Source organism: Crassostrea angulata, chromosome 8 (genome assembly GCF_025612915.1).
Source record: "Crassostrea angulata isolate pt1a10 chromosome 8, ASM2561291v2, whole genome shotgun sequence".
Lineage (NCBI taxonomy): Eukaryota > Metazoa > Mollusca > Bivalvia > Ostreida > Ostreidae > Magallana > Magallana angulata.
Window position 1 is genome coordinate 9,623,924 of NC_069118.1, and position 124,700 is coordinate 9,748,623.

Genomic DNA, 124,700 nt, shown 5'->3' on the forward strand with positions numbered 1-124,700 from the left:
TATTTCAAGTATCTGCGATTAATAATTGCTTAAATATCTTTGACAAAAATTTGTTTGAAAATTAAATATAAACAACGTCGTCATTTAACACAGGTACAAAAATGGATCCCATTTCATGGCTTGCCTAAACAAAGAGTAGATGTGTAAAAAATTCAAGCACCTGCGATTGATTGTTTTTAAAAAAAAAATTGACAGAAATTGGACAGAAATCAGATTCGGACAGACAGACAGACGGACAGACAAACAGAAGGGCAAAACAGTAAACCCCTCTCTCGTATATATAAATAGGGGTATAAAATTCATAATTTGATCATCACCGTATATTAAATACATATGTACATGTATGACTGATAAGAAAAGAGTATAAATGAAACATTTTCAAATTACAATTAATTTACGGTATTAATTGATATGAACATATTTTTATTGTACAAAAATTACAATAGGGATTGGACACAAGTTCAAAAAGTTAGATCGCCCTCTCCCGATACAAGTATATAATTCAATAAAAATAATGTATACAGAACATGTAAGGTCAACAGATCATATGACAGTTATATATATAATAGTGTACAAACATCAATTAAATCTTTTTGTACCTTTGATATAACGATAAACTAGAGAAAATAAATGTTTGTTTTTGCTGACACTGATTGCGTTGTCGCCCCAAAGTAGGACATGAGTATTAACAATTTTTAAATTTATAATATTGAAAATTTCATTAAGCATAACATTTATGGCCTCTTTATATTTATTACAAGTGAAAAAATAATGATAAGTGTCTTTGAGCTTGCCACACGAACAGAGTGGACTATTAGTAATATTACAACGAAAAAGATCACTATTTAGTACACAATTATGACGAAGTCTAGTATGAATAATATTAAAAAAATCTGTCACCATAAGTAAAAAAATCAGGTTTTGTTCGACAGGTAATATCATTCTGATTTATCATAGAAACATGTATTTTTTCTTTGAAAATGCGAATGGAGTCACTTTCACGGACATCCTTTGAAAGCGCATTCCATTCATTAACAACAGTGGGAATAAATGAAGATTTCTACAATTGTAAACGACATTTTGGTATACTATAATTTTTAGCATTTCTTGTAAAATAATTGGATGCATTAACACGTTTATTTGGGAAAATGTCCATTACATAATTGGGTAAAAGGTTTCTATCAATTTTATACATGGTTTTCAGCCTGGACATTTTCCTTCTACTATCAAGTGTTTCCCACCCTGTTTCGAAATAAAGAGAATCCCTAGAAGCAAAAATAGGTAATCCTGTGACGATTCTTGCTGCAATCAATTGTATTTGTTCTAACCTTTCGGAATCAGTGAAAGTGCACCCACCCCATACATCAGATGCATATTCTAACTGAGGTCTTATAAATGAAGTATATAACAATGATAGTGACGGTATTAATTATGGTCATACAATATTGTTTTCTAATTTCAGATCAACCCAGATGCTTGTGCTCTTGAATTTCCCCCTCTTCCAGAAATCACAAGATGTACACGAAAAGGTTTTCTAATCAGCAGTGCCACTTAACATTATAACAAAAGCGAATAACTTCCTAAAAGAAAATTCCGACATCTCAAATACTGATGAGCTTTCTTCTAAATTAATTGAAAATTTAAAGTTTTCGTGTGAGGAAATATTTAACATACGGGAAATGACTTTTAGGCCAAAGTGAAAACAAATGTTGGTTTCAAATGAGGAAAGGTCTCCTGACAGTATCAAATCTTGAAAAAATATACCAGTAAGTCTTATAATGATAGCCTGCTAGCTGAACTGATGAATTATGTCCAAAAACCTTCAAACCTTATGTTATTCTTTAAAATTGAAATTAAAAAACCTGTATTGTTTGATATTTAGAGGAACGGACAGGGATGAAAAATCTAAACTGAAATGGGTGATATATATACATATACGTGGCCTTAATCCTGTTTGTTGAAGCTGACAAAAAATAAACTTCTTTTTTGTATTTATTGTATTTATTTCAAACCAGTGAATGGATATTTAGTGTATCTCTCTTTCGGTCAATTCAATAAAATTTGTATTACTCTCCCAAATAAGAATTTCAGATTAAGACTGTTTTGAAAAACTATGTGGAGGGAAGTGTATTTAAACTTATAGACGTAGAATACCATAATCTGTGTATTAATGTTTACAAATTAATGTCTAAGGTTTACAACCAATCTGTCGTTGTATGAACAAGAAGCCTAATGGGCCACATCACTCACCTGAGCAACACTGGTTTCATATGGGCGTTCAAAGGATATTACAGTGCTGCTATCGTGAAAGTTGACAAAACTATCCTATCCTATCCTATATCCTGTATCCTGCATCCTATCCTGCAAATAAGCTCTATCCTATCCTATCCTATCCCATACCTTCAAAATATAGGAATGCAAGTTAAATGAAACGAAATTTAAGAATTAAATGATTTTATCAATTAATGTAGTACTTAAAATGAATAATTAAATCTTAAAACCGAATATTCTTCGAGCGGGATAACTTACTTACCTGTGCTACCGTAAAATTAAATCGTACGCGGGATGGACGCAATAACGTAAACAAACAGGTAAGCGATTCGATTTTTGATTTTATTATATTTATGCATACAAAACAGATAAATAACTTCTATGCACTTATTGAGGAACTGTTTAGTCACATAGTTTTATCAAATTATTTTCTAATCACATATAACTGAGCGTTATGATCATTATTCGAGCAATTCGTTCGGCGATAAATGTAAACACGATCTGGAAATGAGTAATTCCTTTACGAAGTCTATATCGTTTATAAATCATTCTGAATTATTTTTAATGTATAAATTCTTAAGTATTTATAGCTAGCTAACATTTATGAATTCGATATGTTCAGGTTAATATCGGACAGAAATATGCGTCACTGTTACATGTATTGGGCATGGAAGAAATTATATGAAACGTGAAGCAATGTTTGTTTCTTGTATACATGTTTATCTTTTAAAATGCCGAATTGGTCGTTTATAAATTCAAGCTTTTATTACTTTGCAGACGTTAAATGAAGTAAATACAGAAATCTATTTCTGACGTTGTCATATGTTGCATCGAATTCTCGCAGTAACTCCGTACTTGCGTACGAATTTACAAAGATGTAGCGCCGACATTTTAGCGCGCATCAATGTTATGTACCGCGTTTTTGATATAATAATAATTATTATTCTTAAAGGGTTTAACTTATAAAACTTATTAAAATCACATTGAAAATACATTGTTACGCCAATTTTCGTTTCGCAAAATAAGTCTGAAATTTATACTCGAATCTGATTGGCTACAGGATGCAGGATAGGATAGGATAGGATAGGACAGAACTTAACTTTTATATTTCTATCATGTATCGTGCATCCTGCATCCTATCCTATCATATCCTTGTCAACTTTCAGGATAGCAGCACTGTACATGTATAATTATGCCATATGGCCCCTCGGTAGATTAACCAAAAATGAATATCCGAATTTTACACTTATTTATGCATATACTTAATCTTCGACAAATTTACTTTTATGGAAAACCTATTTTACTGAAAATAAGATTATATGCAATATAAATAACTAAATTTTCAGTTGGTGTTCACGGTAAACTTCTAGTTCCCTTTTTTTGGTCACGGAACAGGGTGGACATACTATCCCAGCTCTCGTGTTTTTGACAGTTTTTGCAAATATCCTTTTTTCTGTGGATTTACTATCAGCCCAGATGACACAGGAGGGTATTTGGAATGTTTATATATATGTTTTTTAATTTTTGTTCTTCAGTTTATTTGTGAATTCCATACGTTCATTTACCGGCTTACCTAGTGAAAACTCGGTGAACACCCTTCACCACGCAAAATTCCCCGACTATCTCGCCTACATAGAGCATTCAAACTCCGTCATGGTTGAACAGGCAGAGAACCGTACGATCAAACCGTTATACCTTAAGAACTCTGAGATCCAGTGCTTTGACGAGGGAAGGGTAACGGATTTTGATCTAATGGACTGTGTCGCAAAAGTTGTCGGTAATTCATTGTACTGCCTACAGCTCGACCTCAATTTATAGCGGGTTTACCTGCGGGATGTGGCAAGCAGGGAAAAGCTGCTGATCGAAGGGATTCATATCCAAAATGTGTGTATATCATTCTTTGATACTAACCCGTATTCATCGGGCAATCATAATACCTCGGAAAAATCTCTAAAGATTCGGTTCTGTGGTCTACCCTTATCTGTAGACGATTCTACTGTCCTCGAGCTACTTGAAGAGCTTGAAGTAAAGCCCACAAGCAAAATATTATATGAGAAAATCCGTCACCCCATTACAAACAAGACGACAAGTGTGTTGAATGGAAATCGCCTTCTATACATTGAACCCTTGAAAGAAGGAAAGCATTTACCCAGAATCAATTACTGTGCCGGCATGCGCTGCAAACTTTTTCATTTTGGTCAGCCAAAATCCTAGCCACAACTGACATGCACAAAATGTTGGGCCACAGACTACACTGTGAAATTTTGCAAAAATAACCCGCGCTGCAAAGTTTGCAAGCTAGAAGGGCACAAACCCGGGGATAAAACGTGCCCCTCTTACGAAAAAGCAACGTCATTGCATTCAATGAAGAGGACAACATCCCATCCAATTTTTTTCCGTGTGAGCGTAACATAATATGGTTTCACGCACAAATCAGCAGAGCATGCTTTTCAGTATACGAAAGCGGTAAGATGTGGAGATCTGGACACGGCGAAAACGATCCTAGAGGCCAAGGATGATTTATCTGCAAAACGATTGGGAGACAAAATACAGCCCGATGAACAGTGGGCCGACACCAGGGAATCCGTCATGACGGTAATCATTGAAAACAAATGCGTACAGGTTCAAAGATTCAGGGAAAAGTTGAGATCGGTTAAGAAAGACACTAACTTTGCTGAATCCATTTATAACGACACAGGACTGAACAAGGAAGCCACGGAAAATACAAAGATCGAGGCATGGCCAGGGAAAAATCTTCTTGGTCAGATCATCAGCAAGATAAGCAAAAAAATCGGAAAAACGGAAAAAGAGCGACCAATAGAGCAAGCCCAGTCATAAACAGCAGTCGAAAGTCAACACCAAACAAAGAGACATCGCGCAGATGCTTCGCGAATTACGCTACCAGTCGGAATCGGAGTCGATGTCGGGATTTGATGCCTCCACGGAGTCCGAGTCAACTTCTGCTAAAAACAAGGGCTAATCGCACGTTGTTTAGGCCAGCAACTCGGTCAATCAGGACACGGACTGTTTCAGGACTTTGATCATGAACTATGGACCGGATTAGTACGCACGGTATATATATATAAATATATATATATATATATATATATATATATATATATATATATATATATATATATATATATATATAGGAAAAATTAGAAATTATTTCAGTTAACGTAAGGGGTTTAAATACCCCCGAAAAGCGGAAAATAGTTTACTCTTGGTTGAAAGAAAGTAACACTGATATTGTTTTACTGCAAGAAACACATTATATAGAAAAGAATGAAAACTTATATAACTATAACAGCTTTAAGTAAAGGTGTGTCCGTATTACTCAACGATAAAATTAAAACAAATATATTGAATGTTAAATATCTATTGATTGGAGAAGAATTTTAATCAATCTTAAAGTCGACAGTAAAATTTTATGCGGTGATTTCAACTGTAATATGTCAAACAATGCTGATAAAACATTACGCCATTTACAAGATTTGAAAAAATACTTTAATTTAGATGATATGTGGACAAAACTTAATCCGGAATAGACAGGATATACTTGGCGTGATGCAAAAAATGACCCTAAAAGCCAAATTGATTACATATTTATTAATAACTCTTTCTATTATATAACAGATTTCAAGGTTGGGAAAATCACGGGTACTCATTCAAATGGGACTCGACTGACTGATCACAGGTTTTTAAAACTCTATTATGATATAGATAAAACAAAAAAGGGACCTGGATATTGGAAGCTAAATGTTTCTTATCTCGAAAATGATAACTACAAAAAGGGAATTAGCGATATCGTTCATAACATAAATCTAACCTTAAGCCCATTTACTACGTGGGAATTAATTAAATGTAATTTTCCATTAAATTTGCAAAAACTGAGCAAAAATCATTTAAACAGAAAAAAAAAGACAATTGAACATGAAATAGGTGAATTAGAAAAAGAACACGCTGACAGTTTCAATACAAAAAACTAAAAACACTAGAAGCAGAATTAGATTGCTTGTACGATAAAAAAAACCCAAAGGGGCTCAAATAAGATCTAAAATCAAATGGATAGAAGAAGGAGAGAAATATTCTGAATATTTCTTGGGCCTAGAAAAACATAGTCAGGCGTCAAATGTAATTAAAGAAATAAAATCAGAGGAGGGATTAAAAATAAACAAAACGAATGCAATATTGGGGGAAATGCTTATGTTTTATCAAAATCTTTATACAAGTAAAAATATTCCAATTGAAAATATCAATACATATCTGTCGGAAATAAGCGAACATCCTACGCTAAATAACGATAATAGATTTTTTTTTTTAGATAATTTTCCCTCATATGAAGAATGTAGCGAGGCAGTAAATAACATGAAAAAAGAAAAATCACCTGGTTTAAATGCCTTACCTAGTGAGTTTTATCAATGTTTTGGGACGTAATCGGTCCTTTTTTCTACAAAGCTCTTAATAAAATATTTCAAAGAGGTGAAAAGGCTTTCTGTGATATCTTTAATTTACAAAAAGGGGAAAAAGATAGCTTAAAAAATTACCGACCAATTAGATTAACAAAAACAGACTATAAAATCATTGCTTTCATTTTTGCGAAAAAATTACAAAATATATTAACTAAACTAATTAGCGAACAACAAACTGCATACATTAAAGGAGAAAACGCCCGATTAATTCTAGATATTTTAGAATACTGGTAAACAGAAAATCTTGATGGCATATTACTCTTCTTGGACTTTGAAAAAGCATTCGATTCCGTGGAGTGGAATTTCTTGTTTAAGGTTCTAGAAAATTTGACATTAGCAATAACTTCATAAAATGGGCCAATATATTTTATACCAATCCAATATTTAAGATAAAAAATAACGGCTGTTTGTCAAAAACATGCACAATGACTCGCTTTCTGCCTTGCTATATCTTTTTGTAGCTGAAATTCTAGCTATTAAGATAAGCAGTAATCAAAACATAAAAGGAATAACAATAAACAACAATGAAATAAAAAACATTCAACATGCAGATGATCTAAGTATAGCCCTAAGAGATGAAATGTCAATGAAACATGCTTTAGAAGTGCTAAACGAATTTTGTAATCACGCTGGATCTAAAATAAACAAAAACAAAACAGAATGTATTCTATTAGGAGCTCTAAAAATCTTTATGACGAACTCTATGGTACCAAAAGTACAAAAAAGCAGTAAGATGTCTTGGAATCTTCATTGGTCACGATAAAGTAGAATGTTATAATAAGAACTCGATGAAAATTTATCATGATATTGAGAAGATTTTTGAGTCTTGGAAAAGAAGAAAATTACCATACATTATTAACACACTTGCTTTATCTAAACTCACATACGTTGCTTCAATACTTAATTCTTCCGAAAATGACTTTATATAAAAAAAAATTCAACGCTTAATCTTTAACTTTATTTGGGATAAAACCGAAAGAATTAAACGTAGTACTTTAATAGGTAATGTTTGAAAAGGTGGGCTGGCAGTTGTTGATATTGAATGCAAAATAAAGGCATTAAAAGCCTCATGGGTTCCTCGGCTTTTAAGAAACAAAAACATTCTGTACCAAATTTTTGATTCGTACTGTAAACAAATAAACATAAATGTAAATTACACATTACAATTTTCAGAAAAAAATGATAGAAAATATGCAAAAATTGGGAAAATTACCAATGTTTTATCAACAAGTGTTATGTTCATTCAATGAATGTAAGCCTAAAAACTTAGAAAACATTTCATCAATTAAAATTGTACAACAACCAATATGGAACAACTGCAATTTTTTGTATAAGGGAAACTCCTTATTTTTTAAAAAATTGGATTACATGTGGAATTCTATATGTAAACGACTTGTTAAATGATGATGGAAATTTCAAGTCGCTTTCAGACTTCAAAGACTGTATAAATAATCAATCAAACTGGATATGTGAATTCAAGATTCTTTCCTCTGTTTTCAAGCCACTATGTAGGAAATTTGATTTTTCAGATTTTAAGTTTACTAATATGCAAAATAATAATTATTTTAATTTTTATTCAGGTTATGAGAATGTATTAGGGCAAAGATGTAATTTTTTTATGAGAATTTAGTAAATAAGAAGTTTACCAAACCTTGTTATCAGACTGTTTTACAAAAGGAATATAATGTTGATTCTGTTGATTGGGAATATATCTACAAATCTAAATTATTAGATATTTCTGATAAACGTCTAGCAGAATTCAATTACAAAGTATTAAATAATATTCTTTGTAACAATGTTTATTTGAGTAAATGGAATAAAGAAATCCAGTCAATGTAAAATATGCCAGGAGAATGAAAATACAAAGCATCTTATTTTTAAATGTGACAATGTACTTGAAATATGGAATGCTTTAAGGTGGAAAGCTACATCGTCACAACATGTCTGACTTCCGTTCGAAACGCCATTGTGTTCCGGATTGATAACATTATGTCGTGGTACAAAATAGCTATACACCGTTTAATTGAACTCTTTTAACTAAGGAGATGAGATAGGAATGAAATCACCGGGTGTTGCTAAAACGCGGAACGGAATGGAAAATGTCATCACGTTTATCGCTTAAAAAGGGTATAGACTGGCCAGAAACGGTTTACTTTGTATCTTTTATTTATATCTAATGAATGATTATCAACATGTTGTTATCTTATTGATATTCATATGAATGTCAATTATAGCATTGTATTCATTCGGCTTAAGTTGAGTACGAAACGGAAAAATCAAATGTATACAAATTGTGAAACATTAACATGATTAAACGAGTAGATTAGCTATAACTTTTTACTTATTTTTCTTATATGGCATTGCTGGCATATCAGCGTAACGTATGCAGTTAGTGAAAGCGTTTTATGCGTGTTTTGAGTATTTTTATATTTCAAATATGATGTACATGTATATACTTACATCAAAATTGAATTTTCGGTGTTCTAGACGATCTTTTATCATACAGACGATACAGTATCATTGAGATGGAAGAAAAAAACTGTAGGACTGACGACATTAAAAAATTAAAATACAGTAAACATTAAAATACCCGGTAATTTGTGAAACTATTAATTTGTGAAACTAGTATTTTTAGCAATGCAATTTTGTTTACGTTTGCATTACTGTTTATTCCAGCAGCTATATACATATGATCCGAACAGAGAGCTCTAGACGTTGCCTGCTTTGATTTTCCGATTTTATATTGGGACTATAGTCTGTCGATCCCAAAATATTCATGCAGCACATTTGGACGATTTATAATGGAAAATGTTGACATCTTTTCTCCATTTGGAAGTCACTCAGAAGACCTTGCACAATTTTTCAACACTATCATCCGGGTCTGTTGAAATGCAAAACCCCGTAGACTTCTTTATTTTTAGCCTTGTATCTATACCAGCTGACAAGCTAGTGAGGACGTTTTAAAGAAAGAATAATGAGAATGTTTAATGCTTCTAAAAGAGAATCGCTTGAACCCTGAGGTAAATATAAATATACAACAAAAAGTGAATCGAGGATATTTTAGAACAGAATATAGTGGTCAATGCATGTACTGTTAATTTTGAGGAAATAAATATTCTTGAATAAATAATCTAATATTGCTAATCTTACAAAAAATTAAAAAGGTACATAAAGTATATCGTTTTAGCATGATTAACAAATCTATGAGGTAAATAACATTAGATAAGATTTTCCGTTTTCCCTTCCGTTCCGTTTTCCGTTCCGCGTTTTAGCAACACCCTGAAATCACCAAAACGCTTCGAAAATATGTCAATTTTCTTCCTGTTTAAAGCTTTTAACTTACAATGATTATCAGCTGTTTTGTACGGAAAACGTGGAATCTAAATAATATACCGTTTCCCTGCTCTGCTGCTATTGGCAATACATTTTTGTCATGTCATTTGCAACAGACGATCATACATATGTTGCGGATTATCGATATAGGTAAGCAGAAACTATATACGTATGATTAATATAAAACGAAAATACCGTAGTACGATCTTTTGAATTGATCCTAACTTCCCAAATTAAAAAAAAAACATTTGTAGTAAAAGACTTTCATTGAAACTTTGACATAAAACTAATGTATTTTGATTAAAATAAATACATCTAGGTAGCAATAGCAGGGGAAGCCCGGATTTGCAAGCCAAATGAGGGAAAGACAGAATTCTGAAAAGGAGCATATTTTTCATTTCCACACATGCATGTGTATCACTATGGACATCTAATGTATGTATTAATATGCGTATGGTTGTTGTTTATAATTTTTATTCATAATTGTATATAAAAGAGTAAAAGGCAATTTATAATATAATTAACTACTAATATTTTGTTTTAAAGAGTTAAATATATATAATGCATTCATCAAAAATATAATTTTTCAGCTTCAAACATTATCATAAGCACTACTAATCTTATATCTACATATTTAGCATAGACTTGTTCCTTTTTTAATTTTTCTTTGTGATTTTTATTAATGAAAAAATTGATCCCAAGATATTTGAGACCATGTAAAATAAAGAAAGACAACTCTTAAACAGGATCTTTCATACCAAGATTTTTGCAATAATTAAGTATTTCCTTTAATTTTTCAATTTTATTCAATTTCTTTTCTTCATCCCATTAACCAACGAATATTGTTTATATTTTCAGGTTTTTGTGGATTTTGTCCAGCAGTTTGCCTTAAAAGAATTTTTTTATATTTTAGTTTCATATTTATGTGGATTCCAATAAAAATCATACAAATTTCATTCCTGTTTTTTTTGTTTTTCATTTTTAAACTTATTAACATTTCACTTTCATAAGAATTTTAAAACAGAAATGTTTAAAAAGTTGATAAATAAGGGGTTATCTGGAACCAGACTGATATTTTAAAAGTTCTCTAGAAAATAGTGTATTGTATTTTGAGGTCTATTATTGTTGAATACTGTGCCTAGTATTGGTAACAAATGCATGCAAAAAAAATCTCCTACACTTATTTGGTGAAGAGATCCACCTTAAATGTTTACACTAAAATAGATATTAAATGGAAACATGCACTTTTATGTTTTTTTCATGAACAAAATAAAAAAAACCAGTATCACTGAATACCCTCATTTCATTTATAGCATACAGAATTTATAAATATAAGATGTATTGTCGGGTTTATTCCTTAGAAGAAACAAATAACAATATTTTGAACCATGTAAAGGTATCTACTGTATTCTATGCTTCTGTTTAAAAAAGTCTCAATTCATTCGTAGACTATAAAATTTTCCACAATTTTGTAAAATCAATTTAGAGCATATGTATATTCTATATTTTGTTTTATTTGATGTAAAACTGATATAATGAATAAATCTATAAAAAAAAAAAAAAAAAAAACACACAAAAAAACTTCTAGTTCCCTTCTTTTTTTTTTTAGCCCCCTTCACTTTTTCTCACCTCTCACCTCACCTAATCTCTTCCTGCCCGCTGGCACATAAGGACCGCCCATTATTTTATAAAACGATTAAAAAAAATAAATGAGAGCAAAAAGGTACATTTTTCCCCTCCAGTCTTACTACTTATTGTATTTTATTTTTAATAATTCTACATGTGAAAGAAGAAAAGTGTACCCCAATGCACCAGAATGAATGCACATAATTCCTTAAATTAAAAACATTACCCAATTTAATTGGCCTTCTCCATTATAAACGCTTGTCGTTTACCAGGCATAATTTAATTCCGAATGACGTGTCATATCCTTACTCACTTGTCTGATGAATAAACGTAACTGAAATATGCTGTTACATATGTTAGAGAGCTATAATTCAAATCAATGAATTGGCATACATGTAGCTCTATTGTACCAAGGCCAACCCATTATTCTCATCTTTATTAAAAAACTATAAATGTCTGCAAAGAAAGACGATTTTCTGTTGTAATATTTTTTTATGAACAACAATAATGCTTTTATCCTTATAATAATAATGTGTCAGGACTATGGAACCTGTTTAAAAGACGTCGTTTTTATTTACTTGTGTTCGTAAAACAATCAAAAATATATGTAGATTTTATGCAATTCATCGTTTAAGAAGGGGCACCAGAAAAAAGTTACAGTATATCATCCGTTTAGCAAGACATTTCTATTGATCAACCAAAATTTCAGCATCAATCGTAGAATTATAAGCAAGATTCATAGCTTAGTTTGAGTCATGTTTTTGTTGACATGAGTTTATTACATTCAACTTTATATTTTTAAACTTGGTATTTCCTATTCAGCATAGGTGCAATTAAAATATAAACGAAGTAATGCATTACCCCAGCTTCGTGTACAAACATGCAGTAACATTGTGCGCAAAGCTCTCTGTAGCTTGCCTATAACTCGAAGCTTGACTCTCAGGTTAGTAAATAGAAATGTGTAAACAATTAAAACAAGAGTAAAATGCACTAAAACAAAGAAAAACAATTTATTTTTCATCATATATGTATATATACATATATATTTCTAACAGCGAGAATAATTGCTGAGCATCTTAATAAATATGTTGCTTTAATAAACCATAGCGTAGTAATCGTGCCTAATTACATGTACACACATAACAATAATGAACAATATTTTATAATATGTTGTTAGTGCATCAGATTTTGCGCATGAAGATGTAAACAATCAGCTTACTAACTAACCGGTCTACACGTAAAAAAATTAAATTCTAAAATAAAGACGATAGTTCCTCTCGAGTCAAAATAATAAGAAACTAAACATGCTAAACGAAAATCAAAACAAGCTAAAACCACCGTCACAAATAGAAATGTCAACGCATTGAAATATTTAACACAATTTACTTACTTCACATAAATGGCACACATATGTTTGGGATGTTTCAAATATTCCCTTTGCACGTAAACTGTCGCACAACGAGCAAATTCATCTCCGTTCACGATGGCTGCTTCTATAACATATACTGGTCCTCTAAACTGGTTTTCGATATACGAAATATCGAGCACGAAGTTAAACTGATGTGGCCCCCATTCTCTCAGTTTTATTATAATTTTCGTAAATTACTCAAATTTGAAACAGAATTAGCCTTTAATTTTTGCAATTTATATTCTCCTTTTCATAAGGATGATTTATGCTAAACTACGTTGAATTTGACTCAGTAGTTCTTGTGAAGAAGATTTATAAAAATGCACCCCTTTTCTACAGTTTCGAGGTTTTCTCCGCTTTGAATAAATATCGGTCTTTTATTTCTGCATTTTATATTTGCCTTTCCATAAAGATGCTTTGTGCCAAATTTAGTTGAAATTGGCCACGCGGTTTTAGAGAAGAAGTTCAAAATGTACAAAGTTTACAGACGGACGACGGACAAAATGTGATCAGAATAGCTCTCTTGAGCTTTCAGTTCAGGTGAGCTAAAACTATGAAATTAAAACATGGTAGGTTATACACTTATTATCCATTTGCATGCATATTTTAAACTTAAGTTGTCAGATTCAAAGTAGCTGGCCTTGGTTAACTCGCCTTACACTTTCCGCCATGATGTCATTTAGTCAACCTGTTTCTGGAAAGTTCTTTCAACTAATACTAAAATCGCATTATTTTATTGTTCCATTTTATTTATTAACTTTTTGTATTAAAATAGAAATCCGATCCAAGGTATTTTTCCGCGATGCATGATGAATTTGTCCTACACTTTTCGTCTATCCGCGTTCTTGGTTACCCCGTTCTGAAAGTTCTCAAGCTAAAGTTTATCAAAACTAAAATCGACCACTAAAGAAACAAATTGACTCATTTTATTTTTTTAACATTTCTCAAATCTTAACTTCTATGTATTCTCTAAAAAGGCTCACAGTAAATATATTCACTCTTTATGTAATCATTCAATATTATTTCATTGCAGGTATATATTTTGATGCAAACTATCCCTGATTTGGGTCTGCTAAATCGTGTCCACCGCCTTACTCTAATGTTTGCTATTTCGGGCTTGTTTATCGAAAGTAAAAGTAGGTTTTTGATTAATTTCACATTAATAACTAATCAGTTAAATTTAAAATTATACCTTACAGATACCATAACGCATGTTTTTGAAATACCAAAGGTATAAGCAAGTACTCTGGTGCTGGCATTTTGTAGTTTATTTGCAAAATGCCTTAATTTATACGTATAGATATTCACAAGGATTAGTACATATAGTGTATAGAATATATTGCGTTACGTATATCCATTTAATTTGTATTTTTATAAAATCAAACAAAAAGACCAAGCTAGTTATCGCTTCTTTTAATGATATGAATATTTTTATCAATTTGTTAAATTTTGTCAAACGATGACGTTCGATTTTTCAAAAGTTTTGTCTTTTACTGAGATCACTACAAGCTGTATTTATTCTCTTATCTGTTACTACGCTACAGTATAAACATTGAACATGTGATTGAGAAGCGCTAAATATCTTAATTTACAAGTACATGTATTTAGTGTTACAGTACATTAATTTTCATCTAACACAATCAGTGACGACTGACACTATAACCAGGATGTGTGCATGCGTGAATCAATTTTCCATCCGGATCGGTAAACGTTTGGGAGGAAATTCGAAAGCTATTTGGAGGAACTTCGAATTGATATATGCGCAATTTAAAAAAAAAACCCAGGAAAATGCGATTTTTGGGAGTTGATTTTAATCAACTCTCCTATGCACTTACTCGGGCAAAGCAAAAGTGAAACAGTGTTTGGACCTAAGCACAAATTAATAACGCCGACAACACTTAGTTCTTGAAAATAATCGATAAATTCGATGCTATGTATTCTGAAGCATTGTTTTTCAAGAAAACTCATTTATTAATACCATGAAAATAGTAAGATCTTAAATTGTACAAACAGTTTAGATATTTTTTAAAGTCGTATGTATTCCTACGCTAGAGTTCAATGTAGTCTTGTTCAACCAAACGCTTGGCTGTCTCCGTTAATATCCGACAAACAGAGTCTCTCTTGCTTGTCGGAGATAAACGGAGACAGCCGAGCGTTTGGTTGAACAAGACAAGAGTTCAATATTGCATGGAACCATTCAATTTCTAAGAAATATTTCGATTACTGATACTACTTGCCATGCAAAATCACATATCGTTGATTTTGAATAAATGATAATCGATAAAATCAACTCCCGTCAGTACTTCAGTACTTTGATTGTATTATATGTTCATTAAAAGTGATAAAAATGTTATGTATATTAGATTTTACACCAAAAAGTTAATAAATATTTGAGAGAACAATAAAAAGCAATGTTTCAGAAAAACAACAGGCACTTAGCATTGGAGGGTGGAGGAGTGTGGAGTGGGGCAGGGGCAAGGGGACGGGACTGCCCCCCTCCACCACACATTTTCTCGCAGCAAACATTTTTCTTGAATTTACAAATAAAAAAGTGAATTTAACTCCTAGTTTCCCCCCCCCCCCCCCCAATAATTTTGGGACCATGTAAAAATCAAAAAGAAAGGGGGAAAACTGTGAAATTGAAGTTATAGGTACACTTAAACCCCTACCCCCACGGATTAAGATTTTCAATTATTTAAATGTATTTTTGGGGATTTTTTTTCTTTGCAAGTCAAGGTTGTTTGGATGAGTCTGCACCCACCCCATCACTAGAGTCGGTGTGCCAATCACAAGGGTCTGTACACCATAACCAGGTGATAGGTATTGAGATCCTGGTGGTGGGTATGCTGACCCTGGTTATTGGTGTACAGACCCTGGTGATGGGCACACAGACTCTGGTGATACGTACTCTGACCCTGGTGAGAGGTATGGAGACCCTGGTGATGGGTGTGCTGACCCTGGTGATGGGCACACAGACTCTAGTGGTGGGTATAATGACCATGGGGAGATGTTTACAGACCCTGGTGATACGTACTCTGGCTCTGGTGATAGGTATTGAGACCCTGGTGATGGGTATACTGACCCTGGTTATGGGCATACTGACTCTAGTGATGGGTATACAGACACTAGTGATGGGGATAAGACCCTGGTGACAGATTTACGGACCCTGGTATTACGTATACTGACCCTGGTTATGTGTATACAGACCCTGGTGATGGCCACACAGACCCTGATGATGGGTCATGGATAGATCTACAAGGGGTCAGTGACCTTTTACCCTTAATATCCTCTCTCAAATAGCTCCTGAGAAAAAGAAAAGCAAAATAAATTTTTCCTCTCTCCCCTTCTAGCCTTGGATGTTTTACTTATTCTGGACTATGGTGTTTGTAGAACCTGGTGAATGACACAATGCATGAAATAATATTGGTTCATATATAGAGGATATCTATATTGTGTGATTTTATATTTGCTTTATCCAACGAGTTGAAATGGTGTATATATTCGCGAGGCTTGCCGAGCGAATATAACCATTTCAACGAGTTGGATAAAGCAAAATTAATATAAAATCACACAATTATAGATGTTCTATTTATCTCATACAATTTGATTTATATTATGAAGCTTTTGAGACAGTCCCTTATGTGACCCGAATTGTTTTTTTTTTCAAAGATTAAAAACGATGATGCAACGTTGTGTTATGCGGCTATTTTGACCTTGCGCAATACAATTTAGTACGTCATTCCTGAGATAAATCTAACTGTTTTAATGTAAAGTTTCACTGAAATAAACCTTAAAATAATTTTTTAGCTCTAAATAATTTTTCTTAGAGCTTATTCACTTGATTAAATGGAAATTCCGATTAAGTGAATAATCAAGTTTGTTGACAATACACAGAGTTGCAAATGCTCGTTAGTTTGAATTGACTCGAACAAGGAACAGTTGTTGATGTTTAATAAAACAAACACTAGGCTAGCCTTATGATTCGAAATTGAAAATAGTGAATAAGGATGCTTACTGGTGGTAGAATAAAAGTCTTATGTAACATTATTTCGGTAAGTTCTTATATATAAACACAACCAGAGCGCTGTGTTTTCATCGCGTCGTCAGGATAAACTCCTTGATAATTAACGTAATTTGCAGTTTTATAAAAAAACTTCACAAAGCAAATTGAAAGTTGGAAGCGGCTAAACTGATCAAAAATCTTGACAAACAAGAAAAAAGGTTCTTGTGGTTACTGTTATGAATAACTTTGCAAAAAAGGTGTGTGTGTGTGTGTGTGTGTGTGGGGGGGGGGGGGGGTAAACCTCCCCCCCCCTTCACAATAGCCCCCCGGTTCCGACGCCTTTGCTACGCAGTTATGTGTTTTCCTTGATTTTGACAAAATCAATTTTATATTAATTTTTGTAGTAGATATAATTATGTTGAAAGTACTAGCAAATCTTCGAAAATAGGTCACTGAGGCGTTGAAGCGAGGGGTTGTGTCAAAAATAGTTCGGACCGGAAGTATTTGATAAAGCATCATCCGTTTGATATAGCAAAGGTTTATCACACGGGTAATATACACCACACGTATGAGATAAAAAGTCTTTATATAAAGACTTGATATAAACCAGTGCATGAGATAATATTGGTTTATATAAATTCTTTATACTAGTATACATGTATGTAATGAAACTATGATATTTGTTAAGGCACGTAGCATCGCAGCAAAGTGGGGTGGGTGCAGAGTCATCCAAACAATCTTGACTTGCAAAGAACCCCCCCCCCCCCCCAAAGTATTTTTTAAAAAAATTGAAAATCCTAATCCGTGTAGGTAGGGGTATAAGTAAACCTTAAACTTCAATTTCTCTTTCGAATTCCTCCCTTTAATTTCAATCTTTACATGGTCCCAAAATCATTGGGGGGACCCTATGTAAATCACTCTTTTATATGTAAATTCAAGAAAAATGTTTGCTGCGAGAAAACGTGTGCTGTAGGGGGGCAGTCCCGTCCCCCTGCCCCTGCCCCTCCTCACCTTCCCTCCTCCCGATGCTAAGTGCCTGTTGTTTTCCTGTAACATTGCTTTTTATTGTTCTCTCAAAAACTTTTTTGTGTAAAATCTAATGTACATGACATTTTTATTACTTTTTATGAACATATACATGTAATATAAAAATCGCATTTTCTTGTACTTTTTTTAATTGCGCATATATCAATTTGAAGTTCCTCTAAATAGCTTTCGAATTTCCTCCCAAACGTTTACCGATCCCGATGTAAAATTGGTTCACGCATGCACACATCCTGGTTTAGTGCCTGGATATACTATATAAAAAAAATAGCTTTTTCTATACTTCACATCGTGGATGTTGGATCTGATTTTCAGTGTATTACGATCCCGATGTTTATCTATTTTTAGAACCACCACATTATGAAGAATCATCATATAATGAAGAAGTATCAGCACGTAATGTTGAAGCATCATCATGTAATGTTGAAGTATCAGAATGTAATGTTAAAGTATCAGAATGTAATGTTAAAGTACCATCACGTAATGATAAAGTATCAGCATGTAATGTTCAAGTACCATCACGTAATGATAAAGTATCATCACATAATGAAGTTTATCCACTTAAGGCAGTTGAGGCGTTCCATATCCTCACCCAATAGATTTAGCACCATTTACGGAACCAGTGGCCATTTTCACAAAAACTCTTACGACTAAGATTAAACAAATTCACAACCCTGTATATAAGTTTTCGTTCAATAGAGATATTCATTTTTTTTCCAAAATATTTTTTACAACATTGTCAAAAGTAATTTTTAACATTACAACACATTATTCAACTTATGCAATCTTAATTTCCATTAGCGTAATTCTCATGCTACATAAAAATATCACTTGGGAAATGGATTAAAATTATTTATAGCTGTCAGATTTTTTAAGTCAATTTGGAGTTTAAAATTTATTTCATTTTGTATTCAAATTCAAAAAAATAATTTTGTTTATATCTATATAAATTTTAGCTTATGTACAATAAGCTATTGAAATAGTCATCAACAAAATGTTTTAAACAATAGCAAAAATAATCCTTTCAAATTTTTATCACAGACAAAAACAATGAATACCTTAAATATTTAAAAATGAAAACAAAATATAAACACACGTATACACAGCACAAATTATAATATGGTTAACAACCATAAACCGTTTCTGTCACTTTGTCAGATCACATCAACATTTAACAAGTGTTATATCTGATACACTTGATGCTCGTCTACAAAACAAAATCCACAAATAAAAAAGTATTGAGTTACAGTTATAGCCACCAATATTAATAAAAAAATAATTATTTCATAGCAGTGAAATAAAAAGTGTATCATAAGTAGATGTAGATTTGATAAATTTCAAAAATACATAGTTGTTACACCGATGCACAAAAAAATTCTAAATAGAACCTGTTACATAAATCATTGTTTGTGTCACAAACTCTCGAACTCTGGATTTCGGTTTAAATGATTTACTCTTATCCTCAATAATATAAATGTCTAACTGTCCAAAGAGATACAATATCAATTTTGTAATCGATTATTGATAATATATTCTACACAACATATAACATTTATCTATGTAATCATCATTAAAAAATCATGAGCACCTCACCTTTTCTTTCGACGATAAAAATATCGTATTGCACCAAGAGTTCCAGCTAATATAATAACCCCTCCACCGACGGCAATCACTATTATCACTGGACCGTCTAGAGTCTGTTCATTTACGGACCCTTAAAAATAAGTATGAATTAAATTGTCGTCAGGAAACTCACCTGGGTATTGTTACAATTCACATCTCTTAGTCATAGTTTAGCTTAAATTTTACTTCATGAAAACTGTGTATTTTATGCCGAACTTCATTTTACATCTTACAATAAAACAGCTGCTAAACAGTTTTACTCTTTGTCAGAAAAGAAATGCACTAGTTACATGTTTATGAAAAGTCATCAAGGATTTAATACTCTATAATACTGCATTTAGTAAAATCTGTGTTTACTTATAGGATAATATTAAAGTTTGAGGTTAGACTAAGAAATCAAAACTCTTTCGAACAGTCTTTGACTTATTTGTTTTAGATGTATGTACTAGTATGTAATAGTCTGATGCCATGTCAGTTACCTTTTGAATAATTACAGAAATAAATGACCCAAAGGAAATATATCTAAAACAAATGAGATAAATAATGAGGAAAAGTACATGTATATTAATAATTACTTGTAATTTACTTACTTTGGAAAATCATTATCGTTTCCGATGTTGTTCGCAGAGATACCAGACTAGAGGATGTCATTAAAGACGTTGTTGTGTCGCACACATATTCACCTAAAATTCATTCGAACTAATGTCAATGGATTTTTCCTTCAAACTAGTTATAAAAAATTCTACTACAGTTATTGCCAAGATCAAAAAGATGCCGCGGACATTATTCTCCAATATACCACGAATGTCATCAGTAAATTATCAGATTAGAAATACCTATTTGTCTCGCACTGATCATGAAAGTACAACTTCAAACCGTAAACAGGGTTAAAAACCATATCAATTTCACGTGTTAGTTCCAGTCAAAACGATGTGTATTGTCTCAAATGTTTATTTTTAAGAGATCAATGCGGCTGTTCCTAGGAACTCCCCAGTTTTCACTGCGTGTTTTTACACAAAATATATAACGTGTAGTAGTAATCATGGTAATAATCGAATTAAGTTGTCCTTAAAATATTAGGAATATAACTCTCAGATATTTTATAAATAAGTGAAGAGTATTAAAAATCCAAAGGAAAATTCTGTCGTCTGCATGTGATTCCTTTGATCGATACACATATAAACATTACTAACAAAACCGTTGGGGTTACACGGAACAGCCGTCAAAATGACCTAGATCGTCTCTCTATAGGAGAAACGAACCGTAGAAATACTGGGCTGTTAGTAGAATAGAAATAAAGTTCTAGTTTTCGTGAATGTTGCAGGATAATCTCCTCGGTTTAGCAATGTTGTTTGAAATATAAAAGCCCCGGCTAACGCCTCGGCTTTTATATTTCAAAACAACATTTCTTAACCTCGAAGTTTATTCTGCAACATTCACGATAACTCGTACTTTATTTCTTAAATAGAAAATGGTGGTACATACCAAAACAGTAACGTTGGTTACACATTGGAACGTTTGTGAGGTTAAATGAATAGTAAGAGGAACAGTTCTTGATTTCAATGGTAAAACTTGATCCGCAACAAGAGTTAGTTGACCGCACGCATACTGTTTTGACTACGATGCCATCAGCAACCTCTGGATATGAATCTAAGATGCAATTTAAAAAATAACATTTTCCAGAATTCTGCAAAATGTTCATTTAAACACTTAAAAGCAACATTTAAACATCGATTTAAAGAGAAAAAAATATTAGCAACACAGTTACCAACTCTGATCATTCAAGTAAAAAAATGTAAAACGCGAATGTCGAGACAAAACCAACCAAAAAAAATGTCAGTGTATTTTTCTGAAGTAATATATAATGTAGAAAATTCTTTAATAGAGGAAAATTCGTCAATTTTGAATTGTACTGTTTACGAGTTTACAGCTATAAAGCTCATAGACAATCGATTGAATTTATACATATTGATATAAACATATCAGTTGAAACAAAAGCAAGATTGCACTTGTAATTTCATTAAGCCAAAAGCATTTTAAAAAATCTACACAAATTGCGCAATTCGTTTATGTTCTGAAATGTCAAAAGTTGATTTAAATTAAAGACAGAGGGACAAGTATACTAAAACTTGAAATGATATTTCAGGATAAAATAATTCATCATGAATATCAATAATGTATAAAATAGTGTCAACTGGCTTGGTTTGTCTTGAACCTAAACTTTATTTTAATAAAACCAATAATTAAAATTCAAAAGAGGTTGTTGTTATTTTTTTTTTCATTTAAACCCCGTGGCAATATCTGATGTATGGCTTAATTCCGAGGTGTGCCAAATCTTGTTTTAAAAATAATTACTTAGAAAGGTCACAATATTAACAAAATTTGATAATAATGTTGTTAAGGAGATAAAAATCACCATTGAGCCAGATGGGATTGTCAGTGCCACAGGATCCTGACTCTGGACAGAACTGAGGTAAGGCTAACTTTTGGGATTTGTCAGAATCAAGCACTCTGTACCACCCAGATAAATTCTGGTCACACACAGATGGCTGTCTAGACATACAGTAGGGTGACCGGGTTCCATCGTCAATTAAATCTTCCTCACGATCAATATCCTCGCATGGATCTTTAAAAAATATAGCTTAACTTTAACTGAATTTTAACAATGATTCTATGGGGAAAGTGTTCTTTATTTGGATCCATAAACTTAACATGGATATTTTTGCTCAGTATTTCTTTTTCTTTTATTAATTTTCTAATTAAAAAAAACAGAAAAGAAAATTCAAATAAGATACTCGAAAATCTTTTAAAATTGCTATTACAACTTGTGCATTTTTTTATTAGAAGCTGCATTAAATAGACATAATGGTAACATCATATTAAAAAATACATTTGCAAGCTTTGTGGTTTACAAAGCATCAAATGTTTTAAACAGTTTATGTTCATAATGACTCGATAGTTAATGACCATGACGGTCTGAAAATCCACAAGATGGCCAAGATTAGACGACAGAAAAGTTCAAATATAAACGACAAACCTAGATCTAGAATATCATTTTCATATAAATAACCAATACATGTACCTTTTTTTTTATAAGGTTGAATCTACAGCAATTACACCAGGATTGATATTTTAAATTAACACTTTACAAATTTGATCTCTGTAAACACGTACAACATACAACTAAAGAATCAGTGCCTACCTAGTGGGGGACATGTTATATTAGTACCTGTAAAGAAAAAAAGTTATTATTTTTTTTTACTGCACATCTTAATAGTCATATTATTTCTTCATTTTTTTCTCATTGCGTGATACGTTTTTAATTTGATTTTTTTTCTTGAAAATGATTAAGGTCTATGAAGGTCATAAGCTTTCTTTATATATTTTTACTAATCATACTAACCAAAACAGTAGCCCTCACTGTTAGTTTTGGTTTGTTTCAAATGATACACATAATATCCACTGCAGTTTTTCACCGATATCTCGTAAGACTCAAAACACTGGTCTAAGTGTGTTGCAATGCAAACAGTTCTGTTCACCTCTCCATCTTCTTCCTTTGGATGTGTTCCTTAGTTAATATTTGATACAAAATACAATTTGCAAAATAAATGAATACCTTCCTACTATCCAAAGCAGAAGATGCATAATAAAAGATATGAATAATGAATGAACTATTAATCTAATGTGGTGCACGTGTCAGTTAAGCAAAACAAAGAGCTTGAGAATAGCAAAATATTTTTTTGATTAAATGTCAAGCATAAAGTAAATCTAAAGTGACAGTTCGAAAACAAAATGGCTTCGAAATATATATATATTTATTACCTAATCAAAGGGTTTTTGTTGTTTTATTACAGATTAAATATTTTCGTCTATTTTGTATGTGTATACAGGTTTGAAAGTGATCTATTGAGCTGCCGGTCAATAGACTGCGATCTATTAGACCGCCGGTCAATAGTCTGTGATCTATTGGACCGCCGGTCAATAGACTGCGATCTATTGTACCGGCAACGTGTTTTAGGGACAGAAAGTTAAATTGCTACAACATCAAAAGATAACTTTATTATGTTGATTTTACTATTGTTCTTAAAATTTATCTTTTAGGTCATCTTAGTATTGATTAACAATGACCTGAATGCAAAATGCTATGAAAACCTGTAATTCATATATGTTAATACAAAATACTTAAAACAGAATTAGGTAATAAAACAATTATTTAATGCCTGAAGAGTGAACAGACCCGAATTTTTTCCCATGGAGCAGGGTGGTGGCCTCGGGCAATAGATCATACTGAGCTGTTCCCTGCACCTCGGGAAAAATATTCGGGTCAATTGACTGCTCAAGCATTAAATAATTGTATACTCTCTCTCTCTCTCTCTCTCTCTCTCTCTCTCTCTCTCTCTCTCTCTCTCTCTCTCTCTCTCTCTCTCTCTCTCTCTATATATATATATACATTGTGTGTGTGTTCCTGTTGATTTAATAGATATAGGGGTACATGTACATATTTCAATATTGAGAAAAGAGAAAAAAAATTAACGTCAGATGCCTACGTATCAATATTTTGTGTTTTATCGTATGGTGAATCATGATATGGAAAGAAATTTTGATGTCGACTAAATAAAAACCTCAAAATTTAATAAAAGCATTAGTCAACCTACCATTCATCCATCCTGGAAACTGTGTACTGCAGTGATGTATTGGCACGGGCTCTGTTGGCATAGATAACGGTCCATCTACTCCATTGACCTTGTACCATTTTTCAGTTATCTCCCTATCAAAAGTTGTTTTCCCTATTCGATGGGGACATAGCGTTCCTCTGTATTTTTCGCGGTAGAGGGTCCCTTGATTTGATTCAAGACACGGATCTAGAATATGATTTGAAGACTGGTGTGCAAATACGGACACATTTATTATAGGTGTATGTTTGTGCTTGAGATAGACAGAAAGATAGGGTATAAGACGAAGAGAAAGTTTTGTCCTAAAATGCACCGATGATTTTAGATATTGAGTATCGACTTTTTACAAAAAGCAAGAATAAACTTACTTTCTACTTTAGATTCATGCTGTTCAAGTATTTAAAATGTGTTTTGTCGAAAATTTTGAAACACGCCAAAATATTTTCGAAATAAACTTTATGAACTTTGCAAACTGTGATATAATATGATTATGAAATAGAATCAATAATACTCACATGTGTAAATAAAGTACATAGATGACGTCAGTAATACACGTGAAAACCGATCCATTCACATTTATATCAATATTGTGAAACAAATGATATGTCACCGTCTACAATATCTGGTACTATAACTCCGATACTAAGCTCTTGTTGCAAATGAGAATAACTAAAATATCTTACTAAAAGATTTTTTGAATACATAGTATTTACATTTACCGAGTTTGATTCCCTCTATTTCTTACCGAAACTTATAGTTAATGCATAGCTCTATAGAAACAGCAAGACTGAAATGTACATTCCCCGTTTATCGATTTGTCGAAATCTAAAGCGGCTGAAACTGACAAGAAACCGACAAGACTCAAATCGACTCTCCCTGTTTATCGATTGGTCGAAAACTACAGCGACTTAAGAAAAAAATGGACAAAATTGTCATGATGATGTCGGACCTAAGTCTAACAGGAGAATAATTTAGTGAATTTTACTAACTTTTTATAATCAGTTTATTAATTAGTTAAAAGAAAGATGTAAATATTTCATTGATGATTTTTTTTCGGGTGATGAAGGTAACAATCATTACAGACATAAGCAGGTTATGTATATTTTTCTGCAATGTCGCCACCTTCATATCCCGCATGAACCACCATAGAAAGTATTTTATTGTTTAAACGATATGTCTGTTTCTCTTTCTTCCATTGTTCTTTTGTATATGTTATTTTCTACTTTTTGACCCAGGATAGCATTTAAAGATTGCTAGATTTGAGAAGACATTCCATTTTTAACAATATAATTTGTATGTACAAAGTCATTAACTTTTCCAAACTACAGTCTTCCTAAGACAACGCTTGACTTAGTTTAAATGATTTACAATTTTTGGGATGTGCATTTCCTCTCTTTTGTCATTTATTAAAAATTGACATTTTGAAAAAAATGAAAAAAATTACAGTTATTTCATTGGTTAAAATGATGCGTATTATCAGGGAGATGATTGCTGAAGATCACATTTTAATACGACTTAAACTTTTTTTTAATCTAAAGAGGGCTGGATTGTTTTTGTCAGTTCTAGATTATATTGATCGTGAACAAAGAGCTCTGTTTAACGGCATAAGAAAACATTAAAAGCTAAATATAAAAAATAGTTTTACTAGTTATATACTAATAGTTCATAGCTAAACGTTAAGTTAAATCAAACAGTTGATTTGCTGACCATCGAGCCTTCTCACAAACGATAGGAAACGAAAAAAATTGATACAATGAAATTTGCGATTTTTGTTTTTGCTTTGCCTTTTTTCTATTGTACTAAATCCTCAACTGAAAAGCAAGAATATTATTAAAATTTAAAAATGGCGTTAAAAACTAACAAATGTCCAACCAACTAATATCTCATTTACAGCATTTATCAGGGAAAATTAAATTATGTATCAACTAAATTATAAATCATCTGACTGGATGATAAATACTGCTCATATTCATAAGTAAATTAGTGAGATTATTCAAAAGGTTTTGTCACATGCCATTAAGCATACTCGATTCCAATAGTATCATAAAAAAAGGTTTCTCTCTCGCCTCAAGTCCAGTCCTGTAGTTTGACTATCATACTTAAACTGTTACTTTTATTCAAAAAATTAATTTCTTATATTTTTCATATTCATTTAAAGCAGGAAACACGATTCACGTTTGAGAGAGAGAGAGAGAGAGAGAGAGAGAGAGAGAGGAGAGTTTTTTCTATTCTAATTTAAGCTGCTTAATCAGCATAGAAATAGCCGTGTGTTAGATCACAGGAATTAAATTCATGTGAGAATGTGCTGCAAGCAACAAAGTAAATGCTTGCCAGGAATGTTTGCATCAGATCTGGATGCAATCTTAATTTGAACTTTTAAATGGCACTCAATGCTTTCGTACACTACCGTAATCTGTTTTTTATGCTACATGTAACAATAGATCACAAGTTATTTGTGTATTTTTTTAAGATTTACGATTGGAAACATAGAAATAAAATGTCAAGTTTATATGATGTCTTTTTAAAATTATTAAGAATGTATTTAACATTTTGGGATCAGAGTATAATAGAGTTCTTAGTTAACGCAAGGAATCAATATGAGCATAAAATCGCGAGAAGCAATCCTCTTTTAAAATATCACTATTATTTTTCAGACAGTTTTCAATATATAGGTAGACATATAAAATCATAACAACATAATATAATATAATATGTGTTTGATACAAAAAGCGAAATCGGGGAATCAAGTACTCGCGTAAATTAAGGAATATACAGTTTTACAATCTAAGTATTAATCTATCATCCTCAATAACAACAAAAATCTCAGTACATAAAATTCAAGCCAGAAGACAAATTAATAACTCAGTTAATGTCAACTACAATGAGAAGCAACATTAATTATAAATTTTAGCTCTAAACCTTTCAGTAAAACATGATTTTGAACCAACATTAACACTAAATTATCTTTAAATATCAGACACAGTCGGTGACTTTGGATTCAGGAGAGAGAGAGAGAGAGAGAGAGAGAGAGAGAGAGAGAGAGAGAGAGAGAGAGAGAGAGGAGAAATCAACTTCAACTGGATATAAATTGGTATCAAACTTACCGAGAGCTGTACAAGAAGATAGACTTAGTAATATTGCACTAAACACGAAGTGTTTGATGAGAAGAAACATGGCGATTACTAAAAAATATTTCCAATGTATTTGTTTTGAATCGCATTTTTATCAGATGATGATTATATTGGACTCTTGATTTATTGCAAAGTTGTAAAAAATGCTCTGACATCGATATATTTAAACAGGTTAATGATTCAGGAAATTTATGACAGTCAAGTGTGAGAGTCTAAGTTTATACATTATGTATGACATTGGTGACTCCGTTTATAGTGCAGAAAATCTATAATGGTCTTATTCTCCTCATTCAAAAGACCATGACCAGATTAGGAGGTTTTATTTCTGTTCAATGTAAATGTAACAGTCATATAAATCTGATATTGTGTAGAATATTGAATTTAGAGTGAATTTTTTACTTCAAATATTAAAACAAAAAGAACACATGTCAATTCCAATTATAAAAACGTTAACATTTCTAAAATAGTCGTGTACTGAAGATAAATATAAAATTTCAATGTTTAACAACTTTTACTTCCAAACAAGCCTTTTAATTTTTTCAAAAAAAAAAACAAAACAAAAAAACCCCCAAAATCTGTAATCAACTATCCGGTAACACAAATCTTTATTATCTATTATTATCTTTTCAAAAATTATATTACTTAAAATACTAAAAACTATTTTACTGAAAATGCTAAAACTGTCATTCAAACAATATATCAAAATTATTGTTCACATGCCTTTATATGATTACAATTAAATGTATTTACTAATGCACATGTACTTGACTTAAAAAACTGTCTAAATAGTCTTTTATAGTATTACCTGTCAAGTCATTATTTATTTTTATTGCTTGCCAAGCTGGCACTCAAAAAGTGTCACACAACTTTACCTGTGAAATAGTCCAAAATACTGTTTTTTATTTATTTTAAAAAATCTGAATTATCTGTAAAGGTTAAAAATAAAATTTGAATGACATACAGCGTGGGTAAAGTAAATATTTTGAGAGCAGACAAAGTTGAGCCCTTTATAATCATAGAAGATGGAATATAGTATGGCAGATTTATTAGTGTATATATATATATATATATATATATATATATATATATATATATATATATATATATATATATATATATATATTTATATATATATATATATATATATATATATATATATATATATATATATATATATATTGTTTCGACCCTAGACACATCATAGTACTCTTCCAAACTGTCCAAGATGCAACCCTTTTGGAACATAGTGCTTCTTATTAAGATATGTATGATTATTTATTCTTTTAATTTTCTGTTTGTGCTTGCTTTAAAGACCAAATATCTCATCACATTGGTTTTTAAGCGGCTGCTATTAAGACTAATAGTACTTACACATTCAAAAAACTGTTTTCTGCGTTTTGTTCGTCGTGTTTTTAAAATTAATGAATTGTGAAAAAAATGTTATTTAAAAAAAAATTAAATTTGATTGCTGATTTTCATTTTATTTTCATATCCAAATCAAATAACTTAAATGTTATAAGTGAAACCAACTTTGATCATAGTCAATCAGTTGGTTAAGATTTTAACACTGAGTCTATACCAAGGTATCTTTGTGCAGTCAACCAGAAAATAATATTGATGTCGTTAGGTTTATTTACAAACAAAGTGTGTTGATGTGTGCCTAATGTCATAGTGAATCTTTGTTTTATACTCCAGACACGTGCCTACATGTAACATTTACAGAATAAGTGAAAAGGGGTATAAAACCATTATCAGGAAGAAAATTTTATTTCAGTCCAACCATTAACTTATTTTAAAGAGGTTCGTTCCTCTGTGTTTGTAAGCCATTTTGGGTCACCTCTATTCTAGAAACTATGCATCATATATTGATTCTACCCATAAATTCAAATTTAATAATGCCAATTAAACTATATAAAATAGTAAAGGAAAAATTACATATTTACAGAGTTTAGAACGGGACTATATTTTGTTGCGGAATGTTTTTAAGAAAATGAACATATTTCATAACTCAGTTGTTTAGAGTACCGTCACTTTAGCTTTCTTTTTTTCAGTGCAAACAAAATTTCCAGATAGTTTGTGCATTAGAATATCTTCATTTTGTTAGGAAAATCATAATTTTACAATTTTTCAATATATCTATTGACACATATTGGCAAATGTATCTTCTATTTAATAAAAGTCAAGGAAAAATGAATCCCAAATTTTGTCTAAAATCAGCTTATTTCATGCCATATCTCAAATTTTACACAATAGACCCATACTTTTTGTTTTATTTTCTGAAATTAAGATTTTTTAACAAGTTTATCATAATTTGAGAAAAGTTCGAGACTTTTAGATAATTTCATTACATGTTGAATTGGTAATGGATAAAAATAGCGTTTTATCAGTACAAAAAGGAAAAATATCAATTAGGTGAAGAAATTGTCGTAATTTTCTTTATGATAATTAAAATTCTATTCATTTTAAATGGTATAAATTTGTTTTTCAGGCCATTGTTCATTCTGATAATAAAATATAGAGGGAAAAGCGATTTATGTGCAATCTGCACTTTCAGTGCAGAAAGGTCATGTTAAAAACGCCGTAGCGGCAAATAAAGCATACACACCACAAAGTTTTGTTTTGAATTTTGGTTAATTTATGAGTGTAAATTTAAAAAAAAAAAATTAGAAAAATTTTTTTAGGACTTTTGACCACAAGATCCATCATCCTTAAGCAATGTCAGAGTTATCTATATGTACAATGAATGCGTTTCCAACTAAATTATTTCTTAATAAACCAGAAAAGCTTAGCTTCTCACGGATTAATGATTCCGCTGTACGTAAAAATGCAGTTGAATTATATGGGCTTTTAAATTTGTTATAAAGGTATCATAAGTTTTTAAAAGATTGTTTACCTTGTAACAAATGATAACATTGCCAAAAAGAACATTGAATTACGATAACATAAAACTGATCTGATTTTTTCATTCAGCAATTCTCATGCAAATAAAAAGTGATCCATGTGACGAAACAGTCTACAAACAACTTCCCTATGAAGGCAATCGATTCTTAAATAATATGATAGATCCTTCAAATGGAGACAAGGTACTCAGTGACCGCGAGCTTCCAGAGGACTGGTACAGAGCTACTGAAGAAATGCCTACAACACCACCTCCTTTCTATTCCTGTGGAACAATCTTCCCGATATGGTTTGACGGTGAGAAATTGTAACACTACTTAAGAAATAAACAGCAATTTAAAACGTTCACAGGCATATGAAGGGTTTCTCACTCAGATTTCTAAGATTTTATCAAATACCAACAAAGTTCTTATCTCGGTGAACTTATAAACATTGTTGTTTTTTACTAATATTCACGTTTGAGAATGGCAAATCATTTAGAATCATTAATAAATTGGCCTGTGTCAATATGAGGTTTACGGCAAATATAACTATTTGTTCACACATTGCGCCTTAATTGCATTACTTTATTTACAATGCAATGCCAGCTTCATGTTTACTTAATCTTTAATTACATGTGAATTACTTAAATTTATATAAGGAAGCATATTTGTATATGTAAATATATGAATGTTAATATATATTTGTACCTCACTCTAACCCTGACTTGAATATGAGTGGTTCACAATACTTTTCTTATCCCATTAATCACAGGTAAAGTCAACCTTGTGTTTAAAAAATGTTGTCCCTAAGAATATTGTTTTAGAATTTTATACTGTAATTTGAATAGTATATACTGATTGCTTTTAATGATGAGATCAGTTTCGTAACATAGAACTATCGATATCAGACAAGCAAACTAAACGATAGAAATACGTACGATATCTTAACTTTATAGATCTCCTACCACTACAGCCAGGCGTTTTGGAAAATAATAAAAGAGCGTGTGTCAATACCCTACAAGGTCCATGTTCCGTCGACCTTTTAATTTCGGTCAAAAATTGTGGAGGGTACTACGTGTACAAACTTTCACCAACATCATCAGCTGACACCGCATACTGTTTTGGTAAGAACTTTTCCTCTGCATCATATTAAAAAGAGTATAGCTTGTGAGGTCTAGGTTTAAATATCAGGTTTAGTTTCTTTTATAGACGTTTTACATACATGCATCATGCTTTTTGCAAATAATTCATATAAACGAAACAAAGAACGAGTGCACTTATGGAGCCCAGTAAAAATAAAAAAAACCCCGAAGATTCAAATTCAGCAAAATATTTATTTCACACCATTCATCTATTGATATCTAAACCATCAGAACCAACAAGCTTTAGCGCTGAATTTAGTGTATATAAAAAGTACAAAGCCTAACAACATAGTAAGAGTGGCCCACATTCGTGATTTTGTTTAGTAAATCGAGGACGGGCATTCATTTCAAAGCCTTTTGATTACTGTCAGCCTAACCGTGTACAAACTTAAAGCTGAACACCTCTCGTAAATAGGCACTGTCCGACATACCGTATATTTTCTGTGGCTCGAAATTTTTGCGGTTTAGACCCTGAAAAAATCAAATTATTTTCTGCGTTTCCAATTTCTGCGATTACATAAGACCCCAAAAATAAACATATAAGGTATTATAAATGTATCAAACTTTGACTACCTTTTTATGCGTGTTTCTGACTCCGCTAGCGTTATTACCGCCGATACCGTGTGTAATGAAGGTGTTGTTCTCGGTGATAATTTCGCATTACATAATCAGCCACCTGTTGACACTTTAGTTGCTGTAATTGTCGCGTGGTCAATGTTTATCTAACGAATTTTGGTAAAGCAAATGAATTTCATACAAGAGCTTGGAATTTAATATCTATACTAACCACATGTGCAGATCGATAGGTATCTATTTAGCCTACCTGAAATTTTTAAAAATATGTTTGAGTTTGTATTATATATATATATATATATATATATATATATATATATATATATATATATATATATATATATATATATATATATATATATATATATATATATATCTATCTATCTATCTATCTATCTATCTATCTATCTATCTATCTATCTATCTATCTATCTATCTTATATTTTTAAAAATAATAGACTCGAATTTTTTTGTCGTTAATACCAAGAAATCGTAAGAATACTGTCTTTTGTTTTATATATTTCAAACATCATTGGTACTTGAAGATTACCAATTTATTTTTATTTTTTCTCAGTTAAGCTTCGCTAATTAATAATTAACGAAAATTCCTTTTAAAATCTCGGAAATCACCTGGTTTTTTTGGATTTACAATCTTGCGCTTGCGCAATACATTCACGCTAACGGGATATTTAGTTTATGCTTCCACAATATCACATCTGCATGAATAAACTCAGAAATGATAATACATATACGGGTAAATTTTCATTGGACTTTTGCTATATATTCTGTTCATATATATTAATGATTTCTTATGAGAGAAAGTACAAAATAACAATTATACATTTCAACTAAATACTTACTTTTGTCTTCGTGATGACAAAAAACATTTAATTACATGCTAAAAAGTTACACTATATTTGTTAGGAGAGTGAAGATAGATTATGTTTTATCTTAAAAATGAATAATGTCCTTCGGACCCAGTTTTACAAAGAAAATACTTGTACGTTGGTGAAAAGGTGTTGAATTCCTCCATTCTATGGATTAACATTTTTAGTGAAAAAGTATATGCAGTCTCAAAAAAGTTTGTTGTGATGAATTTGACTGTTGTTTTCAAGGCAACTTAATTAACTTCTCCAAAATCGTTCCGGAGCAATTCTGCAGTTTTCTGCTACATTACAAGTATAAGGGAGGCATTCTAACTGAAGTGAGTGACTTTCCCGAGACACAGTTTGATATATCAAACTAAGGAAAGTGTAGTGAAATTAATACCATTATTGTAGGCTTATAGCTTTGTTGATATGCAAATGTCAATAATAATAATCGATGTACCTTTTTTTTGTAAATTTCCGATATGCTATGTCAACCCGTGCACGCACGGGTCAAAGTCTAGTATATATAAACTTACAAACAATGTTTTAAAATATTTCGACCGTGTTACCGGTCTTCATCAGTCGGTATTTATTGTTCATAGCAACACAGCGTAGAACATACTATGACGTCACAATATGAATACAGCCTGGCAAGTGACGTCATACAACAATATTGCGCCAAAAACATATGATATATAGGTGAGAGTCTATAGTAAGCTCATAGATAGCCGTAACTACTACATAAACAAATGACAATTATATAAAAAATGTATAAATAATGGGAAATAAAATATAGAAAGTATTTCTACAAACTAGTATTTATGTAGTCTGAAGACAATAATGTTCCCTTTTGTTGATACTAAAAGGCATATAAGTATTTAGTTTTTTCTTCCACAATTTTTCTCTGAACTTTCTGTATGTTTCATTAAGGTTTTCCGCTCTCAGCGGAAAACCTTACTATTATTCTGAAAAATTTTCAAATTTCTTACTATTTTTTTTTTCTTCTAGACGCCAACTTTGATCCTTAATATCTTGCTCGTTTGTTCACCGATTGTTTTGAAATTTTCAGGACTGATAACATGCCGCGTGATGTTGTCGTTGCATATTTTAGTTGAGGAAAATCCCTATCCGGTTTTGAGTTATTCCCCTTTTAGTAAAATTTAATGACCTCTTTTGTCCAGGGGGTTTAGCTTTAACGATAACTGGCAGAGTCTCAAAGATGGGCTGGTTTGGAAGCTGATACATTGAATTTGTGCGAGATATATTTTATTGATTATTTAAATGCAAATAAAAGGGGTGGTATAGATGTTGAAACCAAGGTAAGAAAAAAAATCAAAAAAATTCGCGTATTTTCCGTGTTAGTTTTCTACCTGATAAAAATTTGTTATAACATGTATTTTAAAAGTTCTTGGTCTTACCCAGACCTTTCATTCGGTATACAGAAAAAGGGGCTGGCCCTTATAATTAGGGAGTTAGAGGCGTCCAAAGTTTCTTGTCAATAACTTAAAAAGGAATAAACATTTCTAATGCATTATTGAAGCAAAGTTGTAAAAAAATTAATTTTGAATCCTTCTATAGTATTCAATTTCATGTTTTTGTAATTTATAGTCAGTATTTGCAGAAACAATTGTTGTCAGTTCGGTCCATTTTTTGTGGGGGTGCGCACGTTTATGAGGTTATGAAAGGGCTTCTTGTAATGCACTAACTGATACATGTAGCGCGCAAAAATAATTCCACGTAAAATTCCCAAATGTTTTTATACATATGTACATTTTCATTTCATAATGATAAACCTCTTTGACCTTATTTTTGTTGTTTGTTTCATAACTGTGCCCCTGTCTATATTTAGATGCATTACGAGACTCAGGTAACCGATCGATAGGAGAGTCGCTAGCTGTATTCAGGCCGTCGCCTAGACGACAGTGCATGTGCTTGTAGAGCTGGACGTACACGTTTAACGCCCCACTGTGTTACTGTAACAGAGACATTTTGAATTGTTTCAATACTGGGAGATGTGTTAATAAAATGGTTCCAATGCATGGTAATTAAACTCAACTTTTCTACAATACATACGTATACACGGCCGTCATAAAAAGCACAATGTGTATTACTGACATGACAAATGTACGCTGGCAATATAAGCAATATAAACGAACGCGGGATTGCTCCCGATAGAACAATTCTTTTAAAGCAAAAAAAAATACCGATTTGTGATGGATATAATATAATTATGATCGTGGAGATGATTAAAAAGTGAACTTAATATTCGTATACGATAATATTTGAATCCAAAGCCGCTAATTTTAAATTACGGTTATTAGGGATATTAATTATGACTTGCCCCGCGTTTCAGGTTTTTTACTTGCAAAACATTTACAAACGAAAATACCAAACAACCTTCAGCAGCAACTTATAAATCATTTATTCCATACACAATTCTAAAGAGGTAATTAAATAAATTTTATAAATGCTTTATACTTGTATTCGCTATATATATTCCATGGAAAAAAGTGGCATGGAAAAAATGTTGTTCAATGTTCATCAAATACGCTGTAGCCTTAGCAATCAAAAATAATTAACAAACTGTATATTGATAGATTGACATATCAACAAACATTCAGACCCGCAATGTGATTTCTTACAAGTTCTATAAAACGTAGACTCAATGACTGAATTATTTACCGTTTTCCGTCTGGGTTATGTTGAATCACGTGTGTACGTTATGTAAAGCCATATAGATGAACACTTTAAGTGTTTAATTTTTAAAAGAAATTGTGTACATGCAGAGCAATGCAATGCTAGGACAATGAAATTCCAACAATGTATATGGTGAGGCCAGTCAGACTGATACTGGTTCTGCTTGTTCTACAAATAGCGAATGTAAGACGAAGTATTTGGATGTTATATTTTAAACAAATATAAGTATTGCTTTCTTAAAAGCTTGCATTACTCAACAAAGTATTTTATTGTAATCATTCTTAGTTACCTTAGCTGCATATATGTACCGCTCGGTCTGTATCCAGGAAAAATTGACTACCATCCGAAATTTTTCATACAAGGTCTAAAGACTTGCAGCTAACATTACCTTTAAAAATACATTTTAGAATTTGCCACTGTTTATAAATTCATTAAAAAGACACGCAGAATCAAGTGGTAATATGTCGTTTGATATGGGATTTATGACGTCTATTTATATTGTTTTCATTAAAATTATTTCAAGCTTGTGGGTGGAATGAAATCAGTTTCACATGTTATATGACATAAAGATGTCCTCTCCCCACTTTTTCTCGAAGCAACTATTTTTATAAAATTTACATAAAAAAATTGAATTATCATGGAGTTGCCCCCCCCCCCCCCTCCCATTTTGGTAGCATGTAAAAAAAAAATGGTATGAAAATCTTGAAATTATAAGTGAAATTTTGAAAATTTTGGAAAAATCGATTTTTTTTATATTTTTTTTGCTTGTCAAGATTTGTTGGATGAGTTTGCCCCCCCCCCCACTTTCAAAAACGATGCTACGTGCTTGGAAATTACTCATTTCTTTATTCCCCTCTTTAATGAACAAAAAACTAACAAACATAACCGATCCAGATAAATATAATTACATGTATTAAAAATAAACTTAACAAACAAACTACACATTCATCCTTCACTCACAATATTGCCTTTTCGATATTTGTCATCGTTGTAGACCCGTATAACAATCTGTTAAGTAGGTGCTTGCACGAAAAAGAACCCCTTGCTGATCTACATTTTCATTAACGCATACAAAGAAAAAATATATTTTGATTTATTTTTGAATTTCTTTTGATGTAAAAAAAAAAGAGAAGAAATTGGTTCTCAGTCTCTCTTTATGCCTGTTTGTTAGCGGTTAATCCAAGTTCATTTTGAATATCCTTTTGTAATTTAAAAAATGCGATGTAAATTTTTTTCATGCAATATTTCGGATAAAGCAATGAAGAGTTGTTTCTTGAAATTTTATTAGACCACAAAATTGTAAAATGCTAACATTGAAAATTGTGCCCGATTTCTTTCTTTTTTTCTAAGGTAAAACTTTATTGATTTAAAAAATGATTCTTTGAGACAAACAGATTGACATAATCAATAAGAGTTTGACAATCTCTAACTGCAGGTCTGTAGCTTTTAGTCAGAAAAAGAATCGGATGGACGACCTAGGACACAGATCGTCCATCCGAATTTCTTGAAAATTGCCATTATTTTCGTACGCGGACGCAATACTCACCGAGACTAAATGGTTCGTATCTTAAGTTTTAAGTTTTAACTGCTTTGAAAGGTAACATTGGTTTTCTGATAATTATGAACATGAATAATTAAATAAAAATGGTTAAAATTACAGTAAAATTACCGGCATCGGTCTTCTCCGTGCACGGATCTAGAAGGGGAAGGGTTCCAGACCCCCCCCCCCCCCCCAGCGAAATTTCTTTCAATTACGTGTACATTATAAACTTACCAAATATGCCTCGGACATCCTTTGGCAAACTCAAATAACCGTCTGACTTTTCAACCCCCACCCCGGAAAAATTTACTGATCCGCGCATGTTCCCCCTCTTCGAAATACAAAATTATTCTTCAAAACCTCTTGTCAAACTTCCAGGATCTCCGCATATATACTAAGAGATTCATTGGCGCTTGCGTTCGATAAAAATGCGTGTAAAACGTTTGCCAATGGTCTTTTTACCTTCGTACCGGACATAACCACAGTCCCACTCTGTGAACAAAATGCGGTGAATTAAACTAGAGACAACGTGTTAAGATCTGTATTTGCTTATAAACATGCAGTATCATCGTGCAAAATGCACTGTTCAATTATTTTTTTTTTTACTTTACTTGTAAAATTCAACATCTGTTTCGTAATTTTTTCTCACAGTTTATTTCTTACATAGTTACTTTTTTTATTTAGTGATTTACACTTTTCAGACTTTATATGTGATTTCAAAGAGACAGAGTGTCATGTCTCAAGGACTGTTAATCTCTTAAAACAACATTGTGCAATTATCAGATTTTCATTTCTTGGACATCAAAGACTCATTGAGTTTATTTAATTATTTTATATCTGTGAACCTTTCACTCAGCTTACTTTTATTATTACCTGTCAATTGCAATTTATACTCATTGTTAAGATTCTTATAAATAGTTATGTACAATTGTCAATGCGCATTCTGGAATACGGCGGCCAGCCCCGGCCACGTCCGACTCTCCGTGAGTCTTGAGTCCGGAGGCCACTTCTGGCTATATCCGACTTGTTTGTAACATGTCTGTCTGTTAAATTGTTATAATGTTGCCATCGTTGAGTGTCGTCCAATAATGTGTAATCCTGGATCAATTGCCTGTTTATTTCTCTAGAACTGTATACTGGTGGACCTTCGGGAATACGGCAAACCTACCCTTCGTTTTAGCTTACGGCCCACAGCGCGCCCCAACCTTTTACCATATACACTTTACGCCATCATTCCCCCACCCGGTTCGTACTGCACACGATCGATGCAGATCCAGACGAATTCTCTATCACTGTAAAATCTACGCGGTCACAGAAATATAATACTTTGTTTCTCAGTGTTTACACATCTAATATTGTTCTATGATCATCTATCAATTTTTTGGAATTCGTCACAAGTATGACGCAGCTACGACGGAAAACCTAATCGTTGCTTGCAACGAGCTCGTCTCTAGTTTTTGTACAATTTTTCGATACCTATTACAGAATTTTCATCAACAGTATGTTCGTTAGAACAAAAATGTATTGCTACAGGGTCGTTAGTTTGTCTCCTTATCAGTGATAAATTTAAAACATGTCTTTGGTACAAAATCACCCCCGTACCCTCAACATATACAATATTGTTACACTTTTTACAAAACACCCCATTAACAACATTACTTAACTTGCAATCGATATGATTTTTAAGTTGATACGTTTTGCCCTTAGAGTCTTGAAATTGGCCAGAACAAATAACATATTTACACATAACACAGTTTTTTGCGGCTGAAACCGTTAGATACGGTAAATATAGCAATTTGTGAATAATTTAGTAAATAATTTAAGAATATTTTGCGATTTAAATTTCTGCGGATTTTTCACACCCGTAAAATACTGCAAAAAAAAAAAACAATCGCAGAACTTACCGTTATACTGTATTTCTCTTTAATACAACCCCTATATAATGCGCAGGTCTCTTTAAAAACTGTTCAAAGCGCTTCGCTGTAGAAGTCTCTCCTGTGTGGACGTACATCTTGCCACGCTGTATAACTCGGTTGCGATGAAATTATCAAATTTTATGCACTTTTATCAAGCCAGGAGAATACTAACATCAAATAAACTAGTTAAATGAATGCATTATTTTCAAACAGAACATGCACACAGAATAAGAAATAAATACATAAAATCCAAAGACCACGAAAGGAATACTTCATGTCGGCCACGAGTTTATTTAGTGCAATGGGGTGTAATAAACTCGAAGGGTTTATATACCAGGTACCTGTGTGATGGTGTCTTTTTACGCTGTTCAGCTTTAAGGAAAAGACAACAGACGCTGTTATACTTGGGTTCTATCTAGGTAGACGTTTGTCAAATGTGCTCACTGTAAAACACTGACACGTATGTATGTATGACCAGGAATGTTTGTTAAATCACCATTATGGTAATATGCAAGTTCAAGGTTTATTCGGTTTTTTCCCAGATATATAATAACGCATAACGTATAATTTAGCAAACGCACCAATTGGCCCGCCAACAGAAGAGCGTCGATTTTAATGTCTTCTTCATCTGATTTAAATAGACAAAATTAAAATATGTTTGTTACGATTATTTTTAAGAATTTAAAAATCTTCAATTGTTTAAAAGGGCATGGTCAAGATTTTGGTTAAAATTATTTTTTTAATTTTTTTTTTTAATGTTAACAATGCTTCAGTGAGACATGTTTAATAGGCAACCAAAATGTGGCTGTCATTTGTTGAGTTTTTAGCGAGTTTTCAAAACATTTGTTTACATTTTGAATGTTGAAGTGAAAATTCCAGTTTTAGACCAGAAATAATATGTTAAACGTTAGGAACTGTTTATTTATGCTTACAATGAATAAAATGATAAAAAAATCAGCTTGAAAAAAGATTTTTAACTGGTATATTGAACCTGTGTAAACAAAAACAAAGCATGAGCCTTGTTTACATGAAAACGAATTTTAAGCCCTGAACTGTGGTTTCATCAATATTCGTTGAATAACAATTTTCATCGATTTTGTTGTTAAGTTGATCCACGAAATTAAATGTTCATTGAAGTGTAATTTCTATCAATAATTTGTATTGATAGGGTCATTGGCCTCGAGTTTACGAATCCTTAAAAATGTGATTTTCACTTTATCAAAAAAATTGATACCCTTAAATATTAATGTGTGTCTCGCTTGTAACTCTACGACTGACTCTCAAATATTATCTGATTATTAGAAATGGATTTCTAAATCATTTGAAATAATGAAAACAGAAAAATATTAATTTGAATAAATCGTGACCATGCCCCTTTAAAATGCAAACTATTTTTGATGAAGTTAAGCGTGCCTTTAAATCAGAAGTGCCATCAAGTCTTAGATATTACGGAAAAGCAATTTGTTGATATTTTCTACATAAAAACGGCACTGAAAAAGGCTCATTCCCTAGCTTGAGTGCACTTGTTTTTTGCATTATTTTCAACTTGTAATAACAAGCACCTAATTTATATGACTTTCAAACTAGTCAGATATAAACCACTGATGTATTTTTTTTTATCTTTTATAGGAGAAGGTGTAGCAGGTAATCCATAAATTAAAAATTTACAGTTGTGATAAAGTTGATTTAAGATAACGTACTTGTTATTTACTAACTTTGGTTTGATAGATAAAACAAAAATTGTTCTATTTACTTTTCTAGCTGCAAGACCAAATTATAAACCAAACCCTGTGACGGCAACTGTCGGTATCGATAATTCTGATAACATATCAGGCAAAATGAAGGCAAAATGCACATTTCCAGACAACGTACTAAATCCAGGGGTTTTATTGTATCAAGTTACATGGCTTTTCGACAACGTGTTCGGGTATTCAACAGAAACCGTTTCTTATAATAACATCCACAAGTCTGATATAATTTTGGACAACACAAATATCAAAACTCTCGGAAGAAGGGTAAATTTATATTTTTTGGAGAGATTTATGTAAAGGCCTTTTTTTTAAAAAAGCATCTGATTAATAAAAAAAGACAATAATATTTAAAAGGTGTCCTGTGTGGTTGTTGCCAAAACTGTGGATAAGGGACCCCCTGGACCAGAGGGGACCAGTGACGTCGTTTTTGTTGGGATTGAGGTTTGTGGTTGTAAAATAATTACTTTTATGCTAAAATCAATTAAAGAAATTTAATTTTTAAAGACAAACGAGCATAGGTACAGAGTGAAAGTTTTATATTCTTTTGTAAAAGAAATGTAGAATGTATCATTATTCAGTTTCTATTTTGTTTTTCCAATTTATTGCTGTTACTAAAATGATTCGTTTACACGCCTAGTGTTATTTTAAAAATAACAACATTTGTTCCTTTTAAGGAAGGAGTCTTTTCTGGTTTTCGACTTGTCAAACGTAAATTTGTTTGATTTGTTCATTAAATCAAGATTAAAGGAGATTAAAAAAGTATATTTTTCTTTCTTTTTTACTGTCATACAACTTGGCATAGAAAATGTAATCAATGTTTACAATCTTACAAGGACTATATTTTTGGCGTAATATTGGCATAGGAAAATATCACATGTTTCGCAATTCAGAACTGCTGCAGATTAATGAGTTTGTTTTAACATTTTAAAAACAATTACATTAATGTTGGATTTTATTTACTTATGTGAACTAATGATATGATACTTGTGTTTCAGAATATGTTTTAAAAATATGATTTGCCTTTTTATAAGCTTTTAAAGCGCCCATTCTAAACATTGATTTTTGTGAAAAATCACTAAAATCAGTTTTTCTCTCATATTAAATGGTCAAGATTTTAGCTTTTCTGTCAATTTATATCTTTATATGAAGTATTTATAATATATAAAAATCAGAAATATCTTATTTTTGGAAGCATAAAAAAATAATCAAAATTTCTTAATTTTTTTTTTTTAATTAGAGGAAATGCGGGCTAAGCAATATCAATTTTAGTTTAGATATTTATTACAATTTAGTAGTATAAGCTGATAGACATTCTGATATTCTATCATTTCATTGAAGAATAGAATCTTCAAATCTTAAACAAATGTCTACAGAACTACAAAGAGCTACACTTATTTTTATCATCCTTTACATTGGATAAAAAGGTAGTGACCTTGACCTGACTTTTATGCAAAAACAAAAAAGTCAAATTTGATTTAACTGATAGAATCATTTGGTAATAAGATCCATTTGACTGTGTCAAAATTTCATGAATTCATTATTATAAGAAGTATGTTTGATAACGAGAAGACTCCTTTCTTAAGACATTATGAGAAAGAAAGAAATTAAATCAACGAAGCAAAGAAACACTAAATAAAATATTGCAATGCGAAGTATAATCACATATCGAATTAAGAAGGTAACCTTTTATAAAACAAAGATTAATTCATGCGATAAAGACTATTTATATTATTTATATTGGTCTCCGTTTCCCTCTTAGTTATTTGCATGCCACTAATTTGTGTATAACAAGCGAAGTGAGGCTTAATGGTAACACGTATATGTAAGAAAATCAGTGAAAAAAAATTATTTTCTTCCAGCTCATGGGTGCCGCCATATTTGTCGCCATTTTGATAAACAAAGTTAACTCTATTAAAGACCCTAAGTTTTACTTTTCAGTTTTCGATGGAACGTCAGTTGAATGAAACTCATTGACCATACAAACCACTAAATTATCAACAGTGTTTCAATCAGAAGATAAGACTAGTTTTAAATTTGTGTTATGAAAATTTTATTATTAGATTGAAAAAAAAATAAAAACATTTCATCAAGGAACATATCTTTTAGATACTGAATAATATAATAATAATAAGTATAATAGTAATTTAATCAACTTATGAAATAGAAGAGCATTCAAAAAAGATAAATATATCTCTGAAATACGTACTTTTTCTTCGGCTAATTCCGAAGATGTACAGTAGCTTTTACGTTTTACGTATGAAACAGGACTTCGTAATTAAGACTGAGCAAGTGACGTTTAGTATGACAGAAGGCAGGCAATTCCTACTCTCTACGTTTCAAACCAAAAAATCTGCGCTCTGCTGAACGGTCACAACGTTTACATATTAGCTCTTTTGTAAAGTTAGATGATTTTCGATCGATACAATCGAATCAAAAATCAAAAATCGTACAAAAACAATATATGTTGAATAGAACGATGAAGAGTGTGTATCGTACCATGCACACAGCGTATCATATCAAAAGAAAAAAGTACATTTTTGTAATCATTAATATAGGTTCTTACACGGAACGTAAAGTTCAAAAGAGGTGGGAATGGAGCGATTATAGTTCGGCCAACTGTTGGCATTGGTTGTGTTCATACGCCCTCTGGCGTTGTTGATGACTGTGGTGTTTTGCTTTCTATGATTTCATTGGATACCGACACGTGCAAAGCAAATATAGGGCTGCAAAATGACATTGTTAATCAGAAATATTGCTCTAAGACAATTCGTGCATCAGAGTGGTCCCAAAACCACAGTATAATTGTTTCAGCAAGAGAAGAAGAATATCATTATTATTCGGCTTCCTATACAATTGAGCTTATCACGGATCCTCATTTTCATCATCCTATCTGGGGAAGCTACAGGCTTCCAGACATCCATGTAAGTAATTACATTCAATATCAGTGATTTAAAAAAATAAACACTGAAATGAGTAAAAGTGAACAAACAGAATATTTGATGCGTTTTAAAATTCAGAATAATTCATATACTCACAATGTTATTTTAAAAAGAATAAAACATTGATTTGTCTAATATAGGTAGAAGTAGAAGAAGCTTCAGTAACAGACTGGTCAACAAAGTATTGTCAAGCACAGGACGATCCACATTTTTATACTTTCGACAAACGGTATTTTATGAGAGAATGAAAGTGATTGTTATAACGATTTAAATATTTTCACTTTTAGAATTTGTCATACTTTACACATTTTGTTTATATATGCAGCCCTTATGACTTCCATAAAAAAGGTGTTTTTGTGATGTATAAGCATGAAACAGAGGACGTTGAGGTAATTTGCTCTATAAGTCATTTTTGAAAAATTGTTTCATGAATACATTGTATACATTTAAAAATATGAGTTGATATCAGTCGTTTTTTAAATATTATCACAGTTGTCAAATTGTTCAAACATTTGGTACTGTTTTGTACTGTAATGTTTGGGAAAGTGTCTTCCTTGCGGCCGATAGAGCGGGAGAACTTAATCGACCGACGGTACAACACTGTACAAAATGTAGTGGTTGTTTCTTTTATAGTTTCTTTTGCAGTTTTAGCTGTAGTGATAGATTTTGTTTCCTTTGTTTCTATTCAATATAATATGTATTTTGGGGGTCTTGAAGAAAGAATTGGTTATTGTGGCGTTAGCCATTTTCAGTGCCTTATGCATTCAGTGTACTGCCTGGCTTTGATAGTATATATTATATCTGACTCTTTTAGGATGCCAAGTGTTGTTGATTAATACACTTTTTCTATACAAGGTACAAATAAGACAGGAGTCATGTTATAATAACGACGTAAGTCCCCACTGCACATGTGGAGTCGCTGTTCGGGTTGGAGGAGATATATTTGTCATTGACAGGTGCAATAAAGACTACGTGAAGAAAGTGAAATATACACTTTGTAATCAAGGACAGTTGAGTGTGCATAAGAACAGCAATAGTAAATATATAGTATGTTTCTTTCATTTATATCAGTCTTATATAATTTTTAAGCATTATAAGAATTATAAAGGGATTACAATGGCCTAACGGATTATTCTTTTAGATATATACTCCGCTTGGAACTCGAATAGAAAGTACATTCCGGGAAGAAACATTTATGACTGTTCAGATATTCCCTTCACTTAGGGACGTTGGAAAAACCAAAGGATTGTGTGGCACTTTGACAAATGATTGTCAAGACGATTTCTTGAAAGCTGATGGTACTTTATATACAGATGGTAATACGGCAAGGAATTGTTCTGAACTAAGTATGGCAGATTATCAGTTTCAGCCGGATGCTTTTTCAGAGTCATGGAGGTAGGTTTTCTCTAAGGTGGAAAGGTTGATTTCAATTAGGCGAATATCGTAAGAATTATTCATGAACATATTTCAAGCATTTCATCACAACGCACACAATGTTACGACATGATGCATTTCCAATTACTACTCTTTACAACTAGACCTAAGTCAAACAAACGCTTAACTAATGTCAAAGTTATTCGAGCAAAGCTTAATTGCTTAATTTAATTATTTTAATCTAAACCAGTGTACCCGAAGCCAAAATTCTGTTTGCTGACGATTATATTTTCAATGAGGAACAGTGGGATATCGATCGGCAATTATGTGTTTGTCGACAAGGAACAAACGGAAAATTCATTGACTGTTCATCAAGTTCAGTTGTCACTTGTAAGCGAGAAACACCAGTTAATCCGCCGCAAAGTTGTTTTCTACGCGGCAGAAGTTGGAAAGTTCCAATTTTAAGAAAAACCCGAAAGTCTACAAGATCTCCTTATATTAAGGTATAAGTCTTATTATGTTGCTTGTAAATCCCCCCCCCCCCCCAAAAAAAAAAAAATTAAAAAAAAATAAACTTTGTACATATATATAAAAACATTATCAACAAATACATATATCAAACTCTTTTGTTTATTGCAATATCTTAATTATTAGGGGTCAGAAATTAACACATCAGTACGTATGACAGAAGCTGAGGCAATGACGGCTTGCAAGACGTTTATGGACGAATCGCCATCTTTCAAAATGTGCAAAGACATTCCAAACGTGAATCCTGATATTGCAATTAACACCTGTGTTCTTGACATTCTGGTAATATTCATAAAAGTTGTTTATTGATTAAAAAGATTCATGTACTTACAAATTCACAAATATTAATGTGTTTAAAATTATGGGTTTTTACTTTTATTTAAGAATGATAGATTAATAATTAATCTTTAGCTAACAAACTCTACCAAATGGATGATTGATGCTAGAGAAGGGATCAAGGGTAAATGCCTTGCGGAAGTCAGAGTCAATGCGACGCTCCAAAATAATACGGATGATAATGGAATATCCATTGCAGATATTGTGAGGAACATTTCGTGTATTAACGATTGCTTAGGAAGAGGAAAGTGTTTGAATGGTAGGTTGGTAAATAATGGGTAAAAATAATATGACTAAATCTCGTCTATGCTTTATTTACTAAAACTTTATTAAAATTCTAGTATATTTAACAAAAAGTAAAATGATCCGTAAATCAAAATAAAGGCAATTGATTTTTTTCAAAAACATGCAAAACATTCTGATTTATTTTATTTTCATTTTAATGTGTAAGGAACTTGTGTGTGCGAGGATGGATACGGTGGTGGTGACTGTGGAATAGATCTGTCGATCCCACCAATAATCAACGGCGTTGTGGACAGCGGACTGTGTGACGTAGATCTGATTAATTGTACATCAGCTGTTATAGAGGGAGATGGGTTCACAAATGAAGGAAGTCCCACTTGTAGGATAAAGACAATTACCGTACTTTGACTGCTTGTCATCCTTGTTTATTTAAGCTTACCTGAGCTTAGAGATCAAGTGAGCTTTTTGAACCACTTTTTGTCTGGCGTTTGTCCGTCTGTTTGTACGTTTGTTTTTAAACATTTTATATTTTGACAATTTCTGCAGAACCACCTGACCAATTTTAACCAGGTTTGGCACCAACCATTATTAGTTGAAGAGTATTAACGATCGTTTAAATCAATTACCATGCACTTTTTCGAGGAAAAAGGACTTAAAGTTACGCAAATTTTGTGAATATATTTTTTTTAATTCCTCATTTTTGAAACCATTGCCCAGAAAATATTCAATATCTTAGGGGTATGAAGGTGGCACAAGAGGGGTCGAAATTTACAGAGGAATATATACGTAGTAAATCTTTCAAAACCTTCTTTTGAGAAATAAATCGACCAAAATCGAAAAGCTGAAACTAGTGTAGAAACATTCTCAGATAGGAAGAATAAGTTTGTTCAAATCCAAAACCTTGAGGTGGTATAGGCAACAATAAGGGGTCAATTTTCACGTAGAAGTATATGCGCAGGTAGGAGAAGGCAACTCCGAGTTTATTGACCGTCAATATTATGATCAATTTAAAAATTGTTCATTTTTATGAACACAGCGTTGAATATTAATATCAAGTGAATGTGTTTGCCAAGATATTATTTTTCTACTTCGGAATCGAGTCGATCTTAGAAGCTGCCGTGCCATGGAATCACGTAAAAGTTAGAAATAGATCACTTTTTTACCTTAACAAAAAGTCAAAAAGTGTAACACTACCCCGCAGTTCATTTGTATGTATAATACAATAATTCGATAGGCAATAAGTTCACGTTTATTAGTGTTACTGCAAGAATCCTATCGTTTATCGCATAAAATGAATTTTGTCATTATTTATCGGAAACCTCCTCTCAAACTCCTTAATTTCTTTGAAAATACTACGTACAACAACAAAGCACAGGATTCTAGCAGAATCTTTAATTTCCAGTATTTTAGGTCATGTGCTTTTGATATTTGCCAAACAAAACTATCATGACATTTGGGGTAGTGTTACAGCAATAGATCGAAGTCAGTTCATCTTCTTATGATTGAGGTCAGTTCATCGAGGTCAACTACATGTAAACTTTTCCCATTTTTGTTACCCAGTGCCAGAGGAAAGGCTGGTCAAGGCATATACATGTCTATCTGCTTACCTTATAACACTCTCTGACATTTTACGCCTGTAGTTTTTATAAATTAAACTAGAGGTAAAGTTTAAAATGATATATTTCGGACTAAAATATGACACCATGCTGCTTATTGTGACGTCATATCGATCAGAGTAATTTTTACTCAATCGATCGCTGAGAGTTGCCTTATCATACCCGGGTGGAAAAAATCTTTTTAAGTCTTCTACTTAGAAACCGATCCGCCAGAAAAGTAAAAAAAAATGCCATTGTTTGGACTGTGCCTATCATGTTTTTTGCAAGCGGCTCTTTGCTGGCATGAACATTGACTTAATTTAGATTATGTGCTTTTCAGTGAACATAATCCTTAATCCTTGCCTGTACACTTCTACATGTACGAATACCTGATATATTGGCAGCGCCGTCGTATCTTCGTGCCCGCATTTTATCAACTTGTATTCCTTTTGTTCAAGTTCACTAAGGAATAAATCTGCTAAAGCCTCTTCTGTTGTGCGTTTATAACCTTGGTAAAACACAATAATTCCTCTCAAACAGCTTTTGCATTTTTGTCATAAAAGCATACACATATGGATGCTTGTTCTTTTGTAAAACAGTCGGTTGATTCGTCCGAGATATAGTAAAAAACCAAGTAGCATTGCAATCAGCCTCCAACGAGTTGATGATTTTATCAGCACACAGATCTATCAATTCGTTTTGTATATTTGGTGAAGTGTACTTTTTATTTGGGTCTGCAAATGCTAAATGATCGGCTAACTCATTGTTTCCCTTAGCCCTGATATGAAGAATAGCAATCAAATTGCTATCTTTCTCTTCATGACCCCTAAGTGCCAAGTTCTGTTCACCACGAAGAACAATAGCATCAATAATGCATGAAATAATTTCTCTATTTCTCTTTATACTTGAGTTGTAACTTTCCGACATGGATTTCAAAATGCCGAACTTTTGCCGTCAGTTATGCGCAGGAATTTTTCGGTTGCTCGGACGTTTTCATGATGATTACTACCGTCTTGAAGGTGATTGGGAACACATCGGCAGAGGTTTGCCCAATCAATAACAGAGGGAGACATTCCAAAACCTTTTTCTTTTGCATCAGCCTTCCGTGAACCAAAAAATATACACGGCGCACAATACAGTGTAAACAGAATAGCGCATCCATGAGTTTTTCTTTAACCAGGTCCATTGAAAATCCCTTTTGATGCCTCTTATTTCCCTTGAATTTAATGTGTTAATAATATCCTATAAGTTTTAAAACAATGGTACGTCTCTAGACATGTTGGTTTTAATAATTATTAAATGTAAAATTAATATGTTCTCAGATCTGCTTACATTAAATGACCTTTTGTATTAAATTTTCGTTAAATTATAAACAACACGAAATATATTGCACAAAGATAGTTTTATTATAATGTTGTTAATGGAAGTTCTTGAATGCAATGTATTTCAAATCATGGAATGATTAATTCAAAAAGTCCGATTTCGTTTTAATTAATTGTCAACAGGCCTGGATCTTTGATTTTAACAAGATCTAGTTTGTGTTTGTGTTAGGGGAGGGGAGGCTAATGAGAGTTTATCATTTTACAAATGTATAAGTTATCTTACCTGAACGGAAATTTAAACGTTGAAGCAGACTCACAAACCTCTGTCAGCATGTTTTTTTTAATATCATCTCTGTAGAGACGATCTGAACTTAAGGTAGCAAAATCGTCATGAGGAGGGCTGTAGTCAATATTGGCGCAATCAAGACCAATTATAGACGAAATGGACACTTTTTGTGATGACTTGCTCGATTCTTGCTCTCCAGGACAACCAGTTTCACTTTTTAGGAGTGCATTTCCCGAAAAAGGACGCAATGTCTTACTGCATTTTGGAATGTTTAGCCCAACGATTAAGTCATGTCATATCATGGATATGATGACGTCATATTTATATATTTGGAACTCGAGCCCGAAATTATTCAATATTTTACCAGTTTTACTTAAATTAATATATTTGTGTTCAATTTCAAGTTATCTTTTTATTTGCCTTTAATTGTTTTGGAAAAAACAACGTGGAAGCACGTGCTTTCGTGCTTCAATGAAAGCTACGACCCTGCTCACAAGGGGGTCAAAATATTTTGTAGATCTATTTATTTAAGCTCCTTTTTTATAACTGCAACGCTAAATACGTAATGTGACTATAAAATCATCTTGCTACATCAGGTGGTCAGTGATAAACATAAGAATGCCAAGGCATTTTTTTTGTATACAGGATCTATTACATGTAAGCTACATTTTCCAGATATTGTTGTTCAGGTGAGTGATGTGGCTCATGGGCCTATTGTTTTCGATAAAGTGTTGCACAGTAGGTTTTTATCTTTATTTCTTTTTTAAATCTTATTTTTAGATTAATGTAAACGGATCTGTGCAAACAAGTAACTTGTTTAAAGACATACGAGGAGATCCAAGTACAATAATGATGATGTTTTGTCCACTGGAAGAACTGGAAAGTACTTACAGTCATGAAGATCAAACATTTATCACAGGCTACAAAATATCAATCAGTAATGATGGACAAAACTTTGGTGAAGAAGAGGACATATTTATTTTTAACTCGACATTTCAATATTTTAAAGAAATTGATGGCGAGCTAAAATTCTTTTTGAAGGTACTTTTTATGTGCAGTTTGTACAAATTTAACCATTCTTGTACTCATTAACTTAAAAAAAAATTGTATTTGTTTTCTCGGTGTTTTTCTTAAAGACTGTGCCAAGGCGTCTTTGTAATGTTATTAAACATGCACATCGTCTTTTTAGCTATTGAAAATATAAATTGGTTCTATAAAGCGAAAAAACCCTTTATTTTCAGTCTGGGTTTTGTTTTATCGATGGTTCTGCTTATGATAATGGGACTAAATCACAAACTAGTAATTGCCGGGTGTGTTACTCCAATGTTACAGCCTATGATTGGTCTGAAAGTTTTGAAGCAGGTAAGATTCAACGTAGAAAAAGATGATAAAAAACCACTGTTTGTAAATCTGACACAAATATTCTTATATTATTTTAGAGTGCAGAGTGCAGTTCAACCCATCAGCAGAAAGCCAATCATCGTCTTTAGGGTCGGCAACCGTCGCAGGGATTGTAATAGGTGTTGTGGTTCTATTTATTGCACTGGCGGGCATCGCGGCTTTGGCATACGTTAAAAACAGGTATAGAAAAAAACAAAACTAACTTCAAAAGAGGCCATTTATTTATGAATGACAATTTTAGTTTTACATTTTTTGTTTGATTTTTCAGACCAAAACGTTTTAATTCGCGAGTAAGAATGGATGGACTGGGAAGTGAAACAACAATAACAGAAACTGTTAAACAGTAAACAAATATGAATTGTAGAGTATTCGGTGGATATAACTTTGACTACCTTTATATTCAATCTTTTAAAAATATAGATAATTGTTATTAATCATTAATTATTTCAAGCTGGTGATTTTTTTTCTCACAATGTGCATTAACTTTTTCTTAGAATCTGCCTTGGTCTTATTTAAAATATATCCGCTTTTTAATTCGATTTATGATAGATGTGTATTGTTTGTGAACATTTTAATAACATTCGATCAGTTTGTTTTTCTAAGCAGCTTAAATCAGAAATGTTCTAATTAAAGTTAGATAAGATATTTATTTCACATTTGCAGTGAATTTTTCAATACTTTGTAAAATGATATTTTATTATCGACCGAACAGTTTATTGTTGAAATCTTAATTTTTTTATTCAGCAAAATGCAAGATAACCATTTGCTTTGATTGGTAACAATTATGTTATCTTTGAGATCTGTCCGTTTACGTACGCCTTCTCCCGTGGACTACTTTTTAAAATTAATATTAAAATTAATATGAATTAAAATAAGTATATTCAAGAACTCGAGAAGACTCGAGCAACACACCATCTTGTGTTATTGGTTAAACAGAACAAATTATTGAATTTCTTGTTTAAAGTTAAAACAAAAATCCGTATATGTATATGTATTTAATTTGTTCGTCTATTACCTCATAATTTAATAAAATGGTAACATTTCTTGAAATTATGATTGCGCATATACTTGTGATTCCTGTTTGTTACAAGCCTTTAAATTAGTTAACATGCATATGCATTCTGTTCCATGGATTTAAGACCAATCCTTGACGCTTTAATCAGAGTTAAACCGAACCATGAATGGAAAGCAATAAAGTTTAATCATGCAGAATTTTGAATATGCTCGTTAAGTTTATTAACAATGCATTTTTTGTGACAAATATTTCGATTACATAGGATATTTTAGTTTGGAACAAACGTAATGTTTCATTTTGATTGAAAAATAATTGTGTAACTTCACATCTATGATATATCTAATTCGAAAATAGTTAAAAGTAATTCTTAATTATAAAGTTTTATTTGCAGAATTGGTATCCAACAATGTTTGCACAAAAAACAACACATCAAATCTAACTACGATTATTTCCATTCGGAAATATCGTACACCGAATACCTTATGACGAATATTAGCATTATCAAACTCAAAATTGTAACTTTACTCATACTATATTTGAAAATATCTGTTGCTCTGTGGTTTTCGTGTAATTTACTGTTCTTCTGGATGATCACCTACAAAAAAAAACCAATTACAAAATTTCATAAATAAACATACTTTTCATTTTAAAAGTTCCTATTGAGCGGTTCTTCATGTATTGGTTTTATGTATACGTTCTGTATTGAGATTATGTTGAGTTAGAAATAAACTTCAATACTCAAGACCCACTAAGACTGGTTTATTTTGGCACTTCACGTTGAATCAATATAGATTTTGAAATACATGTATATAAATTTTGGTCTTTAAGTAGAGGTCGAACGTGGAATACATTTTAGAGAGAAAAGCGTTTAGGTTGTTTTACCGTTCTCAATAACTATGCATTAGCTACAGATGTATCAAAACACCAATAGATTAACTTGATATCATACCAGCAGTGATCTTCTGGCGTTTCCTCTTTAGGAGACAGAGTAAAACGGTAAAACCCCCAAGTATTATCAACACGGCTAACACGATAACTATCAGCTTCCATACCACCAGTTTGCAGGAAAATCCATTTATATGATCTTCACATTCAAACAATAGTGAGCAGGAATGAGCAGCACACTCGTCTATATCTGTAAAGTAATAAATTAAAAAAAAAACAAGCTTATAAATCAAAAGTCATCAATTTTTTAAAATTAACAATTTGGTTTGAATTCTATGTTGCCATAGTTCTGTTGACTTGTCTGATTTTTAAGTGTAAGACTTGTTAGACATTTGTGTCAGTTTGTCAGATCTATGTGCCGACTTGCCAGAAAATGATCATGAAGACTAATAAATTAAAAATCTATTAGATGCTATGAATATTTTTTTTAAATTCAATATATCTGAAAAGTCGATATAAGTGTCTAACAAAAAACATAATCATCTGTCAATTCGGCATAATGATTAATGATGGTGATTTGGCAGATACATAAGTCGATAGTTTTTCGTTTTGAGACATGTAAATGAATAACAAGTCAACACAACTTAACATTGTCTGACGAGACAATTTAAAGATCTGGCAAGTCGACATAACTATCTAACAAGGGGTGGCATAACAATGTAATGATAAAATCATCTCCAAAATGCAGTGTTGGTGTTGTTCACGCCTCCATTTGACCATATTTCTGAATTCAAAACCAAACAAACTGGTATCGTTGCTCTTGATTACTTAACAACGATTTATATGTGTTGTTGCTTAATCCCTTTCTATTAGATTTGACATCAACAATAATATTTGCTGTGTTGTAAAAAATTTATTTTAATTATTCATAAAAAAAAATCAACCCACAAATTACTACATTTTCTAATATCTACTATACTTTGAATATATTGCTTAAAAAAACTCTAACACACCTGTATCACAATAATTTCCAGTGTACCCAGGTAGACAGGTACATACGTAATTATGCGTTATATCTTGCCTTAAACATGTCCCTCCATGCTCACAAGGACTGATATTACATGGACTAACATCTGCAATGAAGGATACAACACAGTAAAAGAACAATAGCTTTCATAATATCTTACCTCTATACATGTTTGAACACAATTAAACCAAAATGTTTTGAACTAAATTTTAAACATTGAGCTAGAATCATTTGCACAAAGACGAAAAAAAAAACAAGCTGTGTATTGCTCTTTAAATCCAATACAATATGAGTTTTCTTTGCTCTGTCAACTTACCATTGACAACTACAGTAATGCATCTTGGCTTGCTTGTTTTTCTGAAAATATGTTCTATAATTCTTTTATAAAATTTTAAACGATAGGTGAAGTTGAAATGAAAGAAGGAGAGACAAGTTTTACAACCTTTTCTTTAATACCTTCAAGTTTACCATTGTCATATATAAAGTGTTTTTCTATCAGACTTGGATCTTTACACGTACATGCATTCAAAAAATATGTGCTATGCTTTTTACAATATTTTTTTCAACGTTATTGTAAAATCAATATACGTCCGGCAGGTACATGAACATTATAAACTGACGCAAAACTTTCATGAAAATTTTCGGATATAAAACGAAGAAACAATTTTAAAAAGTTTCGTTTTTAAAATATATTGCCATAATGTTTCAAGATGGCTTAAAGATGATAGGTAAATGTAATAAACGATTTAACATTGTGACACATTTTTAGATTTAAAATCAATAGTAATACTTGTAAGTGTTAAACTTACAATAGATTCCTGCTAAATTTGCATTTATTTTCAGTATAAATTATAAATTCTCTTTCTTAATTTTTAAAATTTGTAAAACTTATTTATAAAATAGAACATTTACCCTAAAGGATCTTTTGCAATAGCACAGACAAGATGGAATCCTACTTGGTTTTGTCCTGGTATCCACAATGAATGGACATATGAGTAACTAGTGTATACATTAGACCTAAGAGATGTGTACTCCATTCCTGCTGGGACAGTCAAGTCAATATTTGATATTCTAAAATAAAAAATGCGTACTTTTCAAAGCCATTTTCCGTATAAATTTTCATGTAACGACCGATAAAATTGTTGAAAAGCTCCACAGAACTAATAATTGTTTTAGATATGCATGAAACCTAATTGGCTTTGAATTATAAGGCAAATCTTTTTTATATGTTAATGACTGAATAAAATGCGATTAAAGACTGGTAATTGCCATTTTCTCTAATTTGCATAATTATCTTAAAAGAAACTTTGCAGTTACCCACTGTTTCCAGACGCAAAAAAGGAGATGTTTACACTTTTAAAAATATCCGTGTGAAGTATGGTTCCTTCTGCTAGAGTGGGTCTTACGAACCGTGGTTTATCCGTACAGTTGACAGCAGGTAGAACTGGTGTCTCCACAATAAACTAAAACCATCCAAAACATTCATATGAGCATACTTATCATTTAAAATTACAATATCATAAAGAAAAATATATTCTGTAGGACATTAAAATGTCACTGGGTATATAAAATAATTTAATATAGAATAAGAATGTTTAACAGCGATACACGTTCAATCGGCTCACTTGTAATGTTATTGTTGATAAAGGACTAGTTGTTAAATGAATACTTCCATCAATAGAAATATCAGACTTTGGATAATCCTCAACTGTTATTGCAACTGCAAAAGTTCCGTTTGAGGTGTGGTTTGCCATGAAACTTATCGTACAATTGTCCTGAAATTAGAGATACGAGCACTTTAAGAAATTTTGATTGCAACAGTTCTGGTAAAGGGGGCAACATATCAGGTCGAAGTAAAGTTATATCTTCTAAAACTGTATGAAATGGCAATTAATTCTCGTTAACATGTTTACATAGATAATGCTAGCTAGAACAATTTAAATATGACCGGTTGGAATTGTCAATCAAAATCAGTTTTAAAATAGATCTAAACTTTTTTATTTTAATATGCACCAGATTTTCATAATCAACTTACTACGCCTTAATCCGGCCTTCGAGATGGTCCCCATCTAAATGATGTTCATTATAGTATTTTACTTACAAATATTTAATAAGTGAAATTTTAGATTTCTTTGCAATGAAAACTCACATAATCAATAGTGGCATAAGGTAATCCCTTACAAATTGACATACACTCGGTACCATTGGCCCATCGGCATCTAACATCATCACCGTCAGGATCCACAACAGGAATACTGATTTCATTGTCACATCCATACTGAGCACTTAATACAGCAAATAATAATTTAAACTATTCTCATTACGTAGAAGCACAAGTCTAAAAAAGGTTATACCATGTACATAGGTTATCTATTAAGCATTAAATAACTTGAATTTAATGTTTTTGATCTGTATTTAATTCTTTTCAAGTAAGAGTATTTTAATAAAACCATGGTTCCTTTATTCAATTTAAATTTCATTTCTATAGACCGGTTTCCTGTATATACATGTATGTAGAAAATATACTTTAAAACACGGAAGAAATCTTTACACATATATAGGCTTGCCAGTCGTGATTGGGCTTAAATTAGGTTTGTTTGTGTCATTTCTTGTTGCAAGATTAACAACAGTGCCAATAGACCATTTCCCTGGCGAACCATAGCTCAGATTCATCCAGTCACTTCCCGTAAATCTAATGAATGCAAAATGGAAAATATTTGATAATGACGTCAAGATTGCTTTCAAATCGTTTATGTAAGTTTGTCATGAAACATAAAATATTCACACACAACCGGTACTATTTCACTTTTCACTGCATTTATATTACCTCAAATACCATGATATTTTAAATTTACATATATGGCTACATGCAATTGAAGGTGGCCAATGCACGATATTTATTTTAGACAAATGAACTTTGGATTCTAATAGTGATATATAATATCAATGAAGTGGTCAGTCAGAAACATGAGGATTTGTACAAAAATATTTAAAACAAAGAAGTAATCAGGAACGACTGCTGTACCGGTAGCGGGGGCCAATTAAAAAAGTTGGGGAAATATGTTTTCCATGTACATGTAGTGTTCAGCTTTTACTTTACACTATATTACCTGATAATACTTTTACTATTTATAACCTTCATTTAATTTCATTGATAGTTTTTCAAAATTTTATCTTTCAACTTGGATGGCATTTAATTCTTACAAACATTTAATCTCTTCACCCAAACACAATTTGCGCCCAGTTTGGTACTAAATTTAACAAAAGTTAATATAAAGGATACAATTTCAAAAAGAACAACGACAATCTCGACAACTTTTAAAACGAAATTCAATGTCAAATCAAATATGACAAAAATACAGTTAAAATCTTCTCAGATCTATAATTGTGTATTAATAGTTTGGATAAACAACAACATTTTGTATATAATTAACCTGCCGAATGATTATTAAATGAATTTTATTAATTAAAAATTACCTACTCAACTGTGTATGGGCCAGTTCCTGGAAAAGTATATGTGAATGTGTTCTCTCCTTGCTCCCAATTCTCAGACTCACTAGCTCCTGTACATATATAACTGGTGTTGGCGATATTTCGGGGTGTAGAACATCCAGTGGTACATTTCCAATAATAAGGAATGACCTCGTCGATAAACTGGCCAATTCTATCAGCAGTACATCCCGGACCTCTGTTATATGCCCATCCAAGTTTGAATGAAAACTCAACCTACAGAAATCATTTTGAAAAAAAAAAATCATTTGATTTTGACTCTCGGTAACGTTTCAAATTATTGAAATTATGATTAATAACCTCGGTTCCATTGCCAATAGGTTTCCAACTAATTGTTCCTCCTCTAAAGTGAGTAGCACCAATTCCATGGTAGAAAGAAAAAAGAAAATAGAATACCTGTATAACAGTTAAATGCATCATTACAATAAATTCTCTCCATGGGGCAACATACTTATCTTGTCTTCTTATTTTGAGAGCTAACGCAAACTTAAAATTATCTTATCAAGAAGTACTGTATTATATCAAGATATTTGAATGTAAAATATTTTATGCGCGCTTTTCGTCACTTTGATAGTCATTTGACTCTACTAACTTTAAGGTAAAATGTAATTATGTGGTGTTCTCTTGACAACTTTGGGTCTCAAGCTTTGTCATCAACATTAAGTTTAAACTTGATTTACAGTCGTTGCTTTGTAACGAGTTCCGCACCAGTTATAATAATTACCAAATAAATTGAAGCAAATCTTATATTATTTTTCTTGAACAGTTTGTTTCGAATTCGAGAATGACAGTGAACTGCGAACGCTAACGACCGTTTCCCGCCTACATTTTACATCCAAATATTTCGGAATATCTCTCAGATATTCAAAACAAAGTCATCTACTAAAAAGTATAATCAAATCCTAATTAATTTATATCAAAATAAACTTGTAGTCAAATTATTAATTTTTAAACAAAACATAGGGGGGGGGGGGGGGTATAAACATTTTCCATTGAAATCGATCTTTAAAAGTGATGACAATATTATTTAACCGTCGATATGTGCATTAAATACTTAATAATCACATGTTCACGTTGTAAATTTTCATTTTAATTCCTATTTGTTTATTAATTTTTGATACGTTACGAAGCAAAATGTTTGTTTTGGAATGTATTTATGTCTTAAGACATATGTTCCCCCGTGAAACAACAAACCATTTGGTATAAATATGCTAATTAACACTATATAAGATCCCTAAAAAGGAATTTTTATTTCATGGGAGGGGGGAGATTGTTTTCTTAAAATCCGTTTTCCATTAGTTTTTATTATGAAATGAGCTATTTTAACCCAAAATGCAAAGTATTCCCTCTTTGTTTGACCAAATCATTTATATTTAATGAAAATATACATGTTTACATTTTTATAAAAAAATAAATTTAATTAAACAGTAATCAGAAAATGACTTTTAGTCAGGCGGCTAGACAATGCTATCGTTCGCAGTCGTTAATAATTAGTTTTCTGTTATAAAGTATAAATATATTGTCTGTAATTTCTTTTCGAGTGGATATATTTCAATTTTTGTACGGTGTTTTTATACTATTTTTCAGTTAAATTATGGATCTTAAAACGAACTTGTAAATATGATTTTCTGAAAATAAAATCTTGATTATTGATCTTTCGAATATAATTTAAATGGTTTGATAATACTTTTCCTCAACTCATTAAGATATCTGTAACTCATTCTTCATAATATAGTAGGTGTGACAAACCATGGAATTGTATTTAGTTATATCTTAGTTGGAGTAACAGTAATAAGGCTTTTTGTAGAAATTAAAGATAATCAATGGTACATGAAAGTTGCAGATCACCGACTACTCCCTCTTATAATAATATGTAAAGCGAATAATTAAACATTTTATTGAAACAAAAACATAAGATTTTAAGGATTCAAATATTTTGTGAATGCTTCAAAATATAACTGAAACTTAACTGTTTCAGTTTTTGGAGGGGAACTCAAGTTAATTCCAAGGATGTAGGCAACCGGAACAAAAATCATATAAGATATTCAATAATACTCTAATTATATTTTTGTCGATATTCAGTTTGTATGAGAATCTTTTTGTTTTATCTTAAGCTTCAAAAAATAAGAAAACTTGACATGAAATAAGAAGCGATGTCGGTGTCTTTTACTGCAGACCACTTGATCTATACGGTTGATTTTAACATTAAAAAGATTGTATATTATATAAAACTTTTAGAAGTTTTGATGTAGACTTGGAGAAAGCAAAGTGTAACTATATATCTTCATTATAGGTTGAATATAGATAAAATGTGTTTAGAAAGTCAGATCAAAATTACTTTAAAAATGTTATCATACATAAATCTTTTTGTTTTATCTTAAGCTTCAAAAAATAAGAAAACTTGACATGAAAAAAGAAGCGATGTCGGTGTCTTTTACTGCAGACCACTTGATCTATACGGTTGATTTTAACATTAAAAAGATTGTATATTATATAAAACTTTTAGAAGTTTTGATGTAGACTTGGAGAAAGCAAAGTGTAACTATATATCTTTATTATAGGTTGAATATAGATAAAATGTGTTTAGAAAGTCAGATCAAAATTACTTTAAAAATGTAATCATACACAAATTAAAAATTAAAACGAAAACAAAATATTTTCAACATTATTACACTCTGTGTTTTAATGCAAATTATTAATGTTAAATAAAAGGCATGACAAACATTTTACTTGTATTTTGAACCTTAGGATATCAACTTAGTTTAGTTTATCTCCGATTTGGAGCACCTATTAAGAGCCCTCTTAAATTACGTCTAGTTCGTAAACATATATAAGCGATGTTTAATAATATTTCTCTTGAATACAATTGTTACTGATTTGTTATCTGACATTGTGAATAAAACGCACATACTTCAATTTGACGGGAGATATTTAACAATGTCCTTCGTATCTTAGTGCATAAAGTTTGATAAGATAGCCATCCGACAATTCCATACAGAATTGAATATAAATCCTGCGATTATTAGTAGGGGGTTAACCACAATTCCCGTGAGATAATTTTGTGTTGGAAAATTTAGATAAACGTAAGATTAAGAGAAGTCTTATCTTTCATTATTCGTCCTGGTCAATATCAAAAAGCAATATTTATTTGACATGTATTATTATTCTGTAAGTTTTGGAGATCAGCATATGGATTGATTACTTTGGTATTGTTAAAATAGCCCTGCGTCTGATCGCTTATTTGCTACCTTTATTTTCAATTATTTGCAATAAAAGATATATTTAATCTCAACATTGGTGTTTGAGTAAATATTTTTTATTCAGCAAAAACATAGCTGCAGTGCGTTTGTGCAGCATGAGAAAACATAAAGGAGTTTATTGTTAAAAAACAGAACAAAACAAAACAAATCAGAACATCGTATTTGCTTTCTAATAAGAACAAGTTTAAACTATGATTGGTCGAGGCGTGTTGTAAGTGTATTTTTTTAATCTTTTTATTGCATACAATGCTTTTCGATCTTACAAAATACATATATATTACAGAAAGGATCGTCTATAGTAAGGATCACTCGATATAGTTAATCAATTGCGCTATTCTTCTTAAAATATGCGAAATACAGTTTTCTAATTATCTTCTGTCAAGTGATGCTGCAGTTTCTTATGAGGTACATGTATCTTTGTTCTGAAACTACAAACAAGTTTCTTAAGGATATATATCTTCAGTATGTTATAAGAAGCAACATGAACCAGAGAGAGAGAGAGAGGTTCAATATAAAAATGTTTACACAGGTTTTGGCTGACTGTCTGGTTTACGAATGTCCTGAAAATTTGCCAGCCTAGAGTAAGTAAAAAATAATAAATTAACAAATATGAATGGATTCTAATATGATATGAATATGAACCATTTTAGAAAAAAACAATAGTTTTGTTTAAACTTGCAACTTCAAAACTATGATCAATATTTGTTTTTATTAGCAATGTCACTGTTTTCATTATATAATGATAAATACTAGTTGAAGAAATATAAGCTTTATTGACCATGAATGATCAACGTCTTTATATCGTCTGCTTTTTGCCAGGAAGAAAAGTAAAGTCAAAACCCCTGCTATCAACATTAACATCATCAAAATGGCCATCAGTGAACAAGAGTACTGGTTTATGAGGTCTTGGCAATCGAACAGTGAGGAGCACGGATGGTCGGTGAATTCATCAATTTCTGTAAAAGAGGTATACAGTCACATTAAAGATAGTGAGTTTGATTGTAAAAGAGTTAAAATCATTACCAATTTTATGACGCGGTATAATACATGTAATCTAGCCTTACATATATGCTAATATGTACATTGAATGATAGTTAAGCATAATAAAGCATGAAACAATTACAGTGGAGCCTTAGTTAAACACGGATACTATTGGTGCCAAGTTCAATCGTCCGAATAAGTGAAGCGTCCGGATATCTTAAATGTGTTGATTGTTGTCATTAATTACAATGTATTTTATTTTATGTTAATACTGTAAACGGTGTCTATACCTTTCATACTAAATAGCAACACATAAAAGTTGTCCCTTGACAGTTTTTAATGCAAAGAACCCCGCTTTATATTCTTATTTTTACAGGAAATATTAAATGGACTATAATAATAACGGAATATGAATTAATTGTGTGATATGTGCTCATTACGTTTTGTATTTTAATTATCTATTTATGGACGCACCAATTTCCACAATAATTGATCATTTAGCTTTAAAAATTATTTATTTTATTCTTTAAAAAGTTTCGACTTCATTGATAAAATTGATATTTACTAACTGGAAAATTGTAAGATACACAAATGCCTTAATGATAAGTTGACATGCTTTATTTTGTTTTTTCTATACTTCCAGTTTTGACTTTATCCATCAAGGCATTCATGAAACAATTCGTTTTAAAATAACTTTTAAATATGGCAGAACCACAAAGCTGTTTAAAACTTTCCAGTTTTTTTTTTATAGTAAGCACATTCTTTCTTTAAAATAAAAGGATGTTGAAAAAGCGATGTCACTTGACAGGTGCACAGGTTACATTTATATGAAATCAAAACCAATTGCAGTCTAGCATGACTAATCTTATCTGGCCAGCACTGTTAGTAATTTAAAAGTGATTTGGGAAGTCAGAGTGCTTATACAAGATACATGTACACATGGGGGTCTAGCGGGTAATAAAAGTTATGGAACTCAAATGAAAGGCATTATCTTTCTATAGTAATAAGCGGTTAAATGAAGCAAAATTTATAGTTAAACTGTGCTTTGTGAAAAAACAGACCGTCCGGATCCGGAACGCGGGATTTCGGATAAAAAAGACAAAATAACGTATAAAAAATCGGTTCCCCAAAAAATTGTCCGTAAACTAAAGCGTGTGGATATATGGTGTCCGGATATCGGAAGTACAATTTTTTTCACATTTACTTGTACTTAATTCATAAATACAATAAATAAATACATATTTACCTATCTGACATTGATATCCACTGTATCCTGCCACACAAGTACATTCGTAATGATTGACATGATCATTACACATCCCTTGATTCTGACAGGGGCTACTGGCACACTCGTCAATGTCTATCAGTTACATGTAAAGCATACAACATGTTAATGGCATAAGTCAATGTCAATTAATCACTATCGTGTATAAACTTTTTAAAATGTATGTAACATAAAACTTGACATTAACATACGTCTTTAATTTTAAACGATTGTGTTTGTACCTTGATTTTTTGTACACTTTACGTATACATGTATTAGGTTAAAATAACGAACTATCATTTTTTAACGAGATCATTCTCACCTTTATCACAAACATTTCCAGTGTACCCAGGTAGACAGTTGCACACATAGTTCTGTGTTATTTTTTGTCTAACACATGTTCCACCATTTTTACACGGAGAGCTGTTGCATGGACTAATATCTGAATAGGAATTTCGGTAACCTCTATTTTACATTTTTGATCAAAATGAACTAAAATATTTTAATACTTTTTATAATTACGAACTTGATAACGAACTATCATTTCTTAACGAAATCATTTTCACCTTTATCACAAACAATTCCAGTGTATCCAGGTAGACAGTTGCACACATTGTTCTGTGTTATTTTTTTGTCTTACACATGTTCCCCCATTCTTACACAAAGAGCTGTTGCGTGGACTAATATCTGCTATTTTGGTAACCTCTATTGTACATTTTTGATCACAATGAACTTAAATATGTTGGTACTTTATTCTGTAAATTGAATTAGAATTATTTGCACAAAGAAATAAACAAACTAGATACGATCTCGTTACGAGTAACAAATAGGTCGTAAATTCTTTTATGCCTGTAGGTAATAAATGAGTTAGGAAATATTTGTTTTTAATCAGATTTTGTTGCGATCTTTACTTTTGTAATGAATAACAAAATCTATATCGTTTTTAAGTTATTTGTAAAAGAGTTCACGGATCTTTTAGCCACTAGTATAACGAGCTAGTCCCCTTTTCTTGATTTCGTTGAAAAATAATTGATACTCTACCACTTCTGTTATATATTTTCCACAAAATATCAACTAATAAAACGATACATGTAAGAAAATCTTTATTCAAATTTGTACTGATTTTCGTGTCTAGGCGAGCTCCAAGAAAGATGACACTAGCGTAAAACAACAAAATAGTACACAATTTCAAACTATAGTCTACCTAACCTGAAATTTCATAGTCTTATTGCTCACAGTCTGAAATAAGCTCTGCACAAAATAGGTTGCCAAAAATACAAAATTGGTCGTAAATCGGGACTGGAAATGAGAACACAAAATGTTTTAAAACGTGTATTAAATTAACATCAAGTCCAATAATCTGTAAATTAAAAATGGTTGAAATCAGTCGATTAGTATCTGGGAAATCGAGTGCACAAAATTTGGAAAAAAAGAAGAAACAGTACAAAAACAACTAGATATGATCTCGGTACGAGTAACGAGTAGATCTTCCGTTCGATTATTTGAAAGATACGATGAAATGTCGATAAAACTTTTGACCCCCCCCCCCCCCTCCATTTCAAGACAAAGTATAGGATTTCCAAAATATTTAACAATGCTCAACAAAATTATTTTTGATCAAAGTTTTAAAGTTTTCAGTCCTCTGAAAATCCCTAAATACGTCATACATGGGTATGGCAATGACTTTTCAAACAGATATTGCTATGATCAACAACTTTGCTAACATAATGCATCAAAAATATTTATCGTTTTTTAGTTATTTGGAATAGTCTATTGAACTCTAATCAAAAGGACCAGCCACTTTTTCGTTATTACGTTGAAAAAAAATTAATTGATACGTTACCACTTTCGATAAACGTCTCTTAAAAAAATCAACGGATAAAAAGTTACAGATCAAAACATACGACATTTTCGTGCCAAGATGAACTCCAATAAAGGGAGACACTGGTGTAAAACAACTAAATAGTACACAATTCTAAAGTCTACCTTTCCTGAAAATTTCATAGTTATCTCTCTCTAATAGTTTTTAAGTTCATCTCTGCACAAAAATAGGTTGTAAAAAATTACAAAATCAGCCGTAATTCAAAAGTGGAAGTGACAACAGGAATAAATAAAAAATGTCTTCAGTTTTCATCAAGTCCAAACATATGTAAAAATTATTAAAATCGGTCGAATAGTTTTTGAGAAATCGTGAGCACAAAATTTGGAACAAAAATTAAGAAGAAACAATACGAAAACAGTAAGATCGTCCGTTGGAAAAGGAAGACCTTAACTAGCTAAATATTACTTCTAAAATACACTTAAATATATAATATGTATAACTGATAAATTCTGGTAACTTACCCTTGACAACTATTGTAATGCATCTTGACTCGCTCGTTTTTCTGTGAAATAAATTTCGTCATTTATTTTGAATTTTAAAAAAATAAGCAAATCTATAGTCGGACAGATTGAAATAAGTTTGTGAACTTATTTCAATAATGCTCGAAAAGTATAACTTTTTTCATTTTTTAACTTTTTTTTGGTCAAAGCATGCTGAAATTTCAAATCTTTCTATATATCAGGTAAAATATTTGCAAGTTTTGTCAAGTGTAGTGATATATATGTTTTATTTATGCTCCGTATAGCTATATAAAGTTGAAATTCTATAATTCACTGTATATTTTTCGATAGATAAATTTAATGTTGAAAAAATATCCAGTCGTTGTTCTGAACAATAAGAAATTGCGATCATTTAATTTGTTTGCTTTTGACCTCTATATATGGAAACATGGATTATAGTAGTGTCTGCATAAAAGCCCCTCTCATCAATTGATCAGCAAATTGCGGATAAACTATGTTCAAATCTCATCTAAAAATGAACGAAATGTAAAGAACCGAACTTTTCGAGTGATGTTTTAAAATATGTTAATTTCTAAAAATTGACAAAAAAACCCTCCAAAATACTATGATATCATGCATTCATTAAGATGAGGTATTCAATAAATTTTCAATTTTATCTTTAAATTTTTACTGAAGTGATAAAAGTGAGTCGCTTCAGAGTTTATACTATTTTATATTGAATGCAAGTTGTCAGGATAACAAATATACAAATTCTTCATCAATACCTTACATGTGTAACACATCCAATGTGTAACACATCCAATAATTAAATCAAACCAATTTAACAGCAAAAATTAATGAAGAAATCACATTTACCCAGCATTATCCTTTGCAATGGCATAGACAAGATGGAACCCTACTTGGTTTTGTTGTGGTATCCACGATGAATGGACAAATGAATAATTAATGTACAAGTTAGACTGAACTGGTGTGTAGTCCATTCCTGCTGGGACAGTCAAGTCAATATTTGATATTCTAAAATAAATCACGTTCTTTGCAAATGCAATTTTATTAAGGAATTTCATGTAAAAACCGGATAAAATTGTTAAAAATTTCACAGAATTGGAGATTGTTTTAGATATGCAAAAGCCTAATTGATTTAATTTAATAGGCAAACATCCTTTTAATGCTCATGATTGAATTAAATTCAAGTAAATGTGGGTTATTGCCATTTTCTTCAATTAACGTAAGTATCTTTAAAGACACTTTGCAGTTACCCTCTGTTTGAAGATGCAAAGAAGGATATGTTTACATCTTTCAAAATATCTGTGTGAAGTATGGTTCCTTCTACCAGAGTGGGTCTTACGAACCGTGGTTTATCCGTACAGTTGACAGCAGGTAGAACTGGTGTCTCCACAATGAACTAAAACCGTGCATACCATTTATTTAAAGATAAGAATCATTTTTATCGTCAATATAAACCAATTGTCTTAAGGTGTAATATCCCTCTGCTATTAATTTTGCCATATATTTTTTTTAAAAATTCATATTGATTTTCATCAAAGTCAATATCAATCGATTCATATGAAACAAAGTTTAAGTGATGAAGCGCTGCTAGATTTTTCAAAAATTGATAATATGTCAAATCATGCTATGAAGAAAACTAGACATAGTGATTAGAAAAAGCAAAATTTTACCATCGCAGCATAAAATTAAAAATCTACAATGTATATGAAAATAATATATAGTTATATACATTTTCAATTCATATTTCAAAACATATTGAAGCGCTGCATTTTAGTTCACAATAGCACTTTGTTGTATAGGTTTGTAACAAAAATTGCTCTAATCAGCAAGAGTTGGTATGATATCAATAAAGGGATATATTGTCTTGAATCAAATGAGATATTAGGTGGGGTTTTTTTTCAATTTGTTTTCCCATATCTGCCCCCGCATAATAGAAAAGCCTTAATCAATTTTAAATATTTGAAATGCTATAAGTTTTAAACTATGATAACTAAGTCTAGAATTTGTAATTTGGTTGGCCACATTTTTCCCAATTATAATTCATTCAGCTCTGTGAACGAGCTTTAGATAGAGAAATAAAAATATTCCATCAAAATATTCTCTGGCCTTAAACATCAAACATGTACTGTACATGTACTGAACAAGTACATAAAATTTAGTTATATTTAAAAAAAAGAAGAAGAATTAATCCATCGGGGGTGGGGGGGGGAGGAGGAATAGTCATGTGGATATTGCCTCATAAATACTTTATTATTATGATACTTTTCTTGTAATATTTTGTAAAAGTTTTCTTTACTTTTTTGCCCCCTGCTTCAAAAGAGCCCTGGAGTTCAATTCGTTCCGTTCAAATTTTCTTTTTCTATATTTGAATTTAAATAAGTGTATCGCCTTCCAACATTAATTGGGACCCAGCACCACCTCCCTTGTTGTTACATGCCTCAATAATTGTGTGTTAACCGAAACATTGTGATATTATTTTCTACAGAAGTTATCTCTCTTATCAGAGGGACATTCCACCTTAAATTTCAAAATTCATAGAAAAGAGGGTATATCAAAAATATTATAGATAAAGAATGTTAAATAGCGATACATGATCAATCGTCTCACTTGTAATGTTATTGTTGATAAAGGACTAGTTGTTAAATGAATACTGCCATCAATAGAAATATTAGACTTCGGATAATCCTCAACTGTTACTGCAACTGCAAAAGTTCCGTTCGATGTGTGGTTGGCCATGAACCTTATCGTACAATTGTCCTGAAATTTAAGATACAAGCTATTAAAAAAAAATGATTTCTTGTAGATGAGGCAACATATCATGTCGATATATATATATCATCTAAAACTGTATAAAATGGCAATTATTTCTCATTTACATGTTTGCATATACTCGAATACAATTTGCGTATTTGTTTGCGTATACAATTTAAATATACTTGGTTGGAATTGACAATCTAAAACAGTTTTGAAATTCATCTAAATATTTTTTTTATCACGCACCCGATTTTCAAAATCAACTAACTACGCCTTAATCCGGTCGTTGAGATGGTCCTTATCTTAATGATGTTAATCATAGTAATATTAGTAACAAAATGATAAATAAAACTCTTTTGAAATGAAAACTTACATAATCAATAGTGGCATATGGTAAGCCCTCACACATCGACATACACTCGGTTCCATTGGCCCAGCGGCATCTAACTTCATCACCGTCAGGATCCACAACAGGAATACTGATTTCATTGTAACATCCATACTGAGCGCTGAGTACAGAAACTAGATGAGTTAGACTATTCTCATATAGTAGAAATATAAGTTCTCGAGAAGGTTATACCATGTGTATAAGTTATCTATTCAGCATTAGATGAATTTAATGTTTTTGATATGTATTTAATTCTTTTCAAGGAATGGTATATTAATAAAATCATAGTTCCATTATTCAGTTATATATTTTTTATAGACCGGTTCCATGGAAATACATGTATGAAGACAATATACTTTAAAAAGAAGAAGAAATCATTACACATAGATAGGCTTTCCAGTCGTGATGGGACTTATATTAGGTTTATTTGTGTCATTTCTTGTTGAAAGATTAACAACAGTGCCAATAGACCATTTCCCTGGCGAACCATAGCTCATATTCATCCAGTCTCTTCCCGTTAATCTAATGAATGCAAAATGGAAAATATTTGATAATGACGTCAAAATTGCTTACAAATCGTTTATGTATGTTTGGCATGAAACAAAAAATATTCACACATAACTGGAACTATTTCACTTTTAACTGCATTGATATAACCTCAAATACTATGAGATTTTTAAATTTACATATAGAAGCTACATGCAACTGAACGAGGCCAATGCACGATATTCATTTTAGACAAATGACCTTGGGATTCTAATAGTGATATAAAATATCATTTAGTTGTCTGTCAAAAACATTAGGGTTTGTACAAAAATACTTAAAACAAAGAAAGAACTAGGAAACGGCTGCTGTATCGGTAGCGGGGGCCAAATAAAAAAAAACGTTGGGGAAAATACCTTTTCGAAGTCGTGTTCTTACAAATTTATTCTTACAAACATAATAGCTCTTCAGCCAAATACACTTTGCGCAAAGTTTCGTACTAAGTTTAACAAAAGGTAATATAAAAGTTAAGATTTCAAATAAAACAACGACAATTTCTACAATTTTTACAAAGGCATGCAATGTCTAATCAAACGAGACAAGAAATACAGTTAAAATCTTCTCTGATCTATCATTGCGTATCAATGGACTAGGTATAAAACATCACATTTTTAGGTAATGAACCAGCCGAATGATTCTGTAATGGATTTAAAAAATTAAAATTTACCTACTCAACTGTGTATGGGCCAATTCCTGGAAAAGTATATGTGAATGTGTTCTCTCCTTGCTCCCAGTTCTCAGACTCACTAGCTCCTGTACATATATAACTGGTGTTGGCGATATTTCGGGGTGTAGAACATCCATCTGTACATTTCCAATTATAAGGAATTAACTCGTCGATAAATTGGCCAATTCTCTCAGCAGTACATCCCGGACCTCTGTTATATGCCCATCCAAGCTTGAATGAAAACCCAACCTACAGAAATCAGTTTGAAAAAAAGTCATTTGATTCTGGCTCTCGATAACGCTCTCAAATCAATGAAATTATAATAAATAACCTCTGTTCCATTGCCAATAGGTTTCCAACTAATTGTTCCTCCTCTAAAGTGAGTAGCACCAATTCCATGATGGAGAGAAAAAATAACATAAAATACCTGTATAACAGTCAAATGCATCACTACAAAAAATTCTCTCTATGGGGCAATAGACATATTCTTGTCTTCTTATTTTGAGAGCTAACGTAAACTTAAAACTATCTTATCAAGAAGCACTGTATTATATCTAAATATTTGCATGTAAAATATTAATGCGCGCTTTTAGTAACTTTGATAGTCATGTGACTTTACTATCCTTAATTTATCCTTAATTATCCTTAAGGTAATTATAAGTAATTCAAAACGTAATTGCATGCATGGTGTTTTCTTGACGATGTTGATTCTCAAACGTTTTCATCAACATTAACTTTCTTTTAACTTGATTTCCACTCGTTGCTTTGAAACAAGTTCCGCTCTAATTATAATTATTACCAAATACAACAAAGAAAATCAAATTTATTTTTCTTGAACAGTTTGATTTATGAATGACAGTTATTATCAGTTTTCTGTAATAAAGTGTAATATATATTGCCTGGCATTCATTTTCGACCTGTTTCCATTGCTGTACCATGCTTTTACTTAAATTATTTTTCAGTTAAATAATGGATCTTGAGATGCCCTTTACAATAATATTTAAATCAGGAAATAGGATATTTGATATTTAGAAAATAGTTTAAATGGTTTAATAATAATTTTCCTCCAATTGTTAAGATATCTGTAACTCATTCTCGTAATTTGGTAGGTTTCACAAACTATGGAATTGTTTTTAGTTATATCTTAGTCGGAATAAGAATAAGAAGGATTTTTGTAGAAAGTAATGATAAAAAATGGTATATGATAGGTGCATATTACAGACAAACCCCTCTAATAATAATCTGTACAGTTGATTTTTGGATTGTCGATATTTCAAGAAAGTATACTTAGAGTTAAAAATGACAATAACAAATTTTCGACCGGTCGCATCTGCCGTGTGCTCATTGTCAAGATCATGAACAACGGAAGATACCGTAGTTAGTCCGATGTAGTAATAATGCTCTAACAAGTATAGCAAATAATGTAACATTTTATTGAAAACATAAACATTGAGTATTAAGGTTTCAAATACTTTTGTTTACTTAGAAATATAAGTGAAATCAAATTGTTTTAGTTTGTTGAGGGGGGACTCAAGTAAATACCAAGGATGTAAACAACCGAAACAGGTATCATATAAAACATTGAATAATCATACTGTAATTTTTTTGTTTGGATATTCTGTATGTGTACGAATCATTTTGAATTTTTTCATGTTAAGCTTCACTAAGAAAACTTGACATAAACTATGAGGCGATGTCTAAAACAAAAACAAAACATGTTCTACATTTTAACTCCCTGTGTGCAAATATTTCATGTTAGATAAAAGGGATGACAAACATTTTATTTGTATTTTGAGCCTTAGGATATCAACTTAGTTTAGTCTATCTCGGGTTTGAAGCACCTATTGAAAACCCCCTTAAAATACTCCTAGTTCATAAATATACCTAAGCAATATTTCAATACTATTCTTCTTGAATATAATTGTTACTGATTTGTTATCTGAGATTGGAAATAAGACATACTTCAATTTGACGAGATATATTCAACAATATCCTTCGTATCTTAATGTATAAAGTTCGATAAGATAGCTTATCTTAACCCATCCGACAATTCCATACAGAATAGGAATATGAATTTTGCTTTATTAGAAGTTGGTTAACCACAAATCCTGTGAGACAATTTTTTGCAGGACAGTTTATATTAAAGTTAGACGAAAAGAGGTCTCATCTTTCATTATTCGTTACCGTCAACATAAAAAACAATATTAGTTTGACATGTTTTATTCTGTAAGTTTAGGGGATCAGCATATTGATAGGTCATTTTGGTATTGTGAAAATAGTCTGTATTTCTGATCGCCTATTTACTATAGTTATTTTCTATCATCAGCAATAAATGACATATTTAATCTCAACATGGGTATTTGAGTCATTATTTTATACTTAACAACTTAACAAGCAAAAAAGAAAAAAAATTATGAAAGTTTATACCCCAAAATATCTTCAGCAAGAGCACACAAAATATGGGACCCAATTTGGTTCGGTTGTGGCGTCCACATCGATCTGACGAACATTGTTTTATTACGTGAAGGGTTAACTTGATGAGGTGTATACGTCATACTTGCTGGTGTTGTCAGGCCAATTCCCGTGATGCTATACATGGTCAAGTAAGCAATGATATTACAGAAATAAAATATCACACAAAAAAAAAAATTCAAAATGTCAAAATATCAAAGATGTTGTAAACCTAAAATCAAGACAATGAATGACTTAACTATATATTTGAAACTTTCAAGTTATCAATGATAATGTAATTGGGACAAAAAAACAACATAAATTATTAACATCACTTTTGCCAAAAACGTAAAATGATACGTTCAATGCTTTAAGGATATCTACATGGACGGTGAATCCTTGTTAGCTAAAGTAGGGCTAACGAAAACATGTTTGTCGTTACAGTTTACTGTTAGTGGAGGTGTCTTAACAAGAAACTGTAAAGTAGATAATGAAGACAGAAATGTTAACAATCAATGGATACATTTCTTATTGTGTCCCTCTATGGGTAGAGGGAAACTTTAAATAAAAGATTAAAAAAGAACTCTTTGACGTTGATTTTTTAAAAAACCATTTTCAATGCTTTATTGATTGCTCGATGCATTTTAACTTTTATTTAATGAAATCTGAATTTAAAATGTATTAGCCTAATGTACAGCAAAACTCGGTTATAACGAAGTCACTGGGACCTAAGAAATTACTTCGTTATATCCGTAATTCGTTATAACCGTATAAAAAATTCATGAAATTTACATAGCTGGGGATCCAAGATGACTTCGCTATATCCGTAAATTCGCAATATTCGTGTTCGTACTAAACGAGTTTTACTGTATTACCCCAAAGTCTAAGATAGAACGTCATCGATAATGATAACATTCACTGTATAAGATTTAAGGTTGACCTAATTTACCTGTAAGGTTACAGTTGAGAGAGGACTGGCGGTAGAGTATACATGACCCCTGATAGATATATTAGATTTTGGAATATCCTCTACTGTTACCGCAACAGCAAACTTTCCGTTGGATGTGTGCGTGGCTGAAAATCTTATTGTGTACGTGTTCTACAAATTTTATTATCAAGTTAAATTATATACACAAGGTAATTTTCGTATCTTTTTTTTCTTTGAATAATCTTTTTAATTTTCAATTAATTGTCACATATTGTGACGATCATATCTATCTATACTTATACCTATACATAGTTTGATGTAGCTTAACCACTTAATTGTACATATCAAAATATAAAGCTACTACAGATTATTTGATTGAATGATATCAGCTCGCAGAGATCAAAAAACTGGTTACATGTACATAGTCATGTTATTTATAAACTAGAAACACAGTCTAAATATTTAACTGTTATAGTCAACATCAGACACTTGTACAGTCAGAAAAATGTAAAGAACGACAGGGATGTGATATTATTTTAATAAATTATAAAGCATGAATGAAAAAGAAAATAATATTCAGGTTGTCTCTGTCGTCTTGAAACAAGGTCGTCTCTGTCAAAATAAACAAAGTTTGTTATAGTTCTTAAACATTCTTTATTATATAAAAGCCATTAGATGCATTGCTGTTTGTCCTTCTGATGGACATGGTGTGCTCAAATAATCACTCATTCCCTGTTTATTTTAGACTTGGAATACAATTTGTTAATTTATAGTTATAGCTTTTAGTGTTTGCGTGTGTGCTTCGCGGTTAAGAGAGGGTAAAGTGACCAAAATTATGTTATATTACTTAAAAAACGTTGAATTTAAATCAAATTCTTAACTATGATTCTCAGTAATGTTTCAACAATCTCTAGATCTGCAATTACCTATTCTTAGAATATGAAGTAAGTTATAATAAATGCTTTTCAAGAGAAAAGCAATATTTGATGGTTACATCAGTTTTATTACATTTACAAGATCATTGCAATGTAGCTGAATGCGTTTAAAAAAGCATACGTATATCATTATTTTGATAGTATATTGTAACATTTGCTTACAATATATGCTACAAATATTCTTGTTTGTAAATTAAGCCTTTTTTACACATTTAAACAAATCACATTTTTTAAAAAATGTTTTTTTCTGTAGAATTTATAAATTGATAAATTTAACGTACATTATCAATGGCAGCATTAGACAATGCATCACAGATAGACACACACTCGGTACCGTTTTACCATTGACATCCTACATTATCACCATCAGCATCAACAACCGAGATAACAATTTCATTTACAGCCGTATTGCGCTCTGCGTAAAAATCATTGAGAGAGAGAGAGAGAGAGAGAGAGGGAGAGAGAGAAAGAGAGAGAGAGGGAGAGAGAGAAAGAGAGAGAAAGAGAGAGCAATCAAGTTTTGCAATATAGGCAAATTCCTATACAAAAAAGTTCATAAGAATATTCGAAATATCAATGACACTGAATTCATTAAAAAAAATAACTAACCTGTTTGTTGGCTTGCCACTTGTCATGGGGCTTGTGTTTGGTTGACTTTTCTTCTTGCTAGATAAACAATAGCGCCAATGAACCTGCTCCGTGGCGAACTGTAACTAAGAGTCACCTAGGCACTACCTTTAAATCTAAAAGACACTTTTTTTATATGTTCACTTTATGTCTTAACTAGTTATCTTATTTAAAAAGGACTTATTAGCCACCAAGTGACGAAAGAGATTTGTTCAAGATGAGTATTCCTTTTCGTTACGGTACATATGAGTAACTTGTTTTAATGGACAATCACTCCACCTTGTAGGGACCAATTCCTGGAAGAGTATATGTGAATGTTCTTTCTCCTTGTTCCAAGTTTTCTGATTGACTGGCACCAGTACATACGTAATTTGCATTAGCAATATTTACTGTCGAATTATTATTTTATATTATTTGGGGTTAAATCCTGGTCCTTGACCGTAAGCCCAACCAAGTTTTAACGTAGATTTCTGAAAAGACTCATGTGTTCAAAGACGGTATTAAGGAAATACTTGTCTCATTCTTTTTTATGGTATCAAAATCTGATTTCGTGATTAGAATACAAAACATTTGTCAGTTTGTTCAATGGCAGCACTACAAGCTAAAGATATGAACACTAAACAAAAACAATCTATAGTATTCAAACACAATGTTTGCCAATATAAGTCATATTTTAGATCCATATTAAAATGACGACAAAATCGAAGCAAAAAAATTGTATTGCATGTTTGAATCAAAGAGAACTCAAATCTTATTTAATGCGTCACTATCATTTCTGACGCGTTTGATGTAGAGGTTTTCTGGGATTGAGCCAAGGGAATGTGTAAATTTCATAACAATAAGAATAAAATGAAAAGGAAGACTATATGCATTGGATGAGAGTTGATTTTTTAGCAACCCCTTATGGCATTTATGCACTGTGGATGCATATTTTGATATGTTGACCTCTGGACTCATTTGATAAATGGTTCCGCAACGTTTAGAAAATTGACCAAATGCTAACTATTTGGTTATGCATCGAAAGCATATTTGGTATCAAAATGTATTTTAAAATCGAAATTGTACCAAGAATAAAGGTAAATGATTTGTCAAAGCATGGTATATCAGTCTTTAGCCTCTACCTAAATTTGGTTACAGGGCTTCATGGACATAATAACCATGCATTTTGTTTTCTATATATTATTTATGTGAGTGAGAAGAAGATTTTCTGTGATTTGATACATTTTCACTATATGGTCATATTGGCCTCGCCCAAAGGCCCCAACCCTTGACCCATGAGACAAACATTTAACAATTTTGGGGGTGGGCTTCATGAATATCAGATTAATGCATTCAGTTTATATCCCACCACTGGGAGTGGAGAAGAAGATTTTCTAAGATTAAATAAATTTTAACTATATGGCCATATTGGTCCCGCCCTAGGGCCTAAACCGTTGGCACCATATTGGTCCCGCCCTAGGGCCTAAACCGTTGGCACCGGGGCAATGATTTTCACAATTAAGGCAGAGGGCTTCATAAACATAACCGTACCCTAGGGCCTGAACCCCTGACCCAAGGACCATAAATTTCACAATTTAGAGATGAGCTTCATGAAAATCACAACGATGCACTTAGTTTTTCCAAAATGTGGGAGTGGAGAAGATTTTGAAAATGAGGCCGGGTGGTAAGGTAAAAAATTTCACAATTTACATTCCTCTTATTCTAGATATGATTCAGACCAAAAATGGTAACAATTGGCCTTGTAGTCTTCGAGAAAATATGTAAAAAATGTAAAATTGTTAACGGACGACACATGACGAACAACACACGACGATGGACGAAGATCAATGGCAATAGGTCAACTGAGTGTTGTGCCACCTTTAATGCAGTCTGTTTTTGTGAATTTGATTCTCTGGAGGACCTAGAGCAAAAGGGAGTTACATCAAAGCTAAAAAATAACAAAACTTTATCTAGTCATTATTCTAACGGAAAATCTATGATATTGAAACATACTGCTGCCGATCGATTGATATGTTTTCCTACTTAATCGTAATTACAAGATACTAACGATATACTAAGTCTAATACTGGTGTAAGAACCACCAAGGGTTACAACTGATCATATGCTTTAAGCTATTTAATGTTGTTACAGCTTTAAAATTCAAATAGGGCGGTTAAGGTATGCATATGGTGGTAGTTGGCAGAATCAAAGTGAACACTGCAGAGTTTATGTGAGAGTTCCTGTGATTGTAAGAATAAAGGCTAAATTAGGGATGAAAAGTCTTCTAGTATTTCTTAATAAACCATTGTAGCTTTGATACTTACATTTAAAGGGACACGGCCACGATTTTGGTCAAATTCTATTTTACAATGCTTTAGAAATGCATTATTAAATGATCAAATAAAATTTAAGAGTCATTCGTAAAGTTATAAGGAAGATACAGGGCTCACAATTCTTTGTCATGTAAACAAGGCTCGTGCCCTGTTTTTGTTTACATAGGTTCAATATACCAGTAAAAAAATCATTTTTCCAGCTTCCTTGTCTATCTTTTTATTGATTTTAAGCATAGATACACAGTTCCTAACGTTTAACACATTCAATTTAAGTTTAAAACTGAAACTTTTACTTCAACGTTCAAAATGTTAACAAACGCTTTGAATTTAAAGCTCTGTTACTCGCTTATAACTCAACAAATGACACTTAAATTTCGGTTGTCTATTTAAAATGCCTCCCCGAAGCATTGCAAATATTAAAAAATGGAAAATAAAATTTTAACCAAAATCGTGACCATGCCCGTGTAAGGCTAAATACATCTGTACATCAGTGTCAAAGTGAGCTAGAGACGTCAGCTGATTAATGACAACAGGTCTGTAGCCAGGATTTTTTGCATAGTTAGCTTGTCCGGGGCAGGTTAGTTAGATTGCTAGTCTGAAACGTTGGTTAGGACATTTATCTCAGATATTTCAGTTAAGGTGGCAGGGGACAGTTTTTTTTTATACAATTCATTGTAGCCAATGGATGCATGTCTTCGGAACTCTGTAACTAGAAACAAATACCTTTAATTCACTCTTTATAAGGCCAATCACCAATTTCTGAAGAAAATTACTAGTCAAAACCTGTAAAATTCTCTACATACTGGTTTTGGTGAGATTTTGACCCTTTCATATTTTGCCAATTTTTCATGATTTTTCAGCTTTTTAGACCTCCCCCAGCTAATTCCCTGCAGAGGGTTGACCTTCCGTACCGCGTGCATGTTGCACTATCACATGTCAGAAACTTACCGGTGTATAGTTTACATTGTCCCATCCACCTACTTTTCGTGTTATTTTACCTCCCGTCTGTAACTTGCAATTTCACTGTGTAAAGTCAGCACAACAGCCATAGCCGCAGGTTTCGCATTTTACTTCTGATTCTCATGTACCTAACATAAGGGGCCTACATATTGCATATCAATTTCAACAAGAGACACCCCTCTAACTAATGATTATCATTAAAAATCATTTCATGAATTTTAGCAACACTCATAAGCCTTCAAGTACAGCAATTCTCAATTTTACAAAAATATTGACGGGTACTTTATTCGAAACTGTCCCTTGCTACCTAAGGGTGCATTGTTAAGGTTTGGGCTTAAGATAATTCTCTTTGAAATTAAGTTTGATTAAAACAGTAAATATTTTTGTTGGGGAAATTTGTTAATGAAATCAGTAATTAAACACTTTTATCTAATTTACTTTTAAAACTCTCGAACAATATGTTTTTATATAAACTAAGCGCACAGTAGAATCCCGGGTTTAACTGGGTACGTTTTCATAGAAAAATTGCAACCGCTCGGCAGGACACTCATTTCACGTTCATACATACGTGTATTACAAATATTACACAATATTAACTCACATCTCTCACAATCGTCACAATCATAAATCTAATCAATGATAAAAAAATGACTAAACAATCAATAAAAATCATAATATATTTTATTCAATCTTTTTTATGTAACATCTGACATTATTAATGAATCTATTGATTCAGTCTCTTTCAAAAAATGGCATCTCATCCAGTCTTGTAATGTTTTTAAAACCTCCTGAATGGAATTTTTCTATTAAACCTGAAATAGAGCAAGAAGCGACGTTATGTTTTTCGTTATGGAAATATTTATTTCTTTTTTGTAGTATAAGATGATAGAGAAATAAAAAAAAACCTCACAAAACTTTTGATTGCATATCAGCTTGATGGATATCACCAAAATACGCCAACCTAGTTTAGAAATAAACATACATTTAAAACATACTAGTTTTAAAAAAAAACCCACGTATTTTGCCGATAACTTGAAATAAAATATATTCAAAATTATGTAAAAGTAATATACAAAAAGCGGTTAAATTATTCTTACCAGTTGTGATCCATATCTTTGTACGTTTTTCTTTTGAAAATACAGGTAAAAACGCAAATGGCAATCAGACTCAGCATTACAAAAGTTAAAATGATCAGGGCAAGTTTCCACTCTATCAGGTTACAATGGTAGTCATTGATACGATCTTCACAATCAAACAGAAATATACATGGGCCGGTTTCGCATTCATTTATATCTAAAAAAAAAAACATTTACAATTTTATCTCATATTGGTCGCACTCAAGAGGTATATTGTCATATTCTAAATGCAATAATACACTTAACTTATTTAACACATTTAAATTCATTCTTTTAATAAGTTTTTTATCACTTATATAAAAAGGTGTAATTATATATATTTGTTTAAGGGGAGATATCATGACATATGGTACAATAATCTATTACATTTAAAGTTATTATTGAGGTATATAGCAATATTTGATACCTATTTGACACTGGTCACCTGTGAACCCGGAGAGACAGGTGCAGTTGAAGAAGTTGACAAGATCATTACATGTAGCCTGGTTCTCACATGGATTGCTGGCGCATTCATTTATGTCTGAAATTGACGCAATTCCCTAGATTTTAAGTTGCATCCTATATTGTTACAAAAGAGTTATTTTGGGAATTGACTAAGCTAATGTAAGAGATATTTATAATTAGTTCTTCTGTATATATTATCCGTAAAATATGAAGATTATCATTTATATAAGCATACATTTTTTGCTTATCCTGTTATTTGAATCTTTATAAATATAAAAGAATAATGACTATTAATTCCGTTATTAATTTAACCTTATTCTGCTTTGCTTAATTAGTTATATTTAAAGTAACCTATCATTATTTTCTTCTAAAAAATACTAATTAGCTTAACGGTTAAATGATAATTATCAATAAAGTTTGTGTTTCTATTCAATTTGCCAATTATTATTTCTATAATAATCATATTCTTTTCTAACCATCAAGTATAACAAAGCAAAGCAATAATCTTTTAAACACGTTTGAGTGTGATGATCGGTTTATAATAACAACGATGATTTCAAAGATATTACTCGCTAAAGATAGTACCAATTTCACATCGACTTCCGGTATATCCAGGCACACACATACATTCAAATCTATTAATCAGGTCAAGGCACGACCCGTCATTATGACAAGGTCCACTTGTACATTCATTAATATCTGTGAATAAAAAAATTAAAACGATTATAAGTATACTTTTTCAGTACATATAGAAAAACAACGAAAATCAAAACATTTTTTTTTTGTTACATCTGATTTTGAATTCTTAATGGATAAAAATATACTACCAATTTCACATTGATTTCCGGTATATCCGGGCACACACTGACATTCAAATCTGTTAATCAGGTCAAGGCACGTCCCGCCATTTTGACAAGGTCCACTTAAACATTCATTTTTATCTGTTTTATGGAAACAAAATAAAGATTATTTGACATTATTTGAAAATATCATTAGATTTAAAAAGAGCGAAAATCAACAATATTGATCGTTTTATTTTTGTTCATATTTTTAATGAGTGAAAAGATATACCTATTTCACAAAATTGGCCCGTGAATCCGAGGACACATGTACATGACATTGTGTAGTTCAGTGTTAAACTTTTTCTAACACACGTACCATTGTTTTGACAAGGCCCACTTATACAGGGACTTACGTCTGAAAACCACTTAGATATCATTATTTTTAATTGTGATGATAATGAATTACATTGAATAAGAATTCATGTAGAAATTTACTCATTTTAACTTCTGCTCATTACAAAAACCACACACTTTATCATATATACAATGCATTATACATTAAGTTATACTCCATTGCCTTAGGAATGCTGGCATTAGTTTTCATTGGTAAATTAACCTGTATTATGAGATGGTCCCTATAGAGAGCCAGACAGTAGATTTTCTTGAAAATTCGCAGATATACTAGAGTTTGTGTAAACTACATATGATTAAAAAAGAAAGAGTTTTGCTATTGTAGTTTTTACCCCCAAAAAAGACCACCTTATCGGCCTCCTTAAATGTATTGAAGTTATAGTTTTTTATATTGTTTTCAAAGTCACAAGAGTTGTCATTGAAATTGATTATATGTGTTTTCGATAGTTTTCAATTAATGCTTACCGTTTACATTTACATTAATGCATCGCGATTCACTTGTTTTCCTATATAAAAATAAAAAGTTTTTAAAGCACATGATATATCTTACAATAATTTGGAAAGGTGGAAGGATATTATGTTGCAATAAATAATTGATACATTTGAAATATTCTAGTCTACCTTTGAAAATTTACATATAGACAATCATTATTTAAAAAAGTTGTAACGACCCTATAGAGTCCTCTGCCAAAGCGCAAACAATGTGGATTCCTATTTGGTTTTGCTGTGGCGTCCATGATGTAGTGACAAAAACACTCCCGGGTTGAGAAGGAACAGATTGAAGAGAAGTATAAGTCATCCCAGCAGGTGAGGTGATATCTACCTTTGTAATTCTGTTTAAAGAACAGAAAAGTATATTAGTACTACTATATCCAACAGGTAAATGAAACTACAGATACGACACCAAAACGTTTAAACTCCATATTGATATTATTAGAATTGAGAATGAACTTGTTACCTTCTGGTATTAGTGACGTAGAAAGAGAGATGGAAGATCTGCAAAATGTCAGTTTGAATGGTTGAACCTTGCGCTGGTGTTGGACTTATAAAACGAGGCTTGTCGTTACAATTTACTGATACAGGTGGAGTTTGTACTAAAAACTAAAATAACAAGTTTTCCTCAGCAAAGATCAATACCGAAATCAAACGTATCGTATAAACATGAAAGTATATTCTTTCAAAAAGCACAATAATACAAACGGAATTGTAATTTATCAATACCTGTAAATTAACTGTCGACATCTTAGTACTTGAGGTATAAACCTGGGATCCAATAGTTATGGTGGACTTCGGATAGTCCTCTACAGAAACTGCGACCGCATATTTCCCATTTGATGTGTATTTGCAGGAAATGATATTGTGCAGGTATTCTGCATTAATACAAAAATAGAAGAAAAATACAATATAATTAAAACGAATACTAATAATACATATGCTTCACATTGTAATATGACGAATTTGTTTTCCAAACATTAAATACATACAGACAAAGTAAAGTAGAACAATACCGAAGGAACTTAATAACATGAGTTAACCACTTCTAAAAAGTATTGTCGATGCAGTTAAAACCGTTTTACCAATGGCATTATTTCACATATATCTATTGGTTTTTTTGTGTCCGATGTTATTGATTTTACATCTTTTCTGAAATATTTTGACATCAGTATGATGAGTTTATCTATTCTTTCATATTTTTAATGCTTAACCCTTTTGTTTTGCTTAATTTATTCAAAATTTAGAAATTTACTTTTTTGCCATTATCAATGTATTAAGTTAGTATCTTTTATAATTAACTCTAGAATGTGATTATTTTTTATGACTGCTCGTAACAATATGTAGATTTAATGCATTTGGAAATTGTGTCATTGACACAATCATTTGTGGCCGTCTGACTTCCAACTAGCGGGTCCCGATGTCGAATACGACACGGCATTACCCCCTAACACATGTTCATTTTCTTTTTAATTGCGATCAAACAAGATAATTATTTCCTTTTTAAATATTTACTAGTTTGTGCTTGTTTGAGAAATTTTACCAAAGGCATTGATTACCATGAACACTAGAGTTGTTCTTTAATTTGTAATACTCACACTATCAATCGTTGCTGACGGTAGAGCATTGCAGATAGAGACGCACTCTGACCCTGTCGACCAGCGACATCTCACGGTGTCCCCATCGTCATCAACAACTGGGATACGTATCGTGGCCTGACACCCATACTGAAGTCTAAGCGATAATGGAAACACAAGAGTACTGCATTTAGTTATTCTAATAATGAAGGGCCCGGTACGTTTCGTTTACAAGTAGACTTTACACAGTCTTATACATTATGTAATTTTTTATAATTTCAGAAGTGTTTTATACACAAAATCAACTTAGCTAAACCAAGCATAGAACGCGTATTCAAAAAATTTAAAATCATACTTTATTTGTACAATATTCATATTTTTGGCATAACATCTAATCTTAATGTAAAATGATAGAATCATAACCATTTATAGCTAGCTAAGAGAAAGTATATTTTGTTGGTCGGTATAAATAGATCAAAGACAATTTAAAAAATAAGAATTAAAATACCGCATTCCATCAGCATACACGTAGCTATGAAATTTTTGAAATCGAATACTTTTCAAAGTTTATGAAAAATGAAAAATATTTTTTGGACATTTTTTTGTTATACAACGAAGTGATGAAGTGGTACATTTCTTACACAAATACATTAATGATACCTTATGATTGTGATGATACATTGTTTAATACATGTAACATTGCTAAAATAATTAAATATTAGGTTTGAATACATACGTATACATTGGTTTCCCCGTTGTGACTGGACTTCTGTTCTTGGTATGAGTATCACTACGATCTGCTAAATAAACAACAGTTCCCACGGACCAACTTCCCGCATTTCCATAATCCAATGAAACCCAGGCACCACCGATGAACCTAAACAAATTGAATTGAATTGTATCGGAATAAAATGTCACAAATAGGTCAATTATTAATATGTTACTTTTCTATTTTGTGAAAGTAAATCCACCTACTCAACAGTATATGGTCCAATTCCAGGAAATGTATGAATAAATGTGTTTTCTCCTTGTTCCCAATCATCGCTCACACTTGCCCCTGTACATATATAGTTGGTGTTTGCAAGTTTAACAGTCCCATTACAACCACTGGTGCATGTCCAAAACAATGAATTATGTCCAGTTACAAGTTGTCCAACTTTACTAGGGGTACAACCCGGACCATTTCCATAAGTCCATCCTAATTTAAAGGAAAACCGAACCTGTGAAAGACACGTCTTTGATTCGTTAAAACATCAATAAAAACTAAGCAAATGTTAGTCACAATACTCAATATCATTAGTCATCAATTTTGAGCTTGTTAAAAAAATCCTTTTGAATTTCTAAATCTGTTTTTGAAATACGGAAATAACAGAAAAAGAATGAATGTAAAGAAGGATATTCTTTTGATAGAATTTTTAACAAGTCGAAATCAATCTAAACCTCATTCCCATTTCCAGTAGGTTTCCAGCTAATAGTGCCGCCTCTAAAATGACTAGCTTCTATCGGCAATTCTAATAGTGATAATGAAATACACAATAATAAATGTCGTCCCGACATGTTTAAAAAAACCGCTGATATTAACATATGATTGTCTATCTTTGCTATCTGGGAACTTCAGGTATCCTGTCGAGGGCTTTTATACAGTTAATAAACCAGGAAGAATTCCAAAGATGTGCAAATTGATAAGATACATGTATTAGGAAATAAATCTACAGTACGACATATGTTTAGCAAGTTCCGTGTACATAAGTCTTAAAGAATTTCACCTTACGTGACCCATTCATTATTTAAATAACCAATAGATAAGTTTCTATATTGCCAAAAGAAAGTAAATTGATTTAGTGGCTTATCAAAAGACAGGAAAATACCCCATTATACTTTCTAAACAAGGTGGACATGAACCATTTAGTCAAATAAAATCTTGAATGTGCAGATAGATTCACGCTATTAAGTAATGATTAGTTACATTTTAGTCACAATTCAATTGACATAGTCACCCCTGCGAATGTGTTCGGAATGTTTTCTTTATCGTTGCTAAGTTTGTAATAAATCTAGAGGTGCTCGAATGAAAATTCACGAGACTTCACCGAGATTTGTTCAGTTCCTGTGAGATTTCGAGCGGAAGTAAAAGTGTTTGGATAATATTCTCAAAATACGTAAGTACTGGTCGATTTTCATTTCATATCCTACTTTGATTAATGTTAAACCATCAACATCTTTTAAAATGTCTTATTTCACCATCTAGCGTTTTTTTTAAAAGTTAAACGATGATACTCGAAACAGAGTTATCGTTCGTGTTCAACCACGTGCAGAGTGGTTGATAATATGAACATTGGGTTGCTTAATAAAATCATAGCCATGTTTGATGCTTATGGTGTGCAATTCCATGTTTTTAGAAAAATAATGGGTGTCTGTTTTGCATAAAAACTTAGTATATCGAGCCATTTTCAATGAACATTCTGCATAAAATAATATAATCTGTTTCACTATTAATGCTATAACTAGGTCAGGCGCGGATCAAAAATTAATCCTCAGGTGGATCTCTACAAGCATGTTAATTGTTGCAACAGCAGACAAAAACTAATTTTTGTATTGTTGCATTTATTTCTAGAACACATTTTATCCACCAATTAATGAAGATAAAGTTTAAAATCAATAAACCTGTAGATTTTATATTTTATTAAAAGTACCTAGATTCAATGAAATAGGCTATAAACACGAGGCATGATTTTTACTGCGTACCTGAAAGGGTCAAATAAAATCACGTGGTCTAAAATTTAAATGACAATAACATTCGCAGGGGTGATAGTGACCAAGCTTATCCCAGTTTTTTCTTTAAACAAAACACTATGTTTAGTCTTAAATACTGTTAATTTCGCCAAAACATTATTTTTGGTAGTCCCTTATCAAAACTGCCAAAACAATCGCATTAAAATTACAATCGTGTTTCAAATTAATACCTGACTTGAAAAATTAAAGTATTTGAAGTTTTCGGTAGAAACGTTTTCCTTGATTCAAAATAATGCAGCAGAAGCAAAACAATGCTATTTGCTGATAAATTGAAGAGACACATTTGTTACTTTAATTTTTTTTTTAAATTTGATTCAAACAAATACATTTTGGCTGCAATAAAACAACTGCTCCTTAGGTATTTTTTACCGGAAGAAAGTTACAGCTTCTGTAAATTGCCATACTCATACTGTCTGAGTGAAAAAAAAATCTGCAGTACATAAATGCAGAATTTTTTTAAAAAACCCATTAAGGTGGCTCTATACACCCACAGTTTATTCCAATTTTCAATAGCAGACCACAAAACATATACTTATCAAATATTAAAATGACGATAGGGATACTATAGGTAATTTTAAAGAATTTTTTAATGTTTTTTCGTGTTTTTGTAAAATATTTTTTAAAAAGACAGCTATCAACAAATTGAGAGAAATTATTTTGTCATATGATGGATATTTCCTTCGGACACATAAAAAAATATAACACTTCTTAACATTCAAAAATGTTATTATTGCAATTTTTTTTAGTATTTCCCCAAAACATAATTTTTCATATTTTCTTACTCTGTTGACAAATCATCTGAAAAAGTTGCTTGATGTTATAAGAAAATGTATTTTAATAAATGTGACATAAAAAATTGAATGAAAACCATTGCAAATAAACACAATTTTTTTTTTAAATTTTATTTGGTATGAAAGTTCCTCATGTAAGGGTTATCGTTCCTAAGTCCCAAGGCCCAAACACCTTGGGGACCATTCATTTCTGAGTTTAAGAAAATTTCCTAAATATAATGTTGGAATGATAAATACATACATATTTTATTATAGACTTTGCCCTGTATAAGTGAATAAATTCGCTTTAATGCAAAACTAAATAAAGGGGAACATTGACTAGGCAAATAGGATTTATGTATCCCAACCTGAGAGAAATTCAAAGCAACCCTCTCATCCCCGTTAGGTGTCGATATTAATGTGCATTAAAGTATATTATAATTGAAATATTTTCACCTGTTTAGAATTTTCTTTCACGGTATTCAACTAAAAAATACGTTTTAGAAGTTTTTGGAAAGTTAAAAAATTTATTGTTCTCAACGGGAATCGAACTCATGACCTACTGGTTTGTAGCTAACCCACTAAACCACTGCGCTACGGTGTAACATATCGATGATGCTAAAGAAACTTTTTAAAAATTTATACTTGATTTTATTGTTTATTTCGATAAATAATACCACACAACGTGAAGGTGTCACATACCACATTACTTGTAAGTAATGAATTTTCCAATTATCAAATTAAATCTATCCATTTAACAAATTTTTCAATATAGCGGTTCCCATACAATTCACCTCAGTTTAAATCAGCCAGTACCGGAAATACATGTTTCCAGATTTACTTTTTTGCGTACTGCGTCATCAAAAAGTGGTGTATAGAGCCACCTTAATCGTGAAAATTCTTTTCTTTTGTAAAGCATGACGCATTTATATCGTTGAAATGTACCTTTAGTTCTTATTCTAAGTCCAGTAAATAAAAATCGGATGATCAATAAAGCAAGAAGGAATTTGTGTGCATACTTATGTTTCTACATCTCCTGGCACAAGAGTTCATAAGAACTGTAGAAGAGATCTATATATACACAAAGAAATCCGTCGCCACATAAAAATCCATAAACGAGAGTTTAAAAAAAATTCTCTGCGTTCTAAAACGATTTTTTAAAAAAGATCATGGTTTTCTCTTTTCGCGGCCTTAAAAAATTGATAGAAACAAACGGATTTGGATTATTTTTCTATAAGTACATTTGATTTTTCATTGTACAATAAATTCAATATGTTAAAAAAGATAGGGAAGAGAAGTAAGTAACATGGTAGAGTTTAGAAGATACTTCCCACCTGCGGATGCTGTTAACCATCAAGTATACTACGTAAATATTTCAGCCCAAGCGAAATACGAAAAACCAGAGACTGTGCGTGGGAAGACCGGAAAATGTAAATCGAAAAATGCTGTGACATATGTTTAAATGCACAGTTGCAGAGATTCATCACAAGTTTCGCCATCAAACAAAAGAAAAAGCTCCAAAGAAAAACAGATTAGAATCATAAAAACAGGTACTAAGGCAATGACCTTAGATGAGTCGAGAACAACAATTGGATGTTTAGAGAAGACACTGCCCAGAGAATAGAACAAGCAGTATCAACATTTACTCATAACGACAATCGATTATGCAAGCTGTTAGATCCTGGATATTGTTAAAACAATTACAAATTAGCTTAGGTGTACAACTTCACAATCATTTTGCATAGAAAATCCTGATAGATGTACTCAATAGTATGTGGGTTTTGTTCATCCTACTTTGAGGTATCAACATTTAAGTCATGTGCTGCATTTTGGAAAACAACACGCATGTATACACCAGAAACCCGTGATGATTGACTGAATCAGTTTTCTGCGGATAATGTCGATCATAATTCGTTTACCTTAGACGAGATAGGTACATTTCATGGAATGAAAATAATTGAATCAATCACGCGGGGGGGGGGGGGGGGTTGAGTTATATAAGATTATTCCACGGATTAAAGAAACAAATTAGGAGATTATACATGTAGGTGCTGAATCAATCGAATTTTAAAACTACAAGATGCCAAATGAAAACTCTCTCTTTTGGTAAAAAAAAGGGAGATACATAAATACAATGATATGACAGTAAACTAGACACCTGTTTAAAATTTAATGGACACTGCATACAACATGACTTGGCTGGTAAGGCTTTATGCAGAGCTATCAAGGTGGACAGTACCCATGACAGTCATTCATGTCCTTTAATATGCTTATACATGTACTTGTACAATGTACAACTGTAATGGCAGGCTCTAATTATAACAATGATTCACAGTGAACCACAGGATAGGCCATTCAAGACAATACACAACGTAGTTATAAGAATTCGAGGAATGCACATACAGATGAGTTTTGCAACAATTTGTTCTTAAGGAGGTTCTTGAAAACATTTACATCTTATACAATAAAAGACATGCTGATGGGAAAATTAGTATTAGCTGTGCCTGGACATATAATTTTAGACTGTTAAATATTGTACTAATTTTTATAGCCAGCTATACCTGACATGTCTTTTCTTAAGATTCTCGTAAATTGACATGGAAATGATGGCATCACCATTTTTCGATTTCTCAAAGACCTACATTTATCATAGCAGGATATGTAAGCGTAAATATGCAATTACAGGGGAGGGGGGGTAGAAGCAGTTACCTATACATTTGACAAATTATGTCGTTTTGGAAGAAAATTTTAAATGACATAAAACAATACAAACACTCATGTAAATTCACAATGAAGTTTGGATTGCATAACAACTGAAATTGATCCTGGGTTTTTATTCAGAATTAACTTTGTTATTTACATAAAAAACAAACACAAACATTAAAATCTCTGACGGCAAGCTGTGTTCGCTGGACGCCAGTAATTTATTAGATATAGTCATATACGTATAGACAAACTTACAGAAAACCATCACGATGAACTAGCATATGTAAATAAATGAAAATACTAGTGTACCGATATATATCAAAAATAAATTTAAAAACAAGAACAAAATCCCTCTTTACACAATGCATCATTGCCGGCGCGGCGACTAGAAGTGAATACCTGAATAATACCTGTCCAAAACCTGTTCAACTCGCTTGTTCTATTTGCTGCTAATGGACCCTTCCATAATATAATGCACCGCTCCGTAAATACATCAGTTTCCCGCTATAACTACCAAAACGCGGGAAAATACCATTTTCTGTACATACTTCGTAGGTAAATATGTAAGTCCTTGTGAACCGTGATTTTTTAAAAAGAGAATGATACCAGCTCTAATTTACCTTATGTAATTTTTTTTTATATTTTTGTAACTGAAAAAACTGTTTTGGCTGTTAACAAGGTAATTTTGGAGCTTAAAGATATGTCCCTACTAAAGCTTGATATAGATATCTCTTTTTTCATCTCAATAAGAAGAGGTTAACTTTAAATAACAACAACTAATTAATTACGAACTGAAAACTGATACTTGTTAATATTTTTAAAGCTAAAAGTATTTCCTAAATAATTAAGAAATAATCTTTAAAAAAATGTTCAAGAATTTGGAACCCAAACGGAACGAGTTACATATTTCAAAACTTGAACCGATCTCTATTAAAATAAAATGGATATAAATTTAAATTAATGGAAAATAGAAATAACAAAACATAATGCTTATCACACTGAGAAAACAATATGCAATTAACCTACAAATCATATTTGTGCTACACAAACTTTAGTCCTTGCATAAGTGAGATATAATCCAAATTTAGATGGCTTGGCCGGGATCAGTTTGATTACAATCGAGATTTGTGGAATTTCTTTTAAATGCATATTTTCTAATTTTCATAGTAACAATGATATCACAGGATGAAGCTGTGCCATTCAGTCAACTGAGGAGTGGCCGAAATGTTACAAAAAATGTTACTTAATGGAATAGCTCTGTCATTCAGTCTACTTTCCAGAACTTTCAGTTAGCATTCAATTGACTATATTGCAGTTGTTCATGTTGTAGTTTGTTTAATAATTAGATTTTTAAAGTGAAAATCAATTGATAGTTTTTATCCATAGGTTTATAAAATATCCATAATTTATACATTAAATTTGAAAAACTACACGGTTTATCTAATCGCCTATGCCATATATTCTAACGTAACTATAATATGTATTAATTGAGATTAAATGTTTAAAAGCTCTAAGATATTTTATTGCAGCAAAAACAATTCTTCCAGTTTATCTGATTTTTTAAAAATCATACATGCATAAAATGAAACAACTGAGATTTGCTTACTCGTTTTGTGATTTCTTTCTTTTATAATCATGTTTAATATAGTATACTTTATCAATCCAACAAATAATAATTTGCTGTGTTGGGCTACCTTAATATTGATCATGTTTCTAATGAAAACAAGTAATCTTTATTTTTTTAACATTTGTTTTGCAATGAGTTCATTTTAAAACCGTTTAATCAAATAGACCCCTTCTGTGCAGGTAAATATTACCAGAATAACACGTATCTCAAACAAGCGTTGATTTATCCTAGCAGGAAGCATTAATCTTATCCAATCGTTATATTTCAACTTAATCAAGAAACTTTCATGCAGAGGAAATGGTGCAAGAAAAACGTTCAAACATTGACAATTTCAATGAATAATTAGATATATAGGCTAACTTATTAGAGATATTGTTAGCATTGTATAATCTTATTTCAAAATTGCTTTAACTTTGAAGTACTCAGACATTTGAATGTCTCTTTATAGTTTCCTGTATATATTTTTGGGAAGTAGATCAAAAATTGATGATTTTGTTTTAATCGTCTAACAACTATTATTATGGTTATTTAATCAAACATCCTTTATAAATAGGTGCAACGTTTTTAGCAAGATTAATTCACTAATCGTATCCAGTATAGATTTTCTTACCATTTTCTCCGTATTTAAATTGTGTAATTCATTATCTTATATAAAGTATTTATTCATTGCAAATGTGTTTGTTTTATTCCTTGGTTAAGAAGAAAGGTTTACTTATACTATCAAACAAACAAAATCAATAGTTTCATTTAAGTTACAATAAATTCCACTTTAAGGAATGGACAATGTCGCGTTTCAATTTTAGTTTGAATTGAAAGGGAAAAATCCTAAATTGGTTGATGGTTACTAGAAATTGTTTGCACTTTGAAATGAATGTTTTGTATTTGTTATTTAAGAATGGCTGAATGATTTTGTCATCAATATATTAAATTCAAGAACTAGACAAATGAAAGTGTTTGGCTACTACATGTATTTTGATTCAGATCAAACTATTCTCTTTTACATGCAATCAACTTATTTTTAGACGGGGTCACGTGACCCCGTCTATTAGTTTACTGTCAGCCGAAGTCTCAAACCAGAAGGCACGCGTAGAACACATGAATTGAGTCTATGCGTAAGAAAATAGTGCAGAAAGTTTTCATGCATTTCAGCAAATATATATTATAAAAACAGGCATTATATTGTTTAAGTCCTCTGTGTATAAACCAAAATTATTTAGAAAATAAACAAATAGTTTTATTGATCAAAATATTCTTGCTCGGGTTCAAATTTTGAATGATTTACGTAACCGAATGCACGATTCAGTTGGTGTACGGGCTCACTAACCAATAGAAGAGGTTGAAGGTTGAATCGAAAGTAAAGTTCCCAAACGCAATGTGCCATTTTTGAAAAGTTGTGAATTTTATTTTGACAATCTTTCACCTGAATACTACCAAACTTCATGCGCAAACCACAGTTAAAGTCAGGATGGATTATACACAAATGTTTTACGTATTGAATAGGTGTTTCATTGGCTTCGAGTGTACTTGCGGTATGACTGCTGTTCGTCTTTAAAGGAATTTTGTACATAGAAGATAAAAACAAGTCTGAATTTGCCTTCTCGTTTGATGGCTCTTTAGTGAATTAAACTGAATTTAGATTTCAAATAATGACCATATCACCAGCTCATATAGTGCTCGTGCGTCCGCGTGTGTCACATGTCCCACGTTGACTATGGGTCCACTATGGTTAGTTTGTCGTTGTCCTGCACCCACGGATGATACCGTCATGTATATAACCGACCACACCCAATCAGCTAGTCACCTAAAATTCAATTCATTGTCGGGTCCTCAGTGAAAATTACAACACTACACCGTTCAAAAACACACATTATATTCAACCGTCGAGCTACCATATTTTAAATTCTTATACAAACAAACAAAAATGTCATAAAACACTTAGCAAAGGACAATATAGATATATAGACAATATAGATACTTAAGTATGCGCATTCTAAATTGAAATGATAATGAAAAATACTTCTCACTTACTGCTGTTCTCTCTCAACACGGTTTATCGTACTTTCACCACACAGGAATTCTATTCAAACACTCCACACAGGATTAGACATAGGCCACACAGGTCCTAAGACATATTGTCAAACTCCACGAAGGTTCATACAGAAGGACACACCTTCTCTCATCAACGACCTGGCCGGAACTAACTCATGCACGAAAACCGGTCTAACAAACAATGACTAGCTGACCGTGGCACTATATGGAGCGCCGTTACTCACAAAAATTGATAGACTAATAAAACTTTAATTGAACATATATACAAAATAGTGACATACCTCCCCTTTCAAGTTTCAAAATTGAGAAACCATATTTTGACCAAAAATACACAAACAGGCTACCTCACGTGACGACTCAAAAAATCAGCACCTACATTGTCAATACCTTTGAGAGCATGTATTGTGAAATTGTACGACTGCAAAAATATTGCCCAACGCATCAACCTTCCATTTGAAATCTTTGATCTATTGAGATACACCAAAGGTTGATGATCAGTCAAAAGTTCTACCGTACAGATATGCTTGGAATTTTTTCACTGCCCATACTATATCCAAACATTCTTTCTCAATGACTGAATAACCTCTTTCTCTTTCAGTCAACTTGCGACTTGCATACGCAATTGAGAACTTTCGCTCATGCTCTTGCAACAAAACTGCACCTATACCATACTCTGACGCATCAGTTCTCAAATAGAAATCTCTCTGGAAATCGGGCAATCTCAGAATAGGAGCATACAAAAGCAAAGATTTCAACAAACTAAAAGCTTTTTCATGATGATTTTGCCAATTTATTTTGTTTGGGACACCTTTTTTCGTTAAATCTGTCAAAGGACAGGCAACAGATGCAAAATTGGGCACAAATTTACGATAGTAACCGATGAGTCCTAGAAACGATCGTACCTGTTTCTTGGTCTCTGGGCGAGGAGCATTCTTAGTTGCTTCAAGTTTGTCATTGTTTGGACACAAAACACCATTTCCAATGGAATGACCTAAAACATCAAGGGAGTTAAAACCTACAAAACATTTTGATGGTTTTGCACTCAACTTTCCTGATCTAGGTCTTTCTAACAAATCCCTCAGTGCAATGATATGATCATCCCAAGATTCAGTGTGAACCAATATATCATCAATAAAGCTATCTGTGTTTTTCAAACCCTTTAACAAAACCCGCATCATACAATTGAAAGTAGCTACTGCATTCGATAAACCGAACGGCATCACTGTGAATCTAAACAAACCGTCAGGTGTAACAAATGAAGTGATATCTTTGTCTTCGTCTCGCATGGGGATTTGCCAGTAGCCTTTGCAAAGGTCTACTTTCGTGAAAAATGTACTTTTACCGATCTTAGCAAACATTTCTTCCGGTTCGGGCATTGGTTCGGCTTCAAATACCGTCACTTTATTAAGTTTTCTTAAATCAATGCATATCCTTTTCGAGCCATCTGACTTTTTCGCCACGACAATAGAATTCGCGTATGGAGATTCTGAAGATTCTATGATACCCATTTTAATCATTTTCTTTATTTCGTCTCGAACCGCGTCGCTCAGAGCAAACGGAATTTGATACGGCTTGTTTCGGATTGGATCTGTTGTTGTCAAGTGAATCTCATGCTGAGCAAGATTTGTACGATTAGGAATATCAGATAGAACATCCTAAAAGTCTAGAAGGAGTCTGCAGACTTCGTCTTTCTGCGGATCTGATAGATCGTTGACAATATTCACATCTTGATATGTTTCTGTGGCTATTGATGGAGGAGATTCCAGCGGGAAATCACTTTCAAAATTCTCGCTCTCCGTTGATTCTTCCTCAATGACAGCACACGAGCTGATGATTGTAGGAGGATCTCTTTCCAGGTATCTCTTCAAAAGGTTGGCGTGGAAAGTCTTTATTTTGCCCTGTACATCTACCCTGTAATCGGATATACCAACCTTTCCAACAACAGTAAACGGACCTTTCCACTGCATGAGTAGTTTATTGTTATCTGTAGAGAGAAGGATCAAAACTTTGTCCAGCAAATTGAATGATCGACGCTTTGTTTTCCGGTCATAGTATTTCTTGTAGCGTTGACTCGATTTCTGTAAATTTTCTTTTGCTAAGTCACATGTTTCTGCAATGCGCTCTTTCAAGTCTATAACATATTGGTAAGTACTCTTGACTTCCGGATCTTTCAGTTCACTAGTTCACATTTCACGCAAAATTGACATTGGTCCACGTACAGTTCGACCATATAACAACTCGAAGGAAGAAAAACCCATACTCTCCCTCGGAATTTCCCTATAAGCAAAAAGTGAAGGAGCAATGTACCGGTCCCAGTCTTTGGGTCTCTCAGCAGCCATGCGTCTTAACATTTGTTTGAGTGTTCCGTTAAATTTCTCAACAAGACCCTTGCAAGCTGGATGGTAAGGTGTTGTTGTAAGTTGAGCAAGTGATAGCAAACGACCTACCTCTTTCATAAGATTTGATGTGAACTGGGTTCCCATATCTGATAGTATTTCTTTAGGAATACCTAATCTGGTGAAAAATTCAAACAGAGCTTCAGCAACACGTTCTGTCTCGATACCTTTAAGTGCAGTTGCCTCTGAGTAACATGAGGTTATTCCACGGATTAAAGAAACAAATTAGGAGATAATACATGTAGGTGCTGAATCAATTGAAATTCAAAACTACAAGATGCCAAATGAAAACTCTCTCTTTTGGTAAAAAAAAGTAAGATACATAAATACAATTATATGACAGCAAACTAGACACCTGTTTTAAATTTCATGGCCACTGCATACAACATGACTTGGCTGGTCAGGCTTTATGCAGAGCTATCAATGAGGACAGTACCCATGACAGTCATTCATTTCCTTTAATATGCTAATACTTGTACAATGTACAACTGTAATGGCAGGCTCTAATTATAACAATGATTCACAGTGAACCACATGATAGGCCATTCAAGAAAATACACAACGTAGGTCTAAGAATTAGAGGAATGCACACACAGATGAGTTTTGCAACAATCTGTTCTTAATGAGGTTCTTGAAAACATCTACATCTTATACAATAAAAGACATGCTGATGGGAAAATTAGTATTAGCTGTGCCTGGACATATAATTTTAGACTGTTAAATATTCTACTAATTTTTATAGCCAGCTATACCTGACATGTCTTTTCTTACGATTCTCATAAATTGATATGGAAGTGATGGCATCACCATTTTTCGATTTCTCAAAGACCTACATGTATCATAGCAGGATATGTAAGCGTAAATGTGCAATTACAGAGGGGGGGGGGGGGGGGGGGTAGAAGCAGTTACCTATACATTTGGCAAATTATGTCGTTTTGGAAGAAAATTTTGAATGACATAAAACAATACAAAAACTCATGTAAATTCACAATGAAGTTTGGATTGCATAACAACTGAAATTGATCCTGGGTTTTTATTCAGAATTAACTTTGTTATTTACATAAAAAAACAAACACAAACATCAAAATCTCTGACGGCAAGCTGTGTTTGCTGGACGCCAGTAATTTATTAGATATAGTCATATACGTATAGACAAACTTACAGAAAACCCTCACGATGAACTAGCATATGTAAATAAATGAAAATACTAGTGTACCGATATATATCAAAAATAAATTTAAAAACAAGAACAAACTCCCTCTTTACAAAATGCATCATTGCCGGCGCGGCGACTAGAAGTGAATACCTGAATAATACCTGTCCAAAACCTGTTCAAATCGCTTGTTTTATTTGCTACTAATGGACCCTTCCATAATATAATGCACCGCTCCGAAAATACATCAGGTTCCCGCTATAACTACCAAAACGCGGGAAAATACCATTTTCTGTATATACTTCGTAAGTAAACATGTAAGTCCTTGTGAACCGTGATTTTTTAAAAAAGAGAATGATACCAGCTCTAATTTACCTTATGTAATTTTTTTTTATATTTTTGTAACTGAAAAAACTGTTTTGGCTGTTAACAAGGTAATTTTGGAGCTTAAAGATATGTCCCTACTAAAGCTTGATATAGATATCTCTTTTTTCATCTCAATAAGAAGAGGTTAACTTTAAATAACAACAACTAATTAATTACGAACTGAAAACTGATACTTGTTAATATTTTTGAAGCTAAAAGTATTTCCTAAATAATTGAGAAATAATCTTTAAAAAAATGTTCAAGAATATGGAACCCAAAAGGAACAAGTTACATATTTTTTAAAACTTGTACCAATCTCTATTAAAAAAAATGATATTAATTTAAATAAATGGAAAATTGAATTAACAAACCATATTGCTTATCCCACTGAGAAAGCAATACGCAATTAATCTACAAATCATTTTTGTGCTAAACAAATTAGAGTCCTTGCACAAGTTAGATATAATCCAAATTTAAATGACCTTGGCTGGGATCAGTTTGATTACAATCGAGATTAGTTCAATTTCTTTTAAATGCATATTTTCTAAATTTCAAAGTAAAAATGATGAATTATTATGTTAAAAGCCATTCTGATTGCATATACACGTACTATGAAGTCGACATTAAAAAGATGCTTGAGTTTTCGATAGACAACATCAATGTAAGTTTTGGAAATCAAGTCTTCCAACAATCTGTTAGAATTACCATGGGTACCAATTGCGCCCCATTGTTTGCAGATCTATTTCTGTGTTCTTATGCAGCAGAATGTATTCAAAAACTTGTACGTGAAAAAAATAAATCACTTGCTGTGGCCCTCAACAAAGCATTCAGGTATATCGACGACGTATTATCAATTAACAATTGTTATTTCCATACTTACGTCCAATCGATATTTCCCAGTAAACTTGAAATAAAAGATACCACAGAGTCTGCTTCATCTGTTTCATATTTGGATATTTTACAGGAAAGTTGATAAAACAGGACTATCAACATTCTTTTTCGTACATTCTATGGTCGATACAGCGACCTTCTCAGCAAATACAATCTACCACTAGGTCGCATTCTGACTGACGTTTTTCATACTTATTGTGAGACCATAATTAATCACCTAATTGTCTACGGACTTTTCTATTATTTTCCCCGATTATGACAAAGAGCACACGGCGGGTGTGACCGGTCAGCGTAGGATGCTCACTCCTCTTAGGCACCTGATCCTACCTCTATCTATTTGGTGGTCTGTGTTGCTCTGCTTTGAATTTGTATTTCGTTTTATGGATTTTTGAGATGGTTCACGGTTTGTTACTGTCATTTTTTTCATCACAGGATGAAGCTTTGCCATTCAGTCAACTTTTTTAGTCAACCAGAATTTTTAGTTAGCATTCAATTGTCTAATTGCAGACGTTCTTTTTGTAGTTTGTTTAATAATTAGATTTTTGAGTGAAAAATCAATAGATAGTTTTATCCAAAGGTTTACAAAATATCCGAAATTTATACTTTTAATTTGAAAAAACTACAAGGTTTATCTCATCGCCTATATCATGTATTCCTAGGTAATTCTAATATGTATTCATTCAGATTAATTTTTTAAAAGCTTTAAAATAATTTTTTTGCAGCAAAAGCAATTCTTCCAGTTTATCTGATTTTTTTTAAATCATACATGCACAAAATAAAATAACTGAGAATTCCTAACTCTTTATGTGATTTCTTTCTTTTATTATTTGTTGAGCTACCTTAATAAGGATTATGTTTCTAATGAAAGCAAGAAATCTTTAGTTTTTTGTACATCATTTGTTTTGCAATAAAGTCATTTTAAAACCGTTTAATCAAATCGACCCCTTCTGTGCAGGTAAATATTACCAGAAAAACACGTCTCTCAAACAAACGTTGATTTATCCTAGCAGGAAGCATTAATCTTATCCAATCGTAATATTTCAACTTAATCAATAAACTTTCATGCAAAGGAAATGGTGCAAGAAAAACGTTCAAAAATTGACAATTTCAGTGACTAATGAGATGTATTAGGCTAACTTATTAGAGATCTTTCTAGCATTGTATAATCGTATTTCAAAATTGCTTTAACTTTGAAGTCCTCAGACATTTGAATGTCTCTTTATAGTTTCCTGTATATATTTCTTGGAAGGAGATAAAAAAGTGATGATTTTGTTTTAATCGTCTAACAACTATTAGTATGGTTATCAAATCAAAATTAAAATGTTTTGGTTTTATTCTTTGGTTAAGAAGAAAGTTTTACTTATACTATCAAACAAAAAAAATCAATAGTTTGATTTTAGTTATAATAAATTCCATTTTAAGTTTCAGTTTTAGTTTGAACTGAAAGGAAAAACATCCTAAATTGGTTGATGCTTACTAGAAATTGTTTGCACTATGAAATGCATGTTTTGTATTTGATATTTCAGAATGGCTGAATGATTTTGTCATCAATATATTATATTCAAGAACTAGTCAAATGCAAATGTTTGGCTAATACATATATTTTGGTTCAGATCAAAATATTCCGAAAAAGTTTTGATTTTTTCTCTTTTTTGGGCAATCAACCTATTTTAAATTGACATATACGATTGTATTGAGGGTAATCTGTCTTTAATGTCAATATTTGTGCAAAGTTTAGGAGGATTAAAGCGCTTGTTGGTCTTGAAATATTTATATAAAGATTTTGCTATCTTGAAAGAAGTTTAGATTTTCCAATGCGTAAAAAGTTTCTGAATAGCAATTTTCCATTTACATCTTAAAGTGCAATCAAGATGGACAAAAGTTTTTTACAGCTGAAATATGTTCACGGTCATAAATTTCAATTTAGAGGAAATATGATGAAATTGCAATGTATCATTTCTTCCAAGGTATTCGTGTGCTAACAATTCGAGTCGTACTTTTGGTCAGTGCTAAACAGGTATTTTAAAAACTATAAATAGAAACATAGACTTTGAAACATTCCAATCATGCTTAATTAGCTTTGCCCCTTATCATTTAGAATGAAATTTGTTAGCTCGCCGAATATAATTTGGCCTTCTTCTTTATATTTAGACATATGTAGATTGTAAGACGTCCGTTTTCTTAGTCTCCTGGAGGTACGACCCAAACTTAGTAGCCAGTAAATCCAATAGTTGTTTCACAAGCAGTTTATTAAAAAGCGTGATCGTATAGTTTTGTCAAAGTTACAACATCAGTTAAAAGCAGCCCAAATTAAAGAATGATCTATATAAGCCGAGTCAAAACCAAAAGTAAAATACTGTCTAACATCATTTTACAAGGGATTATATAACATTTTACTTATGACTGACAGTTCCGACTGATCGGCCCATCTACGTGATAATGAGTGAACATTTAGTGTTCAAATTCCAGAGTTATATTTATTTCTAAATAGAGCAACAAAACTGTCAGAACTGTCAGAAAGAATATTGTGATGCAGGTTTTGAGTCTCCGAGTCCCGAGTCTCTGAGTCCCCCACCTGGGTAGGATGCAACACTTACGCATAATACATTCATTCATACATGGCTTTAAGGTTACAAAGGTTAAATAGATGGAACAAGCATTACATGACTAGCTTGCAGTATCAGGGCCTTTATTGCAGACACAGGATCAGGCTAAAACATGCAACACATGACTCAGTAGAGAGTACCAGAGCTGCCCAACAAAGAATTATAAACATATTATTTTTATCGTGAGTTACTTCTGTAAAAAGTACAGTTCATCCAATAATATTATATATACGCTATCACATGAAAAGAAGGCTACTGGTGCAATTACAGTGCACAAAAACCACGGAAAGATTTGTTTGCAAAATTGCATATTTGATCAATAACGCCGAATAATTTTTAGGTTTGTCGATACATGACGGAAATAAATCTATGGCGTCAAGTAAACCACGTTTATAAATACTTTAATTCAATCTTAATGATTCCAATTAAACACCAAGATGACAACTCCGATGTAAGTACATAACGGAATGGAAAAACTTTACATTTTCGTTGAATTTTATTAGCTTTTTAAATTTGTTCGGAAATGCATACGAGACACTAATACCATTTATTTTAAATATACATTCAACAACTAGAGTCAACTTTCTAAATAAATAGCATAATCATTATTGAGTCTTTCTCTCAGACGTTAACTCTGAGCACATATTAAAAACGTTGTATAAAAAAGTCTAAATGTGTGAGATGTTCAAAATACCTCCGCAGAAATACACAGCTCATTAACCTTCGTATCATATAGCTGACCCTCTGGTGGCCGGTGTAATAAGAAAAAAATATTCAAGTTAAGCAATATCACATACAATTATTATATTGTTCATTGCATTTAATTCACCTCAAAGTCTACTCACATTTGATATTTTCCTTCTTAAAATAATGCGCTGTTTGGAAATAGAGTTTATATTGTTCCTTACAATATGACCGTATACATATTTTATTTTTATAAAACTCATTCAATCTCTTGCGTTGTAAGATTTTCGGTTATTTTAAGAATTGTACCTTTAGATTAATACCAGCTTTGTCTTTGGTGGAGTTCCTGCATTCAAACACATATTCTTTTTACATGCATTATATGCCTCAATTTATTTGTCGACATTTTAAGAAAAACAAGTTCGGCTTAGTCAAATGATAAGTAAACCCTTTCGGGTGTTATCTTAAGGTTGCTCTCTACACCTTGAAATAGTATCTCAAATCAACAGTCAATTGCTTGGATATGATGGATAGAATTATGGATAAAGTCTATAATATAGAATATGCAGTTTTAGATAAAAACATTATCTTTAAAAAAAAAACATTGAGTAGACAAAAGCCAAAGGCGGATTTAAACTCATGATCTGCGGTTCACAAGCCGGATTCTTTAACGATTACCAATTTCTAACCTAACTGAATAATACAAACAATATAACAAAAAATTTAAATCGCAACCTTGTGATGTAGTGTATTTTTAAAATACAAAAAAAGTGATGTACCTTAAGGTTCACAAATCGTCTTCTAAACAAAATGTCAACATTTTTATAATCTTCTAATGTACATTTTCAGAAAACACTTTACCTTGTGATATAAAAATAAATTTATTTTATTGCCTCATGCAGTAACATAATCTCAAAAATTGACTATGCTCATGATTAAGAGAAGAGATCACACACTGTTCAGAAAAACAATATTTGGTTATCAGAGAATAAAATTAAAAATATATACCATATATATATATATAAAAACAAAGTTTTGTATCAAGAAAATACAATACAATAAGTAAAATGTAAGGAAGGGTTTCTTATTTTGTCACAAAAAAGTCACAAAAATTCTACCTAAGAAATTATCTTTCATTTCGCAAGAGTTACCTTTCCGGAAAAACAAATATGCAGTTGATATACTAAGTTTCTCCATTTATTTAAAAAAACCCGAAAACTATTTTGGCAAATTCTTTTTAGTTCTGTTTCTTAATGATAAAAAAAAGACCTGTTGATATGATTTTATTTGATAAAACGTATTTTATATTAAATAGATACATGTATGAATATTTGAGATTTAAACTAGTTTAACAGGTTTATACTGAGTCTTTCAAAGTTGATGCCCATTAAAGTGTTCAGGTGTGAAACTTAAGGAGGACTGATACCTAGTTTTATTTATGGCAAGAAAAATATTTTCATATTCTGGGATAACCATTATTTGTATTTCACTCATTAAATTTATATTCAAAAATCTTGTACAAATGATGAAAATGTTTTATATACAGAATGATTTGGAAATATATATTAGCATTTTAAGTTAAACATAGCAGTGGTGATTATATAAAGTTAAAATATTTGAAAATTGTCATTTGTAATATGAGTTAATTTGGTTTCTACAGTAGCTCATTGCTAATAATTTAATACTTAATTGAAAGAATTTGAACAATTAAAAAACACACAAAATTATCGATTACAATGCGATATAATTGATAAGCGTACTTCTTCATGGAAAAATATCACATGCAGGACAGTATGCACATCTATCACTAAAAATGTTAATGTCCAACCAAATCATCCAACTTATGAAAAAGGCAATTTTTAGTGTCAGTGAATGACTGATATATGTGAGAACTGACCGAAAGAAATTGCCAAAAGTTTCATAATATAAGGTAAAAGATTTCAAAACCACTTTTTATGGCAATCAATAGATAGGATTAGGATATGCATATGTACAAGCGAGTCTCTTTCTAAGTTATGCGATACCTTTATCATGAATATGTTTGATGTACTGAGAAAGGTTTCTTATAAAAAGAGGCTTACAGCTATTGACAACTAAAAAATATTTAGTTCAGATATTTTACAGAAGGAGAAGCCTATGATTCTGTGTTAAAAAGAGTGAAACAGGTGGGTTCACTTAAATGAACGTGTGTAACCTAAGCTTCAATAGAAATTTGCAAATATGGTGTATACTTTTCTGATAATTACATAAACCCTCTTATTCTTATACAAAATGCATTTTCAGATAATGTTAGCATACGTGAAACCCACTGAATAATGACAAAAACTTTTAAGGTTTTTGTTTGTGTTTAATGATGAATGTACCTTATTGATTTAGATATTGAAAAGAATTTATAATGGTGCTTTGGAGCTATAACATTTGTGATATAACATTGATTTACTGATCAAGTTTTAAATATATTGACAGCACAAAAAAAGAAAAGATTTGTGAAACAATATCTATATTCTTCATAAATAGGAAGTAAAAATGCAGTAAGGGTGGCAAAGTGATTACCAAGTGGTTTCCTCAGTTAACACAGTGTTAGCTATTCAATGAGCTAAATTATTTTTTATGAACAGAATTTAAACACTGCGTTAGTTAATTACTTGATAGGCTTTCAAGCATCGTTATCCTTAACTCAGTGTAAAATATATCTACCTTTTGAAAAGCAGGGCCCTGGTAAACAATTAAGCCCATAAGGACAGAAGTCTTGCTACATCCATTACTGTCAGTGATGCTGATAAGGGTTAAAATTGCATTCGGCTCAGTCCGCTTTGTTTAAACAAACCCATCTATGAGGGAGCTTTTTATCTTTCAATTACTTTATAAATTATTTTAATAAGAGGATTCTTATAAGTGTTTTAACCAAAACCTTTTAATTTTACTTATATTGTAACATGGGTGTAAAGATGATAAAATTATGACGTCCCTGACCCAATAATAGTTTAAGCATGATACCTAGCATTGTATATGGAATTTATGAAACATTATTGAAGATTTTCGACCATGGGAGGACATTATTCAAATATTTATTGCGGATCAAAATAACTTTTGGTTAGGTAATTTTGTTAATTTTGAATTTATTGGATGAGTATACATGTAACTTTAAAATTACAATCTGACAATAATTTTTTGTTGTTAATTTTGTAACAAAGTCTTTTAGTGTTAATTTCTTTGTTTCAACTTATTCATATCATACATATTTTAATAAAAAGAAAATAAAAAAACCTTTTATGTTTATATTACCTGCAACGTCATATTTTAACAATGAAAAAATGACAATAAAAAAATGTCAACCATCTCAAAAATTCATAAAAACGAAATACAAAGTCAAAGCAGAGCAAAAGCATAGGTAGGATCAGGTGCCTAGGAGGAGTGAGCATCCTATGCTGACCGGTCACACCCGCCGTGTGCTCTTTGTCGTAATCGGGAAAGAAACGGAAAGTCCGTATACAATTAGGTGATTAATTATGGTCTAACAATTAGTATGAAAAACGTTTTAACGACCATAGAGCTTACGAAAAGATGACTTCAAAGAAGACTGTTGATAGTCCTGTTTTATCAACTTGTTTGTCAGTAGGTTGCCTCGCCTTAGAAACTGTTCATACGAAGATCATGCCCTTGCGTATCGAGTAAACTGAGAGACAAAAACACAATATGCAGGTGATGAAGGTATAATGCTACATAAGTAAGGAAGGTTGACTACAGAAAAATTGAAGTCATTGTGTTTATCATAAAGTTTTGTTGTAAGGTTACCATCAGAGTCCATTTCCAGTAAAATATCCAAATATAAAACAGATGACACAGACTCTGTGGTATCTTTTATTTCAAGTTCACTGGGATATATCGAGTCGACATAAGTATGAAAATTACAATTGTTAATTGATAGTACGTCGTCGATATATCTGAATGTTGGGTTTGAAGGCCACAGCGAGTGATTTATTTTTTCACGTACAAATGTTTGAATAAATTCTGCTTCTTTTAAAAGAATACAAAAATAGGTCTGCTAACAATGGGACACAATTGGTACCCATGGGAATTCCAACATATTGTTGGAAGACTTGATTTCCAAAAACTACATAGATGTTGTCTATCAGAAACTCAAGCATCTTTTTAATATCAACTTCAGAGTATTTGTGTGTGCAATCAGAATGGTTCTCAATAAAATAAACTTTTAGATTTCCAATGACAAGGTTAGCATTTTTACGACTTCTATTTTTATTGAAAAAACAACTGTCGATGATATCAAAAAGCCTAGTTTTTATTTGTCATGGGGAATGGTTGTATAAAGCGTTGAAAAATCGTATGTTTTGGTGCTATTGATTTTGGCAAGATTTTGTGACCTCAAAGTTTCTAATAATTCTTTAGAGTTTTTTAGTATCCACATCTGATTCACACCACTTTTGGAGTATATTATTGCACAGTACTCTAGAAGTTTCTTCTTCACTATTGTAAGAATTTTAGTAAGGAGTAAAGAGAGAGGTTTGGTAGAACATTTACCGGAACCTTCTATATATCTCTGTTTGTAAGGACTTTTGTGAAGCTTTGGAATCCAGTACAAATAAGGTAAATCAAATTCATTTTTGTTAATTAACAATTTAATAACGTATCGTCTTCCAATTATATCGCATGTAGGCGTTTCTATCATGCGTTATTCCATTGTGCTTCAATTCCATCGGGTTAAACTTATCATATCTGGTTAATCGTAGCGTGCCTTTAAGTATGTAATTTTATTTCAAATTCAGTTTAAAAGTTGTTCAGTTCCTGTAAACTATACTATATCGAACAAATAAACAGAATGTAAAATTCTGTCCCGCAGTTTTTCAAACAAAAAAATTGTGTATGAATTCATATCGTGTATCTCCTTCATCCTGTTCTATTGTACGATGATCCTATCGTGTGTGAATCCTATCGTACTCTACTGTTTTTTAGGTTTTTTGTTGTTGTTGTTTTTTTTTGTTTAAAAGTATGAAAATGAAATTATTAGCTTTATGTTGGTGTTAAGTCACCTTAATCGCAATATGTCTTATTTACGTTGGTTGAAATTGTTGGCGTATCCATAGCAGATGGGAGTTGCATCAAACTTTACTACAATGAAATCCTATTTCATCACAAACATATACAAAAGGGAAGTGTACCGCTAAGTACTTTCAATTAACACTATTTCTCACTAGGTCGAATTTACAAGTTATTACGTCGTATATCACTTACAAAGTTGTAGGTACGAGATGATATGGTGTACGAGACTAATTCGTAAGAACGACCTAATAAGTTAAACTTTAAGATGGTGTACCGACGACAGAAGGTAAGTCTTATATATGACATATGTCTGTTATAACGATATTATAATCCGAAATAACGATATACTGAATAGAATAAAGTAAAGGATATGTCGAACGTACTAGATACTATGTTGTTCTGACGAAATAAAACCGAGCAATACAAGATACTTTGTTTTACAGAGGTGTTAGAATTCCCATGGGTTACAGCTTATCATATTGTATTTGTTTTGAAGTTACACTTAATGTTATAACATTAACAGATATTAAATCAAACAATAGAAATATTAACAAACGTCTGGAACAAGTGTTAAACTCCTGTTTTGGATTTCACATATACATTAATACATACATACATCCATCCATCCATCCATCCATCCATCCATCCATCCATACATTAATACATGTGCTCACACTGTGCTCAGTCTGACACAAGAACACACAAACAGATAATCTAAAAAAAAATCGACCACTCTTCTCTCACTTTAAAATAAACCCTACTACCCAGTTACTAACTTCCCAACTAAGCCTCCACTCTTATTACATTTTTAACGGTGAGATCATTTTATTTACTCATTGAACAAAAGCTAAATTCTTTCATACTCTGAAAAATCATACAATGTGTCAATGTGAAAGTATATAAAATTGTATCCTGTCATAGTACGACAGAATTCCATCAGTACATGGATGGATGGCACTTGCGTGTCAAAACAATTCGACAACACACATATCCTCCTCTAAAATCTTCCCTCTAGAGAGGGACAGCGAATTTCATTTAAAAGCAGCTAAAACATACAAAATCAATCAATTATTTTATGAATTTAAAACCTGGCTTGGATTTGTTTTCAAAAGTAATTCGTCTCTGGTTATTCATGCGCGATCATTTTATGTATTTAATAAAGCCAAATTTTAATTTAGGTTTAAAATTTAAACAATAAAATTATTTAAATGATGTTATATTAAAGCTAAATTACTCAAATCTGTTGTGATGACCTGTTTGTACATATTTCTTATAGACTTATATTTACCGCGTAATATTTTTTTGGCTTCAACTAGTGACAGCTAATACGGGGAAAATAAACACTAGCAATAATATAGAAGGCACAGAAATCAATGTTTTACACATGGATATAGGAGTTATCTCTCTCGTGAGACAGGGATTTTTTTTGATATTTTAATTGTGCTTCGTATTTGTGAAAATATAAAAAAATCAAATATTCCAGCTTTTGTTTATCAGAAAGAGACTTGTCATCAAAGAGGAGAAATATCCATACATTTTTATCTTATATTTTACAAATGCAATTCAATCAGTTTTCTGTAATGGGTTCAAAAGCGCCTGAATGGAATTTTCCTATTGAAACTGAAAGAAACAGAAAGAATTAGGTTATGTATTTTTCCTCGATTTTTAATAGAAATATAGAAGTATACCACACGCAAATGGATAAATAAAAAAACTCACAGAACTCTTGACTGAACATCAGGTTTATGGATATCAACAAAATTCGCCAACCTGGTTAAAAAATGAACATATATATACAGATAGAAAAATGATAAACTTACTGTATTGTGTTCTTAACTTGATTTAAACAAATTCAAACTATTGTGAAAAGAATTTTTTTAAAAAGATTATTTCACTCTTACCAGGTGTGATCCCTATCTTTGTATGTTTTTCTTTTGAAACTATAGGTGAAAACAGATATGACAATCAAACTCAGCATCACAAAAGTTAAAATAATTAGAGCAAGTTTCCATTCTATCAAGTCACAATGGTACTTATTGATACGATCTTCACAATCAAACAGAAATATGCATGGCCCTGGTTCGCACCCATTTATATCTACAAAAAACCGTAAACTATATATTACCTGAAATTTGATTCCATAATATTGTTATGCTTTTTAATTGGTTGTTTTCTTGATTTATCACTTTGTGATTGACACTTTATCAAGCAAGTGTTATTCTATCAATGTTCAGCATAACACATTGGAATTGAATCACAGATTTATCAATATTAAAGCAATTCAAATTTATTAACTTCTTGTTTTTCTTACCTATTTGACACCGGTCACCTGTGAACCCAGGGACACAGGTACAGTTGAAGAAGTTGACAAAATCATTACAGGTTGCATGGTTCACACATGGGTTGCTGGCGCATTCATTTATGTCTGAAAATAATGCAATTTTTAACATTTACCATTCTATTTCACAGTTTTTGCATTATCTGAAAAAAAATATTTTGTTATAATCAAAACGAATATGTACACCAAATTTATCTTACAGACTAAAACACATAAATTCATTGATTTTTTAAAAGATAACATTTTAGGAGCATTTTATCATTTAGATGAAAGGGTGTAATTATATTTATTTTCAAGGGGAGATATCATGAGTGCAATGCCTTGATACCTATTTGACACTGGTCACCTGTGAACCCAGTAAGACAGGTACAGTTGAAGAAGTTGACGAAATCATTACATGTAGCTTGGTTCTCACATGGGTTGCTGGCGCATTCATTTATGTCTGAAATTGATGCAAATTTTAACATTTACAATTTATCTCATAGTGTTTGCACTCGTTGATATCTGCAGACAACGTATATTGTTATATTCTAAACGCATTAGTATGCCTATTTTATCAAACCTATTTATAAATTCATTTTCTTTATAATCTCCTTATTATTAAGTGTTTTATCATATATATAAAAAGGTGAAATTATATTTATTTTCAAGAGAAGATATGTGTACAGTACAATAATCTATTACATTCAAAGTTATTTACTGAGGTATATGGATTTAGCAATGTATTTATACCTATTTGACACCGGTCACCTGTGAACCCAGGAAGACAGGTACATTTAAAAACGTTGACAAGATCAGTACATGTAGCTTGGTTCTCACATGGGTTGCTGGCGCATTCATTTATGTTTGATATAAATGCAATTTTTAACATTTACAATTTTATCTCCTATTTTTTGCACTAATTGATAAAACGTATATTGTTACATACTAAACGCATTTGTTTGCCTACTTTATCAAACATATCTAAATTCATTTTTTTAAATAACCTCTTAATAAGTTTTTTATCATTTATAAAAAAAAAATTATTGTATTTATTTTCAAGGGGAGATATGAGTAAAGTACAATAATTTATTACATTTAAAGTTACTTACTGAGGTATCTAGCAATGTTTTATACCTATTTGACACCGGTCACCTGTGAACCCAGGGAGACAGGTACAGTTGAAGAAGTTGACAAGATCATTACAGGCTGCGTGGTTTTCACATGGGTTGCTGGCGCATTCATTTATGTCTGAAATTGATGCATTTTTAACATTTACAATTTATCTCATAGTGTTTGTACTCATTGATATATATGCAGAAAACGTATATTGTTATATTCTAAACGCATTAGTATGCCTAATTTATCAAACATAACTAAATGAATTTTTTTTTGATAATCTCTTTAAAATAAGTTCTTTTATCATTTATATAAAAAGGTTTTATCAAATTTTATTTCAAGGGGAAATATGATTACAGTACAACAATCTATTACTTTTAAATTTATTTGCTGAGGAACATGAATCTTGCAATGATTTTATACCTATTTGACACCGGTCACCTGTGAACCCAGGGACACAGGTACAGTTGAAGACGTTGACAAGATCAGTACAAGTAGCTTGGTTCTCACATGGGTTGCTAGCGCATTCATTTATGTCTGAAATTGATGCAATTTTAAACATTTACAATTCTATCTCATATTTTTCGCACTCATTAATAAAACGTATAATGTTATATTCTAAACGCATTTGTTTGCCTCATTTATCAAACTTATTTAAATGCATTTTTTTTTTAAATTATCACTTAATAAGTTTTTTATCATTTATAAAAAAAAAATTGATTGTATTTATTTTCAAGGGGGGATATGAGTAAAGAACAATAATTTATTTCCTTTAAAGTTACTTACTGATGTATCTAGCATTTTTTTTTACCTTTTTGACACCGGTCACCTGTGAACCCAGGGAGACAGGTACAGTTGAAAAAGTTGACAAGATCATTACAGGCTGCGTGGTTTTCACATGGGTTGCTGGCGCATTCATTTATGTCTGAAATTGATGCAATTTTTTACATTTACAATTTATCTCATAGTATTTGCACTTATTGATATCTGCAGAAAACGTATATTGTTATCTCTAAACGCATTAGTATGCCTAATTTATCAGACATATCGTAATGAAAAAAAATATTTTTGATAATCTCTTAATTAATAAGTTTTTTTTTACATAAAAAGGTTTATCAAATTTATTTTCGAGGGGAGATTTGATTACAGTACAACAATCTATTACTTTTAAATTTATTTACTGAGGTACATGAATCTTGCAATGTTTTTATACCTGTTTGACACTGGGCACCTGTGAACCCAGGGAGACAGGTACAGCTGAAGAAGTTGACAAAATCATTACATGTAGCCTGGTTCTCACATGGGTTGCTGACGCATTCATTTATGTCTGAAATTGATGCAATTTTTAACATTTACAATTTTATCTCCTTTTTTTACACTCATTGATAAAACGTATATTGTTATATTCTAAACGCATAAGTTTGCCTAATTATCTAACACATTTAATTACAGTAGATTACAGTACAATAATCTATTACATTTTAAGTTATTTATTGACGTATCCAGCAATGTTTTTTTTTAACCTATTTGACACCGGTCACCTGTGAACCCAGGAAGACAGGTACAGTTGAAGAAGTTGACAAGATCATTACAAGTTGCATGGTTTTTACATGGATTGCTGGCGCATTCATTAACATCTACAAATGACGCAATTTCTTCAATTTTACATTTTATTTTATATAGAAAGAACAGCTTTATTAGATTTTGACAAATTTGGTCAACGAGGATCGAACTCAGGGGTGAGAAGCTAGTGCATTGTACATAACGCTACTTTGACACCTTATATAATTTAAGATATGGTCCCTCCTTAAAAAATAAAAAAAAATGATCAACAATGAAATAACACATTTTTGTTTATAACCAGGATACTGTACCCTAGTGATATCGATTGTTTCTTACTTTAAAGTATAACAATAACAACGATAAAATAATATCAAAATAATAATTTACGTTTGATGATCACTGAATGTTGGTAAAGACTATGAATCCATATTTCACAATTATAAAATTCACTGTAGGTCGATATTTGGTTACATGGATCAATGTCGAGTGATTTCTCGACCAAAGACACAAAAGGAAATATCAACCGAGCTGGCAAGTTACAAGATGTACTTTTTGCAAATATCAGTGGATTTTGTATGTTTTTTTAAATTCTGTTAACGAGTAAAAACATATTACCAATTTCACACTGAGTTCCCGTATACCCAGGCACACACCGACATTGAAATCTGTTGATCAGGTCAAGGCATGTCCCATTATTTTGACAAGGTCCACTTGAACATTCATTTTTATCTGTTTCATAATCATAAAAAGTTATACGATTATTATTTTTTTCTTTTGCTAATATTTTAAAAAGCGAAAAACTTGTTTCTTCGATTTCTTTTAATTTCAAATTCTTAATCGATGAAAAGATATACCTTTTTCACAAATCCGGCCTGTGAATCCGGGGACACATATACATGTGTAGTTCTGTGTCAAGCCGTTTCTATCACATGTTCCATTGTTTTTGCAAGGACCACTCAAACAAGGACTTACGTCTTTAAACCATCAAAATAACATCAATAAAATGTGACATCTTATTCATTTATTATGATAACAAATGGCATTAAATAAGAAATCAAGCGTATAACTCTTGTTGCTTTGTAAGAATCATTCGTAAAGCTTAAAACCAGCACAAGTTAGAAATGCAAAAGATAGAAAATATAAAAATGATTAAATGAAATGAATATATCATTATCCATTCAGGCTTTGTTGGAATTGATACCACCACCACCAAAATAATCACCTCTTAGTTCTCAAAGAGTTCCTTATTCCTTGTAGTAGTTACCGTATTAGTTTTTATTAGTTTTCTTCAGATAGCCTATAGAAAGGTTAAGAGGTCACGAGAAGGCGCAGCCTTCGAGTGACCTCTTAACCTCTCTATAGGTTATCTGAAGAAAAACCAATAAAAAACTAATACGGCAAGTCACATGTACCATAGTTGCACGAAATTCCTAATTTGGCAAACTAAACTATCGGATCGCCTCGCCCTTTCCCTTGATTTCTAAAGGTGACAGAAATAGATACGAATGGCGTGATGCTGATCAGAAATCCTATTCTAATATGGCTTGTCACATTACTTATGAATACGCGCGAATTGGACTTTCTCTTTTTGTCCTCATTTGCACACTTGCAGTCTACAGAGAAAGATGGCTGAAATGAACGTCGATTTTCTCGAGATAGAAAAAAGTGAATGGCATACATGTACATCTATAGACGACAACACACTGTCGCAGCTCTAAGAGTGCTCTTAGAGGACCAAAACGACGTTTTTAACGGTATTACTAAATTATCTTTGACACAAACTGCAGAACTGTATGACTTTAATTTAACACAGGAACCTGTTACAGCCGAAAATGTTCCTAGAACAAATGAATCTGAACGATAGATTTGGGAAGGTTTGGGATGACACTGACATTGGTAACCTAATTAAATCCACCGAGAGTAAAAATACACGAAAAAATAAAAGCTGGAGCGTGAAAACGTTCAAGGAATGGCGATCCGCCCGCATATACAGTACAGGTCGTGAATTTCCCGAGCTCGAGAATTTGACCGAACCAGCAGAAATTAACAAATGGTTGAGTAAATTTGTCGTCGAAGCCCGCAGAAAGGATGGCCAGCCGTACCCTTCAAAATCACTGTACATGCTGTGTGTCGGATTACTAAGATATCTCCGGGAATGTGGCATTCACGAGAATTTTCTTGATGAAAAAGACTCGAGTATTACGAATTTCGTCGCATTCTGAGCGCCCGAATGAGCGAATTGACAACGGCAGGAGTGAGAATTCGGCCCAAACAAGCATAACCGATAAGCGGCGAAACTGAAAACAAACTCTGGGAAAAAAGGTTTACTAGGCAATGGGACCGAAAAATCGCTTCTGAATACGATGTTCTTCTATAATTGTAAGCTGTTTGGCTTCCGTGGCGTGGATGAACATAGAGGGATGGAGATCGACCTGATAGATCTTGGAGTTGATCAACATGGACACTTTGTTAAATTCAAAAGGAGATCAAGCAAGACATACAAAGGTAAGATTTTTATTTTTTATTAGTTTTTTGTAAGCTGTTCATAAATATTGCTGAAACTTAAATACTCCACTTCAACCCACCTCCTTCTCGAGTCCTTCACGGGGAGGGGGGATGAAGTAGATTTAAAGGGTTTTTGAATACGGTTATAATTAATACACTTGTATTTTTATAGGAGGGCTAGCGCAACGCCACGTGGAAGCCAAAGAAATAGTGCACCATTTCCAGAACTCAAAGTTATACAAAATGTACAAAAATTACATCGAGATCCGTGGCAACTGTGGTGAAAGCCCACCGTTTTACTGCCGACCTCTGGAAAATGGTCCGGACAATGAACTGCGTTTTAGCCAGCAGCCGATCGGTCTTAATAAACTAGCTTCTATTATGAAAACCATGTTTTCAGAAGCAGGAATTCCGGGATATTATACCAACCATTCAGGAAAGCGCACACTTGCGACAACACTATATCTAGCAGGCGTCCCCGAACAAGAAATTATGGAAAGAACGGGCCATCGTTCGATGGAAAGTGTGAGAAAATACAAACGCCCGTCGTCAGAAATGTTGAAGGACATTTCAAATTTGTTAGAGCCCAAACTAGAAAATTTTAGGGAAGAGCCACCGGAAAAGCGAGTCAAAATCGAGAAAAACCAGCAGTGTAATCCCTCACCAAGTTCAGCAAGTCATTTTTTCAAAACTGTAATGTTTATTTTCAAAACCAAAATTCAAGTTTCTTAGTTTCTGTCAACGTGGATTGTTGTGTGAATAACTGTTTCTTTTTAATGTTAAAAGGTTAACCTCAAATTTGTAATTGGTTTCAGTTTGTTGTTTTAATATTAAAGCTGTTCTACAACAATTTTGTTTCTGTGTGTCGTATGCAAATGATCTATATATATCCAAGCTCCGCCCATGAGTTATGATGTAGATAACCCATAGTTAAAACAATAGAAAAAATGGTGAACTATGGTACATTAATCAAAGTCATCGGGGTATGTTATTGAAATAAAATAAGAGTTTGCTCAAGAGTTTGTTCAATATTATTTAATTAATACTCACCGTTAACGTTTACATTGATGCACCGTGCTTCACTTGTTTTCCTTCAAAAAGAAAACTCAGTTGTTTACGCATATGGTATATCTTACATTTAATTTGAAAGGTAAAATGAACTTATTTTAAGAAAAATAATTGAATATATATTAAATCTTTAAAAGTTTACTTTAGAAATTATACATAGACAACTCATTGTTTAACAAAAGTCTGACTACCCTATGGAGTCCTCTGCCAAAGCGCAAACAATGTGGATTCCTATTTGGTTTTGCTGTGGCGTCCATGATGTAGTGACAAAGACACTCCTGGGATGCAAAGGAAAAGGTTGAAGTGAGGTATACGTCATACCAGCCGGTGAGGTTATATCTACCCTTGTAATTCTGTTTGAAAAACAGGTACATGTATGTAGGTATAATTGATACTAATACATCTATCAGGTACATGACACTACAAAAAACGACACCGAACAAGTTTTTAATCTACGTTCAAGTCATCCAAATTAGGAAGATGTTGTTACCTTCTGGTATTAGTGACGTAGAATTAGAGATGGAAGATCTCCAAAATGTCTGTTTGAATAGTTGAACCTTGCGCTGGTGTTGGACTTATAAAACGAGGCTTTTCGTTACAATTTCCTGATCCAGATGGTGTTTTTACTAAAAACTACAAATGCAACTTTTTCTCAACGTAGTTAATATCAAATTCAAAATTTTCTTTAAATATGATTTCAAGTGTATTTCAAAAGGAACAATAATCAAACAAGAAGATCGTTTCTTTGCATTTGAACTATACCTGTAAATAAACTGTTGACATTTTAGTACTTGAGGTATAAACGTGGGACCCAATATGTATGGTGGACTTCGGATAGTCCTCTACAGATATTGCGAGAGCATAGGTCCCATTTGATGCGTGATTTGCGGGAAATGATATTGTGCAGGTATTCTGCATTAAAAGAAATTAGTTACAAACAATTTAATCACTAACTAAAGTAAAACTCGTTTAGTACGAACAGTTTTTTTTTTTTTGTGAAATTTTACGGTTATAACGAATTCTGATATAACGAATTTAAGAATATAGCGATCTGATTTCAAGTCCAATAGAGTGGAATATAAACGAAATCTAACACTTTTTTAACGAATTTCTTTACAGTTCAAAAAGTTTGCTATACCATTAAACATAATAGTTCGAATGAATTTATTTTCACAGAAATTCTTCACATCACAATACCATTACTAAAGGCATCATAAGAATGTATTTTCATTCTATGCATCAATAAGCCAAAATTGATGTCTGGTAAAAGAAAGTATGTATATAGTGTATTCGCTTTAGTTGTCATTACGAACTCGTTATACGGATATAACAAAATACGAATACAGCAAAGCGAATCTATAGGTCCCTGGGACTTCGCTATAACCGAGTTTTACAAGTTAATTTTAAACTAAGTATGTGACATGAGGAATTATGAAAAAAAAAGTATTACCAATTATTTTTTTTCACGTATATCTAAGAATGTCTTTAATGTCTGATATTATTGATTTTAATTATAAATCATCTTTGTCGACATCATTTTTAGTACTATGTATATATTTTTTTCATTGTGTTCTTAAATGCTAATATTTTTTGTTTTGAAAAATTGATATAAATTCAAAAACCTTATTTTTAACCGTATGATTGTTATTCTATTAGGATCAAGTAAATGAAAGGTGTTAATAGGTCTATGAAATTCATGATAAAAATTCTTTTAATGATGATTCATAATAATATCTCTGTTGTATAGGGTGAACCTGGGCTTAAATTTGGGGTAAACACAATGAAAAATCAGGTTTAAACAACCGTTCTTTTATGAAATATGAAGGATATAAGTAACAAATCTTGGACTAGTGAAATATATCTAGATTGCCTACAGTCTTTAAACAAGTCTTTAAACAAGCTCTTGACTTCCTCTTTAAAATGATGTCAAATTGAATATAGGTACATGAATTACTTTTCCCGTGATTAAATATGAAATGTCAAAATATTGTTTTATTTTCTACATTATTCTTTTAAAGCCGTAAAATACGGAAAAGGTCTCATCAAATCAAGTATGACGTAATAATGTTTCTATCATCAAAAAGAAACTTTGTCATCATTTACAATCTTGACAAAAAAACATGCAATTTGTGTCGATGGCATATTTTGTATACTCTTGACGACTAGTTTATTTAAAGAATTTCCGCATTATATTTTATTTTTCTGAAGGCACAACGCAGTACTTATATGAAATTTGATTGGCAATTGCTATCATCAAAATAATAATGTGTGGCTATTAAACTGCTAATCAGCAGATCTTGATTTTGTACATCACACGTGTTTCCCTCTCACGCATATTTTTCAGTCATGTCGAACAACACATTTACAATTTAATATTTCCCTTTAAATACTCACTAGTATGAACTTGTTGTGAATATCTCTCTAAATGCATATAACCGGTATAACCCTTAACACTAGATTTATCTTTGAATTTACATTACTTACACTATCAATCGTCGCTGACGGTAGTGCATTACAGATAGAGACGCACTCTGACCCTGTCGACCAGCGACATCTAACGGTGTCCCCATCGTCATCAACAACCGGGATACGTATCGTGGCATAACAACTATACTGAATTCTGAACCAAAAATTGGAACACAAAAATAACGTATTCAATTGCAACATTTCTAAATAAAGAGTATTTGTGTGAGTATTGTTCAACACTTAGACCGAATTTACAAGACAAAATGCGTTTTAATAGATATATATTAAATCAAATTTTTGATATCTGAAACCAACTCACTATTTCATTGCAAATTATAAATAAAGAAAAAGCAAATATTATTTGTACCCTCTAAAAGCGTACACTTAAAACTAAAGCGTGGATTAATTTGTGTTGCAAAAATATAACGCTCTACAAAAACATTCCATCTACACCTAAAGAACGGAAAATTTTACAGTTTAATATGAAAAGACCATAGCAAAAGTCAATATGAGTTCAACAGTTGAGTATCTTAAACATATAAATATCATACACAATTTTAAATCGCATTCTTTAAGTGTATTTTTGGAAAAGACATACTGTTTTAATAAATCACCAAAAAGATTGGATATTAAGATTTAAAAATAAGTGTATATTTAAAAAAAAAATTTTCGTTGATAAGTTTGTTATCCAACGAAATGTACAAGTCGTACAAATTCATAAACTAAATCGTTTTATTGGATTAATACATTGTTTCAAAAAAGTAAATAAAGGTATAGTTTTAAATAAATGATGGTATAAACTTTGCTAACATACGTATACATTGGTTTCCCAGTTGTGACTGGACTTCTGTTCTTGTTGTGAGTATCACTACGATCTGCTAAATAAACTACAGTTCCTACGGACCAACTCCCCGCACGTCCAAAATTCAACGAAACCCAGTCACCTCCAGTAAACCTAAACAAAACAAGTTCAATATGTTGAATTAAATTGTATCAGATGGAAATGTAGCAAAAACATCAACTGATGATATTATAGAACAATTCAATGTTCTAAAAGAATGTCTACTTACTCAACAGTGTAGGGCCCAATTCCAGGAAATGTGTACGTAAAGGTATTTTCTCCTTGTTCCCAATCATCGCTCACACTTGCCCCTGTACATATATAATTGGTGTTTGCAAGTTTCACAGTCCCAATACAACCATTGGTACATTTCCAATACGATGCATTTTGTCCAGTAACAAGCTGGCCAACTTTACTTGGGGTACAACCCGGACCCCTACCGTAAGTCCATCCTAGTTTAAAGGTAAAACGTACCTATAAAGATGATCATAAAATGTTTTAAATGACATCTTGTATTTTACTTAATTTCATAAGCATAAATAGAGTTCTCGTTTTGACTAGATTATTTCGATGAACAATAATTGCCTGTGAAATTTAGAATTCACACATAAAGAGTATGATTAAAAAATTGTCTTTTTGTCTGATTTCGAAATAGTCGAGTTTATCAACCTCATTTCCATTTCCAGTAGGTTTCCAGCTTATTGTACCGCCTCTAAAATGACTGGCGTCTATCGGGAGATCTAAGATTGATAATAAAATACACAACAAGAGATGCCGTCCAGACATTTTCATATGAAGACACTTATTGTATATACGTATAATAATCTTTTTTGCTCCGTGATCATCACAAGTGTACTGCTGTTCGTTTTATATAAGAAATAAACCAGGAAGAATTTAAGCTGAAAACCTCAAAGCTGTTCCAATTGGTTATGTAACGATAAATAAATCTACGACGCGACACATATTTGGCAAGTTCCATATTAATGGCTCTTTCAATTATTCTACAATAAGTAAAAATTATCCAAAAAAAAAAATCAACAGTTATGCTCTCAGTACTAATGGTGACGAAGTTGTAGTTTTTATGTCATCATAAAACAATAAAATACAAAAGATAAGGCTAAGCCATTTAGTCAACAGTAAGAAACTATAAGTTCACTAATATAGAACTGACTGAATGCAAATTTCAGTGGGAAGGGGGGGGGGGGGGCGATTATTCAAAAAATAAAGAATCATTCTTTGAGTATGATGAGGTGATAATTTTGGTCGGGGCGTGATCAAATCCAAGGGCTTTATGATAGATTTTATTTCGCCCCGACCGAAATTATCGCCTCATAATATTTAAAAAATGATTCCTTATTACTTATATTTATATAATTTTAAGCCATCGTACGATTAGATATTTATATGTGAATAAACAAACCCCGCTGGCGCCGCCTCAATTTGGCGACATTTGAAGGTATGGTTTATAATGTACAAAACCGATACGTAGTGTTATCACAGGCAAACACACTAAAAAAAGTAAATATTTATTTATTTTTGAGGGTTAAAACTACAAAAGCAAAAATCTCCATTTTTAGCATTATGTAAAAACGCCAACTTTACTATTTGCAAAGGTAAATAACCTACCAATAAAAGTTTTTACGAGCCATTTCAAATAATGAAAACTCAATGGGATTGTCTTAATGACTGACAACTAGAAATATCATTAAACAGCTGATCTTCATGTAGATTGAATATAAATTGTATTTGTATTAATGTAAAATAATACCAATATCTTGTTTTTGTTTTTTCATCAACTAGATTTGGTCATTTGAAGATGGCATTAAACGTTGAATGAACTTTTGACAGTCTTCTTTTATGTTTTCTCTTAAAATGCACTTTGTTAAAAGAAGAACCTAAAATGCAAGTATCCATGTGAAATAAGAAATTGGTAGACTATCTTACTTAAAGGGATTTAAACTCGACTTGAGCTCAAAATCTTTAATCTTGTTTTCTAATCTTAATGTTGAAATGGAAAACATTGATCTATTTAATACTTCGTAAAAATTTAAAAGTCAAATATTGGGTAATAAGGAAAATGCATAGCTTGATTTTTTTTGTTTCGTGAACAAAGCTCGAGTCTTGAGATTGTTTACATTTATGTTATACTAGTAGTGTTGATGATATCATTTATATAAATACATTGACATCAGTTTATCTTGTTTGCCAAGAGTCATGCATTTTGTCAAAATAAACGACCATTCCTTATTTATCGAGCTTTGTTTACATAACAATGAATTCCTACCTCTGTATCTCTCTTATTATTTAAATAACTGCAAAAGCGTGTGTATGCAAATCAAATAACGTGCACTAGCGCATAATAAAAATTTGTTTTCCACGGTTGCAGTTCTGAAACCACATATTCCTCATAAATGAAGAATGCACCCTTATTTTGCATAATAAAGGAACAAAAATTCCTACCACGCACTGAAACAGAACAACATTACATGTAACGTTATATGACCATGTTATCTCCGCCCTAGAGCCAATACCCCTACCCTGGTGAATATGAAATTTACTATTTACGTATTCTATAGGGAAAATGCTTCCTGATCTACAACGCTATAATTTTTTTTTAATGTGCAATAGAAGGGGAAACGATTTTTGACAAATCTGGCCTTGTCCCTTAGGCCTCTGTGATGCAAAAGATATGAAATTTACATTTTATGTTTCTTATGCCTCAGCAATGCATCATACCACAATTAAAAGTAAATGGCCATGTAGTTTTTAAGAAAAAGGTGTAAAAACTGTTAATGCACGGAGGAAAACAAATTACAGAAATCACCTGAATGACCAAGGTAACTTAATTACCAAAGATTTGGATAAAATAACATTCGAAAACAGGTTTTAATTGATATCTGACTTGTTGGTTAGCCATTGTTCGAAAACGATATTCAGCCAAAACGCTCCGTAATAGATAAAATAGGTATGCAAAAATATTTGGTAAGGAACAAATAAATAGATAAAACAAAATCAAATATTGGAGATCGATTTCTATTTGTTAATCTCTTTATGTAAGATCTAGGATCTAGATGTAGAAGCAAAAGGTCGTTATATGTTGATACGTTGAACAATCACAATAATGTCATGATTATTTTTATTTCTCTGCTTAATTTTTGTATTTTAAAAAGAACTTTTGGTTGCAATTAAAGAACTCTTTCTGATAGGTTAATAGGGAGGGCACTGCTCGGATAAATAAATGATTCACTACAACTAAAAACTAAGTATATAATGTTAACTTTATTTTTAGATTACAAAATTACGCTCCAAGGATATGACACAAAAGGAATTAATATTCTTTTTATATTACCGTTAAACGACATGGTTGTGACATCGTAATTATTTTTGGCAGTTTAAAAGACCAACTTTTCCATGTTGACCCTATTTCAACATGATAAAGCGAATACAAAAGGGAGAAAGTTACAATATGTATTTACAAAATGTTGTCGTTCAGGAAGAAATTTTGAAAGATGCATGAATGCAAATACCTCGATGAAATTCTGATAATCTTTGGGTACTAACTGATCTTGTATTTACAATCATTTTCTATACATACTTGGGCTTACTTCATCTGATTGCTCAAAACTGATTGACCAAACAAGGGAGCATACAGTCTAACTACTTACTAACACTATCAAATGGCAATACTTCAACCTAATCAATAACCGTTTATGTAAAGAAAACGGTATTCGAAAAACTTTCCAAACATAGACATTTTAAAGAGTAATGAGATAATAGATTAACTTTTTCTTTCTAGCATTGGTAAACTTTGACGTGTGATTTAAGATACTCGAGCATGCAGTTCATTATCCGTTTATCTTTTCCTGTCAATATCCCTGGAAGGAGTTTGAAATGTGATGAAAAATAATGGCTATCATACCAAAGGTGAAACATTTTAAATATTGGTTCCCCCTTTTATATTTTATGTGTAATTCATTTATGTATAGAGAAAGTCCATGCTTTCAAAATGTGATCGTTTTAGTTCTCGGTAAGAGAGGTAAGAGGAGATGTTTTTATTTTACTATATAAAAAGAATCAAAAGTTTGATTTACGTTTATAAATTAAACATTCTCTGAAACACATTATTTTCGCTATTGTAGATCTGACAGTGCCATGTTGCAATTTTAGTTTGAACTCAAATGAAAAAAAAAAGATTCCTTAATTGACGGGGTTACATAAAATTGGTTTTTTTTTTTTTTACTTTTATTCAAACGTGGTTTGGTTATGTCATTAACGTATTAAATTCGATTACTAGACAAATTAAAATGTTTCGGTAATATTTTGCTTTATATCATTCATTTTCTCTAAATTGCTTCAATTTACTGATCAAAATTTTTTTCGAACATGGCACTGTCCGCGTGGCCGGCGCATATCGACCGATAGGCGATAGACGGAAGATGGTAGACGGTCGTCCATCAGCCGATTTGTCTAAATCGCCCGATTGACCAGTCGACAATTGGTCGATTTCGGTCGTCAATCGGTGTGCATGTTTGCTGGCCGCCATTTACAAACTTCCAAATGCCTAAATGTTGACCAACCCTCAACAGATATAATAAACTGTCAGCCGATGGTTGGAATATGATCGAGGGTTGCTCGACAGACTATTCAACGACTCTTTCAATTGAAGGAATTTGCCCCGACCTTGAAAAATATTTATAACTTGGCCCGACGGACACAAGATAACGGCTGATGAACTGCCAACTGTCACCTGTGAAAATTCACTTTTGCGTCCACATCCGTCGGCCTTTGGTCGAATTTGGAAAAGTGACTGGGGAATGATACTAATAGTCTTAAAAGTTTGATGTTTAAACATTGTTTAAGAGAGTAGAAGAGCGCATGTTGAGCTTTAAACAATATAAAGATTTTGATATTTTGATATTATACCCCAAACAATCCAGTGCTCAAAACGTTTTTGAATAGCAATTTTCAGTACTCATTCAAATGTAATATAAAGATGGACAAACGTATATTACTGTTTAAATATGTTCATTTCAACAAACAGGAAATAGGATTAAATCGCACTTTTAGATTTCGTCAAGGGTATATTCTACAAATTCGAGTTTCCGTACCTTTGGTCAATGTTGACATGGCCCTTTAAAAACTTTCAATAAATCCAAAGAACTTGTCACATTTCGTTTATCAAGCTTTGTCTCTATTATTTAAAATGGAATATGTTAGTTTGTTGAACATGAGTTTGGCTTCAAAGTAATTCCTTTTTGTTGCATTTTTAAGACTATAAAAAATCAAGAAGTCCCAGGGATTCTTCGTTTAAATAAGCGTATTATATTTTTACACATGTCCTTAAAATATAAGTGAAACTAGACACGATCTCGTTGCAGGCAACGAGTGGGTCTTCAGTCCGATTTTTAAGTAAATAAGATTAAAACATTCACTTTAAAGACAAAATTGTTATTCTATGCAAAACTTAGGGAACAACATTTCGGCACCCGGGGCTTGAACTACTCAGACTCTCGCTTCAGGACTTTGATGCCTAATATCTCGAGGAAGCGTTGATCAATTTCAAAACAAATTACATATTCTGAATCAGTGAAAGAGTCACTATCAAATGTTAAAATTTCCAAAAAAACAATTAAAACATAAAAAAGGCAAAAATTCAATTTTTCAAATATCCTTCCGGTGACAACCGAGAGTGACGGTGGAAATTTTCTTGACCAGAAAAACGGTAGATATATCATCTCTGAAAATTTAAGCCCTTTTTTTCTCTTTTTTGAGAAAACTGACAGACAAAATTGACTTTTTAAAATCGTAAACAGACGATAACATCCGACTAGAAGTAAATCTAAAAAAAAAATTATCACGGCAGTACAAATTTAGCGAGGCATAATCACTGTAAGTTTCAAGGAAATCAAAAGATCCTTCTCTGAGAAGTCGCCTACACAAAATTTGTAAGGAAAAGAAAGAATGATAAAAAGAAAAGTGAAAAAGAAACAATGGAAAAATAGAAGTTTTTTTTCCGCTGAAGACGGAAGACCCTAATAAAATTGCTTCAGTTTGTAAAGCGGGGGCCTCAATTAAACACCAAGGATGTACACAACCGAAACAATTATCACATAAAATATTAAATAATACTGTAATTATATTTGTGTTTTGATATTCAGTATGTGTAAGAATCGTTTTGAAATTATTTTCTTGGTAAGCTTCAATAAGATAAGAAAGCTTGACAGTAACTAACAGTATGTGTATGTGAGGGACCAGCCCCCTTTTCTTGATATCAAATAAAAGGTCTTTTAAATTTCAACTCATTTTGTTCAACAAGTGTTTAGGGACCGATCCCTTATCTTCTTATAGGGGTCGTTTAACAAAATTTTGAAGATTGCATATTATTTAGTACGTCATTTTGAGCACTTTTTTTTTCAATACTGCATGTCAAAATATTTTTCCTTTCTGAAATACAGGTGATCAAAATTCTCGACTTCTGGCCCCAAAACCCCCCTAATTACGTAAAACATGATATAATGATTACAATGCTTGCAAAAATAATTGTAAGATAAACTTATTAGCTTCTATTAATTTTCACAAAATATCCCTCGGTAAAGGGCTACAGATGAAAGATTTAGAGCCCTTTAGTCCCCTAATTTTAGGGGCCAGCCCCCTTTTCTTGATATTCAATGAAAGGTCTTGTAAACATAAACTTTTTTTTTTACATTAGATGTGTTAACAAAATGTTTTTCAGAAAAGAGATAAACAAAGAAAACCATGACAAATTACCACGTTTTCTTAGTCTAAACTTTCTGGACCAGGCGTATTTATAATAATTGAGCATAACAATTATGAATGCCAAACAGCACATCTACAATCTCTTGTCTACAATCCCTTAAAGTTTGAACTCAATATCTTTTACCGTTTAGGAGGAGATCCCTGGACAAGCCGACCCTCTGAAAATCGCTTAAACGTCATTATCTTAAGAACGAAAGTGACGTCATCAAAATTTTTAAAAAAAATATGCCGTCTCCGAGAAATCACCTGCACAAAAATGCGTAAGAAAAAAAAAA

The 124,700-nt window shown here is 31.8% G+C and overlaps 4 protein-coding genes and 1 pseudogene across 4 annotated transcripts; 1 reads left to right on the top strand and 4 right to left on the bottom strand.

The window, feature by feature from the left end:
- Positions 1-22,152: 22,152 nt before the first annotated feature.
- LOC128159250 (uromodulin-like) lies at positions 22,153-24,442 on the bottom strand. The gene is made up of 4 exons (XM_052822312.1): positions 24,436-24,442; positions 23,184-23,348; positions 22,983-23,009; positions 22,153-22,406 (listed from the first exon to the last, which is right to left on the bottom strand). Exons 1-4 carry the CDS (start codon positions 24,440-24,442, stop codon positions 22,153-22,155), a joined length of 453 nt encoding a protein of 150 aa, XP_052678272.1.
- Positions 24,443-46,402: 21,960 nt separating this feature from the next.
- Positions 46,403-51,470, top strand: LOC128159251 (uncharacterized). Its single transcript, XM_052822313.1, has 6 exons — positions 46,403-46,406; positions 46,580-46,750; positions 50,250-50,263; positions 50,816-50,936; positions 51,014-51,155; positions 51,244-51,470. The coding sequence occupies exons 1-6, from the start codon at positions 46,403-46,405 to the stop codon at positions 51,320-51,322; spliced, it is 531 nt and encodes a 176-aa protein (XP_052678273.1). The 3' UTR covers positions 51,323-51,470.
- A 1,092-nt stretch (positions 51,471-52,562) lies between these two features.
- LOC128159252 (integrin beta-like protein A) lies at positions 52,563-57,864 on the bottom strand. Its single transcript, XM_052822315.1, has 11 exons — positions 57,713-57,864; positions 57,384-57,628; positions 56,454-56,594; positions 56,052-56,187; positions 55,528-55,677; positions 55,220-55,365; positions 54,815-54,973; positions 54,219-54,259; positions 53,889-54,008; positions 52,940-53,125; positions 52,563-52,585 (listed from the first exon to the last, which is right to left on the bottom strand). The coding sequence occupies exons 1-11, from the start codon at positions 57,830-57,832 to the stop codon at positions 52,563-52,565; spliced, it is 1,467 nt and encodes a 488-aa protein (XP_052678275.1). The 5' UTR covers positions 57,833-57,864.
- A 2,959-nt stretch (positions 57,865-60,823) lies between these two features.
- On the bottom strand, positions 60,824-70,112 carry LOC128159544 (integrin beta-like protein A). Its single transcript, XM_052822653.1, has 13 exons — positions 69,950-70,112; positions 69,623-69,867; positions 68,790-68,930; positions 68,394-68,529; positions 67,874-68,023; positions 66,517-66,662; positions 66,116-66,274; positions 65,261-65,301; positions 63,240-63,359; positions 62,900-63,013; positions 61,451-61,628; positions 61,198-61,248; positions 60,824-61,100 (listed from the first exon to the last, which is right to left on the bottom strand). The coding sequence occupies exons 1-13, from the start codon at positions 70,064-70,066 to the stop codon at positions 61,037-61,039; spliced, it is 1,662 nt and encodes a 553-aa protein (XP_052678613.1). The 5' UTR covers positions 70,067-70,112; the 3' UTR covers positions 60,824-61,036.
- An 8,378-nt stretch (positions 70,113-78,490) lies between these two features.
- On the bottom strand, positions 78,491-117,706 carry LOC128159540 (fibropellin-1-like; annotated as a pseudogene).
- Positions 117,707-124,700: the final 6,994 nt, after the last annotated feature.

Coding starts and splice junctions, on each gene's coding strand:
- LOC128159250 (XM_052822312.1), bottom strand. Junction 23,010..23,183: donor CAGTGAGGGCTACTGTTTTG/GTTAGTATGATT, acceptor TTTTCTTTACAG/GTACTAATATAACATGTCCC. Junction 22,407..22,982: donor TATAACATGTCCCCCACTAG/GTAGGCACTGAT, acceptor TATTTTTTAAAG/ATCCATGCGAGGATATTGAT.
- LOC128159251 (XM_052822313.1), top strand. Junction 50,937..51,013: donor GTCTGAAAGTTTTGAAGCAG/GTAAGATTCAAC, acceptor ATATTATTTTAG/AGTGCAGAGTGCAGTTCAAC. Junction 51,156..51,243: donor TTGGCATACGTTAAAAACAG/GTATAGAAAAAA, acceptor TTGATTTTTCAG/ACCAAAACGTTTTAATTCGC.
- LOC128159252 (XM_052822315.1), bottom strand. CDS start 57,832: ATGATGCATTTAACTGTTATACAGGTATTCTATTTTCTTTTTTCTTTC. Junction 56,595..57,383: donor ACTGGCCCATACACAGTTGA/GTAGGTAATTTT, acceptor TGCATTCATTAG/ATTTACGGGAAGTGACTGGA. Junction 55,366..55,527: donor TATCAACAATAACATTACAA/GTGAGCCGATTG, acceptor GGATGGTTTTAG/TTTATTGTGGAGACACCAGT.
- LOC128159544 (XM_052822653.1), bottom strand. CDS start 70,066: ATGCATTTGACTGTTATACAGGTATTTTATGTTATTTTTTCTCTCCAT. Junction 63,360..65,260: donor CATTACAATAGTTGTCAAGG/GTAAGTTACCAG, acceptor ATTCCTATTCAG/ATATTAGTCCATGCAACAGC. Junction 61,249..61,450: donor AAAGACGTTGATCATTCATG/GTCAATAAAGCT, acceptor TACTTACTCTAG/GCTGGCAAATTTTCAGGACA.